General features: G+C 43.0%; 2 protein-coding genes and 1 pseudogene across 6 annotated transcripts in view; 2 read left to right on the plus strand and 1 right to left on the minus strand.

The window, feature by feature from the left end:
- The first annotated feature begins 1,858 nt into the window (after positions 1-1,858).
- On the plus strand, positions 1,859-67,226 carry EXTL3 (exostosin like glycosyltransferase 3). Of its 2 annotated transcripts, none has more exons than XM_082607667.1 (6): positions 1,859-1,946; positions 21,540-24,168; positions 37,443-37,570; positions 45,563-45,707; positions 51,274-51,402; positions 64,146-67,226. In XM_082607667.1, the coding sequence occupies exons 2-6, from the start codon at positions 22,036-22,038 to the stop codon at positions 64,353-64,355; spliced, it is 2,745 nt and encodes a 914-aa protein (XP_082463793.1). In that variant the 5' UTR covers positions 1,859-1,946; positions 21,540-22,035; the 3' UTR covers positions 64,356-67,226. The 2 variants fall into 2 exon arrangements, with proteins under 2 accessions (XP_082463793.1, XP_082463792.1); XM_082607666.1 differs by lacking the exon at positions 1,859-1,946 and adding an exon at positions 19,670-19,757.
- Positions 67,227-73,959: 6,733 nt separating this feature from the next.
- INTS9 (integrator complex subunit 9) overlaps positions 73,960-144,179 on the minus strand; it is a 114,627-nt gene continuing 44,407 nt past the window's right edge. For 2 of the 3 annotated variants that reach the window (XM_082617215.1, XM_082617214.1), the window contains 13 exons: positions 141,122-141,261; positions 139,051-139,137; positions 122,108-122,228; positions 120,860-120,994; positions 107,142-107,253; positions 104,494-104,674; positions 100,335-100,395; positions 96,992-97,163; positions 93,780-93,904; positions 91,570-91,737; positions 78,808-78,906; positions 77,971-78,108; positions 74,924-75,632 (listed from right to left, as the gene is read on the minus strand). In XM_082617215.1, the coding sequence (XP_082473341.1) occupies positions 75,456-75,632; positions 77,971-78,108; positions 78,808-78,906; positions 91,570-91,737; positions 93,780-93,904; positions 96,992-97,163; positions 100,335-100,395; positions 104,494-104,674; positions 107,142-107,253; positions 120,860-120,994; positions 122,108-122,228; positions 139,051-139,137; positions 141,122-141,261 (1,716 nt within the window). In that variant the 3' untranslated portion in view covers positions 74,924-75,455. Of the gene's footprint in view, positions 74,624-74,923; positions 75,633-77,970; positions 78,109-78,807; positions 78,907-91,569; positions 91,738-93,779; positions 93,905-96,991; positions 97,164-100,334; positions 100,396-104,493; positions 104,675-107,141; positions 107,254-120,859; positions 120,995-122,107; positions 122,229-139,050; positions 139,138-141,121; positions 141,262-144,179 lie in introns of those variants that run through there. The other variant, XM_082617216.1, reaches the window with a different exon arrangement.
- On the plus strand, positions 122,359-125,077 carry LOC309801509 (forkhead box protein N3-like; annotated as a pseudogene). The gene has a single exon. The product of its transcript is annotated as a forkhead box protein N3-like (transcript).

Consider the following 144,179-nt stretch of genomic DNA (forward strand, 5'->3'; position numbering starts at 1 on the left):
CAGACCTCTGCAGGAGAGCCGAAAAGATAAAGTGTGAAGAAAAAAAAAAAAAAAGAACAACTTTAGGCTAGTCTTTTTTTTTTTTTTTTTTTTTTTTTTTTTTTTGGCGGCACACGGGCCTCTCACTGTTGTGGCCTCTCCCGTTGCGGAGCACAGGCTCCGGACGCGCAGGCTCAGCGGCCATGGCTCACGGGCCCAGCCGCTCCGCGGCATGTAGGATCTTCCCGGACCGGGGCACGAAACCGTGTCCCCTGCATCGGCAGGCGGACTCTCAACCACTGCGCCACCAGGGAAGCCCGGTTGCTAGGTTTTTAAAAGTTTTGTTTTGCAAATGGAAGCCTTAGCCCAAACTGTCCCATGTCAGCCTCTGGGCTCCACCAGGAAAGGTGTGTGGATGAGACTGGGCAAATGTGGAGGGGTCTCAGGGCGTGCAGTTTGTCTAACGTACAGACCACCCAAGTACGGGGATCCCAGCCCGCCCCTGCCTTGCCTCCCCAGCTTGTTCGGGTCCTGGTGTGTGTCGGGTTCCCTGGTTGGAAAACCCTGGAGTAGAAGCCCCGCCCTTTGGAAATTAAAAGCATGTTTCAAAAAAGTTGAAGCAAATTTGATCTTTTTATTTTATTTTATTTTATTTTTTAAATTTTATTTATTTATTTATTTATGGCTGTGTTGGGTCTTCATTTCCGTGCGAGGGCTTTCTCTAGTTGTGGCAAGCGGGGGCCACTCTTCATCGCGGTGCGCGGGCCTCTCACTATCGCGGCCTCTCTTGTTGCGGAGCACAGGCTCCAGACGCGCAGGCTCAGTAGTTGTGGCTCAGGGGCCCAGTTGCTTCGCGGCATGTGGGATCTTCCCAGACCAGGGCTTGAACCCGTGTCCCCTGCATTGGCAGGCAGACTCTTAACCACTGCAGCACCAGGGAAGCCCCAAATTTGATCTTAGATCATATTGCATTTACGGATTTTAAATAATGGCTTAAACGCATTCCTGAGTGAGCATTAATAATCAGGTGTGTCTTCCAGGATTGGTGGAGTTCCTTCACCCACTCCCATCATTTCAGTTAAACAAAAAGTTTTGTCCTGACTTTGCAAGTGTGGAAGTTGACAGCGACGCGTCTCTTAGGGCTGTAGGAATATGTACGCTTTTCCGCTCACAGGGGTTGGCTCTTAAGTATTTCAGACCGCATCGCCTTTTCCTCCCAGTTTTGGTTGATCACGCCAACACGACTGGACTAAACCATTGTTTTTGCAAAGCCCCGGGATTTTTTTCCCTAGGCATTCACGCCGTCCGGCCTTTTCTTTGTTGTTAAATAATCAGAGTATTTCACAACTCCAGACCATTGCCGGAGACCGGTCAGCTCGCTGAGGAAGGCCTTGTCTGTGGTGATGGCTTTATTTTTAGACCTAAAGTTCACCGGGCCGCTCCAAGCGGCTGAGGTTCTGGAGTCAGAACGCGATCCAGAACCGGCGGGAGCATTCTCTTCGCACCCCCCGGAGAGGTTTTTCGGAAAGGGTGAGGGGCATTGGTAGGACGCGGGTCTGAGGGCCCAGAGGGGCGGGCACGCGCTTCCTCCCCGCGGGCGTCTCCCACAATCCCCGGCGCGGCCGCTCGCGGTGCTCAAGGCCTTGGCGGCCCTTCGGGCGCGGTCGGCAAAGTTGCTGACGCCCCCACCACGCCCCCTTTTCCCCCGCCCACCGCCAACTCCCCGCCCCCCACGCTCCCCTCGCGCCCCTACCCCACCCCGCTCGCGAGCGCCCGGGTTCGGCCATTTCCGGCGCGGCGCACTTCGGCAAGTTCCGCCGGCGCTGGTCGGAAATGGCTGCCAGCCTGCAGGGGGAGCTGAGGATCCGGCGCGGCCTGGAAGGCGGGCTGCAGGCGGCGAGAGCGGCTTTTGGGAACCCGAGTCTCGCGCAGGCGGCGGTGGCGGCTCGTCCCTGAACTGGAAGCCGGTAGGACTCCTGGCGGCGGCGGGAGCCCGGAGCAGCCGGGGCGGCAGCCCGGAAGGGGCTCGTGGTAGGGATCCCGGGGCCGGCCGCGTCCGGGGCCGGCCGCTTTGGGGCCGCGGGAGCCGGCGAGAGGCTGCTGCCCGGTGCGGCGGGGGCGTGCAGCCTCGGAGTAGGCCTTCTCAGACGTCTCGGGAGAGGACTTCCAGAGCCTTAGCCACCAGCGAGGGGGGTGGGTAAGGGGTAACGGGCCCCCTCGGGGGTTTTGGGGGGGTCTAAACGCGACCACCCCACCCCCAGACGCCCCCTATAGTCCCAGTTTCCTCGCACCCACCTCCACCCCTTTTTCTAAAGGCTCGGCCTCAGCTGTGCAGCCCTCTCACCTCCTTTCCCCGCTGTTTGTCCAGCTGTTTGTGCAGAGCATCTTCGGTCCACGAAGGGGCCTCCCGAACTGCCCCCCTCCCCTTTTCTGCGTGCACACACTCCCAGGTCTGCTTTCTGCTGCATTCAGACACAGCCGCCAGCAGCTGCTCTTCCTCTGGCTCTTTTCACCAGGCTCACATCCTTTCATGAGGAGCCCATAGTCAGAATAGCCACTTCCTGCCCAAGGGTCCAGGTGCTGCTGTTCTGTGCTTCTGGGGCCCTGGGGCCCAGGCTCTGAAGCGATGGGCCCAGCGCTGCTTGGGCAGGAGAGGGGCTGCGGAGTGCGCGTCTACACGGCTGAAATCTTAGCCGAGTTATTCGGATTACCCGGCACGGTTCAGTGCGAATCCGGAACCCTATGGAGACCGGGCAGGGCTGCCAGACTGCAGAGAGGCTGTTTCTCTTCTCCACGTTGAGCCAGTGGTTCAGAACCTTTTTAGGTTTGGGTGGCTCTCAAAAGACTTGAATTTGATGGACTCCTCCCCCCTCTTTTCTTTTCAGAAATTCTAAGGGGCTTCATCAAGTCCTCTCGGTTCCGCTCCTTTGGAGGAGGAGAGGCAGAACACATGTCCAGTTTTTTTCCCCATATGTGGCTTATCTAAGAGGTCTCCTTATATTCTCCTCGCTTTCTTTCTCCAATTTAGGTAGCTTCATTTTTGAAGGCTGGGCTCCCCATGTTTTCTTTCGTTTTTTAAAAAATCTGTGCATTGTAGTCGCGGAGACGGCCTTTCCCCCCGTTTTGCTCAGCCAGTGTCTCGCACTCTGGTTCAGTTATTCTAACTGTACTGAGTGCCTGGGATCGTAACCTGGGTGGTCCTGATAGTCTTGAGTGGAGCTCAGCGTTCTCAGCAACTTTTACCGGGGAGACTTTTAAATATTTCAGGGTGAAAGAAGACCCGTGTTCTTAAACTCATACTTGGTGTGTTAAAAATACCTTTTCCTGTGGGAATTTCCTGATCTGCTTGTGAGGAGTGGTTAGTACTCATAAACATTGATATGAGGGAAACTGGCCTCAGTGCTTTCCGGAAGAGGATTCGAATCGTGGATCTTCAGAATACTTGAAACACGGTTTATGTAATACTTGAAGAGGTGGCCCCTGCTCTCCGGGGGGCATACCTCCGGACAAACGATTGCCGAGCTTGCGTCTTCAGGTCCCCACGCCTCACTTTACTAAGGGGAAGAAAACCTGCTTAGCGTGTGTAGTTGGAATCTTTTTATGATGAGGCCTCAGAGTTTTAACCCGTGAATACAAAGAGTTGAAGCAAACAGGTTTGAGAGAAATGAGTCAGGGGTAAAGTGAAGCCTGAGAAGTAGACTTCCAGGGGGTGAAGGGGGGAGATTCAAAGGATGGCTTGACGCCATCAGAAGAATGTATGGGGATTAGACAGGGGCCTGCCCTTTCCCTCAGGGCTTTAGGCTGGCTGTTGAATGAAAACTCACTGAAGGGTGGTGCAGGAGTGAGGCCTTGGCTGTGTGGGCTGTGTGTGGGCGTCCCTAACTGAGCCAAGACTGGTAGATGGTCCCGTGGGGGAGGGTTGGAGATACTGCCTGAAGCAGAAGGAGATTCAGGTATTAGGAGACAAATGAAGATCCCTCCGGATCTGCTGTTGGTAGAGACTTGAATGTCTTTGCATATAATTACTTCAGAGTGAGGCAGGGGATATGAACCTTTCATAAAGTCGTAAAACTGTGCACTAGTTTCTGCTGGATATTAAGTTTAGCTTAGAAAACTTCGGTTCACATATTTATCTTCATTTTGGTTTTTTCCTCTTAATTTTCGGCAGTTGTTTCTTTTGAGAACCGGTAATGATCGGGTAACTAAGAGGAAAGAAAGGATTTTTCATCTATTTGTAGGTTCCTTGAAGTAGTGGAGCTCAAGCAGACGGAGTTCGAGAACTCAAGAGAGACGGGGAGGCTCACCTCTAAGCGTGATCTTTTCCTGCTTGAACCAGTTCCACACTCCTTGTACACCTGGAGTTTTTCAGATCTCGTTGGTGATATTACTAGGTGGAAAAGAAGCAGTCTTAAAAATTTTATCATCTTGGGCATTTAAGAGGAAAATGAAGACCCCATTCAGTGACATATTTACCTCCTCTGCTCTTAGGTCATGATGTTTAGTGTAGGATTCTGCTCACGTGTACCAAAATGACCCATTAAAATCGCAGGGATGGAGCCATAGGGAAGATGAACTATGTCTCAGCGTTCTGTGGTTTGTAACCTGGGAGTACTTTTATAGAAAAGTAGGCAAACTTTTTCTGTGAACAGCCAAATAGTGAGTATTTTAGGCTTTGCAACTATTCAGCTCTGCTGTTTTAGACTGAAAACAACATATATTGATACATAGTACATATATACAGTATGTACATACAATAATACACAGGTGCAATCCATAACTGAATGAGCAAGGCTGTATTCTAATGTAACTCTATTTACGAAACAGGCAGCTGGCTGTAGTTTGCCAATGCCTGCCTTAGAGTATCGCCCCTTCACACACATGTTGCTACTTTTGTGTATTTCTCCGTTTGACTGTGCCCAATACCTTTTAGACTGATCAGTGTTATTAATGATTAACCCCCTGGATGTTTGCTTTGTTGACTGTTTATCTTCTCCTCTTATATTGTCATCATTTTAACCGTCTCCTCCAACTTCCTTTTAAACCCTTTTTCAACAAATATTTGGTACTCTGAGTGAGGAATTTAAAAAAATGAATTAGATTTGGAATATGCCCTTAGCCTGTATAGTAAGAGAGATAAGACATACATAAATACATTATGATGGTAGATTACAATAATGTCTTAAATTACTATAGTTCTTGGCGATCATATCATACTTTCATATATTTTTTTTCTCACATAGATATTGATCTTTATAGTAACTCTGAGAGGTAAGAGGCTAAATGTTACAGTATTCCTTTTTTTGAGGGGGGAGGAAGGTAGGAAAGAAAACTGAGGCTTGGGGGGGTTTAGTTATTTGACCAGATGTAGTAAGAGGCAGCATTCTTGAATTGGCCGATAACATTTACTGACCTGTCCCTCTTTGAATACTTACAGTGATGTGCACCTCCCTGGGCAGCCCATTCTAATTTGCAGACTAGTTTTTAGGACGCTTTTCCTTATTGAGCTGCAGTTTGCCTTTCTGTGAGTGTCACCTTTTAGGGCTGTGTAGAACAAGTCTATTCCTTTTCCCTCTGACAGTTCTGCAGATGTTGGAAGACAGCCATCACGTTTCCCAAGACACGAGTTGCAAATTAGTGTGCATGGATCAAGTGAGGCCTGTGCACATACCATTTGACCACCCAACTTACACAGAGACCTATATTGGGAGCCAGCTTTTAGAAATGCAGAGATTTCACATAAAAATCTCTTTTTCTGGCTTTTCTTGAGAAAAAATTATAGGCTTTGGTGCTGTAGAGCTCACATTTCTGATGGTAGTAATCTCCCTTAGATGCTAGATATGCTCTCCATTTTGCTAAGGTCTCTGCCGGCTGCCTCGGTTCATTTACTTCCCTCTCAGGGCCTCTGTGGTCCTTAAGGTTCCCATACTTTTCCTAGGTCTTGTACTCCACAGGCTGTGGATCCCCATTTCCTTCAGCTGTTTCTTATTTGACAGCTTCAAACCCCCTCACCAATTTCTTAGTCCTCGTCCCTGCATTCACTTTGTTAATGTCCCTCTTAAAGTGTGGCACTCAGTACAGTGTACAGTATTCAGTATACAGTGTCAGAGTGCAGAGTGGGGTAACTTTTACCCTTTTGTTTTTGACACTATACTTTGTTTAAAAAAAAACCCAGGAAAAACAGGTGATAGTCATATATTCTTGATTCACTGAAATTATAGTCAACTAAAATCACAACTCTGTGTGTGTGTGTGTGTGTGCGCGCGCGTGTGCGCGTGTGCGTGTGTGCGTGTGCGCTGTTATTAAGCTAAATCACTTCCCTGTAGTTTTGGGATCTAAGTGCTGAACTCTGCCTTTATCTCTTTTAAATGTTATCTGCTTAGATATTCCAGACTGGTAAAATTTTTTTTTTTTTTTTTTTTTTTTGCGGTTTGGCCACTGTTGTGGCCTCTCCCGCTGCGGAGCACAGGCTCCGGACGCGCAGGCTCAGCGGCCATGGCTCACGGGCCCAGCCGCTCCACGGCATGTGGGATTTTCCCCGGACCGGGGCACGAACCCGTATCCCCTGCATCGGCAGGCGGACTCTCAACCACTGCGCCACCAGGGAAGCCCCTAAAATCTTTTTGTATCCTGGGTTTTTTCCAACCTTGACTTACTCTTCCCAGCCTGACCTCCTTTATTTCTGAAGTGAAGCTGTAAAGTATAAAGGCATTGTGGCTTAAAATGGAGAAGATAGTTGGTGAGGACTCCAAATTATTATTATCGGATTCAGTGGAAAATTAAGGGGGGCCTTAAAAGAAAGCATTATGCTTGAAATTTTGGAGGTGAAACAAAAGGAGGTCTTGGGGATAGCCTTGAGTTTATTTGTTGGTAATATTTCCCTCCCCCCCCAGTAAACAGTATGTATGTGCTTTTTGTGTGCAAGGCAGTTTTAAGTCGGCGGGGTCCTAGGATCTCAAAGGATCTTTGAGGTCATATAGTCTACCCTTTAGTTTATGAATTTAAAAAGGATAAGAAACACATGAGTCAAGAAAGACAGGAATTATGGGGCTTCCCTGGTGGCGCAGTGGTTGAGAGTCCGCCTGCCGATGCAGGGGACACGGGTTCGTGCCCCGGTCCGGGAGGATCCCACATGCCGCGGAGCGGCTGGGCCCGTGAGCCATGGCCGCTGAGCCTGCGCGTCCGGAGCCTGTGCTCCACAACGGGAGAGGCCACAACAGTGAGAGGCCTGCGTACACCCCCCCAAAAAAAAGAAAAGAAAAAAAGAAAGATAGGAATTATGAAGTTAGGGGGCCTGATGAATCAGAAAGATGGTAGTAATGATAAAGGTATGACGGAATCGGAGTCTCAAGTTGAATTCACCCATGCAGGTTGAAGTTGGATGCCTGAGTCATAAAGCTGATTTTTACGTATTGCTTAGCAAACTTCTACTTGAGTTTTCTGTCTCATTTAGGGAGACTAGAGCACTAATGATATCAATTGTATGCCTCCATAGCATAAGGTGAAAATCTTATTTTCTTGAGGAATAGAAACCCTTAGAGAAATTAGTTTATGCTCTAGGCACTTGCACATCAAGTTGACTGTTCCAGAAAGACTCTTCAGCAAAATCGATCTGAAGATCTTATTTAAAAAAAACCTGTTTTAAAAAGCAAAACAAAACAAAAAAACCCGTTTTTACACCTCCTCCTTCCATACAGTGGAATCTGTATTTTTCACATATTGTGAACATTTTCCCATTTGATTTAAAATGATTGAAAAGCTTATTGACAGAGAGATAACATATTAATGACAGAGTGATAATCATATTAATGACATGGATTTATCATACTTAATATTTAACCTTCCTCCTAATCTTGGACATTTAATTTATAATTTTTTTTGCTATTGTAAAGAATGCTTGGTGATTACATTTTTATATCAATAATACAAATCTTTGTTCACATAGAATGCATTCCTAGAAAGTGAAATTGCTGAGTCAAAGATATGAATATTTTAAATTGTTACAGATGGCAAGTTTACATTCCTACTAATACAACGTAAGAGTACCTGTCACTGTAGCTGCCAGCGGAGTACAGAGATGTACTGTACTTTATTATACTAAATGGTTTACTTTGTAATGTGGATATTCTTGATATTAAATCTTTTTTCTCGTTCATGATTCTTTCTTAAGAATAATTTCTGGAAGTGGAATTGTAGGGTCAAAGTGAAGGCACCATTTCAGGGCTTTTATTGCTTAAGGCCAAACTGTGCTCCAGAAAGGAGTGTGGGTTCTCCTTCCCAGCACCGGAGTATGGGAATGTACCCTCCTTAGTACCAGATACTGTAATTTTACTGTTCTTTGCTGATTTATAGGTGGAAAATGTCACTGTGTCTTGTTTTAAATGTACACTTCTTTGATTGCTGGGATGATTAAACATTTAAAAATGTTTAGCATTTGGGCCCTTTGTTTTTGTGTAGCTTCCTGCTTATTTCCTTTGACCACGATTGTATTGCTTTTACTTCTGTGAAAGTAATGCTGTGTTGTAAATGCTTCCACCAATCTTTTCACTGAATCTCAACTTAAAAAAAATATATATGTAGAAGCCTTTGATTCTTATATAGTCAGATTTGTTGAACTTTTATGGATTCCACTTTTGCCTAGATTCCTGTAAAAGTGGCTGTAGTTAGCTTGTGGTGAAATTACATTTATGTTTTCCTTTTGTTCTTTTTGTGGTTTCATTTATTATAATTACCTCTTGAATCCATCTGGGACTTATTTTGGGATTTGGTTTGTCATGCAGGAATTCAACTTTATTTTTTTCTAAAAAGCTAATTGTCACATTATTTATGGAAAAGTCTAATGTGGTGTACTTTGAAGTGACTGCAGCAAGATAATATTTTTCTTAATTATGAAAGCAATACATGCTTATTGTAAATGAACAAAGCCAAAATGAGTCTTTTAAGTAAACAAATAGTAAACACGTGGGTAGCAGGGTGCAGGTCGGACACCTGGATTTGTATCTGGGCTCCTCACCTTATTGCTGTATGGCCTTAAGTAGGTTACCTAACCTTGGGATTCACACTTATTTTTCTGCAAAGTAGAAAAAACAAGCCTACCCCCAAGATGGTTGATGTGAGGATGAAATGAGAAAGTATATGTAAAGTGTGTTATCTATATATATAGTTATAACAAGTGAAAGGTCTACCCCCCACGTCTTCCAAAAGTCTGTGATGTAGTCTATAGACTTCCTGCATGAATAAGGTATATTGCTCTTTGACTTCCTTAGTTGTCTATAATTACACTGTTTCAGATGTCATCAATCTGAATGAGGATTGTCATCAGTTCTTTGTTAGACCAATACTTTTGAGTTTATTGAGTTGTGTGCTCTGCATTAAAATCACCTGGGAGCTTTGTCAAACCGCGGGAGCTTGGGCCCCATGCTTGGGAATTCTGATTCAGTTAATGTTTGGTGGGCCTGGGTTTATCATGTGAAAACATTCTTGGCTGAGTTGTGCATCTGATTTGTAACCCTAGTTAAAAACTGACTTGTGAGACAATGTGATTTTGATTTGTGGGTTGTTATCAAACTGGTGGGAAGGGAAACAGATACAGGAATTGGCATAATTTTCCAATTGAGGACTTATGCTGGGAGTTGAGACTTTTGGGTTCAGGTTTATTGCTGACTAAATGCAGCAATATTGTGACCTGGGTTAATCAAGAATGTTAGTTTGCTTGTTAATATCTATACACAGTTGAGCAGCGGAATTAACGCTTATTACTTACTGGTGAGCTCCTTTTGTGTCTGCTAGGGGCATCTGTGGAACACCTTTGGACTTAGAAATCTGTTCTTGAGACCAAGCAATACTTGTTTTTCCTTTTTTTCAAAGCCCTGTAATAAGGGTGGCTCAACTCTGTGGTTCTTTGTGATTGTATCATAATCTTGACTCGTAACTCAGTTAAGTATGTCAATGCACAACCAGTTTTTCTCACCTGATTTTGGTTTTTAATTGCTGACAACTTTTTATTTCCTTTGTTTTACACCCAGGTTAAATTATCCAGTAAATAAACTGCGGTGGTTGTATTGTGAAAAACACATGACCTCGCTCTCCTGTAACTTGTGAATTGCCTACGTTCAGTTCTTACAAGTCATTTTTTAACAACAGTTGGCTTCCCTGGAAAGTGCCTTTTGTTATTTTGAACCATAGAAGAGAGAAGTCAGAGTCGTAATAGTAGGGCTAGTATTGGGAAGTGTATTTTAGCTTGTTTAATTTGTTTAGCTTTTTAACATCCTGATTTTTGAACGAGGTACTAGGTAACAGGCTGTTTGTCATGCTTGTGCTTAGCAGGAAATCAGGAAATCGTGTTCTTTGGGGTTGTTGTAGTATTTAAAAATCTCTGAAACATTGCTTTCAACAACCTTACTGAAATGATTTTCTGTGCAGAACTATCTTTATCTAGTTTGAAAGGCTTGTGGCGATGGCAGTAACGGCAGCAATGTACAGACGGTTCTGTCGAACCTGCTCCTGGGTGTCATGGGATTCTGCCGTCTTGATGGGCTCATGCAGTACTGTCGGCACAGATGCACAGGTGGGTCATGCGCTCTGAGTATAGTGTTTTCTCGTTTTGTTTAGCAGAGGAACAAACACGAATATAAGGTTGGCTTTAGGTTTGGAATAGTATTACCATGTGCTTTAATTACAACTCATTATCTGCGGTTACAGTACAGCTGTAGTAATATGGAGAATTTAAAATGAATTTATGCATGATGTGCCTGTGCTCTGTGTTCCCTGAGTTAACATCACAGGCAGTTGATCATAACGGTTAAGACAGAGAGAGTGGGGGCCTTAGAGTAACTGAGTTGAATCCAAGTTTTACTCAATATGGATGCCCCTGGGCAAGTTACCTAAGCTCTGTGCTTTGGTTTCCTGGTGTATAAAGTGGGAATAACAGTAATACCTACTTCACAGGATTCTTGTGAAGATAAAGTGCGTGAAGGAATACAGTAGGTCTAACCTGGCACACAGTAAACATTCAATAGACGTTAGCTGTTATTATAGTTATTTAATATATTAAAGTCAGTTGAAGGTTTCATTTGGGAACATCTGGAAGGTATCTGGCTTCTCTGCTTCTTGCTCCGTTCTCCCTTCATACGTTTCAGATGTAATGCATAGCAGCAGCCCAAGTGGAACCAGCTATTTATTCCCTTGTTTCCTCCCTTCTGTTTTCTTTCTCTCTTCCATTGAGTGTTTTACTTTAGTTCAGTTTATTTATTTATTTATTTTTTAATGAGGAAGATTATACAACTTTGTTGAAAGGCATTAAGACCTAAATAAACAGTGATATGCCAAATCCATGATAGGAAGTTTCAATATCAGAGTGTTTTAGTTTTACAAGAAGAAAAGTCGAGTCAGTAGGATGGTTATCATATCAGCAGATGCTTGAAAGCAAGGTCCTCATTGCTGGTAATGTTCCCACGGATGACGGAAGAGTTCGCCGTGGTGATAAGGAATGTTAGCAGAGAAGGCGCTGAAAGAGGAAGCGATGGTAGAGATGGTGGAGGGCACGGGTGTGTTGAGGCGTAGGAGGGAGGAGATGAAGGGGCAAGACAAGCATATGCAGAACTCCGGATGAGAACTCTTAAGCCCCAGATGACTTCTCAGTTTATCGTCTGGATTTTTGACTTGAATTACTTACCATTCCAGCTTTCCAAGAACATAGCTGGTTTCAAGCCCTCAAGTGAGTGGCTAACATATGAAGCATTCTACTTTCCATTTATCAGCAAAAAAATTTTGATTAGGGAAAGAGTGAAAAGTAGGGCCTCGGCCGTGATCTGAAGGATAAATCTCTGTGCACAAGTACTACGAACTTTTTTTCCCTCTTTGTTGGGAGAAGACACTTACTAACATAACCTCCTTATACTCAGAGGAGATGTACCCTTGCTGCCATTGGAACATTGAGGTGTAGATGTCTGTGTTGCTGGCCATTGGAAAAGAGATATCAGAAGGGAGATCAAGGTTAGAGAGGTAAATTTGAGAATCACCCAATCAGGGGGTGCTAATTGAAGCTACTGGCAAGCTCCAGTAAATGAAGATAAAGAGAGAAGAGGACAAGGGACAAACCCCTGAGGAACAACTGTATTTAAGGAGTGGCAAAAGGAACCAGAGAATGAGCTGTTGCGGTGGAGAACCAGGAGATCGGATGAGTAAATTATACAAAATACAAATTAACTTAATATGAGACGTTGGGGCAGGGATGAGGATGACCGAACTATTTGATAGAAATAAAGGTGTGAATAAATGGAGAGAATGAATGTTCTTGCTTCTGGATAAGATTACCTATATAAAATAACACTTCCCTACTTAAGTGCAATATAATTTAATTCTTTTTATATATTACTGAATTCTGTTCACTAATATTTGTTCAGTGTTTTTTGTCTATATTCATGAGAGAGATTTATCTGTAGTTTTCTTTTTTGGTGCTCTCTTTGGTTTGGGTATCAGGGTTGGTAAAATGGACCGGGAATCTCCCCGCTGCCCCCCCCGGAAGAGACTGTGTAGAATAGGTATTGATATTTTAAACACGTAGTAGAATTCTCCAGTGAAAGCCTTTGGGGCTGGACATTTCTTTTTGGGGAGTTTTAAAATTACAAAGTCGATTTATTTAATAGTTATAGGACTAATTATCTGTTTCCTATTGGGTGAGTTGTGGTGTTTGTGTTTTTTGAGGCATTGGTTCATTTCATCTGAGTTGTCCAATTTATGTGTGTTGAGTTGTTTATAGTCTTCCTTTGTTATCCGTTTGATGCCTGCAGGGACTGTAGTGATATCCCCTGTTTCATTCCCCATGTTGGTAATTTGTATCTCTTTCTTTGTCAGTCTTGAGCAGGTTTGTCAAAATTGTTGACAAACCTCTTGGTTTTACTGATTTTTCTCTTTTGTTTTTATGTTTTTTGTTTCATTGATTTCTGCTCTTTATTCTTTCTTTCCTTCTGCTTACTTTGGGTTTATTTTGTTCTTTTTCTAGGTTCTTGACGTAGGAGCTTAGGATATTGATTTGAGACGTTCCCTCTTTGCTAATGTAAGCATTTCATGCATAAATGTTCCTCTCAGCACAGCTTTAGCTGTGTCCCATAGATTTTTAATTTAATCTATCGTATTTTATTTAATCCTCACAATAACCCCGGAGGTAAGTAGGAATTTTCAGTATCACTTTAAGGAGGAAATTGTGTAACATTCTTAAATTCTCAAAGTTGAGTCCTGAGCCAGAGAGTCTAATTGCAAGTCCAGATGGCCTTCAAGCCTCCTCCTAGCTGTGAAATTCTCTCTCTTTATTTTACAGTGTTTCATTTTCCTTGAACCAAGACTGTATAGGCTCTAAATCTCAAACTTGATTGAAAATGAAAATGTAAACTAAGACTTTCATCTAGTATTGTTATTTATTGAGCAGTGACCTGGAACCCAGAACTATGTGATATTTTGCAGAGGGATTTCAAAAGAGGTCAGAAAAATAGTTTCATTCTACAAGGAGTTTTTAAGTCCAGCTGGAGCGAAACAAATTGCTTAAATGAAACTAATGAACAGTTGATCAAATTCTGAATCCTCTAATACTGAATACAGTGGGAATTTAGAGAGTTCAGAAATCAAGTGTAGTTAGAGAAAACTATATGGAAGAGGTGGGCCTCTAAAATGGCCCCAGAGAATAAGTGGGATAGGTGGAAAAGAGGAAGAATGCTGTTCCAAGTGTCCAGTGAGTCTGTTGGGCAAGTGAGATGGAGAAGGTTGGAGAAAGAGCACAACTTGAGCCAGCTCGTTCTTTGTGTACGGTTGAGCTTGAAAGATTCACTGAACGTACGTGGAATACTTGAAGTAGGGCATGTAGGTAGAGCCATCCTTGATTATAGAGGATCGCGGAAGTTCAGCAGAAGGGTGATTATGGGCAGCAGACTAATGTAAAAAAAAAAAAGAAAAGAAAAAACATTTAGAGATGGAAAAATTGGCAAAACACATGAACTGATAGTGCATGAAAAGAGAAGTACAGATACTCAATGAGCAAAAATTGTTCGACCTCCAATAATAAGGGGTAAATTAAAACAATAGAATGACATTTTATCCAACTGTCTTCTTTAAAAAAAAAAGGCATTCGGTTGGATTAATTAGGTTAATTAATGCTTAACTGCAGCAGTAGACTCTGAAATCTTAGTGGCCTAACATAACAGAAGTTTATTTCTCACTCTTCACAATTCAGTTGACGCTCTTCTGTGGCTCCTCTCCAGTGGTGACTCGAGTCTGGGTTGCTTTTATCTTGCCACTTCATAGTTTTAGAGTTTTTTGCTTTCAGTCTCTCGAGTGGTGGGGGGAAGAAGAATCCATGGCTATTCTTAACTGCCTTGTACTGGAAAGGATACCTTACTTCTACTCACATTCCCTTTGGCAAGAACTAGTCTTAACGGCTGCAGCCAAACTGTAAGGCAGAGTGGGAAATGTAGGAGAGCAAGTACATTCTCGTGGAGTAATAACCATTTCTGTCACACCATTATTGGCGAACGGATGCCCTCTGTATTGTTGGTGGGAGGATAAATGGTCATCTTTCTCGTAGACAGTAATTTTTAAAATGGTAAGATATTCTTGCTCTGACCTATGTTGAAATTTTCTTTCTAAGGAAATGACTGTGGATGTAGGCAAAGATAGCTACAAAAATAGTTGTTATAGCTTTGATTATAGTGAAACATTGGAAACAAATGTCTAACACAAGGGGACTGGTTAAATAAATTATGGTCTTGCTGTATTCCGTTATTGATGATCATGTAGTATAGCGTCTAATGATGTGGGGCATTACACTGTTCTTGTCATAAGTGGAAGAAATCAGATTACAAAAAAGAACATATATCCCACTTTTGTAAGCATGTGTATTCATGCATAGACAAAAGACTGGGGGCGATCTCTGGTTTTGGCAAAATAGAAGACTAGAGCAATATAAAACCCCCCTGCTACAAAATGCATATTTCACTCTCAAGAAAGATAAATCCTTATTAAAATAAAAAATCAGGGTGGGGGCAGGGGAGGTTGGGGATTGAAAAAGCATCTGATGAGCAGTCTGAGGCTATAGCCCCTTAGGGTGTTTTCCAGTTTTAGTAACTTGCATTTTAGTTTCCACAAAGATAAGAGAAAGAACCTTGTGCCTGTGAGTGTTAAACTGAGACACCAGATAAGAGTATGGATCTTCAAAGGGTTGAACATTCACTAAAGGAGTGGATAGAGTAGAAAAAAAATCTACCTGTGAGCACACCAGAGAGATGTCTCTCTTAGCAAGATCCAGAGCTGGTTGGGGAAGGGAATATTCACTGAGAACTCATGACCATGGATTTCCCTTCATATGAGTTTTGTGTTCAAATTTACAGTACTTGTGGGATCTTGGAGAATCTCCAGACTGAGAATTGACATAAAAAGTGGTGTAAGGCTGATAGTATGACAGAGGTATCTGGAAGACAGAAACTGTTCTGGAGGGACGTGTCCTCAACCCAGACCACATAGATTTCCCAGAAATAAAGCACAACTAAAAATGAACTCAATACAGAATTATAAAGCATGGGAGGAAACAATCTACTATTCCTCTATGAGCAAGAATCAGCAGACAGAACAAACTAAACACCTGAAGAGAAGGAATAGAAACCGTGAGAAAGAATAGGTGCTATCGTAAAAATCAGACACATTTTTAAAAAGGGTCAATAGAATTTCTGGAAATGTAAAATAGTCATTGAAATTAAAACTCAGTGGGTAGGATACACAACCGCTTTGACACAGAATAGAGAATTAATGAGTTAGATCAGGAGTTGGCACACAATGGCTTGTGGGGTACATCTTGGTTGTGGCTTATTTTTTACAGCCTGCATGGAAAGAATGGTTTTTACATTTTTGAAGGGTTGTTTAAAAAAAGAGACAAATGAAAATATTCTACATAGACTGTATGTGGCTCCCAAAACCTAATATATTTACTCTCTGGCTCTTTACTGAAAACATTTCCTGAGCCCTCAGCTGGAGAGACCTGAGGAAATTTCCAGATGATAGCACAAAGGACAAAAGAGAAAATATAGAAGAAAGGTTTAAAGACGTGGAGTGTGAAACGAGGAGGTCTGACGTATGTCTCGTCATCTAACAGGAGTTCAAAAAGGAGAGAATGAGTGACAGGCACTATACAGATAGATAACCAACAAACTAAACAAACTAAGACTAGACAAACAAAAAAAGCAAACCGATAATGACAGAGACTTTTCTGGTTTGATGAAAGACACACATCTTAAGAACCAGAAAGTTTGATGAGTGCTGAGCGTCCCCCACCCCCCAGATTACACATGTAGACACATGCAGAATTCCAAAGGTGAAAAGATCTTAACTATAGCCAGAATGAAAAGTCAGGTTATCCACAAGGCACAACAATTAGACCGACATCTCATATCTCAACAGCAATAATAGAATCCAGAGGATTCTTCAGTGTTGGTGGAAAAGAATTATTAACCTAGAATGGTATATCCAGCTAGATCATTATTCAGGATTTGGGGTGAAATAAAGTGTTTTCACAAGAAAACAGAGTTTACCACCAACAGACTCTCACTGGAGGCACTACTTCAGGAAAAAGGAAACAACCAGAGGGAAGGAATGAAATGCAAAAAGGAATGGAATTCTGAATAGGGAAATTGGTAAATATGTGGGTGAATCTAAACAAGCATGAATTGCATTAATGATAATAAGGGCTAACATTAGGAGTGTAAAAACAAGGTGGAGCTAAAATATCAGTCAATATTGACGTACAAGTCAAGAGAGGTCATCATAGGTAAAGATCTTTTATTAAAAAGAGGGATAAAATATTAGAGATAATGTTAAATTTTCAGTTTAAGTCATAAATTGAATATATAACTGCCAGACTGGTAGAGGGTTTAAAAAAAAAAAAAACTGACAGAAAAGTATGCCATCTCTTGGGAAAGTTGTGTTTACTTCAGTGTTTATAGTTCTTCTAAACAGTGTCCAGCACACAATAAAAAATCATAAGGGGCTTCTCTGGTGGCGCAGTGGTTGAGAGTCCGCCTGCCGATGCAGGGGACGTGGGTTCGTGCCCCGGTCCGGGAAGATCCCACATGCCGCGGAGCGGCTGGGCCCGTGAGCCATGGCCGCTGAGCCTGCGCGTCCGGAGCCTTGTTCCACAACGGGAGAGGGCACAACAGTGAGAGGCCCGCGTACCACCAAAAAAGAAAAAAAAAAAAATCATAAGATTACAAAGAAACGGGTAAATATGACCTACAATCAAGAGAAAAATAGAATAAAATCCACAGGTGCCCCAGATGTTGGAATTAGATAAGAAATTTAATTCTCATAAATATGCTAAAGAAAATGGAGGAAAAGATGGAAAAATTAATAGATGAAGAATTTCAATAGAGAAATGGAATCTCTAAAAAAGAACTTAATGGACATTCTTGAACTGAAAAATATAATTCCTGAAATTAAGAATTTATTGGATGGAATTAACCTTAAACTAGAAATAGCAGAAGAATGGTTTAGTGAACTCAAAGACAGGTCAGTTGAAATTATTCAAGCTAAAGCATTATTAGATGAAATAAAAAAGATTGATTTAGAGTAATGCACAGGATAAACTGATGGGGAATGTGAGATTAGGCGTAATGGTTTGTTATGGTCCAGTACTAGGTTGAAGGCAGTTGTATAAAAGGAAGGGATAAATGCAAACATTATTGTAAATTATTATTATTATAAATATATTATTACCATAATTATTATTATTACAAAAAAGAATGGATGCAGTTTGGCAGATCTAAAAATAACTCCAGGACTTGTAGCTAATAAATAGATTACTATATGTGAGATACTGTACAGGGTATTTTTTACTCACTGCTGTATCTCTGATTTTTATAACAATCCTGAACATGAGTGTTCTCTTTTACTTAAGAAAAAAATGCAGCTCAGAGTGGTTAAGTGACCATCTAATAGCTTATAAAGCTGGGGTTTGATCCAGGTCTGGCTAGCTCTGAGGTCTATACTCCTTGCTGTATATCACATTGTTTCTAGTTTGTAAGACTAGAAGAGTGTAATATCATGGGCAGAACTGAAAGTTATTGGAAAGAGGGAATATTTCAAATCATGTAATGGCCATAGTGTATCCTAGGGGAGGTATCCTTTAGGGAGCTGGAAATACTGGTCTACTAGTATTTTGGGGGTACTTTGGGGGTTGACGCCATTTCAGCGAATGGATTCAGTACCAGATTATGTCAAAAGCCTTGGGGAGCACTTTCTATATGAGGTAGGAGGACGACTGGATGCCAGCAAAGCAGAAAGGGACAATACATAAATGAAAAGGTATTATGAAGGAAATCAGTAGATCAGTGCCAGAAAGTGTCAGGGGGTAAGAAAGGCTACCTTAAACAGGAATATCAAGAAATTAAGATCTGAAGGATGAGAAGGAGTCAACCAGAGAAGAGCCTGGGGAAGAGCATTCGAGACTAAAAGATCAGCAAGTATAAAGCTTCTGAAGCAGTTAAGAGCTTGGCTGGTTGAAGAATTGCAAGGAGGCCAGTGTAGCTAAAGCTGAACGAGCAAGTATGGCAGTGACGTCATATGCGATTAGCTTGGTGGTCGGGGAGCTAGTTATGAAGTGCCTGGCAGTGTAGCGGGAAAGCACTGAAAATTTTTAAGGAAAGGAGATCCCTGGTCTAACTCATGTTTTAAGAAGATGATTCTGATTGCTGTGCGTAGAATGCATCGTAGGGGGCAGGCTGACAAGTTGGGCATTCAGCGCTGTGGCAGATGACAGAATGAATGAGATTGCTCCTTATCAGCGTTTCAGGTGACATTTATTTCTAGATCCTAATACCTTCGTTGTCATTTTCCAGAGAATGACAGAAGAGGTTCTAAGCATTTTCTTTTTCTTTTGTGCTTGCAGTAACTTAATTAGCTGTTTAGGAAAGAAAGTTCATGCTTTTGGGCACTGATGACACTTTTGCCTAATTTCAGTAAAAGAGATGGAACTTGAGGGGGATAAATTTTTTTGAGTCATTGTTGAATTACTGGTTTCCATTAGAACGTTTGTTTCTGTTCCCAGTTCTGTTCACTGTAGGTTGGTAGCACTAGCTATATTAGATTAAGTATCGTCAGTCTCCAAATAACTTTTAAAAAACATTTTGTTTAGACTCTGTATAATTTATTTTTGAGTTTTTAATATGAGAAATGTTAAACATATATAAAAGCAGACATGCATGTATCCCCATAATTCAGTGTCAACAGCAATTCGCTCATGGCTAATCTTGTTTCACTGATATCCCAGAATACTCCTCACCACCCTCATCCTGTTTATTTTTAAGCAAATTCCAGGGAAATCCTCTATAAATATCTCAGTATATACTTCTAAAAGGTAAGGATTTTTCTACGTTTTAGCATTTTGGTTTATTCCCTCTTAGAGCTCATAAATAAGTAACCATATAGCTGGGTGGTTTGCCTTTGAGAATGCCAATTTATGCTTGTCCCAGTATATTTATTAATAGGACCCTTTTTCACTTAAAACAGTGCCTCCATTTGAGCAATAAATTCTATGCTCACCTTATATACATAAGAGAAACCTTTTCATAGTAGACAGTAAATAAATCCTTTAATAGCACCTTCAGTATTGAGTATTTTTCTAATAGCATGTCACTTCTCTGTTTTCTATCAGGAGAGCAAGCCCCGGAGTTCACTATTTCCAGAAATTGTATACTGAAGTGTAATGCTACATGAGTCAGAGAAAGGAAAGGACCCTGAGCCATATGGTAAGAAGGGAATGAATCAGCTGAGTTGCCTGGATTATGCCTTCTTTTTTTCCTCCACTCCATTCTTTTTTTTGCGGGACGCGGGCCTCTCACTGTTGTGGCCTCTCCCGTTGCGGAGCACAGGCTCCCGATGCGCAGGCTCAGCGGCCATGGCTCACGGGCCCAGCTGCTCCGCGGCATGTGGGATCTTCCCGGACCGGGGCACGAACCCGTGTCCCCTGCACGGGCAGGCGGACTCTCAACCACTGCGCCACCAGGGAAGCCCTCCATTCTATCTTTGTTACGATTTGATCGTAAGTGCAGAGAACGTTTTTTTGAAACCAAAAAGAGAGATTTTAACATTTGAATTAAAAGGATAATGCTTTAGAAACTTTGACCTACATTCTTGGGGATATTTGGTCAGCTGTTAATTATCAAGTTTAGATCAAATTTATGCTTTTCCATGATTGATTATTTTTTGGTTTTTGTTGTCCTTATCTCGTGGTTTCCTTATTCAAAGCTTTTAGTAACATTGTCATCACTTTTTATTTAAAGGGAGAGAAGACGCTATCAAACATTTAATAGTTATATATCCTTAACAAAGATAGAAGCTAGAGAGAGTGACTGAGCATCCAAAAAGTACTACTTACTTCACACTGCCTTATGGTAGTATCCTTGCTATTTGTTTATGTCTTTTTAGGCTAAAGGAAGTTCCATGAGGTCGAGGATTACTTTATATCCTAGATTTGCCCACAGTTATACTTAGCATGTCTTAGACATGGAAGGAGTATGGTAAATACTTTTTTGGGGGAATGAATGAAGGAAATTGGGGGTATTCTTTGGCACAGAACGTTATGAATTCACTTCTAGATGTATTGAATTTAGGGTGAAAGCAAGTGAAAAGCTTTTGTCACCTGTGATAGTAAAGTTTGGTACGAGAATAGGACTGGGAATGCTGGTTCAAGGTTTTTTAGCCTGAAGTACCCTCACATCCTCTGTCCTTTATTTTCATAGCAACACAATATATGTTGTTATCTCTGTACACTTATCTCCATTTTGGGAGATTAGAAACCTGGGGCGTAAGGTCTGACAGCAAATCTCTTCCAAGGATAAGAAATAATGCCCCTCATTTCTAAGTATAGTGTTCTTTCTGAAAGACCAAGTTACTATTTATATTTTAAGGAGGAGCACATGATGGGTGCTAACTAGATAAATGAGAAGCAAACTGGAAAATACATTTTATCTCTGAATTGCTGCACCCATTGCTGGGTAAAGATCAAGAGAGTTCTCGTCAGCTTTTTTCAACTCTGAATATAACAAATGGAGCTTCTCACAGAGGTGTTTTTTTGTTTGTTTGTTTGTTTTCCAATAGTTCAAAAGGCAACTTTCATGTCAGGAATGAACATAGATAGGAGGGTGCTTCTCTTTGTCTAATGATGATGCCTAAGTCTAGACTAACAAATTGTTGTGAACATTTTTGCCCTCTGTTGAATGTAGCTGGTAATCATTTTATACGGCTCTAATGCCACTCTATAGCCAATTAAATAGGAAGAAGGTGTGTGTGTGTAAACACTGAAACTGATTTTGGACACTTACCTTATGCATCTCTTACTAACCACAAGTAAAATATCCATACCAAACAAAACCTACATTGGACTTAAAATGTTATGTGAGACACACACCAGTGATCAACCATTGTTCCATCTTATAAGATTTAAGCATTTTCCAGAAAGTTAACAGGGGGAGAGCAGGCTTGTTGAACATAATGTCTTCAAGACTGACGTGCTTCTCTTTCCTTTGCAGGCCTGATTGTTGGCAATGACACTGTTGAGAGGCTGGCATTTATTTCTGTTCTAACCAGCTACTTTATAACTTTGAATAGTAACTATGCATATATGTTGGTCAGCAAAACCAAGGAACGAGAGCTATGGCAGTTGACAAAGTCAAGCTGATTCCTGGGTATCTTTCCTGGGTTCCACCATCAGGGGCCTCTTCCCTTTCATCTCATCAACAATGTGGTACCTTTTACTATTTGATAAAGATTAAGGACCTGTTCTTTGGTCAACAATCAGAACTTAAAATCTGCTGGAGTAGGGTCAGAGACCATTTCAGTCTCAGCTGAGGAAAATGAAATTTCCGTTCTATTTGGTGCCTTGTCCAGGGAGCGCACTAACTCTTTCGGAAACACGGGGGTGAGAGGAGGTTGCGTCTCGTCTGACAGCGACTCGTGGTTATGGCGAGTGACCCAACGTGACCCGCAGGGGCAGGAGCCACAGAGGAACTCACGACGGGCTACACCATGTTGCGGAATGGGGGCGTGGGCAACGGAGGTCAGACCTGCGTGCTGCGGTGGTCCAACCGCATCCGGCTCACGTGGCTCAGCTTCACGCTGTTCATCATCCTGGTGTTCTTCCCCCTAATCGCCCACTATTATCTCACCACCCTGGACGAAGCGGATGAGGCCGGCAAGCGGATCTTTGGCCCACGGGCTGGTAACGAGCTCTGCGAGGTGAAGCACGTGCTGGATCTCTGCCGCATTCGAGAGTCCGTAAGTGAAGAGCTGTTGCAGCTGGAAGCCAAGCGGCAAGAGCTGAACAGTGAAATCGCCAAGCTGAACCTGAAGATCGAGGCCTGTAAGAAGAGCATTGAGAATGCCAAGCAGGACCTGCTTCAGCTCAAGAACGTCATCAGCCAGACCGAGCACTCTTACAAAGAGCTGATGGCCCAAAACCAGCCCAAACTCTCTCTGCCCATCCGACTCCTCCCAGAGAAGGACGATATCGGCCTCCCTCCCCCAAAGGCCCTGCGGAGCTGCCGGCTGCACAACTGTTTTGATTATTCTCATTGCCCTCTCACCTCTGGTTTCCCGGTCTATGTTTATGACAGTGACCAGTTTGCCTTTGGCAGCTACCTGGATCCCTTGGTCAAGCAGGCTTTTCAGGCCACAGCACGAGCCAACGTTTATGTTACGGAAAATGCAGATATTGCCTGCCTTTATGTGATCCTAGTGGGGGAAATGCAGGAGCCAGGAGTGCTGCGGCCTGCTGACCTGGAGAAGCAGCTGTACTCCCTACCACACTGGCGGACAGACGGACACAACCACGTCATCATCAATCTGTCTCGGAAGTCGGACACCCAGAATTTACTGTACAATGTCAGTACGGGCCGGGCCATGGTGGCCCAGTCCACCTTCTATGCTGCCCAGTACCGGCCCGGCTTTGACTTGGTGGTGTCGCCGCTAGTCCACGCCATGTCAGAGCCCAACTTCATGGACATCCCACCACAGGTGCCGGTGAAGCGGAAATATCTCTTCACCTTCCAGGGTGAGAAGATCGAGTCGCTGAGATCCAGCCTTCAGGAGGCCCGCTCCTTTGAGGAGGAGATGGAGGGTGACCCTCCAGCCGACTACGATGATCGTATCATCGCCACCCTCAAGGCAGTGCAGGACAGCAAACTAGATCAGGTCCTGGTAGAATTCACCTGCAAAAACCAGCCTAAACCCAGTCTGCCTACTGAGTGGGCGCTGTGTGGGGAGCGGGAAGACCGCTTAGAGTTACTGAAGCTCTCCACCTTTGCCCTCATTATCACTCCCGGGGACCCTCGCTTGGTTATTTCCTCTGGCTGTGCCACGCGGCTCTTCGAAGCCCTGGAGGTCGGTGCTGTCCCAGTTGTGCTGGGGGAGCACGTGCAGCTTCCTTACCAGGACGTGCTGCAGTGGAGCGAGGCCGCCTTGCTGGTGCCCAAGCCGCGCGTGACCGAGGTCCACTTCCTACTACGGGGCCTCTCGGACAGCGACCTCCTGGCCATGAGGCGGCAAGGCCGCTTCCTCTGGGAGACTTACTTCTCCACCGCGGACAGTATTTTCAGTACCGTGCTGGCTGTGATTAGGACTCGCATCCAGATCCCAGCCGCTCCCATCCGGGAAGAGGCGGCGGCCGAGATCCCCCATCGCTCAGGCAAGGCAGCCGGCACCGACCCCAACATGGCCGACAACGGGGACTTGGACCTGGGGCCCGTGGAGACGGAGCCGCCCTACGCCTCCCCCAAGTACCTCCGCAACTTCACCTTGACCGTCACGGACTTCTATCGCAGCTGGAACTCTGCGCCGGGACCTTTCCATCTTTTCCCCCACACACCGTTTGACCCAGTGCTGCCCTCAGAGGCCAAATTCTTGGGCTCCGGGACTGGCTTTCGGCCTATCGGTGGCGGGGCCGGGGGCTCCGGCAAGGAGTTCCAGGCCTCGCTGGGCGGCAACGTGCCGCGGGAGCAGTTCACGGTGGTGATGCTGACCTACGAGCGGGAGGAGGTGCTCATGAACTCGCTCGAGAGGCTGAACGGCCTCCCTTACCTGAACAAGGTCGTGGTGGTGTGGAATTCTCCCAGGCTGCCCTCAGAGGACCTCCTGTGGCCTGACATTGGCGTCCCCATCATGGTAATAGAAGCATGAGCCTTTGGTTTTACTGCATGAGAGAGGAATTCATTCTTAATCTCTTTTCCATAAACGTGCTTTTTTTTTTTTTTTAAAAAAACCTATACAGATTCTTTCCCCATGAAATTTTCTCCTTGCTTCTATTTCATTCCTTTCAGGCCTTGCCAGTTCCCTCTCTGCTACTTACTTCAGAAATCTTCGAAGACGCTCCAGTACCGAAACTGGCCCCGTGAAGGTTTACAAAACCCTGTCATTGACCTCGTGGACTTATTCTGTGTCATCACAAAGCTGTTGATAATGAGAATGATGATGAAAAGCTAACATTTAAGAAGCACTCATAGTCTAGGCACTATAATTTAGCATTTGTGGAACTTATGTAATGAACTAGTATGGTTTCTTCATTTTAAGTCTGTGGAAACTGCGGCTTAGAGAGGTTAATTATTTTGCCCAAGGTCATGATTAGCAATCATGGAAGAGCTGAGTCTTAGTGTGTCTGATTCCAGAAGCTCTGGTTTTAATCACCTCCCAAAGGATTTAGGAAGGAGACCTGTTTCATTTCACAGGATCGGATTCAAGTCCTCTGGGAGACTGGCATCGGGGTTTGATATTTTTGGAGCTGGAGGTCCTGAACCTTTTCTGTAGTCGCTTGCAGGTTCTTTCTCATTCTTTACTCCATCTGTTATGGTTAGGATGCTGTATTTTACAGGAAAAATAACAGCCAAATATGCAGGGTAGAGCTTTAGTTCTGAGTACTTTGTTTATCCACCTTCTGATGTAAACTTGTCAGTCTAGAGGGAGATGACCCATTTCTCTTAAATGTGAGGCCTTAGAGCAAATCTGAAGCCACCTGGCAACTACTTACCCTGCAGCTTAGGTACTTTCCAGAAAAAGGTAGCACAGAAGGGCAAAGGTCTGATGGGCCATCTTGCTAGAAGCTTGCTTAAGAAAATTAGTGTAATATTTAGGAAGAATTTGCCTAGAAGAGGAATGTTCAGGCTACACCGGTTTTTAAAAAATTTATTTCATTAAGGAACTAATTCATGTGAAATATTTTCTAAGCAGCATCATGGTATAATGGAAAAGTATGCATTTTGGAGTGATATAGACCTGGGATTAAGTAGTCATTTTGTCATCTTTGGTAAGTTAATTAACTCCTTTGACTTCAGGATTAAAGAGGAATCTAAGATAGTACAAGTAAGGGATCTAGAAAGGTGCCCCAAAATTATTTGATTCCTACTTATTCCTTCCTGTCAAAGGAGATGGAGGGCAGCATGGATGTTCTGCTTCTGTTAAGGACTCACTTCACTGATGAAGCCTTTTTGTATCTGCTGTATAATTTCCCTTGTGTCATAACTGTTACCACTTTCTCTTCTCTTGTACAAATCTTTGTTTTAAATTTTCTTTCTTAGGAATCCTGCTACTCTCTTACTACTGCTGCTAATCTTTTCTTGTATTTTACTTAATTGAATTTATAATCTGAGGCTATTCAAAGACTGTAGGGTTCTACAAACTTTTTTTTTTTGCGGTACGCGGGCCTCTCACTGCTGTGGCCTCTCCTGCTGCGGAGCACAGGCTCCAGACGCGCAGGCTCAGCGGCCATGGCCCACGGGCCCAGCCGCTCCATGGCACGTGGGTTCTTCCCGGACCGGGGCACGAACCCGTGTCCCCTGCATCGGCAGGCGGACTCTCAACCGCTGCGCCACCAGGGAAGCCCTCTACAAACTTTTGATCCCAGAATTTATCGTGTATATTAAGAAAGTGCTGAACGGGGAGATTTTTTTTTATTGACGTCTTCCCAAATACATTTCACTTATTTTCTTAGTTACAACTTTTTGAATGTCATTGAAATTTTTTAAAAAAATTGTTCTGTGAAAGGTAGATGCTGCTCAAATAGAATAATAAAGCAGCCTTTGTTTTCCGTTTTCCTGAGTTTTCTTTGAATTTGATAGGAATGTAGAGAAGCTGATGCCACCACAGTTAACAGCGACTGAAATTCGTCCGAGAACTTACCAGAACTAATCCTTCCTTTTAACTCTGGTGGGAAATAAGTAGTCCTCTTTGATTACTGGGTAGCTCATTGCAACAATACAATGCCTAGTCAGAAAATGCCAGAGACTTTCCAAATGGGGGGCTGATTTTGAATAGCTTGTTCATATACACATTTTTTTCAGGTTCTTCTGAAAAAGAAAAAACGCTTTCAAGCTGGACAGTTTCACTCCATTCTCTAAATATTTGGACTGTTTTCTATTTAAGAGAGGCAGTTTTTTTTGGGCAGCAGTTGAATTGTCAACCTCTTGGGCATAGAGTCAACACTACCCAGGTATCAGGGCTACAAGGGACTGGCAGCTCTCCCCTGTGGGAGAATGGCACTGTTATGAAGCATCTCAGAGTGGATTGTCCACCGAGGGTGAAGACCTGACCTATCCATTATGTTACAGTTAACAGATCTTTGTAAAGTTAGCAGCAGAGTGGTTCCCAGGCAGTCTGTCCGATTCCAGTCCTTCAGGGAAAATGATTTGAAATGAGCATTTTGGCTAAAAGAATCAACCCAGGAACCTACATGCCATTTCTGAAAATCCTGGGCAGTTTGTGCTTCAATTCTGCTTAGGGTGCCGGCAGCACAGTGGGCATGATAGCTAGCTGTTTGTGTAAGGAAAGAGGGGTTGTCTTGGGGGTACCTGCTGGGGTTAATATGTTAAAATCCCTCATTCTTTTCTATTACTTACATAACAAAGGGGAAACTACCTGGGTCTGGCTTAGAGTAAATGTGATCTTCAGGGCCACCCTCCTGCCCCAAATGCTTTTTTATGTAAAGAGAATTTCAGCTCACATGGGGTAGGGCCTGGGCGTGGTGACAGCACTGCCCCCAGGGAGATGGGGTATGTGCCACCAGCTGCAGGGGTCTCTCACCTGAATGGTGTGGCACGGCTGCTCTCTCGCCGTCTCTTGCCTGTTTTCTGAATAGTCGAATCAGGTTCCTTAGCTCCTGGAACAGAAGACATGAACGTTTGTTTAATGGAAGTCAGATGGAGGGTAGCGTTGTGCCGGGAGTTTTTTTTTTTTTTTTTTTTTTGGCGGTACGTGGGCCTGTCACCGCCGTGGCCTCTCCCGTTGCGGAGCACAGACTCCGGACGCGCAGGCTCAGCGGCCCAGCCGCTCCGCGGCATGTGGGATCTTCCTGGACCGGGACACGAACCCGTGTCCCCTGCATCGGCAGGCAGACTCTCAACCACTGCGCCACCAGGGAAGCCCATGTGCCGGGAGTTTTGAAGGCTGTCTTTTGAAAAACTCCCTACTAGGTGGGGAGGCCACCACTTTCATGCATCTTAAAGATTTTCCCTTGTTTCCAGGCCTCCATTCTTTGAAATGATATGTCAGTGATTTCTCAAATGTTTGTTTCCCTGTATGTAATGTGTTATTTTTCTCTGGCTGCTTTCAAGACTTTTTCTTTAAATTTGGTTTTCAGCAGTTTGACTGTGATATGCCTCTGCATGGTTTTCTTTGACTTGTGTTTTGATTGGGGTTCACTAAGCCTCTTGAGTCTAGTAATGTATGTTTTTTTAAATCATATTTTAGGGAATTTTTATTCAGTATTTGTTCAGATATTTTTCTGTCCCATTCCTGCCTTCCTTTTCTTGGGGACTCCGTTCTATGTATATTAGACATTTTGATGTCCCACAGTCTTCAGTGGCTCTGTTCATTTTTTAAAAATCTTTTTTATCTTTGACAATTTCTGTTGATCTGTCATCAAGTTTACTGACTTGTGTCTACACTGCTCTTAAGCTCATTGAGTCAGTTTTAAATTTCAGATACTATATTTTCCAGTTCCAGAATTTCCATGTTTTTAAGAATAACAGTTTGTTTCTCTGCTGAGATTTCCTGTTTTGTTTTTGTTTTTTTCCCATTCTGAGTATGCTTTCCTTCATTGAGCACAGTTACGATAGCTACTTTAACATCTTAGTCTGCTAATTCCAACATATGGGTCGTTTGAGTATTTGCTGTAATTGAGTTTCTTTTTTCCTGAGGACTGGGTCTTGTTTTTCTGATTCTTTGTACATCACATCCAACAGTTTTGTATTAAACATTGTGAATGTTCTGAAGACTGTGGATTTTGTTTTATTTCTCTGAAAAGTGTTGAGATTTTAGTTTTAGCAGGCAGTTAATTTGGTTGGACTCAGACTGCACGTTCTCTCTCGAGTGGCAACGCAAATGTTAGTTCAGCCCTTTTGTTTTTAGGTGGTCTGCTTGCAAACAGCGCCAAGCATGCATGGTTCAGGGGTGGCCCAGAGACTGGGCAGTTTATACACAGTACATGGAGCTCCCCCTATCTGGCTCTCTCCATGCTGGAATCTCCTTTCTTCCAGGGGCTGTGGTTGCCCCAGACTCTTTTCCTCATTCTTCAGGCCAGAAAGACTTGGGTGTTGTATGCGAGTTTAAGCTGTCTTGCATGGTACCGACTTCGGCGTCCTCCCAGGGCAGAAGCAATGGTGAGTCTCCCCGTGTCAGTAATTCCTTCCTACATTTCAGCTCGCCTTCACAATTTGTTGCCTTCTGTTCCCTATCTAGTGCTTTCAGGTAATGCTTTTTTGGTATTTTTGTCCAGAGTTTACGTTACCATCTACAGGAGGCTGGGTCTGGGTGGGGCTTTTCCAGCCATCCTGGAAACAGGAGCCTCCAGGTGGTCTCTTTTTGGATACATGGCCCCGCCCAGAATTTTGGTTCAAGGTATTACTTTATTCCGACCAGTTAACACATCTTCTTCACTCTGCTTTATAGTCTAGAAAATTGTACTAAATAGGGTGGCCTTGCTGGAGCGTTGACTGGAAATGAGACGTGAACATCTGTCCTTTTGGAGTTTTAACACGTGGGCTGTTACGAAGGGGACGTTGTCACTCACAGTGTAGTCTTGCCCACTCAAAACATTGCCCATCTCTACGCTACGTACTCACTTCTTTCTCAGTCTTGTGACAGCCAGGCCCTTGATTCTTAATTTCTAGTTCTCTTTGTAAAGGGTACAGCTCATTTACACAGGGAGCCTGGGAGGGCCTTTTTGAAGAGGTGATGTTTGAGCAGAAGCCTGAAGGATGTGAGAGAATGGACCACGTACATTCTGGAGGAATATACAGAGAACGGTAGGTGCAAGAGGCTTGTTGGGTTTAGGACATGGCAGGAGGACCCAGTGTATTGGGGGTGGATCGAGTGGAGAGCTTGAGCAGGTCAGAGGAGGCAGAGGCCAGCACATGTAGACCACGGTAAGGATTCCAGCTTTTATTCTCAGCGCGTGAGGGTGCCAGCAGAGGGTTTTGAGCAGGGAGAAATATGGTATGTGTGCGACCGTGGGGAAAAGAGCAGGAACAGTTCAAAGGCTATTGCAGTAGCCCAGGTGAGGGGTGCCAGCGGCTTGGACGGGGCAGTCGTGGTGGAGGTGGTGATTCAGAGATAAGCTGTCACGCCGCTCTGGGAGACTCTGAGGTCTCTGGAGGTGAGGCCAGAATGTGCCATGTTTCCAAAATGAAAACTGTAGAGATACGAGGTGATTTTTTTTTAGCCCTTTTCCCTCTTTCCCAGCCCTTGATACTAGAATTGAACAAGGAGAGTTCTGTTTTGGGAACGTAATGTCATGCCAGCGTAGTTATTTTAGTACTGTGGCCCCAGTAGTCTACTAAGGAAGACTGGAAGAGAGATTGTCTGTGTCGTCAGCTCAGTCATTAAGACTCAGGCTTGGGCCTCTGCCAGCCGGGCAGTTAAAGGCTTTATTTCTGGCTGGACCTCAGGCAAGAGTAGAGATAATTCTAAAGCCTTATTCTTTAGAAAGTTGATACGTTTTATTTTTTTTTGTCTGTGCCCACTCTACTTTTAAAAATATTACTTGAATGTGTCAGATACTAATTTTCTAAATTTGTGATTTTTAGGCAAAGCTAACAGGAAAAACCTTGTCCAGTTTCTCTAGGTCCAAGATTGTACAAAGTCTGGTGAATTCACCAGGTATTGGTATGTCTGGGTTTTAAAATTTTTTAAATTTAATTTATTTATTTTTGGCTGCGTTGAGTCTTCATTGCTGTGCACGGGCTTTCTCTAGTGGCGGAGAGCAGGGGCTACTCTTCATTGGTGCTCAGGCTTCTCATTGCGGTGGCTTCTCTTGTTGCAGAGCACGGGCTCTAGGCTCATGGGCTTCAGTGGTTGTGGCTCGCGGGCTCTAGAGCTCAGGCTCAGTAGTTGTGGTGCACAGGCTTAGTTGCTCTGCGGCATGTGGGATCTTCCTGGACCAGGGCTCGAACCCGTGTCCCCTGCATTGGCAGGCGGATTCTTAACCGCTGCGCCCCCAGGGAAGCCCTGGGGTTTTTTTGTTTGTTTGTTTGTTTACAGTATTTTACTTAATAATCAGGTGGCTACAGTTATAGCTCTCTTTTTCTGTTTGAGAATGGGCTATGGCTGTGAAGAATTATATAAGTTACCAGAAATCAGAAATTAATAGCAAATATTATAGATGTGTGATATAAAGGAATTGCTGAAAAGTCATGTTGCATAAATGATTTGCTAACTGCAGTAAATCAGTTCTTTAGATAATGTCCCCCCTCTTAGTTTATATGTACTCTTTTTTACGAATTCAAAGTAAGGGATCTGAGACAGAGAATTTTATTGCTTTAGGTCACTTGACTAATTAATACCTAAATTAGAACTTAGGTATTAATTCCTAGTTCAGTGCATATTTTTCTTTTTTCACCAAATCTAAGTTTCTTGGAAAGGCACAGCGTGTGTGTGTGTGTATATACATACACACACACACTCATACATACATAGATACATAGTATATATATTTTACAAATTGAAGTAGGAAGAGGTTTTACTAATCTCATGTAATTGCTAACATTTTTTGAGCATTTTCAATGTGCTAGGTAGGCACTATGTCATGCTGTTTATATGCATTCTCTCATTTGGTGGTGAACCTGTAACCTATGCTGTTTTACCTACGTTTCACAGGGATCATTGGCAACCTTTTCTCTTATAAGTTGAGACAGTCTTATCTCATAACCTAAAACATATACTGGTTTTGTTTTATAGTGCATTAGACTCAAATTTAAAGTTATAAATGGAAAACCAGTTTGCTGTGTTGCCTTCTTATTCCTTTTCCTTCCTTCTTTGCATTTCCCAGTTTTTTGCCCCTACCACTCTGTTTATTGAATGAATGAGCTCCTTGAAAAATCAACAAGTTTTGGTGCTGCTTCTTTTTCAGTTGTCTTTTCTGTTGCTAACTCTCCACCCAGTCACCTCAAGCTCTGTTTCACATGGGTCCTCACAAGTAGGTACACATGACCATGTGGTTCCTCTTGGACCTCATTTTCTTGCTTCCTGAGCCCTATGATGGGTTACTTTTTCAAGTTAGAGGAAAAGGGGAGGATGGAGGACAAAAGTTAGTTGTTGTTTACCTTTATTGCCTGTAGGATGGCTTGACATAAAGTTCATTCTCAGAAATGGATTCATTACAGAAGTGTACTATGCACATGCATGTATTGTTGGAGATTGTTGGGTTTGGCTGGGCAAAATTTGATCTTAAAGAGAAAAGGAACAACATTATACATGTATTTAAGTTGATGAATTTAGTAGGTGGCATTATGTGTTTGTATGGTGCTTTATAGTGTCCACGTACATTTTCAAATTTTACTACTTCTCAGGTAATGTTCTACTTCTTAGTGTTCTCTGCTCTTGATCTGCTGTATGACTTAGGTTGCTTCACTTAATCTCTTCATGTCCTATTTTTCTTTCCTACCAACTTCAGAGACCTGCCTATGGCTCGTCATGAGCTGCTTTCCAAAAGATTCCATGTTTAGGTAGTTCTCCCACTTGAATCCAGGTTCATTATTTTGCTTCACTTGAGCAACTTTCACACTAAATTGTTGAGATGTTCCATTGTTCCTTGTAAATAGCAATAACTACTTACATTTTCATCCCTTAGATATTGAGATACTTGCTATTAATTGGGACTCAGACTTATCATGGTAGCTAATTAAATACTTATGATGTGAATTGATACTTGGCTAATTAATGTGGATTTGCTGATTCTGCCCGGATTTAGAAACCAAATGCCTGGTTAACACACTAGGAGAAAGGACCCTATTCGAGTAGCAGTTCTTGTATTATTCATAAATTCCAGAATTCCTCAAGAACCAGGCTGAGTGTTAATTGAAGATACTGATTGATTTTTTTTTTTTTTTTCCGGTACGCGGGCCTCTCACTGCTGTGGCCTCTCCCGTTGCGGAGCACAGGCTCCGGACGCGCAGGCTCAGCGGCCATGGCTCACGGGCCCAGCCCCTCCGCGGCATGCGGGATCCTCCCGGACCGGGGCACGAACCCGTGTCCCCTGCATCGGCAGGCGGACTCTCAACCACTGCGCCACCAGGGGAGCCCTGATTGATTTTTGATCGTGCATACGCTTTATACATTTGCACACGGTAGGGTTCTAGGCGGTGCTTGTTGGACTGTTCCGCTGCTGATGAAAAGAAGGGCGCCTTCATGAATGATGGTGAACAGAGAACTAGGGAGACATCATCAGGGAGTGTTGTGTGTGGAACAGGAAAAATGAGCGTTAGTGAGCACCGCTTCTGGCCTGTTGTAGGCTGATGGATTTTTTTGCTATAGAAAACTAGATTAGATACTGAGAGGTTTCAGTATATCCAGTGTTTATAGTTTTGATATATAAACTTCTCAAGTCTTTATTCTGTATTCTGAAAATAGGATGGACAGGGCCAAATTAGGTCCTATTTCCTGTTTCTTCGTTGATTCAGTCATTTATAAAACACTTGTTGAACATCTGCTGCATGCCCGGCACTGCTCTATACATTCTAGTCAGTGTCGTGCCAGTATTTAAATCAGTAACTTGAAGGTCAGTCTTCAAATTCACAAGTTACTAAGCTATAATCGTAAGGCACGAAAGAAATAGCCACTGTTGAGGGAGGGGGGAGTGTTGTTTTAATTTGGAAAAAAACAAAATAACATCAACAAAAATGAGAATATTTCCTAAATGTGACATACTACTTCTGGTTGACTCATTTCTTTCACATTTGATCTGCCGTTTCTCAGATCTGCCTTTTCTCAGATCCTTTCTCAGATCCTTAGAGGCCAATGCTGATCTGCATGTCTGCATTACAAATATTGGAATCTTTTTGTTGTTCTGATCTTGCTGCCAGAAATGCTAACGGTTGGTTTGCTTGGCTTTTGTCTAGCCATTAAGCACTATAGCTCTGAAGCAAATTTGGTAGAAGAAAGCTTTTACTCCCCTCACCCTTTAATTTTAGTTTGTATTTGCAAACTTTGTAAGGTGGAAATCTCTTTTGGTTTATGGGGAAAAGGTGATTGTGCTCAAATTACGAGTTACATTTATTCAGAATTTGCTTCACTGTCTCCTGGTGGTTGACTCTAAATCAGGGTGTCTCAACAGTGGCACAGTAACATTTGGGCTGGATAATTCTGTTGCAGGGGGCCGTCCTGTGCACTGTAGGATCTAGCAGCATCCCTGGCCTCCGCCCACTACATGCAAGAAACTCCCCCCGGCCCCCCAAGTTGTGACAACCAACAATGTCCACAGATATTGTCAAATGTCTCTTGGGGGGCAAAATCGCTCCTAGCTGAGAACCACCACTCCGAATCCTTAAAGCAGACCTACTGACCACAGTTGTTTGTGAGCTAACCACAAGTAAGCTGCTGCTGTACTTGACCTTGTGTTTCTCTGAATCCTTAAAAGTTCTTCTGTTATTCTGATGGCTGTTGTTTCAGTTCCCTAATCCTGGGGATCTTACTGTCATCCCAGAGGCGTTGTGCCAGGATGAGCAGAGATGATGGTACATGTCGTGTATTCCTGGAATTCAGAAGACTTGTTCTTAATGGACCTGCCCCTTAATGGACTTTAATAGACTTTCTCAGAAAAGCTGCATGTGAAATCTAGGCCAACACGTATTTGATATGAGTCCTTCAGCTCTAAGTCTTCCAAAGGACAAGCAGGTCCTCTTGATTGGATTTACTATGTAATTAGACAAAAAGTTTGGCTATGTTCTAGGTATCAAATCATGATCATGTTAGTTTTTAATTGTTGTTTCTTGTTTTTATTTATTTAGAAATTTATTTATTTTATTTATTTATTTTGGGCTGTGTTGGTTCTTCGTTGCTGCACACGGGCTTTCTTTAGTTGTGGCGATCAGGGCTACTCTCGGTCGCGGTGCGCAGCCTTCTCGTTGCAGTGGCTTCTCTTGTTTCGGAGCACGGGCCCTAGGCACACGGGCTTCAGGAGTTGTGTCACAAGGGCTCAGTAGTTGTGGCTCACGGGCTCTAGAGCGCAGGCTCAGTAGTTGTGGTGCACAGGCTTAGTTTCTCTGCGGTATGTGGGATCTTCCTGGACCAGGGCTCGAACCCGTGTTCCCTGCACTGGCAGGTGGATTCTTAACCACTGCGCCACCTGGGAAGCCCTTGTATCTTGTTTTTAGACTAAGAGGTTTTTTGTAGGCTTGTCAAGTTTGGCTGATAAACAACTTGCATTTTTGCACACAACATGGTGCCGTGACGATTTAGCAGAGAGGTTGCTTTCTTACGTTCGTACACATGACAAGTGGTAGAATTGGAATCTGAACGCAAGTTTTTCTGGTTGACTTCAAAGCCATGCTTTTTCCTCTGTACCAGCGCCTCTCAAAATTTAATGTGCATAGGACTCGGGGATCTTGTTAAAATGCAGGTCGGTCCTGACTTGGGAGGTTTAGGGAGGGCTGCATTTCTCGCAGAGTCCCAGATGATGCCCGTGTCGCTGGTCTTTGGATTATATTTTGAGTACTGGAGCTCTGTACTATGTCCATGGGTTGTTAATTGTGCTATAGGTAATCCTCCTGGTGGTTAACTCACAAAATTGGTCATCTACAATGGAATATTCAAGAATTGGATGTTTCACTGATTTTCTTTCTCATTTTAAGCTATGTGTATTCCCTGGTAGAGCTGAGGGACAGCTCTACTCACCTGAACTGGCAGCGTTGCAGGTCTGTGTTCAGTGAATGCTGGGCACATTGGGACAGTCACATGAATGACCCGAGGGAAGCTTGTGGGGCAAGCGTTCGAGTGAACAGCTGCCGTAGTCTGCTGATTCTGGGGTGGGCGTTAGTTTACATTTCCACATCTCTGAAATTGGGTGTTTCCTAAGATAGACAGCATTTTACCATCACCAAGGTTGGCATTTGTCTTCGGCTACTTCTGGCCACCCTCCCACTCCCTGGGGTAGAGCCGGGCGGATACCGCGGTGAGCACGTGGCCTTCTCCGCCTTCTTGCTCCTCTCTGTTTCCTGACCCAGGGTTCAGTGCCTGTGTTCTGTCACTGCTGAACCCGAGCTTGGGAGGTCTGGGCTACAAGCTCAGGGATTTTTATATTGGTCAAAAGTGCTGCAGGGCAGGGCTGCCCTGGTGGCGCAGTGGTTGAGAGTCCGCCTGCCGATGCAGGGGACATGGGTTCGTGCCCCGGTCCGTGAGGATCCCACATGCCGCGGAGCGGCTGGGCCCGTGAGCCATGGCCGCTGAGCCTGCGCATCTGGAGCCTGTGCTCCACAACGGGAGAGGCCACAACGGTGAGAGGCCCGCGTACTGCAAAAAAAAAAAAAAAAAAAAAAAAAAGTGCTGCAGGGCAAGATGGGTTTCTCTGCCTATTGCTTGGCTCTCTGTAGTAGCAAATCCATTACAGATTTTTCCTTGTCTTGGTAGGAACTCCTCCAGAACTGAGGCAAAGTTTAAAAAAGCTCTTTATTAAACATTCTAAATGATAAACTATTTCACATCTCTCTTGTTTGGCAGCATTTTTATTTCTTGATGGTACACAAATTAATAATACATTTTCCATGGGGCTTTCGTTGGATGAGATTTATGAACTTAATCGAGGTTTAGCAGAGAAGCACTGAGCTGGAGTTGGGGTTATTAGTTAGAGTCTAGCTCTGCCAGTTGCCCGTCGTCCACGTGTGAAGTGAAAGTTGACTGTTCTCCAAGGCCCCTTCTGGCTCTGAACTAATTGGATTCTAAGTGTGCTAGAATGAATTAATTGAAACATGACGACTCTGCCTTAAGAACACAGAAGTGATTACTTTTGACAAGGCTGGGGAGTGACAGGAGGCATCTGAACTGGGTCTCCAGGGGGAGAATAATTGTAGAGGAATAGGAGAAAGAGTATTTTAAGCTGAAGGGACGGTACTCATGAGGTCGTGGGAGTAGCTTTGAAACCATTCATGAACTTTTAGACTCTGGATAAGATTACATTCCTTATGCTACGTGGAGGTTAGCCTCATCACAAGTAAAGTGTTTTGTTAAAAGTAAGATGACCCTTCTTGGCTTTCCAAAAAGGTGATTGCTCAAGAAGTTCTCTTTGTTTCTGGTTTTTGAGAATAAAATGATGGTTCCTCATTAGCTGGATTAATTAGGTATAGAAACCATAAAAATAAAATGAGCTATCAAAGTACTGAGTATGTTCATCCTCGTTTATTTGAGTTATCAGGGACAAGGTGAATAATAAAGCTACTACCTATGTTGTAGTAAACTATGCTTATTTTAAAAAATAATTTTAAAAATCATAATGTAGTTCTACCATTTGGGCACTAATCTTTGTTTTGTGAAGAAATCACTGCTTTTCATAGTGGGTCATTTTGGATAGAGAGTCTTTGAATTGGGAATTTCTTTGGACACAAAAGCTGTTTTACTTGATCAGGTGCACCTTGAAAGAAAAACCTCTTGTAAGTGTACTCAGTGTTGCAGGTAGGAATTGGAAAAGTGAAGTAAGAAGTAATTAACCTCAACCGGATGGACTGTCCTTTGTTCTTTTATACCAAAAAGCAAGGCCTTAAAATTGGGGGTCAGAAATGACATAGACTCAAGGGAGTTCTGAGTTTGGTGTTAAAGGGGATTCCAGGGCTGAGAATCATCATCTCAGTTCTACTGTGCCACCTTGTGTTCTCTTGGGAAACTTATTTTAATTTCCCTATACTGTGTGGATTGCATATGTAAAATAATCCTCAGCTTTAGCTTGTTTCACAGAAAAATTAGTTAGCAAATGAATACAGCTTAAAATGTGAAATCTTTATACATTTGCTGAAGTATGAGGCAATTTCTGTTCCGAAAAGGCATATGCTAGATTTTACAAGTGGTAGGTAAGCAGGCGAAATTATTCAGGATGTTGAGCCACAGTCTGCTTTGACCTAAAGGCAGTTTTGCTTTTGCATTGAATGATGCAGTCTTGACCGTTACGTGCTTTTCCTTCCTCTTTACAGGTGGTCCGTACTGAGAAGAACAGTTTGAACAATCGATTCCTGCCCTGGAATGAAATCGAGACAGAGGCCATCCTGTCTATCGATGATGACGCTCACCTCCGCCACGATGAAATCATGTTTGGCTTTCGGTGAGGAGCTGATTTTCAATCTTGAAACACTTTTGTTTGCAAGTGACAGGAAACTAACTCCTAACTCAAAACCTGGATAAGGCAGCCAAAGGAATTTCATAGCTGCTAGTAACTGAGACATCTTATTGGGCTTAAATATCCCACTTTGAGGGAACAGTACAGGTGAGAGAATGGAGTAGATCAGGGCCACTCAGAGTGTGTCCTGGACTGGTACGCCGGCCCATGAACAGTTGATTACCTGTCCACAGTGAGGTAAGTACAAAAATTGAGAGTAGGCATTTAGAAACTTTAAAATGCTTTGATATTTACCATGACATCCAAGTGTGAACTTTTTTCTTGTAATTCATGTTTTGGGTAACATTTATTGAGTATAATTCATACATCATACAGTTCACTCATTTAAGTGTACCATTCAGTGGTTTTTAGTATATTTACAGAGTTGTGCAACCATCACCATAATCTAGTTTAGAAATCTTCATTACCCCCAAAAGAAATCCTGTACCCATTAGCAATCATTCCCCATTTTTCTCCAACTCCTCTGAGACCTTGGCAACCATTAATGTACTTTGTTTCTCTGTAAATTTGCCTTTTACAGACATTCCATATACATGGGACCACATAATATGTGCTCTTGGTAACGGGTTTCTTCCACTTAACATAGTGTTTTCAAGGTTCGTCCATCTTGTATGGATGAACACATTTTGTTTGTCCATTTATCCGTTGATGGACATTTGGGTTGTTTCTACTCCTTGGCTTTTGTGATTAGTGCTGCTGTGAACATTCATGTACAAGTTTGTATATGAACATCTCCCTTCTCTTAGACATATACCTTGGAGTGGAATTGCTGGATCATATAGTATCTCTTCGTTTAACATTTTGAGGAACGACGCTCCTGTTTTCCAAAGTGGCTGCACCATTTTATATTGTAGCAGCAGTGAATAAGGGTTCCATTTTCTCCACATCCTTGTCAACACTTGTTATTTTCCATTTTTTTTATTTATAGCCCTCCTACTGGGTGTGAAGTGGTATTTCAATGTAGTTTTGATTTGCATTTCCCTAATGACTCATGATATTGGCTATCTTTTCATGTGCTTAATAACAATTTGTATATCTTCTTTGAAGAAACGTCTATTGAGATCCTTTGCCCGTTGTTATTTGGGTTGTGTTTTTATTATTGAGTTGTAAGAGTTCTCTGTATATTCTAGATCCAAGTCCCTTATCAGAGATACGATTCACAGATCCTTTCTCCTATTCTGTGGGTTGTCATTTCACTTTCCTGATGGTGTCCTTCAAAGCACAAAAACTTTTCACTTTAATCAAGTCCAGTTTGTCTTGTGTTCTCTTTGGTTGCTTGTGCTTTTGGTGTCATATGTAAGAAACCATGCGATTCATTTTTATTGTATTTTACAAAAGCATGAATAAGCCAGGGGAACAATACTTGTTTGCCACAGATATTTTGAGAAGCACTGGAGTAGATATCCTTGGAGATCTTGTTCAAATTAAGTATAGAGGGCTTCCCTGGTGGCGCAGTGGTTGAGAGTCTGCCTGCCGATGCAGGGGACGCGGGTTCGTGCCCCGGTCTGGGAGGATCCCACATGCCACGGAGCGGCTGGGCCCGTGAGCCATGGCCGCTGAGCCTGCGCGTCCGGAGCCTGTGCTCCGCAAGGGGAGAGGCCACAACAGTGAGAGGTCCGCGTACCACAAAAAAAAAAAAAAAAAAAAAAAATTAAGTATAGATCCAGGATGGAGAACTCTTTTTCTCTGTGCTTTTCCATTCACTGAAAGCCTGGCCTGACCTCTAGCTTCCTTTGGTTTAAGTGGATAAGTGCAGATGCTCAGATGAAAGGAGCAGTGGCTTTATTGCTGTATTTGTCTTAGGTCCATCTATAAAGAATTATTTGACATATTTCTGACAAATCAGAACATCTGTTCTTCCTCTCCCTCACCCAGCCTCTCATTTCCTTTGACTTCTTCCTCCTACTATATTATTGAGGCAGGAGTCTATTGTTAGCAGTGATAAAAATCCCACTGGAGTGTGTTCCTTTGTACCATGACCGTAAGAAGCCAGCTCTCTTTACTTGTTTTTATGAAAGGAAAAGAAGCCATGTGATAGTTCCAGAAATGGGCTTTTGCCATCACAGTTGTCGTTATTGGTGGTGGTGGGGAGGAGAGGGAAGGTGGTGTATTTCTGATACAGCATGATGCAGTCTAGAGCATGCTAAAGGACTGGGAGCTGTGAACAGTCATGGGATGTTAACAGGAGAATTGCCAATCAGCTCTAGATCCCAAGAATGATTAGATAAAGGGTCCTGCTTTGATGAGTTTGAAGCTTATTAAGATAGCTGGCACTTGCTATCTTCTATGGCTCTTGATTTAGGAAGATTTTTTTAAATTAATTTATTTTTGGCTGCGTTGGGCCTTCGTTGCTGCACATGGGCTTTCTCTAGTTGCGGCGAGCAGGGTCTACTCTTCGTTGCAGTGTGCAGGCTTCTCATTGTGGTGGCTTCTCTTGTGGAGCACAGGCTCTAGGCATGCAGGCTTCAGCAGTTGTGGCATGCAGGCTTCAGTAGTTGTGGTGTGTGGGCTCAGTAGTTGTAGCACGCGGGCTTAGTTGCCCCACAGCATGTGGGATCTTCTCAGACCAGGGCTTGAACACATGTCCCCCACATTGGCAGGTGGATTCTTAACCACTGCGCCACCAGGGAAATCCCTAGGAAGATCTTTGATCTTTTCCATTTGTCAACAGATTTCCAAGTGGTGAGAGAATAATAGGAAGCCTTATGACTGATGATATTGAGTATCTTTTCATGTGCTCAGTGACTGTTTACTTCTTTGGAGAAATGTCTATTCAGATCCTTTGCCTTTTTATTATTGAGCTGTAAGAGTCTCCTAACAGTCATTTGAAATTTGAGGTTTAGCCTCTGGTTATAAGACTGGTGAATTATCTCTGGCTCGACTTCTAAAACTTTTATTGCCCTGACTCTTTTCTCATTTGTTTGGGCATCCTTTGATCTAAAAACTTTGTTTTCGAATTAGAGTTTTCATCTTTTCCAGATTAGATTTTTAAGGAACCTCCATACTGTTCTCCATAGTGGCTGCACCAATTTACATTCCCAGCAACAGTGTAGGAGGGTCCCCTTTTCAAAAAGATAAATGCACCCCAATGCTCACTGCAGCACTATGTACAGTAGCCGAGACATGGAAGCGACCTACGTGTCCATCAACAGACAAATGGATAAAGAAGCTGTGGTATATATATATATACGATGGAATACTACTCAGCCATGAGAAAAGAATGGAATAATGCCATTTGCTGCAACCTGGATGGACCTAGAGATTATCATACTTAGTGAAGTAAGTCAGACAGAGAAAGACAAATAACGTGACATCACTTATATGTGGAATCTAAAAAAATCATGCAAGTGAATTTACTTACAAAAGAGAAGTAGACTCACAGACATAGAAAACAAACTTATGGTTACCAAAGGGGAAAGTGGGGAGAGAGATAAATTAGGAATTTGGGATTGACAGATATACACTACTATATATAAAATAGATAACGAGGACCTACTCTGTAGCACAGGGAACTATATTCAATATCTTGTAATAACCTATAATGGAAAAGAATCTGAAAAATAATATATATATGTATAACTGAATCACTTGTAAATCAACTGCACTTTGATTTTAAATAAATAAATAAATAGAAATTCTCCCTCTGGCAAAAGATAATATGGATCTTGGCAAACTTCAGCTTAGGAAGGAAGCAAGGAAGGAAACAGATATGTTCTTCAGGGACAGATAAAGAGACCCAAGAGAACTGAAAACGTGTCTGTACAAAAGCAGTACATGAATGTTCATAGCAGCAGTATCTATAAGAGTCAATGAGTATAAATATGATTCTACTTATATGAGGCATCCAGAGTAGTCAGATTCATAGAGACAGAAGGTAGGTGGTGGCTGCCTGGGGCTGGAGGAAGGCAAGAATGCCGAGTTAGTGTTCAGTGGGTCAGTTTCAGGCTGGAAGGTGAAGAAATTCTGGAGATTGATGATCATACAACAGTGTAAATATACTTAATGCCACTGAACTGTACACTTGAAAATGATTAAAATGGTAAATTTTATGTTACATACATTTTGCCACACACCAAAAAATCAGTTGTCAAAAAAAACTAAAACAAAAGAAGTATAAACAACCCAAATGTCCATCAACCGATGAATGGATAAACAAACCGTGGTGTATGCATACAATGGAATATTATTTGGCAACAAAAAGGAATGAAGCTCAAGGGTGAACTTGCTACAACATGGGTGAACCTTAAAAACAGGCTAAGTAAAATAAGCTAGTCACATGAGTCCATTTATACGAAATGTCCACAACAGGCAAACCTGTGGAGACAGAAAGTAGATTAGTGGTTGCCATGGGATGGGGAGGGGGGAAATGGGGAGTGACTGCTAATGGTTATGGAGTTTCTTTCTGGGGTGATGAAAATATTCTGAAATGAGGTAGTGGTGATGGTTGCATATACTAAAACCCAGTGAGTCGTACACTTTTAAACAAGTGAGTTTTATGGTCTGTGATTTGTGTCTCAGTAAACTTTATTTTTAAAAAAGGTGATAGTGTAAGCTGTGTGAGGAGGGATGGGGTTGTGGACTGGGAGGTAGGTGTCTCTTCCTGGATCCACGTATCTCTGTCATCTTGGCCCAGAATTGTTTAATTCCACCACTGGGTCTGATATTGATCTTTTTTGTCTGTATGCCATTGCTCTGCTTGGAGGTTTCTTTTCCAAAGGGAGCTAATCAAAACCTTTTTTCCTTTACCATGGTTTGGTACACATTCCTTAATATTTTATTTTGGAGAGGAGGAAGAGGCTAACATAATATCATAGAAACTTGGAATTTGGAAAAAACTGTTGTTTTAGATGGTCAGGAAGCAAAAATCTCACCTTATTTTTTAAATACATTTTTTGATTATTAGTTGATTTTACACTTTATTTTCTTACTGCATTTCAAATCATTTGGTTCTTAATGAACCAGAGGGAGAAACATGGAAATATAACCAAGAAGGATGAGACTGTCTCTTTGTGTGATGTAGTCCGTATTACTTTAATGTACTCAATATCTTTAATATACTGATCTTTATTCAAAACCATTTGCCTAAGTTTTGAAGATCAGAAAAATCAGTTTTAAATTAAATATTAGTAGTAACATGACCTTTTGCTTCATTCAGGTAACTTATTAAATCGTTTTGAGTCTCATAGGATTGCAAGAAAAAGAAATCATCGTTATTTAAACTAATGTAAATATTTGAGTTGTCAGTTTTTTTTTAACTTGACTCTATTAATATGGAAATGATGTGCCACAGTTTGTGCCATGAGAAGGTTGAATTGATGCACTTATTTCAAAGGTGATAGTATGTAAATCTGAAATGTTAACAGAAGAATGTGAGTCGTGACTCACATTCTTCAGTGGAATAGTATCTTGATTTCGTTATTTTAAAATTTCTCTTTAGTTGTTTGGCAACGTTGAATTTATCGAGTGAATTTTCTTTAAGTTTGAGCTATAGAATTACCTTTGAAACTTTTTCCCTAACATATTTTGTAGGTAATTGGAACATTAACACAGTTAAAAAATAATTCATTAAAGATAAGGTGTACTGGGAGTTCCCTGGTGGTCCGGCTTCCACACTTTCGCTGCTGGGGCCCTTACTTCCTGGTCAGGGAACTGAGATTCCACAAGCCGCATGGTACAGCCAAAAAAAAAAAAAAAAGAGGATAAGGTATACATACCAAAGCATGATCTATGATACTGCACATAGGTTAAAAATACTTAGTGCAGCATAATTTGAATAATATAATGTTAAGGAACTGGTTATGTGTAACACTTCTATACTTAAATTGATAGCATTATTTATAATTGATATTTTAACATGCCTAACTTTCCAGTTCCACTGAGACCTTACTATCTAAAACTCCTGATGCCTCATCCCAAGGACTTGAGCCTTTACTTGCATTTGTCTGGTGCTTGTGCTTCCATGCTGATTTTTTCCTTATTATTTAACATAATTAATACCTAGTTGGGCAAAGACAGCCTTTAACAAATTGGATATGTTGCCTTTTGATATCATGTAGCAAAGGATAGTCTACCTTATTAAAAACTGTATATATTGACTTAAATCAGCCAAATCTGATAATTAAAATATTGTTTCGCATTCTTTCTTCTGCTGGTATTTCGGGACTAGTAGGATCAATAAGCATTTGAAGAGATCAGTATGTTTAGGAGTATTGATAGAGCATTTCGATATGGCATTGGTATTTAGTAGCAATCCTCACATTCTGTAAATGTCAAAATGTATTAAAACATCTTATAGCTTTTTTTTTTTTTTTTTTTTTTTTTTTTTTGCGGTATGCGGGCCTCTCACTGCTGTGGCCTCCCCCGTCGCGGAGCACAGGCTCCGGACGCGCAGGCCCAGCGGCCATGGCTCACGGGCCCAGCCGCTCCGCGGCACACGGGATCCTCCCAGACCGGGGCACGAACCCGCATCCCCTGCATCGGCAGGCGGACTCCCAACCACTGCGCCACCAGGGAGGCCCTCTTATAGCTTTTTAGGTTAGTAATTGGGAGTCAGTTTTAGGAGATAAATCAGGACAGGGATTTGGGTGGGATGTGGCAGAAAGCCCATTTAGACAGCTGCGAAGTTGTGATAGAAGTTGTAGTGTCTCATCTGTTGGACTAGATTAGTCGCTTTCAAACGTAATAGGAGAGGAACTCTTTTGAACTGAAATCTTATGTGTTTTAGGAGTTGAAGTTCCACAAGTGATGAAGGAGTTTCTTAGGCAGTTTAAATCTCCGTTGGGGTGAGGTGGAGTGGGGAGGTGAGGGTGTATTGTTTACGGGACCTCCGAAGCACTTCTGCAAGGATGTAGGGTGCTGTGGAACATACGTGCTTTCAGCTCTATGATTTTAGCCTGTGAAACTGATTTTATTTGTTGTACCTTACCTATACATTTGAGGATGTTATAAAAGTTTATCCTGGAAATGTTGAATTCTCAATTCATTTCTTGCATTTATGAAGTCTTTCATTTGTATGGTTCTGTAGACCACTTCTTTTCATGCTGTAGGTTTCTACCTGAGCTCTGCTCAAATCAGTAATTAAGACTGTTGCACATAACTCCAGGCAGCTGTCTCCTACTTAGACCAGTGGTCTCTAAGCCTTTTTTTTTTTTTTTTCTTCTGGCCGTGCCATGCGGCATGTGGGATCCTAGTTCCCCAACCAGGGATCCAACCCCAGTCCTCTGCAGTGGAAGCGCACAGTCTTATCCACTGGACCAACAGGGAATTCTCCTCTAAGCATTTTTTTATAGTGTACCCGCTCAGTAAAAGAGAAGTTAAGTATGCAATACACATAAATTATATATAAGTCCTAATATGTCGTACACATTAAAAATAAAACCTTTTTAGAAATTAAATAAGATTAAAAATAAATAGATATAAAAATCATCTTCTTCCTGCTTCTTAGCAGATTGCTATACTTATCCCATTCTGGAGACCTTTAATGCCTTAGATCCTTAGATCCTTTCTGTGTTAGTCCAACTTTTTCCTTCTATAAGGGCTGGAGAGATGCTGGCTGCCAGAAGTTAGAGGATCAATAAGTAGGTACTTATTAAGGAAGCTGTGGGTGACGCTGTTGGTTTATTTTTTTATGGCCATGTGGCTCGTGGGATCTTAGTTCCCCAACGAGGGATTGAACCTGTGCCCTCAGCAGTTAAAGCACGGAGTCCCAATCACTGGACCGGAGGGAATTCCTGACACTGTTTGTTTTTATCCTTTTTATCTTGTGATTGATTTGGTATATACAGTTGTTTGTTATTTTTTTAAAGAAGTAGCAGCTCAAAGAGTCAGAGTCTGCAAAATAGAGGCAATAACTTTAAACGTTTCTGATAACCTTAGAGCTTTGTACTCAGGAGTGTGCATATACTTGTGTTTTTTGAGGGTGTGGAGAGAAGCACGGGACCGCATTGTGGGTTTCCCTGGCCGTTACCATGCGTGGGACATCCCTCATCAGTCCTGGCTCTACAATTCCAACTACTCCTGTGAGCTGTCCATGGTGCTGACAGGTGCTGCCTTCTTCCACAAGGTAAGAAAAAGCTGATGGGGTTGACGTGGACTTGGTAGGAGTTGAGCCTTTGCGGGCAGTGAGATGCTGTTCTAAAGTTAGCTCCTCTAATGCTCTTATATGCCCCTCCTCTGCTAGAATTAAGTTAAAGACAGTGATCAGCATGATTAGAGCAACGCCAGAATAAAATGTCCGGATGAGAGGGCTGCCTGTATGATGGCACGTAGGTCAATAGGAGAATCAGTATATCTTCCCGGGCACTGGCTCTCCCTCTGTAAAATTGAGGGCACTGGGCCAAAATGTTGTCCAGTTTCCCCACAACCATTCCAGACGTGACCTGGTCAACAGAAGGCTGAACCTGGCCCTCTTCTTCTGACTCAACCACCTCTATCCCAAGCCCCACCACAAACCTCTGTCTGCTGGGCCTCTGCAAGTTCTAGCTGATTCCTTAGAGCTTTTAATTTTCATGTCGCCTCACATCCTGGTTTTCGGTGAAAATTCCCTGTGCACATCCTTCCAGTCATTACCCCTTTCCTGTACCGTTGTCGCTAAACTGTTCTGTGTTCTTGCTTCTGACTCATCTTCCCTCTACGTGTCATCTGTTCTATAAAGTAGAACTGGCCACATGTGGCTACCGAGCACTTGAAATATGACTAGTCAGTGTTGAGATGTGCTCCACGTATAAAGTACGTAGCAGACTTTGAAAACTTAGCATGAAAGAAAGAGTGTAAACTATCTCAGTAATTTTTTATATTGATTGAATGTGAAAGTGCAATTATTTTGGATACACTGGGTTAAATAAAATATATTACTAATTAATTTTACTGCTTTTTATTTCTTAAAAACGTGGCTACTAGAGAATTTAAAATGACACTTGTGACTCGCAGTACAGTTCTGTTGGATAGTGCTGCCATGTACCTTCCCTCCCGGGTCCTCCCTCTGGGTTCTGAAGAATCCCTATTTTGAGGTCGCCAAACTGCCTACACCTCCCGCTTCACAGAGTACCTCCTCCATCTCCTTGATCTGATTGAAACCTGACTTGTCTCTGAGGACAGTGCTTTCCTTTTATTCCTTCCAGGGCCAGTGATTGAGGCTACTCATTTCCCCCGATTTGTACTTCGGAGCAAGGTGTAGAGAACCATTTGCCCTGCTTACTGGTGACACTTCTAGACAATTACTTCTCACCTGTCATGTAAAATCTCATTTGAGGTTCACGGTGTCTGTCTTGTTGCTCCATCCGCCAGCCTCCCACTAATCATCCCTTCATGGTCATCAGAGATGTTAGCACCTGGCCCATCATCCTGACCTCCACTCCATGCCCTCCTGGAAGACCCATCCAGTGCACTGTCTCCCTGTAGTTGTTGAAGTATCACAGGGTTCTACTTCTGTCTAGTGCTCTTATTTTTTTAATATAATTTTTATTTTATATTGGCGTAAGTTGACTTACAATGTGTTAGTTTCAGGTGTACAGCAAAGTGATTCAGTCATACAGACACATATATCTATTCTTTTTCAGATTCTTTTCCCATATAGGTTATTACAGAATACTGAGTTAGAGTTCCCTGTGCTGTACAGTAGGTCCTTGTTGATTATTTTATATATAGCTGTCTAATGCTCTTCTTACTTTGTGTGTTCCTTAAATGTTCTCTTGTACTCTCAATGTCTTGTGGCTTTTCTTAGCATCCGTAAGCTGGTGATTTCCGTCCTTATATTCCAGCCATGGCCTTTCCTTGAGGGCTTTACTCGTGTATTTAATTGTTTTCAGGACATCCCCTGTATGTCCCTCTGGTACTTCAAGCTGAACTTTTCCCCAAAAAGCTGATTATCTCTCCCCCAACCCCACCTTCAAATCTTTTGTCCCTCATATATTTCACATCTCAGAGGTGGCATCTTGCAAGTCTCCTCAGTTTTACCTTAAAAGTCATCTTACCAGGAACATTTTGAACCAGCCTTAAGAGGTCATTAAACTCTCGCTTTTTTTTTTCTTTTTAAAATTTAATGTGTGAAGCTGCTATGCTCATCCCATTCTTGAACTTGGCTCTCATGATTATTTTCCAAACTTGTGGGCTTTGGTTGGGCTGTGAGTAGAATTAGAAAGCATCAGGCTGAGAAACCACACCTAACTAGGAGTCATTTATTTTCACACTGGTCATTTGAGAAAGAGCCCCCAATTGTAGCAGTGCATACTCACACCGTGAGAATTTACTTGTCTTCTGGAAAGTCTACCTTATCAAATCTCTGATTGCTCTTTAAAAATGACAATAGTCAGATCCCTTTACTTTTTTTTTTTTTTTTTTTCTTTTCGTGTTTTTTTTTTTGGCCGCGCTGCGCAGCTTGCAGGATCTTAGTTCCCCAACCAGGGATCAAATCCGCAACCCCTGCAGTGGAAGCACAGAGTCTTAACCACTGGACTGCCAGGGAAGTCCCAGATCCCTTTACTTTTAAGTAATAAGTAATTGACTTAATAAAACTTAGGTTTGTTTGTTTTTTCTCTTTGAAAATCTAGGGCAAGTTTTAAAAACTAGCTGCCCTGAAGCCTTCTGTGGTTACAGATGTTTATTTAGCCCCCTGGTGCTGTCCCATACACTGCCAGGTTTTAAAAATCAGAGAATTTTACAGAAAGATCTGGACCTCAATGAAAATGAAGATCAGGTCATACTGGAGCAGGGTTCCTGCCTGGCACCAGCTGGCTGGAGCTGCATAGCCACCGTTCCCTGGAGGAGGACACGTGTGTGCTTATTTGTCCCATGACTGTATTTTTCTTACACCCATTTCTTTAACATGTCTATTATTTATTTGCCTTCCTTGTTTGGCCCTTGAAAGCAACTAAGTTGGTCATCCCTAATCTAGAGCAATCAAGTTTTTTGTTTTTTTTTTTTTATCCTAAGTGACTATCAGTAAAATACTTTGGTATCTCACAAATGTATATATTTATTTATAAATTATAATATGCATACTACTATACTTACAGAAATTTTAATAAGGTTGAGATAAAGATGAAAGAGTTTCAAAATAATATTCTCACTAAATTTTTAAATTTTAGTGAAAGCAATATGATTGAATATGCTTTATTATTATTATTATTGTTTTCTTTTTTGCGGTACGCGGGCCTCTCACTTTTGTGGCCTCTTCGGTTGCGGAGCACAGGCTCCGGACGCGCAGGCTCAGCGGCCATGGCTCACGGGCCCAGCCGCTCTGCGGCATGTGGGATCTTCCCGGACCAGGGCACGAACCCGTGTCCCCTGCATCGGCAGGCGGACTCTCAACCACTGTGCCACCAGGGAAGCCCTGCTTTATTATTTTTGAAAATCTTGATTCGACACTGTGTATGGCAACTCAGAGGTCTATTTCTAAATTAAGCATATATTTTTTAATTTAACATCTTTATTGGAGTATAATTGCTTTACAATGTTGTATTAGTTTCTGCTTTATAACAACGTGAATCAGCTATATGTATACATATATCCCCATATTTCCTCCCTCTTGCGTCTCCATCCCACCCTCCCTATCCCACCTCTCTAGATGGACATAAAGCACCGAGCTGATCTCCCTGTGCTATGTGTCTGCTTCCCACTAGCTATCTATTTTACATTTGGTAGTGTATATATATCCAAAATTAAGCATATTTCTGATACTTGGTTTTAATCACTGCCCCTGTAAGAAATACCTTATTGCCATGCTTCCTAAGTTGTGATACTTATCTACCAATTTGGTAGCATTTTGTTGAAATTGGACTAGAATTTCCATCTTCTACGATGCATCCAGTTTTTTTTAGCAAACTAATGAGAAGATGTTGCATTTTTATATTTTAGAGTAGGTTCTAAATTCACTGAAACTTTTTATTTAGAAGATTTTTAAACAGGTTACAGAAGTTTTTCTATATTTTAAAAATGATTTTTGGCATGAAAAAATCACATAATAGTGGAAATACTTCTAAACATTTGTTTTCATAATGCTTTCTCCATATATTTTTAAGTCAGTTCTTTCTTTTTTCTTTTATAATGTCACATTTCCCTTGATAAAGATATGGATTGTATTCAATTAATAAATATTCTTATTAGCATACTGATGACAGTCACTGGCTATTTAAAGGGTATACAGATTTTAATCACTTGTCTTTTTGTAAAAGAAAAATGTGTAATTCATCTTTTAAGTTCACCATCTCGTAAGTACTTTGCCACAAGATAACCAGCAAACCACTTTGTGGTACAAAAATTTTATGATTATTTTGCTATATAGATTCTACTATTTAAGATAGTAAGATATATAAATCAGTTTTATTAGGCACCTCACCTGTTCATCATCAGCCTATTGCAACACATCACCATTAACATTTGCTGTTTTATGGCAATTGCCCATTTCTGTGGTGTAAATATTCTTACCATGTCTGAGTTCAAGTTATCAGTATGAGTCAATGAACATGGTGTTTGGAAGAGATGGGCAGGTCCGTGCCAGTTATATAGTATTTTCACCATACGGATATGATAGACATAAACGGCCTCAAGATGACAGTTAATGTGGGACACCCCTGGTGGTACAGTGGTTAAGACTCTGCACTTCGACTGCAGGGGCCACGGGTTTGATCCCTGGTTAGGGAACTAGGATCCTGCATGCCATGAGGCATGACCCAAACAATTAAAAAAAAACAAAAAAAAGATGACAGTAAATGTAATAAATAATTGTAAAATGTATTAATTAGTTAATTAAGAAATGATGAGCTTTAGGTATTTATTGGCTTTTAATATAACTTTTAGTATAACTTATTTAATTGTAAGTATATGTAATTATATTTTTAATGGCTACTTTTCATAACAAGCTCACAAAATTCTTAAATCGTCTCACAAAACCCCTGAAAATTCAGCAGTCGACATTCACTGGCGGGTTTGAGCTAGCGCAAAGCATTCTGTGGGCCTTGCAGGGCATTTGAAGAACTTAGGCTTTTACTCTGAGTGAGATGAGAAGCCTTTCAGGAGTAAAGGAGAGATGAGCTCAGCTGGACTTGTGTTTTAACACGATCGCTCTGCTGTGCTGAGAATGGACTGTAGGGAGGAAAGTATGGCAGCAGGGAGGCTGTTTCGGGGATACTGCGGGCCAGAGGTGATGGTGGCTTGGAGCAGGAGGTAGCCGGTGCCAGTAGTGAGAAGTGAGGCACGGAGGGATCGGACGTCTCATGGCTCAGTGACTTACTGAGGCCTGAGAAGATGACCAGGCTTTCCCCCTTGCGTATCCCCTATTGCCTTTGTCAGAGAGAGAGAAGGCTGTCCAGCTGAACTAGTGTCCCAGCTAATTTGATAAATCTTTATATTGTTGCAGAATCACTGTGGTACCAAGGAGATTACACGACGTTTTGATTCTCAAAGGGGGTGATAAGGGCAATTTGGACGGGCTGATTCTTCACTGCAGAAGGTCTGCCTTGCAGGGTGTTTAGCATCCCTGGACCCGACTCCCTGAATGCCAGTGGTGCTTCTCAGTAATTGTCGTACCCCACCTCCCACCACAACACCCTTCCTTCCGAGCATATTTTTGCTGCAAGCTAAAGAACTGTGGCCTCTGACAAAGTATGTGATTCTGTTTCTACCCCTGACAGTATTATGCCTACCTGTATTCTTACGTGATGCCCCAGGCCATCCGGGATATGGTGGACGAATACATCAACTGTGAGGACATCGCCATGAACTTCCTCGTCTCCCACATCACTCGGAAGCCCCCCATCAAGGTGAGGTCCTTCCACTTACGGGACTGGGGGCACACGTGTACTTAATTCACTTATTTTGTAGTTGTGCGGTGGGTAACTCAGCCATACCTTAGAGTCCTCATCCATAAAATGGGGACGATGACGCCACCAACTAAATAAGATCATCTTAGGGTTAAATGAACTGTTCATACAGGGGCTCTTCACTTCCTAGGCGTAACTGGATAGAAATCAGAGGGTTTGGAACTTGAAAAATGTTACATCTTTAATTTTCATTAATCTCAAACTGGCATTTATCCTTTTTATCAGTTATGAAACAGGCTATAATTCATAAGAGTATTTGCAGTACCTGTGATCTGTCACCAGCAGAACTCATAGGTATTTTCATATCACGTTACATTTGTTGCCACATCTCGAAGTATTGTTTATGTTCATTACTGCTTTGAAATTATGGTAGTTATTAACTTTACCATAGATCTTGTTAACTTAATAAGATAAAATAATAAAAGAGTGCACATATTTCTATATTTCAGTATAACTTGTTTCCTTTGTAATCTCACGTATTTTATGCATTTAAAAGCATTTGAGGAGTGCACAGGCTTCACCAGATTGCCAAACCAGAGTGGCAGTGGTGTCCATGGCACACACAGTTTAAGAATTTCTCAGTTAAGGTGTGTAAAGCTCTAAGAATAGTGCCTGGCACATAAGTACTTTATAAGGTATTTACACAAAAGCAAAAGTACCCTCAAAATTCTAGAAATTTGAGTTCTGTTTTTGTCTTTGAGTTGGTGAATAGATTTGACCGTAATATAACCAATTTCATACTCAGTGCACAGAAAGACCAGTTCCATCACCCTCTCTGTCATTACTGCAGATTCAGACAAGTGAAAGGTCCCCTGGTGAGGGTTAGGGTAGGCCTGGTAAAGGCCTTGTAACAATTAATACTAGAGAATCTGTCCATTTAAATTAATAGTATTTATGACTAGACTCTGTCAGTGTTTATGCTATGGATTCACAGCTGATATCCTTAGGTTAATGTCAAAAAGGTGTATTATTTAATTTTATAAAATAGTAAGTTTACCTTCATGGATATCATTAGTCCAATGAGTAAATAATAATTGGGTGCATATTTCATTCTTCTTACATTTTGAAAGTAAGTTCTAGACTAAGTAACCACTAGTGTGGCTCAGGGTTATAACTTAACTCCTGAATTACCCCATAGTTTCTTCGACTCCTTAGCCTTCTGCTAAAGCCTCACAAAAGAAGAATAATTAGCAAAATGATGCACCAGATTGTGTGTTTTTTAAACTGTGAATGATGATAGTATTTTTTATATAAAAATAGCATGTTTTCCACGTACAGTGGTAGATCTGATATTAAACAATGAAAAGCACTCTTCTTTGTAAACTTTAAGGTAGGGAGGCAAGGTCTTAGAAATTAATGACTAGTGCAATTTTCTATTCTTTATTTATCCTTTCTTGTGTAGCCAGGGACTGGACTCCAGCCAAGACGTATGCTTTCTATTTCTACCTCCCTAGTAGATCAGAAAACATTATCCATGAAAATTTAAAGTATCTGAGGGATTTAGGTACCTAATAATATCATCAGTCACTTGACACACTCACAGACATGGTACATTTTTCATCTTCATGGAAGTGTGTTTGTTATATTATTAGGCCAGTGTTTCATTAAACATCTCTTCAGTGTAGAGAGTGAGATGGAAATAATTTGCACATGGTATACATAATTCTTCCCAAGTGAAAACTTGAAAAGTAAGTAGCCTCTGAATTTTCTTGATCTTATGGAAACATAAGAACAGTTCAAGATTAGGATGACTTTTAAAATTTTATTTATTTATTTATTTATGGCTGTGTTGGGTCTTCGTTTCTGTGTGAGGGCTTTCTCTAGTTGCGGCAAGTGGGGGCCACTCTTCATCGCGGTGCATGGGCCTCTCACTATCGCGGCCTCTCTTGTTGCGGAGCACAGGCTCCAGATGCGCAGGCTCAGTAGTTGTGGCTCACGGGCCTAGTTGCTCTGTGGCATGTGGGATTTCCCCAGACCAGGGCTCGAACCCGTGTCCCCTGCATTGGCAGGCAGATTCTCAACCACTGCGCCACCAGGGAAGCCCAGGATGACTTTTTAAAGTCAAAGCCTCAATAAGTTGAGCCTGTCTTCAAATTCTGAGTTAATTCCCTCAAATTCTGAGTCCAGTTATTTACTTCATATTATAGAACCAGTTTAAGCTGAATATTTTCATTAACTTACCTAGTTTTGTCAGGTATATGTACTATTTTATGTTATAAAATAGTAATTTTTTTTTTGCTTTAAATACTTCAAATTGTCACTGTCCCCTCCCTTGTTATAATTAGGAAGGCATGACTTTTATATGATAGCAGTATTCTTTCGATAATGTTAATATCTTAACAATGTTGACTAAATAAACAGGGAGTTAATTTCATATTTTTGCTTTGAATAATATACTGTTATCTTTTTGAGGAGGAGAAAGATCTAGAATGTAAATAGGCTTCATTCAGAATAAAGGATTAAAAATTCATAAAGCATTGAGAAGATAGATGGCTGGCTTAGGGGATAAGGAAGTAGAGAGAGGATGCATAGGTAAGCATCTTAATATTAATGTTGAGTAAGTTCTCAACATCTAGTAATGATTTTCCTTACTGTTACTAAGCATAACTTCTCTTAGACTAAAATTACCTGGAATGTTCCTGGGTAAAATATAATCCATGGTGTTGCTTAAGTAAATAGTCAGTCTTCAACTTATAGTTGTAACTTTATTCCTCTTAATTTTTTGTATGTCTTATTATGTAATACATAAATATTATATATATATATATTTTAAATAAATACACTGGGGTTTCAATCTCAAAATTTTTTACTGATGGGTTACATGATTAAAAATGTTTATTTGGAAACCACTGCTTCAGTGAAAACAACAGTATAAAATAACTTTTTTGTGCCAAAGTGGAGTCATTTGCAGATTAAGGGGTTATTCCCCCTGAGGTTGAATGCTGGCATCTGAGATGAGGAGGAAGATTTTTAGGTACAGGGAGAACAAAGTAGAATACTGGACATAGATGCTGTTTGCCTTGACGTCCGTCTCCTGCTTCAGTGAAAGCTGGTGGGAATAGTAGTAAGTGACTCATTGTAAACTGGAAGAGCTCTAGAGAACTGTCGATGGGTGGGAGGGTGAAGGAAGGGGACCGGTGGGGTCCTGTGAAGGGACCTCGGGGGGTTGTGACTCCCTCAGAGTTTTGTCTCTGAGGTGTGTCCCTTGGAGCCTGGCCTGTGATCATGATCACTCCTCAGTTTCAACTCTAGAGACCTGGCTTCTGATGGCTGATATTGGCTGTGTGTGATCATTATTCTTCAGCTCTAATTAACAGGATGAGCCATTCAATTTTAATTTTTTTCTCAATTTATAATAGTAACAATAATTTAAAAATTATTCAGGAAAAGACAGACATATTCAGAAAGAAAACAGAACAAACAGGTTTGAAAGACCTAAATAGAACTACTGGAAATGAAAATTATAGTTATTAAAATGAAAATCTCTGTGAATGGGATAAAAAGATAAGACTTAGCTGAAGACAAAATTAATGACCTAGAAAATAAATGTGAAGAAATTTCCAAGAAAGTATTACAGAGATATAAAGAGATGGAAAATAAGAAAGGTTAAGAGACATGGAGGGGCTTCCCTGGTGGCACAGTGGTTAAGAATCCACCTGCCAATGCAGGGGACATGGGTTCGAGCCCTGGTCTGGAAAGATCCCACATGCCGTGGAGCAGCTAAGCCCGTGAGCCATGGCCGCTGAGTCTGCGCTCTAGAGCCCGCAAGCCACAACTGCTAAGCCCACATGCCACAACTACTGAAGCCCGCGCGCCTACAGCCTGTGCTCTGCAGTGAGAGCAGCCACTGCGGTGAGAAGCCCGTGCACGGCAACGAAGAGCAGCCCCTGCTCCCACAACTAGAGCAGCAATGAACACCCAACGCAGCCAAAAATAAATTAATTAATAAATTAATTTAAAAAAAGAGGCATGGAGGCTGTAAGGAGAAGGTGTAACATAAAACCAGGAAGGGAAGAGTAGAGAGAAAGTGGGAGGGGCAGTCTTGAAAAATACGAGAATTTCCAGAATTTATTGGAAACCTGAATACTACAGCAAACATTACGCTGAATCGTGAAAATTTAGAAGATCCCCATTGAAGTCAGTAGTAAGATAAGGTTACCCACTAAATAAATGGAGATAGAGACCACATCCACATTCGTATCATCAGGATAGCAGTTCTCCCCAAATCTAAAATGTCAGTGTAACTCTAATCAGAATCCTATTAGGATACTTTATTTGGTTGAATTTGGCTTGGAGTGAAACTTGACACACAGATCCTCAAACTTGTATCGAAAGGCAAAGGAGCATAATAGCTAAGACACCAGTGAAGAAGATGTGGATTTGCCTTGTCAGAAATCATGACATGGTAATAAAATACATAATTAGGACAAGGTGATATTGGCACAGGGGTTGACAGATAAATCGATGGTACAAAGCAGAGTCTAGACACACCCACGCCTGTGTGGAAACTTGCTACATGATAAAGGTGGCATCTGCAAATGAATGCTGGGATAATTGGTTTTCTGTATGAAACAGAAATACATGTCATCATACCATACTCAGAGTAAATTCCAGATAGGTTAATCAACCAAATGTGAATGCAAGCTTTAAAACTTCTAACAAAAAGTACAGAAGTATTTTTGTGATCAAAGACAAAGAGAGACGAAAAGTGCAAAATATAGAGAAAAAGATTGATTGGTTTGAATATATTAAAATTCAAAACTTTGTTCAGCAAACCTCTATGTCCACAGACTGGGACATTTACAATGCTGATAAATGACAAAGCATTAATACTCAGAGAAAGAATTTCCAAATGAGAAAAAAAAGTCTACTCAGTTGATTCATTTAGTTTGTAAAAAAGTAGTTCAATGAAGTAGAAACCTAGATGACTAATAAACATATGGAAAGATACTCAACTTCTGTAGTAATCAGAGAAATGTAAGTTAAAACAATGGGGTATAGTTTATACACATCAAATGGGCAGAAATGAAAGTGATAGTAACAGATGTTAGTAAGGATGTGTTAAAATTGCAGATACTATACAGAGCTGGTGGGTGTATACACTAGGATATCTGTTTTGAAGAAAGTTTGATTTTATCAAGTATAATTAAAGGTCATGTTCCCCATGATCTAGCAGGAGAGGAAAGGAAGGAGGGAGGGTGGCACAAGGACTAACTCTGTAATGTTTTGTTTCTTAAGAAAAAAAAAGGAAGAAACATATATATGTAATCTGAAACAAATAGGGCAAAGTGTCAATATTTGACACAACTGGTGGGTTTGCTTGTTTGTTATATCCTTCCCCTTTTTTAAGCATAACATTTCATTTGTGTATTTTAAACTAGTAGCATGTGTTTCATACATATATAGTCGTATGATTCTTTAAATACATATCGTCTTTAAACAAATACCCGTGGAATAAAAATGATACTGAAGATAAGGTGTAACATTTTAAATACCCATCCATTGTATATGTACCTCCATGATCCCAGCCTGCTTCTTCCTTCCATAGATAATTGCTACCCTGAGTTTTGTTTTAAAAATCCCCTTCCCCTCCTCCCTTAAAAAAATGCTTTTACCATATGCGTATTCATTCTAAATGATCGGCATTTTTAAACTTTATGTAAATGAAATCAAACTATAAGCATTCCTCTGCGTTTAGCTTTTAAAAAACTCAATCTGTTTGTGAGCTTAGTCGGTGTTGATGCTTGTAACTATAGTTTATTCATGTTCATTGTCCCAAAGTCTTAAAGATGCTCTCCCCCATACTCTTCTAAAAGTTTTAGGTTTTGCCCTGTTGTATTTAAATCATTAATCCTTGTGGAAGTGATTTTTGTGTATAATGTGAGATGGAGTCCCAATTTCATTTTTGTCTCCTAAGCAGTTTTTTTCTTTTTTTTTTTTTTTTCTTTTTGCGGTATGCGGGCCTCTCACTGTTGTGGCCCCTCCCGTTGCGGAGCACAGGCTCCGGATGCACAGGCCCAGCGGCCATGGCTCACGGGCCCAGCCGCTCCGCGGCATATGGGATCCTCCCAGACCGGGGCACGAACCCGTATCCCCTGCATCGGCAGGCGGACTCTCAACCACTGCGCCACCAGGGAGGCCCTCCTAAGCAGTTTTTATTGCACACTTAGTTCATCCATACCCAGTGATCTGCAGTGCTGGTCTGCCATTGTTCAAATGTCTGTGTGTACATGGATCTGTTTAAGGATTCTTTTATTCTGGTCTGTTGGTCCAGTTTGTTCATGTGCCCAAATCACATTAATTGTCATATCTTTAGAATTATTTTTTTGTATCTGCTAAGACAAATCCCCTTTAACTTAACCCTGTATTTCAAGAGTGTCTTGCCTATTCTTGGCCCTTTCTCCTCCCACATAAATTTTGGAATCATTAGCTTGTCAAGACAGACACAGACACACACAGAGTTGGGATTTTGATAGGAATTGAATCTGTAGGTGAAATGGGGAAAATTGATATCTTTTAAAAATTATCGAATATTATATAATCCCCAGGCTATAAAGTTCCACAGTAATTTTGCAATAGAGGTCTCTGAACATCTTTTGTTAGACTTATTTCTAGGTATTCTGTATCTTTTGTTGATATTTTAAATGGTATTTTCCAAACGTTACATTTTCTTTCATTGTTATAGAACTATTTGTTTCTTATATCTAGGAAACTTGCTAAAACTCCATTTAAAAATTTTTGTTGATTGATATGGGTTTTCTGTGTTGACCGTCATATATCCCTCATGCAAAGAACTGTTTTGTTTTTTCCTTTCCAATCCTCATAAGCCGTTTTATTTTATTTTTTATAGTAGCCAGGACCTCTAGTACAGTATTGACTAGAAATGGTGATGACGGGCGTCTTGGTTTTATTCGTGATTTTAAAGGGATGCTTCAGATAGTGTGCTGTTAGGTGTCATGCTTGCTTTACCTTTTAGCTTATTGAAGTTTCTTCCTATTCCTTATTAGCTAAGGATCTTTATTGTGAATGATTCTTTAATTTTATTGAGTGCATTTCCTATTATCCATTGATACAGTCATGTGTTTTATCTTTAATCTCTTGTGTTGACATTCATGCTTTCTTTGGATAAACACATTTGGTCACAATTCTTTTTATAAATAATTTTCTGGATTTGGTTTTCTGGTATTTTGTTTGGATTACTTGAATTCGTGTTCATGAGTAAGTGAGCCTGTGATTTTCCTTTCTAGTATTATTATTATTTTTTTTAATTTAATTATTTATTTATTTTTGGTTGCATTGGGTCTTCGTTGCTGTGCGTGGGCTTTCCCTAGTTGCGGCGAGTGGGGGCTACTCTTCGTTGCGGTGCGTGGGCTTCTCATTGTGGTTGCTTCTCTTGTGGAGCACGGGCTCTAGGTGCACGGGCTTCAGTAGTTGTGGTACACGGGCTCAGTAGTTGTGGCTCGCAGGCTCTAGAGCGCAGGCTCAGTAGTTATGGTGCACGGGCTTCGTTGCTCTGTGGCATGTGGGATCTTCCTGGACCAGGGATCAAACCTGTATCCCCTGCATTGGCAGGCGGATTCTTAACCACTGCTCCACCAGGGAAGTTTCTTTCTAGTATTATTTATTTCTGGTTTTGGTACGAAAATTGTAATTAGTCTCATTATATGAGTTTGGGGCAAGTTCCCCTTTTTTTCTATTTTAGGGAAGAGTTTGTGCACAATTGGGATTGTGTTTTCTAGGAGGCTCGGTAGAACTCAACCTTTGACATCTTTTGGGGCTTTGCATGTCTTTTGTGGGAGGGTACTAAACTATAGATTCAGTTTCTTTAATGATTATAGAAATTTTCAGGTTGCTTGTTTCTTCATTTTATTTTTTTCAAACTTTTAAGTTGTAAAATATAATGCTCATGTAGAAAAAGGCATAAAATTTAAGTGCACAGCTTAATTATTATAAAACAACCCATTAAACATGGGGTGTCAGGACCCCAGAAGCTCCTGCATGCCCCTTCCCAATCTCAACCTCCTTCCTCAGCCCCAGTTTTAATCACTGTTGTGGGTTGAACTGTGTCTCTCCCCCACCAAAAAAAAAAAGATATGTTTGAGTCCTAATCCCAGTACTCGTGTATGTAATCTTAACTGTAAGTAGGGTCTTTGCAAACGTAGTCAAGTTGAAATGAAGTCAGACTGGAGTAGGGTGAGCCCTTAATCGTATGACTGGTGTCCTGTTTCGAGAGGTGGAGGAGAGACCCAGAGGCACACACAGGGAGAACCCCATGCGACGTGAGGCAGAGATGCGAGTGATGTGTGAGCCAAGGAACCCCAAAGAGAAAGGCGTAGAACGATTCCTCCTGGGCCCCTCACAGAGCAGCACGTGGCCCTGCCAACACCTCGATTTCTGACTTCCAGCTTCCAGAACTCAGGACCACTGCGAGCTTGAACCGAAGGGGACAGAGACAGGGCGAACTGAAGGAGGGAACTCCTGGGATTCTACCAGCAGGAAGTGGGCCGATAGAGCTAGTTGGCTGAGAATGTGTTACTCGCTTCAGGTGATGGGAAGAATGGCTCAGAGCCTGGTGGGGCTGCTGCGGTCACCAAGGGCCCAGAGGCAGGACCACACCCCCTTGGCTCCGGAGGGCGGGGCCACCTCCTGAGGGCTGCTGCGCCCCCAGTCCAGGAGGACAGAGAGGGTTGCTCTCGTGCCGTGAAACCTAATGGGACTTGCCCTGCTGGGGTTTGGACTTGTTCGGGATGCATGGCCTCTTTTTCTTCCCTGTTTCTCTCTTTTGAAATGGAATGTCTATCTTATGCCTGTCCCACCATTGCATTTTTGAGATAGATAATTCTCCTCTAGGTTTCACGTGTCCACAGATAGAGAGGAATTTTATCCCAGGATGGACCGTATCCAGAGTCTTAACCATATCCAATTTAGATGATTTAAAAGAGATTTGGGACTTTCAGAGTTGATTGTATTTGGATGAGATTTTGGACTTAGTGTTGATCCTGGAATGGGTTAAGAGTTTTAAGAGATGCTGGGATGAATGTATTTTGCATAGAGGAAGGACATACAATTTTTGAGGCCAGAGGGCAGGCTGTTTATTGTGACCCGCCAGAAGATATGTTTAAGTCCTAACCCCTGTTAACGTGACTTTATTTGGCAGTAGGGTCTTTGCAGATATAATCAAGTTGAGATGAGGTCAGAGTAGAGTACAGGGGGCCCTCAGTCCATTATGACTGATGTCCTTATAAGAAGAGACACAGAGGCACAGACACTTGAGGGGAGAGTGCTGTGTGATGATGGGAAGGCCAGGGGCTGTGGCAGTGCCAGCCACTAAGAGAAGGGCGTGGAACAGGTTGTTTCCTACGGCCTTCAGAGAGAGGATGCCCAGCTGACACCTTGATTTCAGACTTCCAGCCTCCAGAACCGTGAGAGAGTCAATTTCTGGTTTTTTAAGTCACTGAATTTGTGGTAGTTTGTTACAACAGCCCTAGGAGGTGAATACAGTTACTGTCATATCTTTAATGGTATCCACTTCATTGTTGTTTTTCTTTACACTTTTATCACCTACGTATGCATCCCTAAACACTATGGCTTACCTTTAAAATAAACTCTTGGGCTTCCCTGGTGGCGCAGTGGTTGAGAGTCCGCCTGCCGATGCGGGGGACACGGGTTCGTGCCCTGGTCCGGGAAGATCCCACATGTCGTGGAGCGGCTGGGCCCGTGAGCCATGGCCGCTGAGCCTGCGTGTCCGGAGCCTGTGCTCTGCAACGGGAGAGGCCACAACAGTGAGAGGCCCGCGTACCGCAAAAAAAAAAACAAACAACTCTTTATATTAAAATAGAAGTTATGAAGACAGTGCAGAATTCCCGTATACCCGCATATAGTTTCCCCTATTATTAACATCTTACATTAGTATGGTACATTTGTCCCAATTAATGAATCAATATTGATACATTTTATATTACCAGGGCTTATCCTTTATTCAGATTTCCATAATTTTTGCTGAGTCTTTTTTTTTTTTTAACTAGAATGATCAGGTAACAAAATGACATAGAATACAACACAGAGCCGTATGAGAGAAAGCTGTGCCCTCAAGCCTGGGGTTGGGACCTCTTAGTCCCCATATTCTTGGAACACATTCCATGATTCTCTGGGGCAGCAAGGCTGGCTGGAGCATGAGCATCTCCCTGCTGACTGCGTAACTGGTCCACGCCCAGGGCGCAGGCTACACACGTGGAATGAGGCCAGACAAGTTACACCTGCTCCCCGATGAGCCCTTCGAAGAGGAGCGCTCTCTGCAAAGGCCCTACACCTGGCAGGGATCGCTGCACCAGGGAGAGTTCAGAGGTTTAGTTCCTCTGTGGCTGAGACACATAAAAAGCCTAGACCAATCTACGCGCAAATTCTCACTAACTGGAGAGGTAGGGGAGCGAGACTGCCTCCAAGCCAGTGTTTGGTCTTTGGTAAACAAGGATAAATACAAAACATGTTCTTCAAGTGGGCTTGAGCAGAACTGGGCACAACAGGTAAAAGATTCCAAAGCGCCATTTAGTGCCCGGCACAGAAGGAGACAGGGGAGGGTGTCGGGGTGGGGCGTGCTCTGCCGTAGTCTCTGCTGCCCTGGCCCCGTCTCTGCACTTCCTCCCTGCTTTCCGCATCTGCCCTCACTTCCCCGGCCTAACCCTCCCAGCCTGGAGCGACGGAGCAGAAACCCCGGAGGCCGAGGCTCTCTGCCAGGGCTGAGAACCTGAGGCTGAGTGCCTGCAGCAGGGGGCGGGCAGGGCAGGGCATGTGCTGGGCCCCGGAGGCTGGGGCGAGGCTCAGAGCGGGAAGGAGTGCTCAGCTGCCAGAATGATGGCCGTCTTCTGCTCCAGGATCAGTTTTGAACTTTATATAAATGGACTCATACAGTATCTCTTTCCATGTCTCTTAATCTTGCTTTCACATTTCTTTAAAGCTTTTTTTCAATATTTTCCATTCTGGGTAATAATTTTAGTATACTTTTCATCACTAATTTTCTCTTCACCCATCCATTGAGTATCTGAGTTAATTCAATATACTTATTCCCCCCCCCCCCAGTTTTATTGAGATGTAATTGACACGCAGCGCTGTATAAGTTTAAGGTGTACAACATAACGATTTGTTACAAACCATCATGAGGTGATGACCACAATAAGTTTAGTATACTTTTCAATTCTACTGTCCTATTTAGTTCTTTCTTTTCTTTTTAATTTTTTTTTTTAGCAGTGCCATGCGGCATGTGGGATCTTAGTTCCCCGACCAGGGATTGAACCCATGCCTCTTGCATGGGAAGTGCAGAGTCTTAACCACTGGACCGCCAGGGAAGTCCCTATTTGGTTCTTTTTCATATCCACAAGGAGTTTTTTGATAGTCCCTTGTTTCTTCCATCAAACCTTGAGTAATCTTTCAAAATTTTATTGTACATATGATACACATTTATTGTTACCATCCCTATCTGATATTCCTGCTGTTTTGCAGTGTTTTGGGGTCTGGTTCTCTTCTTTCTTTCTGCAGAGTCTCCTTCATGCAGCTCATCCCTTTTTTTGTGAGTTTTGATTGTGAGGTCATATTCTTTGGGGTTTTGCTTATAGCACTTCTCTGAGGCCTGAATCTGAGAGGATTTGTACTTGTTTCTTCCACGTGCCTTGGCTTACTACCTACTTGAGACCTATTTAAGCTAAATTAGCATGTTGGGGGCTTTTCAGGACACACAGGTGGCATAAATTCTCGCCTCAGCTGTGTGAGGGCTGGCTTGTGGTTATCAGTTTCTCAGAGGGGATGTTTCCTCCTCCACTTAGAGCTCAGACTGAGATGGAAATGTTGCTTCACCACCTGTCTCTGCAGAGCTGCCTCCTGCCCTTGTGGCCTTCCACTGGGTCCCAGGGTTTCAGAAAGTCTGCAATCTGATTTCCTGACTGGGGGCGCTCCAGCCTCATGAAAACCCGAGCTCCTGGCTGTCTTGCTGGATTCAGGCCTTTTCATTACTTTGGCTTCTGAGGACTTCATTTCTTTCATTATAAGCTCAGCCAGTATATTTAAAGAGATGGTTTCTGTATTTCATCCTGCCTTTTCAGGGATTCTGTGCTCAGGGGGGTTGATGTTATTTAATCTGCCATGTTGTTGATAGGGAAGCTGTTGTATTATTCTTCATACTTTGCTAATTGCTTGGAATTTCATCATAATAATAACCACTAAACTATAATATGACCACTTTTCCATGTCTTTAAATATAACTTTCTTAAACATCTTTTTTTAATGGACATGTAGTATTTTATAATTATTTATCTACCCCCTTTTGATGGGTAGTTTTCCAGTAGTTCGCTATTAAAAACACTGATGAAATGAACAGCTTTATGCCTACATCTTGCTGTGCAACCAGGATAAATAGCAGAAGTAATGTTACTGAGATAAGCACCACTGAACACCTCAAGGCTTTTGATACCGGTTACGTATAGGCCATTTGGAAGCGTGTCCTTAATGATAATGTAGATCCATCCGTGGCAGGAAGAGAGCCCTGGGCTCTGGCTCCCGACTTGCTCTGAGTGAGTGTCGCCATCGACTCGGTGTTGTCACTGTGGACAAGGAGGCGTCGGTTGGTTACGCTCCAGGGTCTGTGTCTCAGCACCCGTGGTTCTCACTCTGTGCTCTTCCTTCCCCGCTCCCAGGTGACGTCACGGTGGACTTTCCGATGCCCAGGCTGCCCTCAGGCTCTGTCACACGACGATTCCCACTTTCACGAGCGGCACAAGTGTATCAACTTCTTTGTCAAGGTGTACGGCTACATGCCCCTGCTGTACACACAGTTCCGCGTGGACTCTGTGCTCTTCAAGACCCGCCTGCCCCACGACAAGACCAAGTGCTTCAAGTTCATCTAGGGGCGTTGCGCACATGGGGGAGGATGAGCAGAGTGAGGGAGGCAGCTGCTGAGGTCGCTAGATGTGGAAGGACCTCAGGGAGGCCCACCGGGTGGGCGGCCCAGACCCTCTGCTGGGAGGGCCGGCAGGGCGAGTGCGAGGGACAGAGCTGCCTTGCTCTTGAAATCAGCCACACTGGCCGGAGCCCTGGTCCCAGGACGCCAGGGCTCCGACACAGGGCACTGGTGATAGCTTACACTGAGGGCCACAGGGACCCTGGAGAGTCACTCACGCAGTTCATAAGCCCAGGGCAGCTGGTTTGCGGTTTTTAATTCACTAACAACTACTATTATTATTTAAAAAGAAAGTTTCAGATTTGCCATTCGAGGCTTATTTATATACATGTGTATATATATACACATGTGTGTGTATATACATGTGCGTGTATATGTATATATGCACACATACATATACATATATATATATATATCTGAGGGGAGTTCGGCATTTCTGCCCATCTCACAAAGTGAGGGACGCACCACGGTGGTCTGTATTTTGGTGGAGATGGATCCTGGCCTTCTGGTATCTGGCTCATCTTTACAGATCATGTCCGTCCTCCCCAGGGGCATCTACCTGTGTGCAGAAACAAGAAGGGGCTGGGCATGGCCCTGTTACAGGGCCTTGCCCAAGATAAGACCTGTTGCCAGCCAGGGCTCTGTAGCTCGAGGTGTGGGGTCTGCACCTTTGGGGGCAGTGGAGCTCCCTGCACAGGACGTGGTGGGTTTGAGGACTCCCCGCTGGGTCGTGCTGTCTGGGTACTCAGCCCAGCTCTCTCCCTGCCCCCTGTTTGAGAGAGAAGACTGAGGAAGGACCGAGACCTGCGGACAGACCCCCAAATGGCTTTTTGTTCGACCCTCCTTTGAAAGACATGTTGTGCTTTGGCTACAGACTTGCCTGCAGGTTCTCTCCCGTACGAGGACAGCAGCCTGGTGGGCTGCACTTCAGCTGTGGTCTGAGTGGTTTGCAGGCCGGCCTACTCTCTGCCGCAGAGCAAGCGAGTATCCTTTGATCCCCACCCGGCTGGCCGGGGAGTCGCAGCAAGGCACCTGCCTTGGGATAATACCTTGGTGAAATTCACCTTCCCCGACCCCTGTCTGGACCCACATCCTATAGTTATTGGATCCCTCACGCCGGGTTGGTTCCGGGACCCCCTGAGGTTTGGTTTGTGTCAGAATGATGGGAGGATAGGATTTGTTAGGTGAAGCTCGAATCCAGCCTGAAATTTAATAGGCATTCACACCCCACATTACCACGTTCCGCTCTGGGTTTAAATTTCTGTTTCCTGGGCTGAAATAGAAGCTAATTTTTCTGTGTGTGGTGGTGGCAGCACTGGGGGGACCAGAGGGCGTTAGTGGCTGTTGGCAGGGATTTAGCCCGTGGCCTCTACCGTATTTCTGGTCCCCACGTTCCTCCAGTGAAGTCGAATCTAGGAGGTTCCCCACAACTGACTGAACAAAGGCTCAGCTTTGTCCTGGGCACGTACATGCCTTAAGCCAGCTCCGTCTTCCCCTGACCTTGACGTCCTGTGCTCCTGTGTCCAGGGGGCACATCCTCCTCTGACCTGCCTGCCCCAGGTGGGTTCTCTTCAAGTATCATTTTGAAGCCAGGCTCTGTCCTGTGGGTAACACCCACCTGTAGGGCCGCCTGACCTAAGGGACTCTCCCCGTCGGTGGACAGGACCGGGGCTCCGTCCTCCGGACATTCCCACTGGCATCTTCCTGTGGTTCCCCTGCTGAGGCAGCTACCTAGGAAATTGAGCTCTGCTGCTCAGCAGCCCAGCGAAGGGGTCCAGACCCCCTGCTTCCTAACTTTCTAACTCCCCCTTCTTTGACCTTGGACTTTATTCTTTTTAGCAGTAGCCTTCTTCCCTTTGGGAAGCCAAAGAGTGTGGTGTTTTGAGCTATAAATGTGGCTGCTATTTTTATCTTGTCTCTTTTAATGTGAGGAGCTCCTAGACTGCCTCTGAGCGGGCCTGGTGGGAAAGGAGCCGTGTCAGGATCCCCCACACTGGAGCCAGAGCGCGGGTCCCTGAGCGCTGGCGGCAGATCGGGAGCAGCTGGTACCCTGAGGCTGTGGATGACGTCACGGGGCACTGTAGGGGGGTGGTGATGTCAGAGCACAGACGAGGGTGGCACTGTTTGGACCTGAACAGGACACTGACTTGAAGGACTCCAGGCAGCAGTCTCTGGTGGACACTGGCCACGTTCGTAAAGGACCCTCCTCGTGGTGAGAGGGAGGGCGGTGGGAGCTTTCGGAGGCTTGGTTAGTTCTCCTGGAGAATGGCCGCTGCGTTTTGCAAGGCGGGTTAGGTAGAGGCCCAGGTCCAGGCCTCGAATGCCTTTGATGCCGATCGGTCACCTTGGGAAGCCCAGATGTCACCTGTACCACCTGATTGACTCACCTGGAGCACGGGACAGCCCTGCAGATGCACGTGGGCCTCCTCGGCTGTCCCGTGAACCCCCGCTGCCGTCTTCGTTCCCCGGGCCCGGCGCGTCTTTGCTCTCCAGCTGGCCAGTTTGCTCTTCACTGAGAGGCGCCCACGTGAGGGGGAGCTCCCAAGGTGCTCGTCAGGCCTTGCTGGGCTCTTGCACCTGTGCCGTGTCCTCCGCCTGTGTGGCCCGCACCTCAAGCCAGGGCCCGTGCGCTGGGCATGCAGGAGTGGTCCCCTTGGGAGCGGCCTGCCTGTGTGTGTGCACCGGGAGCTCCTGTCTGCAGTGCTGGCGTTTGAAGGGGGAAGCGCTCTGATACTCATGCCATGTCCATCCACCCCACCCCTTTTCCAGTCATGAGCACAATGGTCTTACGTTGGATTTTTGTAAAAAAAATAAAATGGAGACTTTAACTCATGCAGCTTGGAAGTCTTTTGTGGTTTTCCTCTGCAGGATGCTAGAGTGGCCTGAGGGAAGGTGCCTGCCCAGTTCCAGGAGCCACCCATGCACGGCCAGCAAGCCCCTCCCAGCACGACTGTATGCTGTGACTTGGTCCTGGAGCAGCCTGCGTGCCTGAGCCCGGCTGATGCCGTCAGTGTGCATGGACGCGGGCAGCCTTGTTTGCGTCCGTCTCTGGGATTAGTCACTTGATTATGGAGAGAGGAATGTAGGTGTCACCGAACTGGTTTGAGCGGGATGTGGGATGGCACGTTGGCCACCTTTACTTTTTCACGGTAACTTTTCAGTGTGTGTGGTGTGGTGCCGGGGAGCTCAAGGGTACGTGTTCCCAGCCCAGAGGAGAGGGCTGGCTTAGAAGGGCCCTGTCGGTCTGGGGGTTATTTGCTGACTTCCAAGGAGCCACAGAAAGCTCCTGCATCTAGTTGGTGCTTGACTGTCCGAGTCCAGTCCTTTTGATGTCTGGCTTCTGCTCAGCTGTGGATCAGAGCCATCCTCAGGGAGTGAGCACCGAGTCACGGGCTTGGAGAAGACGGACGGAGACAGGAAGGAGGATGGAAGGCAGAGAAAAGCTGCTCCTCAGCTGGGTTCTGCAGTTGGGACTTTGGTTTGTACTAACAAGACTAAGAATGCCTGGGACCCGCAGTTCAGTGTTACTCCGAGACTAGGGTTGACAGCTGATGCGGTAGGTTTGTGGCAGGTGTTGGGGGGAAGGTGATGTCGTATCGGGTGGGGATGCCTACTCGGTCTGGAGCTGGAGCTGCCAGGCTCCTATTCTTGCAGCCATCCATCTCCTTGTTACCACTTGTGCTGGGGCCAGAGGGGCTTGAAGTGGCATGAGGCTGTCGAGATGGGCGTGGTACTAGACACAGAGATAACACGTCTAACTTAGGTTCTGTTCCTGCTGGTTCTGGCTTGGACTTGACAAGGTAAGCCAAAGTGGTCCGTGTTAGCGGTTGATATTATTGTCACTGAAATCGAAGATTCCACCATATTTGCAAAAATGTGGTTAAGAAGGATAATGCTGTGGTTAAGGACATGGACCCTGGAGTGGACTCTGTGGGTTCAGATCCTGGGTCCCCCATTAAACTGGCGGGGAGCACGTTATAGTCTAAACTTCTCATCCATAAAATGGCAGGTAGTGTGCCCACGTCTTGAAGATGTGTCGAAAGTAAACATAATAAACGTGAAGAGTCCACTGTGTGGCACACAACAGAAATGCACTGTCATTGGGGTAACTTACTGGAAACTTCTTGGTGGCACTTTTTGCATTCCAGCTCATTCCAGGCTCAGCTGAAGCACTGCCTTCAAGAAACCCTCCCTTCTCAGAAGTTGCTGCTTGTCCCCCTCTAACAGCCGCCACCGCCCCTGGCCCATCTCCTGCTACAGCAGCTGACCTGTCTTACTTCACCGCGCACTGTAATGGTTATGGGTCTGCTTCCCGCACCAGCTTGTAAGCCTCTTGAGAATGGAGCACTTAAGTGCTAAACGGTTTCTTCCCTCCCTCTCTTCCTCCTTGCGAAATAGTTTTTTGATGAATGAAATGATTTGATGACAAAATTAAGGGGGGGTCACATAGAAATCATAGCTGGCAGCAAGCTGAATAGTAATCGGTACTGTGGTGCTTTTGGAATATAGCTAACGTGGGATTACCAGAGTGTTGCAGGAAGTTGGCACGCAACCACTAAGAAGTCTTATATTCACTATTTTTATTATTTAAATCTTCACTGACAAAGGGGGTTAAGAGAGCATGGCAAGAAGAATTGAACACCCAGAATGGATTCCAGAAGAGCTCATGAAGTACGGTGGGAAGCCTTGCACTAGGACCCGCCTTGGGTTGCTGTTTATTTTCACCTGTTTTAATTAGGCAAATTGCTTTATCCTTCATTTGTCTTCGTATTGTGAAAGAGTACGAATCTTGGTCATATTGTAGGGTGGTTATGTGAAAATTTAATCTGTTTAGATTCTATTTATTTAACGTATTGGTCCTAATATTTAATTATGAAAAATTTCAAATGTACAGGAAGTTTAAATAATTTTTATACTGTAAACCTGTATACCTAACAGTCATTTTACTACACTTGCTTTATAAAGCTATCTATAGATTCATTCCTCTATTTTTTCTTCATCCCTTTTATCCATCCTATTTCTGGTGCATTTCTAAGTATATAATTACTGGCATTAATTCACTTCCCTCTAAATACATAAGCACACACATCATTAACTGGAGGTCAATATTAGTTTCTATGTGTTTAATGTAAAATTTCCATATTCAATTTATACATCGAAATGCACACATCTTAAGTGTACTTTCTCTTGACTTTTGACAAATGCATACACTTGTGTAACCAACCCCATCAAGATACAGAACATTTCTGTCAAACCCAGGATGTTCCCTCATGTTCTTTTTTAGTCAGTCTCCACCTCCACCCCACAGTGATTTTATTCTTTCACCTTGGATCAGTTTTCCTGTTCCTAGAATTTCATATAAATAGTGTCATACAATTTTTACTCTTTTGTGCAAATCTTCTAGAAACTCAAGTGTTGTGTTTCTGAGATTCATCCAGTGTTGCACGTATTAGTAATCTGTTCCTTTTATTGAGAGAGGTATTTCCTTGATTAACAACATTTGTCCATTCTCTTGATAGGCACTGGAGCTGTTTCCAGTTTTTGGCTGTTACGAATAAAACTGCTAAGAACATTCATGTGCACGTCTTCTTGTGGATTTATGTTTTTCTCTTGGGTAAATACCTAGGAGTAGAATTGTTGTGTGATAAGGTAGGGATACACATATTTAGTTTTATAAGAAACGGCCAGACCTTTTCCCGTAGTGATTGTACTCATTCGTGTTCCCACCAATAATTTTGTGTTTCAGTTGCTGTGCATCCTCGCCAGCCTCGCCAGTGGTGGTGTCAGGCCTTGTCGTTTTAGCCATTCTGGTTGGTGAGTAATGGTATCTCGTAGTTTGAATTTGCATTTTCCTGATGACTAGTGATAAGTACCTTTTCATGTGCTTACTCCGTTTATATGTATTTCCTTTATGAAATTTTTGCCCATTAAACTTTGTTTTGGTTTGTCTTCCTTTTTATCATGGCTTTACTTAAAAAAATACATTTTTGGGAATTCCCTGGTGATCTAGTGGTTAGGACTGATTGCTTTCACTGCCATGTCCCGGGTTCAACCCCTGGTCGGGGAACTAACATCCCACACACTGTGTGACAAACACTTGTAATAGATTTTAATTGTTTTTGAGCAGTTTTAGGTTTAGAGGAAAATTGAGTGAAAAGTACAGTTTGTCCTCCCCCATTTTCCCCTTGCATTAGTGTGGTACATTTATTACAATTGATAAGCCAGTATTGACATATTAATTGAAGTCATAGCTTACGTTAGGCTTCATTATTTGTGCAGAATATTCTTATGGGATTTGACAAAAGTATAACGACCTGTATCCACTTACAGTATCTACAGAACAGTTTCACTTTCCTAAAAGTCCTTTGTGTCCCACCCATTCCTCTCTCCAACCACTGGCAACCACTGTTCTTTTTTACTGTCTTTTTTAGTTTTGCCTTTTCCAGAATGTCATGTCATATGCCAGTTAAAATCATACAATAGATAACCTTTTCAGGTTGGCTTCCTTCAATTATCAATATGCATTTAAGGTTCCTCCACCTTTTTGTGGTTTGATAGTTCATTTCTTTTTATTGCTGAATACTATTCCACTGTATGGATGTATTGTTTGTCTTTTTATTGTTGAGTTGTGGGAATTGTTTAGCCTGGATACTAGTCCATTGTCAGATGTATGTGCTGTAAATATTTCCCCCAGTTTGGGGGTTGCCTATCCATTTTCTTTATGGTATCGTGTGATGAGCAGAAACTTTTCATTTTGATGAGATCTAATTTAGAACTTTTTTCTTTTTTGTCATTGCTTTCTGTGACTCAAGAACCCTGTGCTTACCCAAAGTCATGAAGATATTCTTTTAATTTTTCCACTAAAAGCTGTATGGTCTAGGCTCCATCTCAAGTTAATATTTGTGTGTGGTGTGTGGTAGTGGTCAAAGTTCTATTTTTTAAAAAAATTAATTAATTAATTTTTGGCTGCGTTGGGTCTTCATTGTTGTGTGTGGGCTTTCTCTAATTGCGGCGAGGGGGGGCTACTCTTAGTTTGTGGTGCATGGGCTTCTCATTCTGGTGGCTTCTCTTGTTGTGGAGCACGGGCTCTAGGCGCATGGGCTTCAGTAGTTGTGGCACGTGGGCTCAGTAGTTGCGGCTCGAGGGTTCTAGAGCGCAGGCTCAGTACTTGTGGCACACGGGCTTAGTTGCCCCACTGCATGTGGGATCTCCCCAGACCAGGGCTCGAACCCATGTCCCCTGCATTGGCAGGTGGATTCTTAACCACTGCACCACCAAGGAAGTCCTCTTTCTTTTCTTTCCTTTTTTTTTTTTTTTTTTGCACATGAATATCTAGTTGTTTCAGCACCATTTGTTAAAAAGAATTTCCTTTCTCCACTGAATTGGTTGGGCCTTTGTTGACAACGTAATGACTGTGTAAGTGTGGGTATTTCTGAGCTCTCTTTCCTGTCATGCTGATTTGTTACTAGTACCAGATTGTCTGGATTAATGTAGCTTTCTTGTTCATCTTGAAATAAAGTAGTGTAAATTCTCCAACTTGATCATCTTTCTCCAAATTGTTTTGGATATTATAGTTACTTTGTATTTCTCTATATAAATTTTAGAATTAGTTTGTCAATCTTTTTTTCTAAAAAAAAAAAAAGATTTTCTGTCCTGGTGGAATTGAAAATTTAAAAAAAATTCTTGTAAAATACACAGAACTTAAAATGACCATTTTAACCACTTTTAAAAAATTAATTAAAAAAAATTGAAGTGTAGCTGATTTACAATGTTGTTAATTTCTGCTATACAGCAAAGTGATTCATACATACATATGTATATGTACATACATATACATTCTTTATAAAAATATTTTCCATTATGGTTTATCATAGGATACTGAATATAGTTCTCTGTGCTATACAGTAGAACTTTGTTTATCCATTCTCTATATAAAAGCTTACATCTGCTAGCCCCACCTCCCACTCCATCCCTCCCCCAAGCCCCTCCCCCTTGGCAAACACCAGTCTGTTCTCTCTGAGTTTGCTTCTGTTTCGCAGATAGGTTCATTTGTGTCATATTTTAGATTCCATGCATGTGATATCATGTGGTATTTGTCTTTCTGACTTACTTCACTTAGTATGATAATCTCTAATTGCATCCACGTTGCTGCACATGGCATTATTTTGTTCTTCTTTTATGGCTGAGTAATATTCCACTGTACATATTGTACATATAGGAATATTGTCTTTTTTTTATATACAAATCTAAGGTTTGTGGCAACACTGCATCAAGTCTATCAGTGCCATTTTCCCAGCAGCATTATTTTAAAATTAAGGTCTGTACACTTTTTAAATAATGCTATTGCACATTTAATAGACTACAGTATAAACATAATTTTTATATGCACTGGGAAATGAAAAAATTCATGTGACTTGCTTTATTGTGATAATGTGCTTTATTGTTGTGGTCTGGAACCAAACCAGCAATATCCCCAAGGTATGTCTATAGTTTGGAAAAGCCAACTTCTGCCTTTCTAGGACAACGGTGAGGCCCAAAGGCTTCAAGCTCTCCAGGGGTCAAGACGACAAATAGTTGTTACCATTACTTAAAAAGAAATGGACGATACGCCTCAAGTCCCTTCCCCAGCTCCTGATCCTGGTGCTCACACACGACGTTAAGGTAAGGCAGAAGCCACTTACCGGCGATGGGTTCTGGGGAAGGTTAATTGCTGCACCTCAGTTTCCTCATCCAGCGCCTTGACTGTGGCCCTGTGGAGAGATGCCCCTGAACCAGGAGCACCCAGCTAAGCCACACCAGATTTCTGACCCACAGAAGCAGTGAGATAATAAATGTTTGCTATTTTAAGCCACTAAATTTTGGGCTAATTTGCTACATAGCAATAGATATACTACTTTGCAGAAAGATCAAAAGAAATAAGAAAATCAGGTCCCTCCTCACTATTTTTAATGGTTTTTCAATTACTATTTAATCATTAGGCGTTTGTTGGGCTTATGAGTAGAAATTTTTCTAAATGTCAGTCTCTTCCCCAGATCGGTGTGAATAGTCAGCGGGCTGCATTTCCAAGCTACAGAGCCACTACGGGTGGTACTATTCTAGGGCTGACAGCAGGTTCCACCGTTTCTTCTGGGTCTTCTATTCACCAACCTGGTTTGGTATCCAAATACCTGACCTCTAGGTGGAGTTTTTCAGAACTGCTCTCTCCCAGTACTTGGGAGGGCCAGCTCTAGATTTCTCTGCTCTAACAAATGATTCTTTGCTTCTTCCCGTCTCTAGCTTCTGCCATGAAGTAGGTGGTAATGACAATTAAAACCGTCATCATTTCTTATTTCCTGCACACCAGTTGATGGACTATTTGCCTCTTTAGTAACCACCTCTCATTGATCCCCTGGGATTAATCAAGCCCTTTACAGAAATCCAACTTGGACAAATCCAAGTCATTCCTGGACGTATCATTATTGGAACATTTAAGTAAAATAACCATTTTGATTTTTCTTCCTATTTCATACTGCTTTTGCATTTTTCAAGATGTTAAGAAAACTGTAAAAAACTTGATTTCTCTCAAGTTTTATTAGGAAGTATGCCTACATGGGCTGCATATTTACAATTCTCCTACTAAAAACAAAACTAAATTTTCATAACCATGGCATGTCCGTCTCTTGTAATGTTAATCCTCTCCCGAAGTTTATTCTGTAGACACACCCTAGGCCCCTCGGTTGGAATGATCTGCACATCGGGAAACAGAGAACGGTTGAACCGTTCCCGGGCCCAAGGCTGGTGAAGTTGGAGATGACAAAAATGAAGTTGCCGTTTTCCTCCTCTAATGAAGAACTGCTTTCCACTGACATGTCCATTCCAGAGACAGAACTGACAGCCAACTCTCCATGAAACCTGAGGAAGTAGTTCTACAGTGTTACAGTTCTTGGGTCACTAAAGCCCTTTGTGATGCCTTGCTGCTGGCCAGGTTGGACTGACCTCCGACTGAATTTCAACTGGTCCGAAAAGACGGTAAGCGTCTCCTTCCACTGCTGGCCAGTTCTAAGACTTGTATGCTACTCCCCACGTTTTAATACTTGCAGAATTGGCATGTGTGTTACAACGGATGCTATCTCAGAGTTGATGTAATCTGGTAAATACCTGTTTTAAGCAATTCCATTATTTCAGACACAGGCGTCTGAGTTTACTGCTCAGTGGAATGCGGAGAATCCTGATCATCTGGGGGAGAGGCAGTGGTGACCGGAGACTGTGAGTGGAGCCTGAGATGCTGGTTCAGCCTGAGATGCTTGACCTCCCCCAGAAGGTCAAGGTCAGTGTCAGCGCTCTGTGCTGGTGTTTCTCATACTGACACAGCTCAGATGAAGTTAAGCACCCGTTCGTACAATTTAAGAAATATACTAATGAACATACCAAACTAAAATTTGCTGTGGTGTTTTCTAAGTTCAGTTCTGTATATTTTCATATTCTTTCAGATACTAAATGGCTCTATAAATTGTAGGTTCACCAGAACACAGCTACTTCTATAAAAAATAAGTTTTATTAACAAAATGAGCTCACATTGTAAAATACAGATAGATGGGTTCATTTTGCTAATTTTGGGGGATCATCTTTCTTATCAGGTACAGCACTGTAGACAATAACACAAACTCAAAGACTAGTTCCCCTGCCCGAGGCCTGTGAAACCATGAAAAACAGGTCACAAGTCCTCATCTTTTTACCTCTCCTTCCACTATTAACCTTCTGGAAAGCTGCTGTAGCTCTCAGCCTTCTCCTTGGCTTGTTGCCTCACCTGCCTGGCTACCCGAGAGAGGCAGGACTGGGAAGAAGACGAGGCTGAAGGTTAAATAAAGGAAAAGCTCTTGCCGGAAACAGTGCTAAGAAGCCAGACTGGGAGATTCTGGCCGTAACTCCTGAGAATGTTGCTCAAGCCAGAGACCACCACCACAGAGACCTGCCAGCCTGCATGGCCTTCCTCCGCTGGGTGCTGGGCAGCCACAGTGAAGGACTGCAGCAAGGTCTCAGGGAAGTGGAGATGGCTTTCGTGTTCCACTCAGAACTTCTGTAGGAATTTGAGGACAAGGTCCCGCAGCCGTACCCTGAGCATCTCGTCATTGTCACAGATGATATGGGTCGAATCTTCCTCGATCTGGATGAGCGTCTCAGCTTCCTGTAGCAGGACGATATGGCCCTTGGCTGTGTCTTCCACCTTAATATCGCTGAAGCCATGCTGCTCCAAAAGAAAAGGGACAGGAGGATGGTGGGTGCTCTGAAAAGCCAGAGGATATTTCAGCAACTGAGAGTTCTAAAATCATGCTTCCTAGAATTGGCTAAACTGACCATCCTAGAGACTGGCACTTTGGACACTCAGTACAATTCTACAGACTAATCACAGGACCAGCTACAGCAACAGAATTCAAACTGAAGCCCCTAAAGATGCAAAAATCTCATGCAAAACACAGCAGAATTCCTACAACCTGCTTAAGCTTTTATCTGAGGAGCACATCTAAGCACCTGAGTTCAGGAGCCTTGGATGCCAGGCTGTTCCATACCAGCCTCCATACCACGCCTGTGGTCCCTCGTAAAAAAGCTCCATCCTGTCCCAGGAAAATGCCATTCTTCACAGCAAGATACCACTGACCTTTTTTTTTTTTTCCGGTACGCGGGCCTCTCCCATTGTGGAGCACGGGCTCCGGACGCACAGGCTCAGTGGCCATGGCTCACGGGCCCAGCCGCTCTGCGGCATGTGGGATCTTCCCGGACCAGGGCACGAACCTGTGTCCCCTGCATTGGCAGGCGGACTTTCAACCACTGCATCACCAGGGAAGCCCCACCACTGACCTTTTGATGTGACAAATCCCTCCCAAGGGAGAAGACAGATAAGGCAGCATATCAAATACTTCTCCAGGGCTACCTCCAATGCTAACTCAGAATTTGCTTACACATCAGATGTCAAGTTGAGAAAGAAGAAAAGAAATGGAAAGAGGACTAATTTGCCTGAAAAGGACACAGGCTAGGCAATGAACGTGACCTAGGGAGATTCTCCACACTTGGCTCTGGAAATCTCACATGCAGTTTGGGGTGGCCACGGATATTCCTCCTGCAGAGGAGGTGGGCAGAAATGGTGGGGGAGTGGCTAGGGTCGGGGCCTGGGGTCAGCTCCCGGCACCCAGGCAGAGGAGCCAAACAAGGTCTTTCGGGGAAAGCAAGTGGTTTCAAGATTTTAAGAAACAAGTCAAGCGTGAGTCCCGTCAGCGGGGCTGGGGGGCGCAGCACGGTGGGGAGGAAGCTGGTACTGGTATGACCACGGCACACGGGGCTCCCTGGGGTAATTCCCACGGGGTGTCCCCGTGTCACTAGGGGCCAGGAGAGCCACACAGCTCAGGGAAAGCCCTCCCTTCAGGGAAAATTAAACGACTACTGAAGAAAACAATTCCCAATAAAGAGAAAGCTTTTAAGATGTGAAAGAACTCAGCGACTGAGTTATTTAGTTATTGAGTTATTTAGTTATTGAGTTATTTAGTTATTTAGTTCTTTAGTTCTTTAGTTATTTAGTTAGTTATTTAGTTTAGTTCTTTAGTTATTGAGTTACTGAGTTATTGAGTTAGTTAGTTCTTTAGTTATTTAGTTATTTAGTTAGTTATTTTTAGTTATTTAGTTATTGAGTTATTGAGTTATTTAGTTATTTAGTTATTTATTTAGTTATTTAGTTAGTTATTTAGTTCTTTAGTTATTTAGTTCTTTAGTTTGGACAAATGATGTCCTGTAATGATCTACTATAGCTGCAGTTCTTTTTGCAAGAAGCAACACGAATAATATTACCTTTAGCCAATTCCTCCTCTTTTCTATCAAGGATTCTATAATTCTGATGCCAAAACAGGGATCTCTGAAGTCCTGTGACTAAAGCCAGAATTACAAAATCTTTTCACGTTAAACTTTTTTCTTTTTACTTGTAGTCATGAAACCTGTGCCTTGTGGGGAGCAGCCAGCAGGGACAAGGGGCGGGATGGCCGCTGGGCCAGTGCAGGCACCACCGTCCTCCACAATGACTGCCTGCTTCTCTCTCCTCCCACCCGGTCTGGGAATCGCTGGCTCTGCTGCCTGAGTGCCTGCGGATCTGGCATCAGTGACCCCTGTGTCCCCCAGTCTTGCCCGAGACTTGTATCTCCTCTGACCTGGCCATGCTAGCTCTGACAGCAAGGGATCTTCTCGTAGGAAAGTGGGGCTCTAGAGGGGGCGGACCCTTCTTTCTCCTGGCTGTCCCCCTGCCCCATGTGTCACAGCTACATCCTCGAAGAAAGCAAGGCCCCTCCAGGGTCTGGTTCCCACGAGAAGTGGGGCTGGGGGGCAGCCTGGTGCCGGGCGTAAGGGGGGCCCGCTCTCCTCTAAGTCTCCGCGGGCCTCCCCTGGTTCTGTCCCCACCGTGACCGAGGAGCAAGCAGATACTGCAGGGCCAGCAGCGTAGACAGTGGAGACGGCGAACAGCAGTAGCACGCGCTCCCAGGAGCGGGGCCGCCGTGGGCAGAGCCGGACGGCGGTGCCTCAGACGGCGCACCCCACCCACTCACCTTCTCCAGCGTCTGCACGAACTGCTCCACGGGGATGGAGCCGCTCAGTAGAGGCTTCAAAACCTTGCAGTCTGGAATGTCGTCGCTGGCCCGCTTTCTCTTCTTGCCGCCTGTGGGCTGGGCAGGCCTGGGCGGGGGCTGGGCGGGAGGAAAACAGGGATCTTGTCAAGGAGTCACCCGGGAGCCCGAGTGAAGCTACCTGGCGTGCGGGACCCGCTTCCTGGAAGGGCCCTGGGCCTGCGTTCAGGGTCACCGTCAGCTGGGGCTCCAGCTGGATTTCCACGTAATGCACACAAGCTACAGCCAACTATCCACATAGAATCAACGCCTTATTCGGCAAAGATCTCTTCCTTTTATCCGAATCTATTCTTAATTTCCTGTTGCCCGAAGTCAGTGCTGTCTGCGTGAGGTCTTCATGACCCGTGTCGGCGGTGAAGAGGTAGGAGCCCCGAGAACGCTGGCTGTGGGTCAGACGGACTGGCCAGAGTCCTTCTGTCAAGGAAATGAGGGGCAGAGAGACTGCCTCTAAGACGGCGACGGTAGAGAGCTTTGGGAGGATTAAATGAGACACCGCCCGGTGAGGCCCTGGCCCGGGGTCCAGCGCACTTTAAGTGGCCGCTATGGGCACGTGATGCAGAGGAACAAGAGCGACACAGCCCAACCCTGAAGGGGGTTTTTCTTGGGTGGGGGGTGAAGACAAGGGCCCAAAGGGCCGCCCCCAAGGCGCACACATGCCATGAAGTGAGGCGCGAGGTGCCGGGGGGAGGGCCCCCACCTGCACGGGGTTCTTCCCGCAGGTCCGCTGTATCTCAGGGCCCTCGCCCTCCCTGACAATACCTGGAGAACGTGCTTGTTATCTTTAGTGTGCAGCACGGCCGAGACGGTTGCCAAGGAAATGCCAGGCTTGATCTCCATGGGTACCAGTGAGTCCGCGAGCTGGGAGCAAACAGGGGTTTCAGTCAGGCTCCCTGTAAACTGGGGGGACGAGGGTGCCGCCACCGTGCTGTGCAGAGGCAGGGGCTAGGAGGCCCCACTGGGCGGCAGTGCCACCCCCGTGCACGGCCCAGGATTGGATGGTGATGCCCAGGGTCAGGGTCACCCTGGCCAGCAGGCCCGCAGCACCATGTGCCCCTGCCAGTCTGGTGGAACGGTACCAGACAACACGTGTCAAAACAGCCTTTAGTGATCACCATTATTCGTTTTCTTCTGAATTTTTATTTACATCACTGCAGTCTAAAATGACCAAATAACTTTAAGAAGTAAAAAAACTTAAAACTATCATTTTTAATCAAAAATACATCACACACACACCACACACACACAAAATCAACTGCGATGAAGAAAGGAGGTGAGAGGAGCAGACAGAGAACAAGGGCGTGGTGGCAGCAGGTAAACGGGCTGAGAAGAGGAGGAGAACTAGCCGACCCAGTGCTCTGCGGTACAATGTCGTTTGCACTGTGAGTCACCCAGCACAGGCGTATGCCACCCCATGCTGGGACCTGGGTGCTGCCCCCTCTGTGGCCACACCATGAAATGCCAACACCCCGCCAAGAGCTCACTGTGTGACCTGGCATAACCTCGATCCAGCTTGCAGGTCTCCTAACACTCGTGTGTACACACACACACACACACACACGTTCTCCTTACTCAAAATATACACCAGGTGCCGACTTCCCATGCCAGCCTCTGCCTTCATCCTCGTCACCTCTCCAGGGACTAGTGACGGGCAGGAAGGGTAGGGACAGCAGCATTTGGACGGAGTGAGCTAATTCCTGGGAATCTGACCTCTCCCAAAGGTGAAGTACACAGCTTTTACCTGTGGGCCATCTCTTTCTCTAACACCAGAGTCTGATGTGTACCCGTTCTCCTCTACAACTTCAGAGTCCCCTGACCCAGCCACCAGCAGTGACGTGTGATCTTATGAGAGGCCCTAACACTCGAGTTTAGTTGACTACTGCTCTTAAACGCATGCAGACCTCAACCTATCCAAGCCTCCTTTATAAAAAATCAAATATGCAAGATACCATTTATGTAAACATGAAGATCAGTATCAAATGGGCAGAGGAAGCAGGTGAGGATATTTGAAATGACTGGCAAACGGATGTGAGGACTATTTCATGAACCAAAAAACAGGGGTTGGGGGGTGGCCAAGATGGCAGAGTAGGAAGACCCTGAGCTCACCTCCTCCGTGGGCACTTCACAATTATAACTGTAGATAGAGCAACCATAGGTGAGAAGGATCGAAGACTAGCAGAAAATAATCTTCCACAACTAAAGATATGAAGGAGTCACAATGAGGAGGAGTGGGGCAGAGACACAGTAGAGTCAAGACCCACACACTCGGGTAGGTGACCTGGCAGCCCCACCTACCAGTGTTCCTGTGGTAGTCAGCTCTACCACAATGGAAGGGCCCATGCAGCCCTCAGAGGGGGTGACCCTAGAGCATATATCTGGTGACCAGAGGGGTGTGTGCTGCTGGGCCCCATAGGACGTCTCCTACAAAAGTCCAATTCTCCAAGATTGGGAAATGTAACCAACCTACCTAACACACAGAAATAAAGACAGAATTAGGCAAAATGAGGAGACTGAGGAATATGTTACAAACAAAGGAATAAGATAAAACCCCAGAAGAACTGAGCAAAGGGGAGACAGGCAATCGACCTGCTAAGTTCAAGGTAATGATCATAAAGATGCTCAATGAACTTGGGAGAAGAATGGATGGAACACAGTGAGATGTTAGAAGTTTTTAATAAAGTGTTAGAAAATACAAAGAAGAGCCAGAGCTGAAGAACACAGTAACTGAAACAAAAAATACACTGGAAGGAATCAAGAGTAGATTAGTTGACACAAAGGAACAGATCAGCACACTAGAAGACAGGGTAGTAGAAATCACCTAATCTAAACAGAAAAAAGAAAAAAGAAAATCATTTAAGAGACTTCTGGGACAATATCAAGTGCACTAACATTCACATAATAGGGAACTTAAAAGGAGAATAGAGAAAGGGGCAGAGAACTGTCTGAAGAGATAATAACTGAAAACTTCCCTAACCTGGGAAATGAAACAGACATGCAGGCCCATAGAGTCCCAAATAAGATGAATCCAAAGAGGTCCACACCAAGACATATTGTAATTGAAATGACAAAAATTAAAGATGAAGAATCTTAAAAGCAGCAAGGGAAAAGCAACTAGTTACATACAAAGGAACTCCCATAAGACTATTAGCTAACTTCCAAAAGTACTACAAAAGCAACCATAAAATAATTAAGAAAATGGCAATAAGTACTACATACCTATGAAATAATGATTTTAAATGTGAATGGGTTGAATTTGCCACTCAAAACACATAGAGTACTGAATGGATTAAAAAATAAGGCCCATCTACATGTGGCCTACAAGAGACTCATTTCAGAAATAAGGACAGACACAGACTGAAGGTGAAGGGATGGAAAGAGATATTCTATGAAATGAAAAGCTATACTCAGACAAAATAGACTTTAAAACAAAGACTGTAACAAAAGAAGGGCATTACATAATGATAAACAGGTCAATCCAGCAAGAAGATGTAACATAAATGTATATACACCTAACACAGAAGCACCAAGATCTATAAAGCAAACATTAATGGACTTAAAGGGAGAAACCAAAAGCAATACAATAATATTAAGAGACTTTTAACACCCCACGCACATCATTGAATAGATCATCTAGACATAAAATCAATAAGGAAACACTGGCCTTAAATGACACATTAGACCAAATGGTTCATATATATATATATATATATATATATATATATAAAATACACACACACACACACACACACAAAACATTCCAGCCAAAAGCAGCAGAATATACATTCTTTTCAAGTGCACATGGAACATTCTCCATGATAGATCACATGCTAGGCCACTAAACAAATCTCATTAGATTTAAGAAGACTGAAATCATATCAAGCATCTTTTCCAACCACACTATGAAACCAGAAATCAACTACATGAAAAAAAACTTCAAAAAACACAGGGAGGCTAAGCAATATGCTCAACAACCAGTGCATCAATGAAGAAACCAAAGAAGAATTTCAAAAATACCTGGAGACAAATAAAAATGTAAACACAATGATTCAAAATCTATGGGAAGCAGCAAAGGCAGTTCTAAGAGGGACGCTTACAGTGAAACAAGCCTACCTCAGGAAACAAGAAAAATCTCAAACAAGCTAATCTTATCCTTACAGGAACTAGAAAAAGAAAAAACCCAAAGTTAGCAGAAGAAATTCTAAAGCAATGAAACTAAGAGCTACTTCTATGAAAAGAAAAACAAAATTGATATACCTTTAGTCAGAATCATCAAGAAAAGAGAGAGAGGGACCAAACAAATAAAACCAGAAATGAAAGAGGGGAAGTTAAAACTGACACCACAAACACAAAGGATCATAAGAGATTACTATGAACAATTACAGGCCAATAAAATGGATAAATTGCTAGAAATGTACAATCTCCTAAGACTAAATCAGGAAGAAATAGAAAATATGAACAGACCATTACCAGTAATGAAACTGAATCAGTAATAACAAACAGAAGTCCAGAACCAGCTGGCTTCGCTGGTGAATTCTATCAAAAATTTAAATCAGAGTTAACACTTATTCTTCTCAAACCATTCCAAAAAGCTGAAGAGGAAGGAATGCCTCCAAACTCATTCTACAAGACCAGCATCACCCTGATACCCAAACCAGACAAAGACAGCACACAAAAAAGAAAATCTCAGGCCAATATCACTGATGAACATAGATGAAAAAAGTCTCAACAAAATATTAGCAAACCGAATTCAACAATACATTAAAAGGATCATATACCACGATCAAGTGGGATTTAGCCCAGGGATGCAAGAATGGTTCAATATTCACGAAACAGTCAACATGATACACCACATTAACAAGCAGAAGAATAAAAATCACATGATCATCTTAATAGACTCAGAAAAAGCTTCAGACCAAATTCAACATCCAATCATGATAAAAACTCTTAAGAAAGTGGGTATAGAGGGAACATACTAAATATAAGGCACATATATGTGCTATATATGACAAGCACACAGCTAACATCATACTCAATGGTGAAAAGCTAAAAGCATTTCCTCTAGGATAAGGAACAATACAAGGATGCTCACTCTCGACACTGTTATTCAACATAGTACTGGAAGTCCTAGCCACAGCAATCAGAAAAGAAAAAGAAATAAAAGGAATCCAAATTGGAAAGGAAGAAGTAAAACTGTCACTGTTGGCAGATGACATGATACTATATATAGAAAATCTTAAAGACACAACCAAACTATTAGAACTAATAAATGAATTCAGTAAGGTTGCAGGATACAAAATTACTATACAGAAATCTGCTGCCTTTCCATACACTATCAACAAACTATCTGAAAGAGGAATTAGGAAAACAATCCCATTTACAACTGCATCAAAAAGAATAAAACACCATGGAATAAATCTAACCAAGGACGTAAAAGACCCATACTTGGAAAATTCTAAGACACTGATGAAAGAAATTGATGACAACAGAAACAAATGGAAAGAAATACTGTGCTCATGGATTGGAAGAATATTGTTAAAATAACCATACTTCCCAAGGCAATCTATAGAGTCAATGCAAACTCTATAAAAATAACAATGGCATTTTTTTTTACAGAACTAGAAAAAATAATTCTAAAATTTATATGGAAACACAAAAAACACCCAAAAAACCCCCAAACAAACAAAAACAAACAAACAAACAAAAACACCACATAGCCAAAACAATCTTGAGAAAGAAGAACAAAGCCTGGGGTATCACACTCCCTGAGTTTCAACTATACTACAAAGCTACAGTAATTAAAACAAAATGGCATTGGCACAAAAACAGACATATAGGTTAATGGAACAGAATAGAGAGCCCAGAAATAAACACATGCTTATATGGTCATTTAATCTATGATAAAGGAGGCAAGAATATACAATGGGGAAAAGACAGCCTCTTCAATAAATGTTATTGGGAAAACTGAACAACCACATGCAAAAGTCTCATGTCTCATACCATATAAAAAATAAACTCAAAATAGATTAAAGACTTAAATCTAAGACCTTAAACAACAAAACTCCTAGAAGAAAACATAGGCAATATATATATATATTTTTTCAGTATGCGGGCCTCTCACTGTTGTGGCCTCTCCCGTTGCGGAGCACAGGCTCCGGATGCGCAGGCTCAGCGGCCATGGCTCACGGGCCCAGCCGCTCCGCGGCATGTGGGATCCTCCCGGACCGGGGCACGAACCCGTGTCCCCTGCATCGGCAGGCAGACTCTCAACCACTGCGCCACCAGGGAAGCCCGGCAATATGCTCTTTGACAGCAGTCTTTTATCAATTTTTTTTTTTTTGGATGTCTCCTCAGACAAGGGATTCAAAAGCAAAAATAAACAAATGGAACAACATCAAACAAAAAGCTTTTGCATAGTGAAGGATACTATCAACAATACAAAAAGGCTGCCTACTGCATGGGAGAAGATATTTGTATACAATATATCATATAGGGTTAATATCCAAAATATACAAAGAACTCATATAATTCAACATAAAAAAACCCCCAAACAACCTGACTGAAAAATTGGCAGAAGACCTGAATAGACATTTTCCCAAAGAAGACATACAGATGGCCAACAGACACATGAAAAGATGCTCAACGTCACTAATCATCAGGCAAGCGGAAATTGAAACCATAATGAGGTATCACCTCATACCTGTCAGAACAGCTATTATCAAAAACACAACAAATAACAAGTGTTGGCAAGGATGTAGAGAAAAGGGAACACTCGTGCACTATTGGTGGGATTGTAAATGAGTGTAGCTGCTATGGAAAACAGTGTGGAGGTTCCTCAAAAAATTAAAAATAGAACTACCATATGATCCAGCAATTCCACTTCTGGGTATTTACCCAAAGAAAACAAAACACTAATTTGAAAAGATATATGCACCCCTATGTTCACTGTAGCATTATTTACAATAGCCAAGATATGGAAGCAACCTAAGTGTCCACTGACAGATGAATGGATAAAGAAGATGTGGTCTGTATATGTACGTGTGTGTGTGTGTGTGTGTCTGTATGCAGTGGGATATTACCCAGCCATAAAAAAAAGAATGGAATCTTGCTACTTGTGACAACATGGATAGACCTAGAGAGTATTATGCTAAGTGAAATAATATAACAAATACCATAATTTCACTTATATGTGGAATCTAAAAAACAAATGAACAAACATTAAAAAAAAGAGAAATACACTCATAGATACAGAGAACAAACAGGAGGTTGCCAGAGGGGAAGGGGTGAGGGGATGAGTGAAATAGGTAAGAGAGGTTGATTCATATGGATGAAATGTACATTACAGGAAATATAGTCAGTAATATTGTAATAAATTCGTATGGTAACAGACAGTAACTAGACTTAGTGTGGTGATCATTTTGTAATGTACAGAAATATTAAATCACTATGTTGTGCACCAGGAACTAACACAGCAGTAGGTCAATTATACTTCAATTAAAAAAAAAAAGGGATGAAAAGAGAAAACATATGAAACCAGTGTGAAATGTTCCCACTGAGATGCGTGTGTGCTCTGAGCTCCTGACCATGCCCATCCATAAATATTCTTTTCCTTCCTACACTGTATTGTTCCCATCAAAGGATCAAAGGTCAGGTTGTCTGGCAGAACTTTAAAGCCAAAGAACTGGCTTGGGAGGTTTGCAGATAGCACTGTGGGAACCAAGCAGGTGAGAGGCTCTCCCTGGGCAGCCCCAGGAATAAATTCTATCTCCAAGAAGACTCTCTGAAGTGGCAGCTCTGCCACAAGGGAAGTCTACCTAGAGCCCACAAGACGACTCAGCCAGACACCTCTGGGAAGGAGGACGCATCCACCTGCCACCCCAGAAATAGAATTTTTCTATTAGCGCATGCCCATCAGGACTGACAGCTCTCCCATTTTGCACCTACAGGGACAAAGAGGGAGGATTTACAAGGACGCTGCAGAGGACACACGTTCACTTGGGGGAGAAACAAGCATCCATTAGTAGGAGCAAAACCTAAAGAACAGCAGCAGATTTTAACCCTTCATGTCCCACATGCACTTCCCAGGCAAAACCAAATGATACTTTTAGTTCTGTATCTACAGTCCACATACAAAGATTTATGTAAAAGAATGTTTCTGAAAGTATTATTTATAGTTTGAAAAAGCAGAAATAATAAATGTCCACCAGTAAAGGAACAGTTAAATTACGATGCATTTATGATAGACCATTATATACCTAAGATGCTTTTGACAATATACTGTTACTTTACAAAGATATTATACGAGGTATGATTCAAACACACACACACACACAGAGTGAACGCACAAAGCAAATACAAAAAAATTGGACAGTAATTATGTCTGGTATTGGGATTAGGACTGATTTTTTTTGTCTTTATCCTTTTTTCCCCCTTATTTTCCAAGTTTTCTAGAATGAACAAGCTTATTTTTATTGAAAAATGAATCTTACGACAGAGTCATAAACATAAAAGCTTGAGAAGCCTGAGGGGCCTTAAAAACAAAAGAAGACCATCCAGAGCGCTGGTTCTCAGGTGCGGTGGCAGAGACACCTGTGGCTCCTGAGGCTCTTTTGCAGCATCGAGGTCAATATGATTGTCATTAATAATAAGATGTTTTGCCTTTTCACTCTCATTCTCTCACAAGATTCACTAGAATTTTCTAGAGGCTACATGACAAGCAAAAGGGGACCGGAGAACCCAGCCGTCTTCAACAGGCAGACGTTAAAGAGATTTGCAAACGTAAAACAGTGCCCTTCCTCTCTTTATCTTTTTTTTTTGAAACATTTTCCAAAAAAGACCTTTTAGGGGCTTCCCTGGCAGCTCAGTAGTTAAGAATCCGCCTGCCAACGCAGGGGACACGGGTTTGGTCCCTCATCTGGGAAGATCCCGCATGCCGTAGAGCAACTAAGCCCGTGAGCCACAACTACTGAGCCCGTGTGCTGCAACTACTGAAGCCCACGCATCTAGAGCCCGTGCTTCACAACAAAGAGAAGCCCACACAATGAGAAGCCCGTGCAGCGCAATGAAGAGTAGCCCCCCTCTCCGCCACTATAGAGAAAGCCTGCGCGCAGCAATGAAGACCCAACGCAGCCAAAAATAAATGAAAATTTAAAAACAATCTTTTAGTTACGTTAATGTCTAATGGGTTTATATTTTTATTTAATAATTCATTAATCATTTAAGAATTAAATATTTTTAAAATGTCTTAGTTTTAACTTCTATTATGGCAAATATCAATAGATATAAAACAATAAATGCTGGAGAGGTTGTGGAGAAAAGGGAACACTCTTGCACTGCTGGTGGGAATGTGAATTGGTACAGCCACTATGGAGAACAGTATGGAGGTTCCTTAAACAACTACAAATACAACTACCATATGACCCAGCAATCCCAGTACTGGGCATATACCCTGAGAAAACCATAATTCAAAAAGAGTCATGTACCAAAATGTTCATAGCAGCCCTATTTACAATAGCCCGGAGATGGAAACAACCTAAGTGTCCATCATCGGATGAATGGATAAAGAAGATGTGGCACATATATACAATGGAATATTACTCAGCCATAAAAAGAAACGAAATTGAACTATTTGTAATGAGGTGGATAGACCTAGAGTCTGTCATACAGAGTGAAGTAAGTCAGAAAGAGAAAGACAAATACCATATGCTAACACATATATATGGAATTAAAAAAAATGTCATGAAGAACCTAGGGGTAAAACAGGAATAAAGACACAGACCTACTTGAGAATGGACTTGAGGATATGGGGAGGGGGAAGGGTAAGCTGTGACAAAGCGAAAGAGAGGCATGGACATATATACACTACCAAACGTAAGGTAGATAGATAGTGGGAAGCAGCCGCAGAGCACAGGGAGATCAGCTCGGTGCTTTGTGACCGCCTGGAGGGCTGGGATAGGGAGGGTGGGAGGGAGGGAGATGCAAGAGGGAAGGGATATGGGAACAGATGTATATGTATAACTGATTTGCTTTGTTATAAAGCAGAAACTAATAAAAAAAATAGATATAACCCACATACACAAAAGCTCTCTGGGGTTCTAATTTTTAAGAAGTCTTGAGACCAAAAAGTTTGAGGACTGCTGGCTTAGAGTACTGTAATCTAACCCTAAGCCTTCAAGCCCAGCCACTGTAAGTAAGACCTTGGCCAGAAGGTAAATACCAGACAAAAATAATGCAAAGATACTGAGTCAGAGCCTTTCACTTTGAGATGAGCAAAATGCAGAGAAAATGAAAAGCACAATCATAAAAACACATTAAACAACCAAAATAACTAGAAGTGGGGATGGTTAGTGCCACTTCTTTGCTACAAACCACAAAACAAAAACTTGGCCCCTTTTTGGAGGGGAACTTGCTTTCATCTCTCCCTCCCAATCAAAAAAAAAAAAAGAAAAAAAATCCATCATCAATGCCAACCTACTAAAACGAAACAAAAAATTCCAACACAGGCAATATTAACCTGATGGGTTAGGCAACTGGAAGTCTAAAGCAAAGAACGATTATTTCAATGTTCTAGCAGGAGGCTTCAGGAGGACAGCTGGTCAAAAAGAGCCCTGGCCGACCTGCAGGAAGATGGAGGTGATCCCCCAGAGACCAGCAGTGACACACAGGTGGGCGTGGGGCAGGTCTCAGGGTCAAGGCTGCCAGTCTACTCCCACTGGACTTGAGGGAGGAGCTTCACGAAAGACAGAACGGCGTGCTGTGCACTCCCCAAAGCCAATCCCTTCCTTCTCTGGCTCAGTGTCAGAAGGCATAAAAGAGGTAGATTTAGCTTTTATTTTGGAAATTTAAAATGGGAACAGACAAGCTTAATGTGGACTGTTGAATCACGGTGAGGATAAACTTGGGCATGGGAAATGCCAGAAGCTTATTAGTAAGACTGTTTCTTTGTAGATGACTAGTAATTTTGTTTTTGTCTTTAAAAACTCAACATTCTCCCCTCTTTTTGCCTTTTGTATTGAAAACTGGCATATATGAAATAGGTCTCTTACACCAGCGGTCCTCAAATTTTAGCAAGCATCGGCTCACGGGGAGGGCTGGCTGAAACCCAGACTGCTGGGCCTCACCCTGGAGTGTCGATTCAGCAGGTCTGAGGTGGGGCTGGAGAACCTGCACTTCTGACGAGTCCCCAGGGCTGCTGCTGTGGCTGGTGACGGATTACACAGAGCCCCGCACTGCGATCCCCACAGGAAGGCCATGGGCTGGGTGCCCCATCGCCGCAGCGGCACAGATCAACTGGGGACTCTATTCTCACTTACAGGACAAAATCTGTGACATATGTTAGGAATGACCTTTGGGGCACAAAGGGCACACACTGGTGATCACCTAGGTTTCCTCAGGGATGGAAAAGACCAGGTCTAATTGAGTAAGTGTACCTATCTCATAAGATGGGTGAGACAGTCTATGGAAAGTGCTGAGTACAGATCCTGGCCCACAGTGACAGCTCAATAAACATATTATTGACATTACAGTTAAACGGGGGAGCCAAAGGGCTGGGCCAATGAAATATGGAGAAAGGATAACCCGGAATTCAGAGCTGAAAGAACTTTCTTCATTCTCTTGGGTCTCAGTAGGACGTGGCCTCAAAGGGAAGAGCAGAGAGGCCAGTTCCGTGCTCACTGTCAGGTGTACTAAGGTCGCGAGGAAACTCCTGACACAGGTAGCCCTGGCCATCTCATCAGAGAGAAATGCAAGTCAGCTGCTGAGCCGAGATACCAGGGTGTGCGCCACTGCTCTCACAAGCTCCAGCGAAAAATGGCTATTTTCCTTTTAAAGAACTAGCAGACCACAAACATCCCGATGACGCTCAAAGCAGTCAACCATACATATCTCTCCACCGGTTTACTGCTTACCAATAAGCGATAAACTGCCCCTTTAAAAAAGTCACCTTTGTAACTTTCCCCACTTCATCTCTCCAGCCTGGGCTCCCACGCAGCTCTTCTGCCCGCTCAATCTGGCCACATGCTGTTTGCTGAGGGGACACGTGCTGTGACGGCTCCCTCCCCGGGAACCAAGAGTGAAATGAAAATGGATGGGAAATGTGAACGATCACCTACTTCTATGTGTCTTAGTGAAAAACACGACCACTTGCTAGTTTTATCTAGCAAACAAGTCTTGCTAGTTTCATCTTGCTGAATCAATTTAATCTAAATTAGTTACGGATATCTGTTTGGATCTCCTTTGTCTATTGCTCTATTTAAAAAAAAATAATTTTATTTATTTATTTTTGGCTGCACTGGGTCTTCGTTGCTGCGCGTGGGCTTTCTCTAGTTGCAGCGAGTGGGGGCTACTCTTTGTTGCGGTGCGCGGGCTTCTCATTGTGGTGGCTTCTCTTGTAGAGCATGGGCTCTAGGCGTGTGGGCTTCAGTAGTTGTGGCACGCAGGCTCAGTAGTTGTGGTCCATGGGCTTAGCTGCTCTGTGGCATGTGGGATCTTCCTGGACCAGGGCTCAAACCCATGTCCCCTGCATTGGCAGGCAGATTCTCAACCACTGTGCCACCAGGGAAGCCCCTGTCCATTGTTCTTAATTTAAAAAAGAACAACTCAGGTTAACTGTGGAAAGGACTGAATGTACTGGACACTGGGTCCCCATTGATGGCACCTGGCCTTGTTCCACCACCAGCCTTTGTTAGGGTCTTGGAAATGGGCAACATTCAGGGGCTCAGCCTTCAAAGTCCAAGATCTGGCTACTCTTCTGAGCTCCAGAGAGAATCGGGGGACACTGCTTTTAAGTTGTCCTACTTCCTTTTCCTGTTTGCTAAAAACACGTTCAAGCGTCTCCTGGGGCAACAGGGAGCCAAAAGCAGGCGTCCTCAGAGCTCGGCACACCGTCACCGCGGCAGCTGGGCCACACGCTTCCCGCTGCCCCTCCCCACACCTGTCACTCAGGCGCAACCCACCTCAGCTGTCCCACACGCACGACATGCTTTTTACGTTTTTTCCCTGTTAAAACAAGCTCAGGTATCATAGAACTAAAAAATACTAGACTTCAGTAGAATAAAATCTTTAAGTTATACTAAAATGCATGCAAATAGTAATCAAAGTTTACATTCCTTACTTTTTGGTTACTCTCATCTCCTCCATCTATCTCTGAACTCGGTGAAACCTGGCCCTCACTCATAAATGGGGTCCAGGAGGGACGAGGAAACCCACACCCTCAGGCGGTTAGGGACAGAGCTGACACCGGCTTACCTGTTCTCCACGCTATGGCCTGTGCCCTGGCCTCCCCCACACATTAAGCTTTAATATAAGCAGTGCTCCAGCAGGCCTGATGTTGACCGCTGTTACTTCATTACTGGAAAAATGAGGAGGTTCTGAAAATCCCACCTCTCTTCCCAGTTACTTGCTTAAGGGTCGATGTGCTTTGGTTCGTCCACGTGTGATACAAACCCCAAAGAAAGCCACTGCTGGGACGGTCTTCCGCAGACTCAAGTGGAAAACCCGGCTGTGACCCTGGGAAGCAGCACAGCTCACCTCCGGCATGATTTCTATCTTCTCATACCGACGCTTGAAGGGCAGGGCGAGGACCTCGGCGCGCCGATAGGACATGGCGGGTGGCTGGCAGTCAATCATCAGGTCCATCCGGTGGGACTGCGCCGGGGGCGGCTGGGTGTACTGCTCAGGACAGACCACGTGGAGGGGCTGAGGAACCAGCGGGATGGGGGCAGGGTGGGGCCAGAGGAGGAGGAGACAAGAGGAGGCTGTGAGGCAGGAGGGGCTGCGTCCTGAGCTAAGCCTCCCTTTGCGGTGCTCAAGGCTCACCACTTGGCCGTTTCAAATTCTCATCCTGTCAAACCTAAGTAACCAGTGAGCGAAGCGGGGGGAAAGAAGAACAAAAATTTCAGGGAAAAGCCCTGATCTGCCGGCCATGTTGATGAGCAAGGGATTTACTGTCTTGGTTTGCATTTATTTTTTCATTATATTTAAGTCACTTTGATGGTGACAGCCATGGGTCTACCCTCAAATGACCTCTGAGCCCCTTGAGGCAGTCTTCTCGTCACTTACCGTCATCGACTTGGTACCACTACTGGCTGATTAGCAAGAACTGTGACTTTTTGTGCTAGTTTGGATTTCTGGTCTGGATCTGCAGGTCTACTGGTACTAGGCAGTGGGCAATGGTCAGGCCTTATCCTCAGCTGTGCAGGACACACTGAATCAGATAGAATTTTTTTATTTTTATTTTTTAACAAATGTCTCTTTTTATTATCTTGAGAGAAAACCAATGAGTAAGCCAATGTTTACTTTGGCCAAATACCACCCAACTGCCAACCCGAATGTGGCACCCAGAGAGTCAAGGCATTGTCACTGCCTTTACTGAAGAGTCTGGACTGAGCCTCAAGTTCCCGGAAGAACAAGGCTTCCAACAGACCTGACGGGTTGCGTTTCAAACCGCACTTGTCCTTTAGGACTGACACCTCTCCTCCTCTTCAGACTGCCTTTCACCCTCCTTCCTGCCTGGTTAGTATCTTATAACTGAACTGTCTCAAAGCCAGTCGACTCCAAAGTCACTGCCTGAGGACTCTCCCCAGGTTCTCCTCCCCTGCAATGGAGACCAGGCGGCCTCCTGTTTCGCTTATTCACACACCACCGAGGCGCTGGGGAGTCCGCCGTGCTTCAGGGACAGAGGGTGACATTACTCAGGAGTGAAAACAACAGGCTCTTAACTGTTTCTTCCAGCAAGTGGACAGGCACACGGGTGTATCAAATCGCTCATGGAAATCGCAAGTGGCTTAACTGCTCCAACCATGTCTAGAGAAAGGCCCAGCAAGCTCGGGGTCACCATCAGCTGTTACCCCTGCGCTCCGGAGGCCTCCAGCTTTCTCTGTTTCCTGCTAGCCTTCCTTAGAGTTTCCTGTTAGCGCCTCTCCTCCTGAGGTCAGGGGCTCTGTGAAGAGGAGGAAAGTGATCTCCCAGCTCAGGCCGAGAAATGTAGGGAGCCAACCACACCTCACTCAGCGACTAGGGTCCAGGGCACCCCGGCGCTCACGTAAGGTCCCGGGCACGCCGAGGTGATGGGACATCAGAACCCTTCCTCTTGCCTGTTCTGAGCTGTCTGCCTCACCAACTGCCACCACCCCTCCAAGCCCCAAACACGGGCCACCCGAGTGATAAGTGACCCAGGGTGGTGAGTTTTTCCTCCCCGTTCTCCTTCTGGGCCAACGGTGTTCCTTTCGTCTGTGCTTCACCCCAACTACTCCTTCCCTTTCTCTAAGGCAGAAAATGCAAAATGAAACAAACAGACAAAAAAGCGACAACCATCAAACCAAAACAATCCGCTAACAAAAGCATAACACTGTGGTACCAACCCACGTGTGCAACAAGGGCCCAATATATGTTTCAGTTCAGCTGTCTTTCAGCTTGACGAGTATGTTTCTAGAATGATTTTTTTTGGTGGTGGGAGGGGGCAATTTGCTTTTAACTGGACACAAATGGTCCTCATCAAAAATAAGACACTGTTTACACTTTCTTTTCCTCCCACTTTTGATTTCTTTAGAGGAGAAACTTCTTTCAGGGTGTAAAGCCCACTGGTTTGGAGTCTGGAGGGTACTGGGCTGAGCACTCTGCTGACCGAGAACGGGTGAGGAAGACAAGCAGTGCAGCTCGCCATCCTGGCCCTCACACCGCAGACACAATCCGCACAGAGATGCCAGGACCGCGGGAGCCGCCAGCAGTTTCCCCATTACCTGCACTTCTTTGAGCAGCTTTGACACTTGGATGAAATTCAGTCTCGTATCAATGGGGCAGTATATGCATTTCATGGCCAAGGGCTGGTAGGGAGCCAGTGCTTCCAGGTATGAGAAGTCAGGTTCTAAGGGGAGCACAAGAAAGAAAATTTTAAATGCAGGCAACAGAGGAACAGCCCAGTGAGGAAGCAGCTGGCGTGGTCGAGGCCCAGCAGACAGGCAGCATGACAGGAAAGGCACTGAAGGTTACAGGAGCCAGATTCCCCATCACGGGAGAGAGGAGTGATTTACAAATAAGGAGAGGGGGAGGCTGAACTGAATGCTGCAGGATGGATGTGGAATTGGAGGGACACACATGAGCTCCAGGTTTTCAACACAGATGGAGAGAGAGATGAGACAAATGAGGGGCTAAATAAGTAAATGGGGGAGAAAGGCAAGCTCTTCTTTACAACAAAATGCCAACTAATAAATGTAAAAGAAGCGATGAAATTGAAAAAAAAATTCACCCGTTGGCAACCATCACAGTAATAATTTATTTGGACCAGAATCATCAATAGATGCTAAAAAAAATTAGATAAACATCTGGGGAAGACCAGGATAAGTACATAGGCTCGAAGTGTCCCCCACAAGATACTGACTGACACAGAGCGGTGACTTCACAGTGGAGAAATCCGGCACAGGCCACTCGAACGGAGCGCTCAAAGATCACCCCCAGGGAGGAGACAGACCACGTGCCTCCTCCTTGACAGGATGCACCCAGAAGAAAAAAAAGAAGGATCCTGTCCCCATGTCAACAAAGTGCTTGTGCTGAGGCTGCGATGCCCCATCAGCAGAGCCAGTGCAGCGCCTGGGAACCGCCCTTGCCACGCTGGCTGGTTTGTTCTCTGCAGAGCCGCTCACCACGGCCGGCCTGGCGGGGACTGTTTGCTCCGCTGGAGGAAGCTGCCCACCTCGGGCCAAAAGCAGTGGCTCACTCCTGGTGTGAAAAACGACACGCAGGTTCCTGACACAGTCTGTGCCCTGCGAGGACGCCACTTCCTGCGGCCCCAGCTTTCCACACGCCGCTCCCAGGAACTCACCCGGTGACCTCAGGGCAACTCATAGAACTTCCCAATTTTTAAAATGACCTCCCCTGCAGTGGATCCTGTCTACCCAGGAAGAACCCAGAAACCACCCAAATGAGGCCAGCACGGCTGCCTGGGGGATACGCGCCTCTCTTTGTATGGATACCGTGTGAGCTCCAACTGCCACAGTCGTAATACAACCAGATGAGGTGGCCCAAAACCTCGCAGATATTGTCAACGACACAACTCATGCTCTGGAAGTGCAACACACCAGTTTAAATGTATATTCCTTACCCAGGTGGATGAATGCCGTGGGCAATCACACAGCCCTTGCTTTCTTCTTAGCTGGCTGGAGGGACGTTTGCAGTATAGCAACGCCTCTTCTGTGTCTCTGTAACACTGGACCCACTGTCACATCAGAGCCAACATCTCCTCAGAAAGAACAGGAGAGACCCCCCCAGTCCTACTACAGACAGCACTCTCTGGATGACTTCCTGCTTAGCAGAACCTGGCAATGGTGAGGCTCTGGGTAGCGTGAATCAACGTCTGAGGGCCTGACTTCCTCTGCCTGTGGCTGAAAGGGGGTCTGCGAGGGAGAACAGCAGCACCCGACGGCTGCTCTTCTGAGCGCCCCCGGCACTCACGGCCAGGCCACGGTGGCACCCACCTACTGGACGTAAACCACCTCACCTGACGCTGACATGAGAAAAGGCCATGCAGTGACCACGATGGATCAAGACAAAAACAAGACCCTCCCTAACCATGCGTGAACATAAGACCACAGCACGTCCGAACCACCGAACAAGCAAACACTGCCCTCTCCTGACACCATTCTTCTCACCTTCTAGACAAGAATCACTAAGATACCCAACCAGAGAACTACTGCTTCCTGATGGCACCCAAGCCAGAACAATGAACCCACCTCCAAAATCACCTAAGCCAAAGCCCGTAAGTTCTTCTGAACGTGGCTGGCGATGCCTCCTGCCTCCCTATGGCAGTACCCCCTCACTGCAAGGAGTCAGTACCCCAACTTTGTTCCATTACTGGTGTGTTCCTGGTGGCCCCTGGTTGGTCCTCACACCAGGCTGAGCAAAGGGAAGGGCCCAAGCATCCCTGACCCCAAAGCTTTGGGCATAACTAGAGTCTCCTCCATGGCTCACGTCTTTTGGTTTTTTTTTTGCGGTACGCGGGCCTCTCACTGTTGTGGCCTCTCCCGTTGCGGAGCACAGGCTCCGGACGCGCAAGCTCAGCGGCCATGGCTCACGGGCCCAGCCGCTCCGCGGCACGTGGGATCTTCCCGGACCGGGGCACGAACCCGCGTCCCCTGCATCGGCAGGTGGACTCTCAACCACTGCGCCACCAGGGCAGTCCATGGCTCATGTCTTAAAGGTAATTAGAGAACTCTAAGAAGGCAACTGGTACTTTCTCAACAGGCTTCTGTGCCAGGCACCATAAGGAGTGCTTTCTTGTAACATTTCACTAAACGCACAGAGCTGCCTGAGGGTGAGCCACCTACCACCCCATTTTACAGAGGACAGCGAGGCTCAGGGCGCTGAGTGACCCGGCTGAGGTTACGGTAGCTCGGACCAGATTTCAGATCAAGGTTTGTTTACTTCATTGCCCTGAGACTGTTCAAATCCCAAGGCTGTCTGAAGACCGTGAATTGATAAAATAAGATAGTGATTAAGTAAAACCCCTAACTTGCCCTCATTTAAGGATTAGTTTTATTCTGAGGGGTTGGTCTCCACAAGAAAAACGGCAAGCCAGAGTAAACTAAAACCAAAGGAGAAAGATCCATCTCCGTAAGTAAGTCCTAAAGGGTAAAGCAAGACTGATTATTAGAATTCCTGCAGTTCTTGAACAGCTTACAAAATCCTATCAAAAGTAGTTCTAGACCAGAAATCTGTCTCGGGGAAAATCTACAAAAACAGATATAAAAGCTCTGTCCAGTGCACAGTGATCTAACAGGACGTTTTTCTTTGTTCTTACCCTTTCCCTTCCAGCTGCTTTATCCTTTGGTATTTACAACAGAATAGGGATCGTATTTATACCTTACTGTCAAATTCTTCCCAGCGTCTCTACCTGGTAGGTACATCCTACCAGGTATGCAGGGATGGTCACAGGGTTTTGTTTTGTTGGTTTATTTACCTGTGAATATGACAGTGTTGAGACTAGATTTTCCCCAGAGCTCCATGAAATGGACCACGTCCCCAAATCGGAGGGAAGGGTGTCCAGTGAAAACCACACACGGCTGTCTGAAGTCGTTGCTGAAGTCTCCATGGATGCTAGGGTAGTGCCTCAGCTTGTTGGTCTGAATGAGCTAGAATACGTATCAAAAGCACATGAAGAGATGTTAGCCTACCCAGGAAGGAAGAAACACAGCATGGGAGAGTGAACAAATTAAAAATACAAGATAATGCTATTAATATTAGCCAAAGATCCAAATTTTTTACCTACAACGTGACTTTCTCAAAAGATGGGACCTTTCGGTAAAATTCCCAAACTGAATGGAAACTTCTTTTCAGGTTGTTATGGTCTGATTCTAACCCTTCCTTTATAGCTTCCTGATGCTCCAAGCTCCAGGCCCTGAAGTCCCCTGTATTAGTTACTGTTTGAAGTACAAGTTTCCCAAACTCTGTGCATCACCGAGTTCTGTCAACAATAAACACTTCACACAAGAAAAACTGTTTACCAACACAGGACTGCCTCTTGAGACGGGACAGCTGTGTTAAGTTACTGTGACGAGGGGCAGGGGACTTGATAAACACAAGAACAAACTGGCTTTCAGCGACGCGGGAGATGTGATGTCCTCACGACAGAGAGCTATAGTAAGAAGCAGGCCATGCACAGTCTCAAACCTGTCTCAAAAGTGAATGTTTTGAACCAAAAAGGTCTTCCTTCTAGCACAACACTGGGAACTACTCTCCTAACACCGGGCCCGACCCAAGGCAACGCCATATACAGTTACAACCACAGATGGCATCTTGTGGCGCTGTTCAGGAGTTCTGACTGCTGCTTCAGCCCTGCCCCCACTGCCCCACTCTAGCACCAAAAAGATGGCAAACACCCATACTTCAGAGACCCTAAATAGCGACTAGTAGTGCCCCGAGATGCTGTCTGATGGGTAAAGAATTGGTCTGTGACCCAGCTCAATCCTGTAGCCACCCATAACGCCTAAGAAGGGAGCCCAGCCAACAACCCCAAGCCCACTGTAGTCACCCCAACGGTGAGGATGCGGCCAGAATGGGGCCGCCCACAAATGGAAGCTGACTCTCTTCATCTTGAAGCTTTAATCTTTAATTCAGAGAGACTGCTTTCATTAGCAAGACTACCCTGGAGATCTTAATTAGGTGTCACATGCTTGGATGGGATATGAGTAGTAAGGATGCAACAACCACTGCATTCCCACTTCCCTTCCAAGTTATATACAAATAAAACTGACATTCTTTGTATAACCCATCTGGCCCAAATCATTACTTGCCCCAGTTAAACAGGTGAATGGCTGACTAAAGGACTAGTTCTACTGTATCCACAGATGTCAAGGAGATGAATGGGATTCTAAGAAGAGCAGCAGGTCTTTGCACATAAATTAAGTCACTTTTTAAGGCAAACTGAGGTTGTTTTTTTTTGCCAATCAGATCTACTTTTCCAGCGGACTTACTACCTTTTTGACCATCCAGGATTACCTTTGTGCTGATTTAAGGTCCAAACTGTATAGGCAATGAAGCTGTAGGGTAGGAATTCCGTAAGGCAATTTTGAAAATCTGTACTAAGGGCGGAACTGTATTTTCTCATGGGCACTGGTCACATAACACCGATTATCAACTCCATCACACCCTAATATTGACAAGTGCATTTCAGGAATCCTGATCATGCACCTATGGTCTTTTCACATTCTTAACTGTAAATGGGACAAAGGTCATCCACGACATACTTGTGGGTAAGAACATGGTAACACCCTTAGAGAACCAGTTCTGAAGCAAGGCTGTCATTAGGAAAAAGGCAAACAGACTTCCAGTGGTAAAGCCTACCACAAAGCATGTTTTGCTACACTTAATTTTCTGACACAAGATATGTAGCCTGAATTTCACTGTAGCAATGACAGAGCTTGCAAAATCTTGGCTGCTGTAAGAGAGTATGAGGACTGTAAATAACTTCCTCAAAACCTTCCCCTTGACATTCTGGTTCATGAAAGACCTGTCCTTTGGAGTAGGAAAACAGTAGTCAGATTTAAAATAATCAGCAGGACAACTGTTGCAATTTCCTTGAGCCGAATAGTTAACTGCATAGCAAAGAAGTCAACAAAATCCCTATGCATAAGTACCTGCACAGACATCCCTAACTTGACGGAATTTTTACAAATGGAAAACTTCCGCGTTCCCATATGCACATCAATAAACAGCATTACCAGCTCCTCAGAAATCCCCCTTTGTCCCCTTCCTGCCCCCACTGCTACCTCCAGGATAACCATTCTCCTGGCTTTTAATATCACAGATGAGTTGTCTGTGTGTTTGAACTTTTATATAAATAAAATCACACCATATCTACTCTTTTATATCTGGCTTCATTCACTAACATTATGTTTGTGAAATTTATCTACATTGTTGCATATAATCAGAGTCCCTTCATCCTCTTTGATGTAAGGTGTGAATATACCACAAAATTCATTCACCCGATGATGGCCATTTGGGTACATTTCAGCACTATTACCAAGAGGGCTACGAAGATTTCCGTGCAGATCTCGGGGTGACACACCTGCATTTCTGTTCAGTACAGACTTTGGGAACGAAACTGCTGAGGCACAGAAGATGTCACAGTCCTAGGTTCAACTTTACTGTCAGTTTCCTCAAGTGGTTACACCAATTTACACATCCTTTTCAAAAAACATAACAAAAAACTGGGAGTAACACTATTGTCCAATAGGAAGGGAATGGTTAAGTACACTATATATGTTCATATGATATGCTACGGAATATTAGGTAGCAATAATAACAGTGAGGTGCACAGGTAAATGTCCATGATACACCCACCACTGGGTGACAAAAAAAGCAGTAGAAACAAAATTGGACACACACAGCCATATAAAATCACTCACTGGTTCTGTGAGGAAGGGGGAATTTTTCTGTTTCCTAAACTGAAATGTTCTTATTTTCATCATTAAAAATTTATACCAATGGCAGACATAACCAAATAAAAAGAAGACTTTGGCAATAAGTAAATCATTTATGCAAAAAAGTTAGTAGAATAAAATTCCTCACTCGGTCAATGAAACAGAGGTAGGCTATTAACTGAATAACATACGGGTAATATAATGTGTTAAGAAGAAGAGAAAGTAACGAATCTTGAGTACTTCACTGCCATCTTACAAGGGAAACAAAGGGCTGTATCAAATTACCTTTGGATTTTTAAAATCTAATGACCTGCTATATCCACCCATATCTATTTATCTACATTTTGTTCTTGCTCTGACCCAGTGATTCCATTTTCTTACCTCTGCATGAGGAAAAGGCGGTTCTGGGAGATACACCTTGGTCTGTTTGTTGTGACAAAGCCTTTTGAGGAGGAAAAACAGATCAGCAGGTTAGACAAGGGCGTACGGTGGCATTTGTTGCCACCTAGTGGTAACAGCGCAAATACTTAATACCGAAGTTTATTTGAAATTTTCCTGTCAGTGTATCTCACTGTGAATAAAACACCAGCATTTATAGCGTAATCAGGACATAAGTCACTTGTGAGCACAGTTTTAACCTTTGAAATTCCTCAATGCATTTTTTTCTTAAAAAATAAGCTGCTTATTTTGAAGTACTTTTAGATTTACAGAAAAGTTGCAAAGACAGTACAGAGTTCCCATGTACCTTTCAGCTGGTATCCCACTAATGTTTGTTAAACTAAGAAATAAACATTAGTATTTTACAGTTAACTAAACTCTAGACTTTACTCAGCTTTCACCAATTTTTCCACTAATGTTCTTTTTCTGTTCCAGGATCTAATCTAAGATACCGTATTGCATTCAGTTGTGATAAAAAAAAAAAAAAATTTTTTTTTTTTTTTTTTTTGGCTGTACCTCGCAGCTTGCAGGATCTGAGTTCCCCAACCAGGGATCGAACCTGTGCCCCCTGCAGTGGAAGCACAGAGTCCTAATCACTGGACCGCCAAGGAATTCCCTAGTTGTGATCAATTTTGAGGAGAAAGTGATACAGTTTTTTTTTTTTGAGACATAGTTTTCTATTTTATACATGCACCATTTCATTAATAGCAGAATTGGTAACTCAAACTGGAGAATAATAAATCTCTCCAGTAACTCTATCTTAATCTAGACACTGTGAATGTTTTAGGTAGTCTGTGTTTTGCCCTAGCCAGATATGACATTTAAAATATGGAGATTTCTGGAAAAGCAAAATGTGGCAAAAGGTTAACAATTGTTAAATCAAAGTACGTGGGTGTTCTGTAGCTCTGACATTTTTAAAAGTTGGAAAAAATATATGTAGTGATTATGTTTGTTAAAGCCTGCTTCTAAGAATTCTATCAAAATAGAACTAAAGCATTTCAACAATTCTAATAGATGTTACTTTTGGCAGAATAGTTCAGAACTCTGGGGCTTGGATGTTGTCTGAACTTCATTAATACAATTATCTAATTTTTCCTTCTTTAGTTTAACTCGATTTCAAAAACATTACTTTATATCCTTTTTGGAAGAAGTTGTACATATGGAAACAAGATACTTTTGAAGGGTTACTTATTAATAATATCTAAACAGACAACAGTACTGTCTTTATTTCAAACTCAGGAGGAGAAACAAAAGTTCTTAGTTTAAAAGTTTAATTTCGATTGTTGCAAAGGATAATATGCTATATCACTTAGCACCAATACATAAAGCTGTAAAACTAAAATACTTCTGCCAAAAAAATCAAAGAGCTAAATGCAATGTGGTACCCTGGATTGGATCCTGGAATAGGAAACAAGCATTAGTGAAAAAACTGGTGCAATTTGAATAAAGACTGGAGTTCAGTTAATAAGAGAGTGCTCATGTTAATTTCTTAGTTTTGGTACAGAATGCATGGCCATGTAAGATGTTAACACTGGGGGGAAACTGAGTGGAAGGTATATGGGAGTTTCTGTACTATCTCTGCAACTTTTCTGTGTCTAAAATTATTTACTAAAGGGGCTTCCCTGGTGGCACAGTGGTTGGGAGCCCGCCTGCCGATGCAGGGGACACGGGTTTGCACCCCGGTCCGGGAGGATCCCACATGCCGCAGAGCGGCTGGGCCCGCGGGCCATGGCCGCTGAGCCTGTGCGTCCGGAGCCTGTGCTCCACAATGGGAGAGGCCACAACAGTGAGAGGCCCGCATACCGCAAAAAAAAAAAAAATTTACTAAAGTAACAAGTTATTATTCAAAAAACAAAATCAAAGACGAAATTGAAAAAAAGTATCACAATGGGAAACAATGTCTGCAGATATAACAAAGTGTTAGGATCTTCAATACATATATAGAGTTCAAATAAATAGATAAAAGTACAACACCTCTGATAAGTAAATGGGCAAAAAAGGAACAATTTATAGATGACATAAAATTTTTTCTGGAAAGCAGTTTAGATTTGTATAATGAACATTAAAAGCTATTTATACCCTTTGTTCCAGTAATCTTATTTTTAGTAACTAACCAAAGCAAAAGATGTAGTCATATATATACAGAATGATATTAATTGAAAATTTATCACTAAAAGGAAAAAAATTGGGAAAAGCCTGTCCACCCCTTCAGACAATAGTTAAGTAAATTATACTACATATAAATGATGATTAATGATGTAATAATGCAGTCAAGCAAAAATTATGGTCTCAAAGATTTTATAATGCTCTAATCTAGTATTAAAAAATTTAAAGGCAGGATTCACAATTAAATATGCAGCACGATCCCTATATAGAAAGAAGAAATACATCAGAATCTAACAGTGATATTATTTCTGGACAGTGGGATCACGGGTTCAGTTTTTTTTTTTTTTCTGTTCTCTGTAACTTTTATCTTTTTCTATAGTAAACATGTATTACACACATATTAAAAACAAATATCAAAAAATAAAAACTCAAAAACAAACTACTCTTATTTTAGCAGTCCTGAATTCTACCCAATCAGACATTTTGACAATAAGAAAAGCAGGTAATGGGTCAAGAGTGGACTTGAAGGGCACACACCCGGCTAGGACACCATCCACAGGGGCCCACAAGGGCTTGCCCAGGAGCTTGTAGTTTTCAATATTTTAAACTGAGGATCTGGATGAAGAAATTCAGAACATGCTGATTAAATGTGCAAGTCATCCTTAGGGTGGACTACCACTTATTCAAGATTACCTTCCTATGTTGGGGGAGAAAAAACTCTAAGCAAAGGAGACAATTCAATGGCTACCAATAAAAGTGACTTTTTATTCTTAGTCACTAACAATAAGTCAAATATAAATAACAACGAAAAGCCCTATGGGGGCTTCCCTGGTGGCGCAGTGGTTGAGAGTCCGCCTGCCGATGCAGGGGACACGGGTTCGTGTCCCGGTCCGGGAAGATCCCACATGCCGCGGAGCGGCTGGGCCCGTGAGCCATGGCCGCTGAGCCTGCGCGTCCGGAGCCTGTGCTCCGCAACGGGAGAGGCCACAACAGTGAGAGGCCCGCGTACCGCAAAAACAAACAAACAAACAAACAAACAAAAAACAAAAAAAAAGTCCTATGGACAAACATGAATAATATGCACATGGGATGGAGAAGCCTGCCTGGATCTAAAAACAGAAAAAAACGACCTTCACCACAACTAAAACGGAGAGAAAAAAACTGTATTTAAAAAGGTGGGGAGGGGAGGGTGCACACCATAATGCTGGGATATGTTGTACAAATGACATATGTTGTACAGAACGATGTACAAACTACTTGTAAGGTAGAAGCTTTGCAGAAGAATACTGTGTCTATTAGGCTGTCACACCACTAAACGGGATTAAGCACACCCTATATATATGTATGTCACAGTTCCATCCTAAGGCACTACTGGATCCACTGTAAAAGTTAAGTTGCTGTATTTCTTCCTACCCATGACTTTTTTTGGCCAGGCTAGTTAGATTCAAATATCCATCTAAATAATCCTAAAAAGGTTCACCCACTTCATACTGTTCAATAATTTACCCATCCTAGGATTTGATCAATTTCCTGCTGTAGTAAAACTTGATTTTGTCAAATATATATTGAAATGAAAAAATAAGCCAGTTTTTCCTATCAGATTTGGTATTATAAATTTTAGACAACATGAGCTTGGGCTTTGAACTTTTTTCAGCTTTTAGCTTTTGTAATAGAGAGTGGGTAGCATGTGAGAAGGTAAGTGTATAATAGTTTTGTTACTGATTTTCAAAGTGCTGGCTAAGCTACGTCTTTGCCCTCCCACCTTCCCTCCTTCCCTTCTTAATAACAATTCCTCTAAACCCTGGCAATATCACAGATTTGGCTTTCATTAATATAATCTTCACATCACAGACAGGGAAAAACAACAAAATGAAGGTTTCATAGTAATGTAAGAAAAATATAGGATTACTTCTATTTCTTTTTAAATTAAAATTAAGAACATTTTTCTTTTCTTCCTGCTTGAATGTACTGAATCACAGGAAGAACAGAGACATACCACTCGGCGAAAATCTGGGAAAACTCGAGTGAACTGTTAGCCACTGGGGAGATGAAGTAGAAAGGAATGCTGGAGAGGCCGGCAGAGTCAATGTACTGATACAGGCATTCCAGAAGGTCATAGATCACTCCAGAAGGGTAGCAGGGGACCAACACGTTTCCTCCGTTCCGGATTGTCAGTGCTAGAAAGGTTGAAGCCACACAACATTGTAAATCAACTATACTTCAATTTAAAAAAAAAAAGAAAAGAAAGGTTGAAGCCAGAGGGGGGAAAAAAGTAGTATCAAAAGAACAGTTTAACACAGGGAGAACAGAACTTTAAAAATAATATTTGCATTTTTCTCATTTCCTACATCTGTTCCTATAATTCACTTCATATGTATAACAATTTACTTCTTTTGAAGACTAGCACCAGAGTGGGAGGATCCAGAGGCTGACTGATGATCAGCTGAGTTTTTAACCAATGTCTCAGTGCCTGGGAACAGGGTGTGCAGTTAGGGGTCTGGGTTGTCAAGGTTCCCAATGGCAGATGAGCTTCAGGACAGACCCTCCAAGCTCCTTCTCTTTTTAGCTCCTGCTCAAAACTTTGCTGGATTTGTCTCTCTTCAGCCTCTGACCACTGCTGAATGACCTATAAGGAAATAGGCCAAATTTTTTCTGTTTGACTCATTTTAGTGGCATTTTCTTTCATTAATGTTTTGGCTATAAGAAAATCCTCTATACTTTAAATACTTAAAATAAGTTATCAAATGAGGAATTGCAACTTACGGTAAAATCATATTAGAAGCTATAACTGGCTAAAAAAAGGCCAAAGATCTCTTAAGTTTGTTTTTTGTTCAGTTTCCAACATAGATTGAAACAAGCAGCGTTTGGGTACAGAACCTGAAGTCTCTGATGCCTTTTATCCTCCTCCTCCATGTTCCCAACTCTGACATCCAGGTTCTCCTGGATGCTGTGCCTGGAATACTGGCCGACTTGCTATTACTAGAGTACGGAACCACGGAAAAGACCAGATAGCCATCAGGGCTCAAGAGGCCTGGCTCTAGACCCGCCTCTGTCACAAGCTATGGGACCTTAGTTATTAGGCCACTGTAACCTCCTGGGCCTCAGCTTCCTCATCGCTGATGAGAGGTGTGAACTAGATCAGTGGTTTTCAAGCTTTAGTTTGCATGAAAACTGCCAGAACATGTTAAAAATGCAACTTTTCTATGGGTCTCTCTTACTAGGTCCGTGGGGGGCCTCAAAATCTGCATTTTTGAGAAGTGGCCTCACTAATCTTGAGGCAGGTGGTTAGTGGACCCCACTTTGAGAAACAGTGGATTAGATGTAAAGTTCCTTTAAGACCTGAAGTTCTTTGAGTCCATGATTCTGGATTATACACAAACATACAAATCAAAGATTCTACTTGAGACCAGTCCGATACTTTTTCCAAGCTAAGAATAAATTACCTTTGTCTTAAAATCAGCAAAGAACAAAAAAAGACTAGGATTATTGGCAAGGGCAAGTGAAATGTCAAAGGATAGTGCCTTCCATGTAAATATTAGATGACAACCACTTCTCTCCCCCAGAGCTGAGGTAATATTACATACAGCTGCCAGGGGTGAGGGGCCTGAGCGCATTAACTCCTCTTTGGCAACGGTTTTGGCGTGAAAGTTTGTGTCTCCTAAAGTTCATGTATTGAAGCCCTCACCCCCTATTAGGTATTAGGAGGGGGAACCTTTGGGAGGTACCCACGTCTAGATGAGGCCATTAGGGTGGAGCCCCCATGATGGGATTAGCACACTTATAAGAAGAGGAAGAGGCACCAGAACAGCTTTTCTACACCAGTGAGGACACAGCAAGAAGGCTGCCGTCTGCAAGCCAGAAAGGGGGTCCCTCACCAGAACCCAGCCATGCTGGCAACCTTCTGACTTCCTAGCCTCCAGAACTGTGAGAAATTAGTGTTGTTTAAAGCTCATACTATGGTATTTTGTTACAGTAGCCTAAGCTAAGACAATAAGCAACCTATACATTTCTAAAAGAAATGTAGCATTTCTAGATTTTACTGACAATTATATCCGAAGAAACATACATTTCTTCCAGGTAGCAAATACCCAACAAGTCTCTCAATTCAGTCTTCCCCCAAAAGAAGAAAAAAATAATACCAACCAAATAGTGGGTAAAAAAATACACCTGTTTCACCTGTATCACCTGTATTGTGAATTCAAAGTATCAACAGTCTTTTCTGTGCTATTATTTGCAAAGCAAAGATATGATTCTTTCCTTCTTTAACTTTGCTTACCCTATAAGCAGACCTGACCCACTCCCAAATCCCACCAGAAAGCAAGAAGAATAAGAGTTTCTACATAAATCAAGTGGGCGAATATTGAGCATTTGTTGTATAAAGTGCTAAAAATTCTAATTTACCGTTACAACCACCATTCCTATTGTGCCTTCAGATTTAAGTTGCTTAAGAATTGCTTTTGTTGACAACAGTAGGCTTTGAAGGATGAGCAGAAAGGGTGGGAATAAATGGGGGGAAAGGCCTTAATAAGGGGCATCAGAGGGTGTGAATGTGAAGGAAAGGGACAAAAAGTACCACAGACTCAAGGTATCAAAAAATAAACGTAAAACATTTCATCCTGTTTAAGATTTGCATTGGATACATACCCAGGTTGCTGCAGAACTCTCCCACCATGTTGTCTGGGTTTGCGGTGGGAATCTGGGTAAGGCCTGTCAGAATGAGAACATCGCTGTTTTTGAGAGAAGCTTGGTCCATGGGCTGAAAAACCACAGAGAACTATGATTAGTAATTAAAAAAAAAAGGTTAGATATAAGTAGTAAAGGAAAAAGGGAATACAGTTATTGCTCTTCCCATATCTAACTCATCATCAAGTCATCTCACCTCCTCTAACGAAAAGTCTATCAATGAACAGCGGTTGCCCAAGGGGGATGGGGACCCATGGGAGGGAACTTTATGGGGTGATGAAAAAGTTCTATGTCTTGTTTGGTATGGTGATGATATGATATGAAAATTCATGAATTGTACATTTAAGATCTTTGGGTTTCACTATACATAAATTTTACCTCAATGAAAAATAAGCACATTATCTTATATTTCTGTAACGCTTTGCTCTTTTCAAAAGGCTATCTCGGGCTTCCCTGGTGGCGCAGTGGTTGAGAGTCCACCTGCCGATGCAGGGGACACGGGTTCGTGCCCCGGTCCAGGAGGATCCCACATGCCGCAGAGCGGCTGGGCCCGTGAGCCATGGCCACTGGGCCTACGCGTCCGGAGCCTGTGCTCCGCGGTGGGAGAGGCCACAGCAGTGAGAGGCCCACGTATTGCAAAAAAAAAAAAAAAAAAAAAAAAAAAAAAGGCTATCTCACACATATCCTTGGTGGCCCTCAAACTTGAGCGTGCATCAGAATCACCTGGAGGTGGATCGCTGGGCCCCACACCCGGAGCTTCAGATTCAGGTTTGAGGAGGGCCTGAAAATCTGCATTTCTAAGAAGCTCCCAGGAGATGGTCCTGGTGCTGGTCTGGGGATCATGCCTTGAGAACCACTGCACTATACAATTTGGTTCTCAAAACAGCTCTGCCAAGTACATGAAATAGGGTACATTTTGAAAATACAGAAGTTGGGACTCAAAGAGCTGGGGTGCATTTCCCTAAGAGTCAGTGCCAGAGGAGCAAAGAAGGACCCTGGATTAGGAACCAGAAATGTAAAGCCTCCTTCAATTCCATTACCAGCACTGGACCTCAGCCAAGCCTCCGAGCTGGGTTTCTTATAAAATGGGCCTAGAGGCTTCCCTGGTGGTGCAGTGGTTGAGAGTCCGCCTGCCGATGCAGGGGACACGCGTTTGTGCCCCGGTCTGGGAAGATCCCACATGCCGCGGAGCGGCTGGGCCCGTGAGCCATGGCCGCTGAGCCTGCGCATCCGGAGCCTGTGCTCCACAACGGGAGAGGCCACAACAGTGAGAGGCCCGCGTATTGCAAAAAATTAAAAAAATTAAAAAATTAAAAAAAATAAAATAAAATGGGCCTATTTCTTGACCCATATCCCTTCAGTGGCTTCTGAGAGTCTCATGTGCTAATGCACATGATCTTCCCGTAGCCTATGAAGTCCTATGGTGTACTATTGTGTGGTCCTTAGGATGTTTTATTTTTGAATTTAACTTTGTTTTCAGAGCATTTCAAAAAAAATACTAATTACTTTTTCCCAAATAAATCAGGATTAAAATTGGAAACAAAAATGAAGGCCCATGCAAGGATGTATTGTACAATATGGGGAATATAGCCAATATTTTGCAATAACTGTAAATAGAAAGTAACCTTTAAAAATTTTTTAAAAATTTATAAAGTACTTAATAAGAGGAATAGAAAGGGAAAAAAATGAAGGCCCATGGATTGAGATGCTGGAGAGCTCATCCATGTTTTCACTTTGTAATGCATCTTTTCCTCAGTTTCATTTAACATACTCACCAGAACATCAGAAGAAAAAAGCCAGAAACACTGTTTACTGAGAAGCCTTATCCTCCTTCTTTCTGTTCCACCCAGAATTCCCCCCAAAATTTCAAACAGCAGTGCAGCAAACACCTACCATCTGTATTGCTATCTGAGTATACATGCCTTTTGATGTAGCATTCTTTGGCATTTTATATACACAAGGATATATGGGCTTCATTATTTTTTAAAATAACATGAGTGTGGTTATATAAGCTGCTTTATAACCTGAAAAATACTTCTTTCACATGAATAAAGGAAAAGTACAGTTGTGACAATTACACTGAGTAGCTTCTAATTCCTATTTGCACAGATACATAACAATGCGTGTAAGAGCTTTTCCTCTGCTCAGGCAGAACTAATCTACCAATTTGCACTTCTCCAACAAACACACACACCCATATATATATATATATATATATATATATATATATATATATATATATATATATATATATATATATATATATATATATATATATATATATGTTCATTGTTTCCTGAGAAGGAGGAAAGGGGAAGTAAAGACAGAGGTTTATAGCAGCTGATGTGTAAAGAGCCTGGGAACGTTCATTGTGTGCACACACCAAGCAGAAGGAAACTGGAACGGTGAGCAAAAGGACCAAGCTTCACTGGATAGCATATTCAGCTTAAAAGCACAACACTTTTATAAGAATCTTATTAGAACAAGCCACTGATGATTCACAGGGCTGATGGGGGATTCAGAGGGCCTAGGAACCTCCTGAAATGGTACACACAATTCCGTGTGCCTGTATACATTTTTCCACAGATTTAATTAGGTTGTCATTTGGGGCCATGACCCCCAAAAGGTTAATTAAGGACTAATGATCTAAACAAAGACTCAGTGGGGAGAAAACTCTGGCACTGAAAACATGATCATCTCTGAACCTCAACCATTACCACTGCCTTCCTTCATAATAAAAAACAAAGGCAGTACTACAACATGGCTACCACCGAGCTGGACACTGAGATACTTCATGGTCAAGTCAGACTAGATGTTCATAATTTTAGCCCTAAAACTTGGGAGACATTCTTGTGGATTCCCAGGGCTACTATAAAAAAAGTAGTCTTAAAAGGCTTTTAGTGACACTCTCCAAACCAAGCTGACACCACCACCACCATCTCCATTTCACCACCAAAGGGCAAATGCATATATTACTGGCGTCAGTGGTCACTCGCTGAGTGCCTGAAGTGGGAATATTTTGTTTAAACTCACAAAAATGGAAAATTCCACTGTGTCCAAGAATCAAATAAAAATACCTTACAAAGTTGACAGTCACAATCAAACTTGTGGAATAAAATTTTGGAAAATCATAGGTCCAAGGATGCTGTGGTCTTTGTGCTGGTCCTCTGATGATTAATTTTTTTTATACATATATATATTTTTTAATTAAAAAATTTTTTTTAGCTGTGTTGGGTCTTTGCTGCTGTGCGTGGCTTTCTCTAAGTTACAGCGTGCGGGCTTCTCACTGAGGCTTCTCTTGCTGTGGAGCAGGACTCCAGGCACGCGGGTTTCAGTAGTTGCAGCATGTGGGCTCAGTAGTTGTGGCACTCGGGCCCTAGAGTGCATGGGCTTCAGTAGTTGTGGTGCGTGGGGTCTAGGGCGTGCAGGCTTCAGTAGTTGCAGCATGTGGGCTCAGTAGTTGCAGCACTCGGGCCCTAGAGCGCATGGGCTTCAGTAGTTGTGGCTCGTGGGCTCTAGAGTGCAGGCTCAGTAGTTATGGCACACGGGCTTAGCTGCTCCACGGCATGTGGGATCTTCCCAGACCAGAGATCGAACCCGTGTCCCCTTCACTGGCAGGTGGATTCTTAACCACTGTGCCACCAGGGAAGTCCCCTCTGCTGACTAATTTTTACTGGACACTTTGCACAGGGCATGAGAAAAAGGAGATCCAGTTTCTAGGCCCTAGAAGCTTACGACCGAGTTGAAGAGAAAACAAGTATGTATAATCAAAAAGGAGGATTTTCCCAAAAGCCATAAAAAATGTAATTCATATTTCTTGAGTCTGCACTGAGTAGCTAAGTGCCAGGACGAATGCAGACTAGAGGGCTGCACTAGGCCAGGGGAGGTTACTGGTATATGGCTTTTTGGCAGATGAAGTTTTGGTTCTAGTTTTCTTTCTCTCTTTGGCTAAGGAACTTAAGACTCAATTTCAGGCGGACTTTGGAATGGCTGAGTGACACCCCTCCCCCCCAAACCCCCCACACCAAGACGTCCCTCCTACATGTGCCCTCATGGCCTCCAAGCCTCACTATCCCAGCACCGACCACACTGAATTGTAATCGCCTGTTTACCTGTCTGTGTCCCCCATGGGACTATGAAGCTCCCTGAGAGGAAGGACTTTGTATCCTTACTTCCTGGCAAGATGCCTGGCACACAGCAAATAGTAAATAAACATTCATTGAATAAATGAACACATGAAAAGAACATGCATTCTGGTAAGCAAAGTGAGAACATTCCATGCTAGGAAATAGGCACTACAAGTCAGGAACATGAGATAAGCATGTCAGCAGCAGGAGGAGGGCCAGGGAGGGCAGAGGGCAGGGGAAGGCAGCCTGTAGATGCCAAACGGATTTATTTGAGAAAAGAAATTAGGAAGAAGAGAGAAAGTATTATTGGTTAAGGGCCTAAAAGGTCAGAATCGTGAAGACTGATAGGCTAGGCAATAAGGAGTCAATGGTCTCCAGCCGGAGGATGACATTTTTAAACAAACACAGACAATAGCTGAAGGAAGGGGGGTGAGACCAAACAGACGGAGAACACTTTGAAGGCAGCCCAGACAGACATAAAGGGAAAAAAAATGACAATTTCATGGCATTTGAGGAGCTGGAAGAAGCAGATCTACACATCATACAAAACAATTAACAGACTTTGGGGAATGGATTGAATATACAGGACAAGGGAGAAAGCAGACTTTAACATGCTCCAAAATCTGAAGTCAGAAATGCAGTCAAAGGGAAATCTGGATGCAGTGATTTAAAAGAATAAGGAGGCAATAATAAGTCCAGCATCGGCAAGCTGCAGGTGTTCTGAGGATAGGGAAATGATTTAATCTGGGCTTAAAGATAAAACAGTGGCATGTGATGAATATGGAGATCTGCTAGGTACCTTCATCAAAGTACTTAACAGAGGGGCTTCCCTGGTGGCACAGTGGTTGAGAGTCCGCCTGCCGATGCAGGGGACACGGGTTTGTGCCCTGGTCCAGGAAGATCCCACATGCCGCGGAGTGGCTGGGCCCATGAGCCATGGCCGCTGAGCCTGCACGTCTGGAGCCTGTGCTCCGCAACGGGAGAGGCCACAACAGTGAGAGGCCCGCATACCGCAAAAAAAAAAAAAAAAAAAAGTACTTAACAGAAATGTCAGTTCATTTGGAGTGAGGAAAAGAAAAGTGGGTCTAGGGCCAAGGCTGGAGGGACACTGTAAGGAACGTGGGAGAGGGGCAAAGACAAGAGAAGTACAAAATGCAGTGAAGAGCTTCCTACCTATAAAACTCAGGGGTTGGGGAAAGATTAAGTTTATGGTGCATTCACCCTGTAATATGGCAAAAGATCAGGTAGAGCAAGAAGAGGAATACAACAACAACAAAAAGATTGCTACAGGAGCCTAGACTAAAAGGAATGTCAACAAGAGACTGATGAATGGTGCTGTTGTGAGATGCTGTGGAAAACAGAAAAAGTTCAGTTTGACCAGAAACTGATCACTGTTGAGCTAGAGATGTGAAATAAATCCAGGAGGTAAAAGATGAGAAAGTAATGTTCACAGACCGAGTTGAACAAGGTGAATAGGAGAAATCTCATCATGGTTAAGAGAGAGACTATGGCAGCAGGTGATGAGACCAGTCTTCTGAAAGCCTTTTTCCATATTAAAACCCCTCCGATTTGCTTAAAGGTAGAAAAGGAGGAATCAGTGAAAAAGTTAATGACCCAATGACCTATGCTTCTTTGATGAGAGAAAGCAGGAAGTATATTTGGAATCATGAAGCACATCGTACCCGCCTTCTAAGGCCAATTAAAAGCCCACTCTTCCAAGAGGTCTCCTAGTCCCCAACAGGAAGGGGTGCAACCCCACTTCTGAATCCCACAGCACTTCGCTGGATTTCTAATCTGAAAGGATCAATCCCTCGTACCCTGGAGAAAAGTCCTGTGTGCACTCATCTTCTTTCTCTATGATAACTTGTGTAAATCCAGCACCTACCCATCTATGTTCCTCTTGCAGCCTAGCACATTTCACTGCCCAAAGCAGGGGTTTAGGAAATACAACAGACTAGATGACGGAAGGAAGGAATGAATAAACAAATGAATGCACGTAAGTAGCATATATTACTTTTGAGAGAAGGAAATACTCTGCAGAGAGAAGCTGTCTGCCAGAGAGGAAACAAAACAGCAAGTGTGGAAAGAAACAGACAGGAGTCCAGCAAGTTGTTCAGTCTCTCCCTCCTCGCTTCACGGGATCTGCTTACTGAGCCCCATTCTCTGAACCAATCACAAACCGTGTGGAGCTCAGCTTCCTCACCGCTCCCGCCCCCAAATATATCAAGTTTAACTTTTACTGGTTGGTGCTACGTTGCCAGTGAGGACAGAGCTTTGCTTCCTCAGGACCAACATGAGGAGGCCGAGGCTTTGGGACAACTTGGGGCTGCATCCATGGACAGGAACAAGCTTCCTGCCCACAGCCCTGGCAGCTGAGGAAGGAACTGTATGCTGCGGTTTGTCCCAGACATTTTTCCTAAATAACATTTCGGGGACATGGCTGTGTCCTTTACCCAGGAAGAGTGGGCCCTTTGTGGACATATCCCAGGGACAGCTATACAGAGACGTGATGCTGAAGAACGTCAGTCATCCCGTCTCCGTAGAGTAACTGAGGCCCAGAGAAGTGATAGTTTTCAGGTTGCCCCCTCTTGACGGGTCCACACTCAGCCCAGGCCTGGCTCTCACGCGGTGGGCTCTGATGCTACAGAAGGGAGCGCAGAATTGAAGCCCAGGTGTTCCACGGGAACCAGGTTATCAGGGGAGCAAAGGAAGCCTCAACCACCTATATTAACATGAGTTTTGTGGATGCGGGACAATGTCTTTGTGTTGACCTTCATCCCAGCTCTGCTCTGTGCATGAGGGTAACCATGTGATTTTAAGCCCCCAGTTCTGTACCAGGGTAAGTCTGACACTCCTAGAAAATTCCCAAGGACTGAACCTGATTGACTGTAAGATCCCCATGAAGCCAGGCCTGGAGGGAGAAGTAGCAGCCTACAGATATTTCCATCAGAAGACTAAGGACTAGCTGAAAAATGCTAACATGTACATCCACATGAAGATTTGAAGCAAGTCACTGATTTATTACAATAAAATAAAATACAGTAGAATAACCAAAAAGCCAAAAAAACCTTTTACTGCAGAGCATCTAGATTAAAGAATTGCATAAACAATAACAAAACATTTGGGGAATTCAGAGGGAAGAAGAAAAATATAAAAAACAAAACAGAGCAAAACAAACCTACCCAGGCAACTGCCTGAGCTCTAAAAACCTGATTCAAGGACTCCAAATTTAAGATATTTTCTTTAGATTTAAGGGAAGAATCTACATGTATTACTGCCAAAGTCTTTAAGACCTCAGGAAAACAAACCAGGAGGAGCATCTCCCTGAACTCCAAAGGGAGAAGGATAGGAAAGGGAGAGAGTAAATATGGGCCGTGTCGGGTAGAAGGAAACGTTCTCTCAGGCCAGCTACCGGCCTCCTCCAACCCCAAGGGCAAGAAGGAATTCCCACCGTGAACATCAGAAGCTTCAGGGAATTGATTGGGTAGAAATTCTCAATTAATTAAAAAAAAATTATTTCTTACAAAAAAGATTCTTTCCAAAGTTCTAAGTCAGGGATTCTTAAACTGATGAATCACAATGGGCTTCTGAGGACTCTATAAACTCAGTCTCCAGAAAATAAATGTAAAATCTTGTGTAGGTGTGCAGATTAAAAAAAAAAAAAAGTTCTCATCAAATTCTTACCACCAGGCTTTTGGATCCATGACCCACAAAATGTTAAGAACCACTGTTCTAAGGCAGAAGTTCCCAAATGGAGAGAAGCTTCCTGCTCTCAAAACATCTCTAGCCTCATTCTTCCTGAGAGCCACCACCCATCTAGTAAGATGTTCTTAGTAGTTCATGGCCTTATAAGGTTTACCTCTTGGTGAACATTCCTCAAGTATTCTTGGAAAAAGAAGAGTAAATCTCGAAGGCTTATGAGATTTATGGGAAATAAGGTTGGGAAGAAAGAAAAAATGAACAAAGTTCACTGTTGTCTAAATACGCGATATATTCACCACCCTACGTATATTTTAAATAACCTGGGACTACATTTCTAGACACTACTGACAATGGTGGGCGGGGGGGAAGGTGGGAGGAAGGAAGAGGAAAAAGATGGGAGGGACAAGAGGAAGGTGTGGCTCTGGAGGGAGAGATACAGGCGACAGTGATAAGATACTCACAGGAAGGACAAATGAAGGAATAACCCGGAAGAATAAAAATAAAATATAGGGGCTTCCCTGGTGGCGCAGTGGTTGAGAGTCTGCCTGCCAATGCAGGGGACACGGGTTCGAGCCCTGGTCCGGGAAGATCCCACGTGCTGCGGAGCAACTGGGCCCGTGAGCCACAACTACTGAGCATGCATGTCTGGAGCCTGTGCTCCGCAACGAGAGAGGCCACGACAGCGAGCGGCCCGCGCACCGCGATGAAGAGTGGCCCCCGCTTGCCACAACTAGAGAAAGCCCTCGCACAGAAACGAAGACCCAACACAGCCATAAATAAATAAATAAATAAAGCAAACTGTCAACAAGTAAAAATAAACAAACACTATTATAAAAAATAATAATAATAAAAAATAAAATATATATGGATAACTAACAAGAATCTACTGTATAGCACAAGGAACTCTACTCAATATTATGTAACAACCTAAATGGGAAAAGAATTTGAAGAAGAATAGATACGTGTATACGTATAACTGAATCACTTTGCTGTCCACCTGAAACTGATACAACATTGTTAAATCAACTAGACTCCAATATAAAATAAAAAGTTAAAAGATATATATGTCTTCAAACTTGCAGAAAGAAATTTAGACTTTTAAAAGAAGGCAAGAAAACATGGGGAAAAGAATGAAGTAAACTAAAAAAACATGAAGATGGCAAAAATAAGCCCCCAATACAATAGTGATTAGATGAAACATAAACGGTTTCACTAATCAAAGAGACTCTCTAGCTTGAAAAAGGAAAAAAAAAAAAAATCCCTTACTATGTTGTCTACAAGGGATTCGGTAGAAAAGGACACAGAAAGAGTGGGAAAAAAAAAAAAAGGGATGAAAAACACTAGCAGGCAAGTATGGAAGGGGAAAAAGTCTTCTGGCTTTTAATGCAGTTTTGATAGAGAAAAAAAAGAAAACATCCTGATAGAAGGAATAACTGATCAATAAGACACAATGATCACATGAACATGTATACCCCTGAGTGTACAGCTTAAAAATATAAAAAGCAATAATCAGTAAAACTTTAAGGAGAAATAGATAAATCAACAAATAACACATCCTTTTCAGAAACTGGTAGCTAAGGAAAGATAGGAGATTTAAAAACACAACAGACTCAAATGAATAAATACATACAGAAAAAATTTTCACTCAGCACTGAATACACAGTCTTTTCCAACATATGTTGAACATTTACCAAAAAGGATTGTGTTTCAAAGTAAGCCTAAACAAATTTCAAGGAATCAGTATACTCTTATTATAATGTAAAAGAAAATTAGAAAAGAATCCTGAAATGTAAGTATCACATGACAAAAGTCTTGTCTAACGCTAAGTCTAACCATACTGGGATAGACTAGAAACAAAAGTATACTATAAAATAACCTTTGGTTATTTAAATCAGGAACATAAAGAAGGAAATTATGATATACTTAGATATGAATGACAAAGCACTTCATATCAACATTTAACAGTTAAATGATACTGAGGGAAACTGACAGCTTTAAATATACTTATTGGAGAGCAAAGAAAGACTGAAACAAATGAGCTAAGTATTAAAAGAAATGCAGCAAGGTTCACCCAAGGAAGGAAATAATAAAGGGCAGAACAGAGAGTAGAAATACAACAAAAACCATTGAAAGCAAAAATTTTTCTTTGAAGAAAATCAGTAATGTCGGCAAACCTCTGGCAAGTCTGAACAAGAGGAAAAAAAAGAAGACATAATGAAAAAAATTTAGAATGAAAATAGAATTACACAAAAGTTTAAAATATAAATTGTACACATATAATTCCATGTGTATGATTTTTGAAAACCTAGGAAAAATGGACAAATCTCTGCAAAATTGGCATACCTTTGACCCAGAAAATATAATTCAATAGCTACGAAAAAATTAAAATGGACACTTAGACAATTTTATGGGGAATCTGACTTTCAAGAGAAGATAATCCCTATCTTGTAAATTTCTGGCCATCAGAAAAAGAGGGAAAGGTGCCCAAATCATCTGATGAGACTAATGTACCTTGATTCCAAACGAATGAAGATAGTACAAGAAAATAATGTATGGGTCCATTTTTCACTTATGGATACAGATTATAAACTTCAATAAAATACTGACCAAATGATTCCAGGAAGGTATTTTAAAAAGAATAAATTGTATGATCAAGTAAGATTTATCTCAGGAATGCAAGGATGGTTACATGCGAGAAAAGTTAACATTACAATTCACTACATTAATGGTCTCAATGAAAGAAATCACATGATTAACTCACAGACTCAGAAAAAGTATTTGATAAAAATAACACCTATATCTGGTTTTAAAAAATCAGAAAATTAGGAACAGAGGAGAAACTCCTTAACCTGACAAATAAAGACATACAAGCATCATATTTAATGAAGAGACTAGGAAAGCATTCCCTTTAAAATCAGATATAAAACAATGATACTGCTATCACCACTTCTGTTTAACATGGAACTAGAGAGCTTAGTTACAAGATGGGAAAAAGAAAAGAGACAAGGATTGGAAGCTGAGTGACAAAACGGTTACTTCTTTGCAGATACTATCATCAACAGATAAATATCAGAATTACTATGAGAATTCACCATGGTTGCTGAATATTAGATCGATTTAAGAAATTAATACTGAGACGGTGTGCTCAGTAAAGGCTAGTTCTCTTCCTTTTCCATTTGGGATGCTGTACTTTTTTTGGCCTCAATTCTCCAAACATTCTTATTCAAGACCATTTTTCTTCCTTCCACTGTTTCCCACAGCTCAGTCTTTAATCCTCAGCATGTTATATATTTAAAAAAATCTGATGGCTCTCCAATTTGTCTCCAGGCTTGCCTTCATATCCAGCTTCCAGCTCTGCATTTCCATCTGTCCAATGTTCTCTCTAATTCCTATTCATCACACACACCACCCCCTTCTGAAACTAATGACCGCAGCCGCCTCCCCAACCCCGCCAACTCCTCCTTGACAACTGGATTAGTGTCATTATCATCATTCTCAGTGTCGTCCAGGCATAAAATCTTTGACTTGTATTTTTCCTTCCCTGAAGACAGCAGTTATTCAAGAAATGTTTGTTGAATTAAAGATCTGCCGATGTTTCTTTAACTTACATTTCCATTCTTACTGGAACAGGCTTAATCCAAAGCCTCATTTCCATATGCTTATTAGATCAGTATAGCTGCCTGCCACATTCTTCCTAGGTCATGGGGTTCCATTACTAAAGCTGATCGGTGATTGGCCCTTTTCTATAAAGTCGAAAAGTATAACTGCCATGATAGGGTGTAATCAGCCACAAACAACCCATGAAGCAAATGGGTGTGCTGGTATTCCAACAAAACATTATTTATCAGAACAGGTGGTCTGCTGACCTCTGAAGTAAAATATCAAGTTTTTTCAAACCAAACCTTTCCTTATCCCTGCTAATTCAATATAGAATCCAATTATCTGGGTAAAAGAAAATCTAATTTACTTTCTTTTTTACATACAATAGTGGTTGCCAGCTAGAGATTAAAATTAATTACTTAGGTATGCTGCTCATTACTTTCAAGACCTTATTTTCCCTTTAAATTTACAGACCTTGTAAGTATAATTTACTGGAAATTACATCAAGAGTATCGCAAAGGCAGGACAAATTGGAAGAATTGGCAGCCAAGTCATCTTTCTGTCTTTTATGGGAGAATATATCAGGAATGATAGAAGCTGCCAATAAAAAATTTGTTTCAATGAAGCAGATTAGGATGACACTGATGGGCTTTTGATTTCAATAAGCGGGAAAGGCCCAGAATTCTGCTAGCTATAGGAAAAAATAGCCACTTGTCCCCTCTAGACCTTGAAATGAAACTTGATTATAAAAAAGGTACAAAAACAATGCAGAGTGGCAGCTCAGAAGAATCCTACTGTTCTAGACTTACAGCAGTCATTCTTTTTCCTATATTAAAATGGGACATGGACTCCCCCAAGTTATCTATCCATCCATCCACCCACCCATCCACCGGCTAACTAACAATAGCTAACTAACAATATCTAATCTCCCTTGCCCTCCTTTACAAACATGGAAAGAACCAAGATTTATGAAATGAGCAATAAATTCTTTACAAATACCTAAAATGGAATAACTAACATTTATAACAATATTTATGCACTTAGGTGCTTGCCAACATGACTGATAATGAACGACTACCTTAAAACTTTCCAGTAGCTTCAGTCTATACATTCAAATAAAATCCAAATTTCTCATCATGGCCTACAAAGTCCTACATGGCCTGGTGTCTGCTAACTTCTTGGATGTGTCCTGATCATACTTAGTATGCTGCAATCACAATGGTCTCCTCTGCTCTGCAGACATGCCCAGCTTGTTCTGGTGTTAGGAGCCCTTCATCTGCCATGTCCCTGTAATGCTTTGTCCACAGCTTTACATGCCTCATTTCTCCAGGTCTCAGTTCCAATGAGACTGTCCCTAGAAGCTTCCTCTGACCATCCAATTTAAACTAGTCTCCATCACTCTATATATAATTCTGCTTCGTTGTTTTCAGTACTCGTGTCAGAATCTGGAATTACGTTGCTCATTTATTTTTAGCACACCATTCTCTCTATATACATCAATGAAGGCAGATTCATGAGAAGGGACTTCGTCTGTGGGTCACCACTGAATCTCTAATACCTAGATGAGTGCTTGACACATAGCAGGCCCTTAGTAAATATTAAGTTATTAATATTTGTTGAGTAAACAAGTGATCATCTCTGTTACACTCATCAGGCTCTGGTTATTGGAAGTGTTGGGAAACCTCTAAATCCTAGAGGTGACCTAAAGGCAGCAGGATCTTACAGAGGAACTATGGACACGAACACTCTAACTCTGATAAAAAGGAGGACGTAAAGTTTCAGGTAAGCAAGATGAATAAGCTCTACAGATCTGCTATACAACATCGCACTTACAGTCAACAATCATGTATTGTACAGTTACACATTTATTATGAGGGTATATCTTATGTTAAGTGTTCTTACCACAATAAAAAAAAAAGAGTGTTTGGGCTTCCCTGGTGGCGCAGTGGTTGAGAGTCCGCCTGCCGATGCAGGGAACACAGGTTTGTGCCCCGGTCCGGGAAGATCCCACGTGCCGCAGAGCGGCTGGGCCCGTGAGCCATGGCCACTGAGCCTGCGCGTCCGGAGCCTGTGCTCCGCAACGGGAGAGGCCACAACAGTGAGAGGCCCGCGTACCGCAAAAAAAAAAAGGAGTGTTTGTAGAAACTGAAATTAGGAAGATTTAAAAACAGTTGATGGTACTTTGGACACATTCTGAATTTAGGGTAAATAACCAAAAAGCTGAGCTGTTAAAAGAGAATTTAGAATTACCTGGGGGTGTGTGGTAAGCAAGGAGGATCCAGAGACGTAAGACACTTTCTCATAATGGGATTGGATAATCCAGTTGGAGCTTCCAAGGGCATAGCCAGAGCTTAAAGGAGTCACCTGGACTGCACCAAAAAGCTCCTAGAAAAGAACCACAATAAGAATGTGTGATGAGCATTCAGCATTACAGTCATGCCAGATAAGTTCGCAGGGAAAAATAACAGAAACATTCTTCTCCACTTAGAAACTATTTTCAAGTGAACCAGAAAGTTTAAAGTAAAACAGAAAGATGATGGAGACCATTTGGGAGACACATCCGACAGTCTTTACTTGTCACATCTCTGAGAGATTCAGTCTATCCACATGGCACCAGGCACCTAGGCCTCACTCATTAAAAGGCAGAGATGCTATATTATGAAACAGGCCAAAGAGACAAATACTTCGGTTTTCTTCTTCTTCTTTTTTTGGTTCCCTTTTCAGGTTAGGAATTAATATCTTGGTTGTTCTGTACTGAGTGGCTCTGGGCACAAGTTAACAGGAACGGGAACCCTTATCATGATCAGGTCAGAGCTCTAAAGTTATACTTGCCAAATTATTTCTTGATCTCTTTTATTCTTTCTGTTTCCTATTTCACTAGTCCAAAATCTGTAAAGTGGTGTCACTGTTCTAAAGTAAACAGGATGAGATGCCTTTCTCCTGACTCATTACATGCTAGCTAGCAATGGGGAATGTAAGGGCTAGAAAGGGTGCCAGTAAGAACCTGGGAAAGATGGAGGAAAACAACAGATGTTCTATCTTTTCACTATGTACTAGTACAAGATTTGTAGTGACTGAGTGGCTTAAAAAAGGGAACTAGGGACTCCCCTGGTGGCGCAGTGGTTAAGAATCCGCCTGCTAATGCAGGGGACACAGATTCGAGTCCTGGTCTGGGAAGATCCCACATGCCATGGGACAACTAAGCCCGTGCGCCACAACTACTGAGCCTGCGCTCTAGAGCCCCCGAGCCACAACTACTGAAGCCCGCGCTCCTAGAGCCTGTGCTCTGCAACAAGAGAAGCCACCGCACAAAGAGTAGCCCCCGCTCACCGCAAATAGAGAAAGTCCATGCGGCAACGAAGACCCAACACAGCCAAAAAATAAATAAATTTAAAAAAAAAAAGATACTTAAAAAAAAGCCAGTATAGGATCCTTCCAAAGAACAACAGTATGAATCGAAAGCTTTCATCAGTCACTTAAAATCATATTTACACTCACAATTTTCTGAGAATATCCCACCAGCTGGATTTTACTAAGGGCAGAGTTCACCTCTTGCATTGTATAGCATCTTCTCCAGGTTGATACTTCTACTGCATCCTTGAGAGGAGAAGGCAGCAGCCTGCAAATGTATCATAAAGTCAGTTCTTATCTATAGAGGATTCTGTTCAAGTAATTTGTCCATTTAATCTAAGCTGTCCAACTTACTGGCATATCTGAATGTTCACAGGAATCTGTTATAATTGTTTTTATTTCTGTAAGGTTGGTGGTACTCTCCCCTCTTTCATTTCTGACTCTAGTAATTGCAGTATTCTCTCCTTTTTTTCTTGGTCAATCTAGCTAAAGGTTTGTCAGTTCTGTTGATCTTTTCAAAGAATCAACTTTTGGTTTCATTGATTTTTCTCTATTGTTTTTCTATCCTCTATTTTGTTTATCCAGCATATAGCTGGGTCTTCTTTTTTGTCTTTTTTTTTTTTAAACCCATGTGATAATCTCTGTCATTTGATTGAATTGCTTAAGCCATTCACATTTAATGTTATTACTGATGTAGTTGGCTTATGTCTGCCAATTTAATTTTAGTTTTCTGTATATCACATATCTTTTTTGTTGCTCTATTCCTCCCCTACTACTTTTTAAAAACAGTAAGTGAATATTTTCTGATATAGCCTCTTAATTCCTTTCATGATTTTTTACTTTTTTTTTTTTTTTTAGTTATTTCCTTAGTGGTTGTTCTGGGGCTTATCATATACATCTTAATATAGAGCATTTCTGTATGACACCTCACATTGTCTTCCCTGTTCACAAAAGATAAATGAAATAAATGTTACTCGTGGGCCTGCAAAGCTATAGAAAAGAACTGGCTTAAACACAACTGAGGCTTGGCAGAAAGTGGAAAATAAAACATATTTTGCAGGGAGGCGGGGTGGGGAGAGCGCGGGGCTGGCGGGAGGACGCGTGGCGCGCCGCAGGTCCCGTGCCGCGCTGCGACCCCTGCGCCCCTGCCACCTGAGCCCGCCCCTCGCGTCCTTAGCCGGTCCACCAAGCAATGCCCGCTGGGCGCCTGTGAAAGTCTGTCGGCTCCCGCTGAAGGGCAGTGGCGCCCCTGAGCCCCCGAGCCCCGCTCCGGCCAGGAGCCTTCGTGTAAATGGGTACAGTCATGCCTCCCAGTGAGAAACCAGAAAGCTCAGGGATTAGTGTCTCCAGTGGGCTGAGTCAGTGTTACCGGGGCAGCGGTTTCTCCAAGGCCCTTCAGGAAGACGATGACCTCGACTTTTCTCTGCCTGGCATCCGATTAGAAGAGGGGGCCATGGAAGATGAACAGCTGACCAACCTGAAGTGGCTGTACGAGAGCAAGAACCTGCTGAAGAGCTTCGGGGACTCGGTCCTGCAGAGCGTCAGCCCCGTCCAGGACCTGGACGATGACATGCCCCCATCCCCTGCCCACTCGGACAAGCCCTACAATGCCAGGCAGAACCCCAACTGCAAGCCCCCCCACTCCTTCAGCTGCCTCATATTTATGGCCATCGAGGACTCTCCAACCAAGCGCCTGCCGGGAAAGGATATCTACAACTGGATCTTGGAACATTTTCCGTATTTTGCCAACGCACCTACTGGGTGGAGAAACTCAGTGAGACATAATTTGTCCTTGAATAAGTGTTTTAAGAAAGTGGACAAAGAGACGGGTCAGAGTATCGGGAAAGGGTCACTGTGGTGCATAGACCCAGAGTACAGACAAAGCCTAATCCGGAGTACAGACAAAGTCTAATTCAGGCTTTGAAAAAGACACCTTCTCACCCACACTCGAATATGTTCAACACACCTCCCGCCTCTCCTCAGGCATAACAAAGCACATCAGGTCCAGCCCTCTGGCAAGACAGCACCTTCTTTAAGAGACATGGAGCCTTTCTACAGGATCCTGACACTGATGCTGCCAGCGCCATGATGCTTTTGGATACTCCCCGAGATACAAGCAGTTCCTCCAAGAGTGACACAGAACGGAACGCGGGTTCGGAGCCGAGGCCTGTTTCCTGGAGTCCGGCTGTTGCCAATCACTCCCACTGGAATGACAGCAGCTGTGCAGAACGGCCTCACCAGCTGCCGGACGCGGACTGTGAGTGAGCCGTCCTGTGGCTCCTCAGTGGGCAGTGGAGACCCAAGGAGGAGGACAACTACAGCAGCGCCAAGTCCTTCAGGGCCAGGAGCACCTCGCCCGCCAGTGACTCCATCTCCTCGTCCCTGGCCAACGACCACTACGCGTTTGCCACCAAGGGGAGCCAGGAGGGCAGCGAGGGCAGCTTCCAGAGCCACGAGAGCCACAGCGAGACGGAGGAGGATGACCGGAAATGCAGCCCGAAGGAGGCCAAGGATGCTCTGGGGGACAGCATCTATGCGTCCCGGCACAAGAAGCGCCAGCACCTCGCCAAGGCAAGGAAGGTCCCCAGCGACGTGCTGCCTCTCAAAAAGAGACGCACGGAAAAGCCCCCCGAGAGTGATGACGAGGAGATGAAAGAGGCGGCGGGGTGGATCCTGCACGCGGCGGGGATTCGGTCCTGTTTGAGTAACATCACCAATCTGACGGCAAAGGGGCAGAAAGAACAAAAGGAAACCACGAAAAGTTAAAAGCAAGTCACTGATTTGTTTTGAACTTACGGCCATCTGGTTTCAGCATGTCAGGAGATTTCTAATGATTTGTGGCGATATCAGCAATTTATTATATTTTTTTTCTTTTTTCTTTTTTTTTGGTTTGGTTTTCTTTCTTTCTTTTTTTTTTAAATTTGCCCCCATCCTTTGTTTTGGACCCTTAAGAATATTATGTTTAAAGGAGATTGAAGCCATAGAACTCATATCGACACTCAGCTGTTATACAAAAGCTTTTCATTATCTGAAGACAAAACCGAAAAAGCCGAAATTACCATTGTTTCCTCCAGGTTGTCAGAAACCCGTGGCTGAATCCACAGGGACGGCAACGATAATGCCACGGGGATACACATCTGGCACTTAGAAGGCACGTGTGCAAAGTAACCATTCATCAGGCCCAACCTTTAGGTTTAAAAGGTCACGATGTGCACCCAGTTGGGTTCGCTGAGTGAATGCCCATAAAGCAACTGAGGAGAAGGACGGAGCCCTGGTGCCCCAGGAGCAGACCCAAGCTCGTGGCACTGGGCATCAAATTGTGCCAGGAAAACCTCTGGCACTGCCCCAAGCATGTGATGCGGGGGCGGTCACCAGTCCTCTGTGCTTCTTAACTGTGAAGCCTAGTAGCATCTTCCGCGGTGGACACTGGACCCGTCATATTCAACAGGTGTCAGTGACTCATGAGAAGAGACTGGGTCAGTTTTTAGTGATGTTGGTAATCAATGAATTCTGTTTTACATTAAATTAAGAGAAGGTTCCACAAGCCATAAGCCTGAAGGTTGGTCCTGCACACACGCGTGTGCGCGCACACACACACACACGAGAGAGAAAGAGAGAAAAAAACTGATGCATAAAACAAGTGTTGTCTTGGGCCTCCCTGGTGGCGCAGTGGTTGAGAGTCCGCCTGCCGATGCAGGGGATACGGGTTCGTGCCCCGGTCTGGGAGGATCCCATATGCCGCGGAGCGGCTGGGCCCGTGAGCCATGGCCGCTGGGCCTGCGCATCCGGAGCCTGTGCTCCGCAACGGGGGAGGCCACAACAGTGAGAGGCCCGCATACCGCAAAAAAAAAAAAAAAAAAAAAACAAGTGTTGTCTTCTTAACTGCCCAAGTGAAAATCAAGTTCCAAGAAATTACAATAGCTGTTAACGAAGGAAATAGTGGTGCAAATCTTTTCCTGTCTGTCAAAACCATTTGATCCAAGTGAAAACAAAACAAAACAAAAAGCTACAGAACATGCCATTAGCACTGTGGTGTATTTTTAAAAGATGAAAGGCACATTGATGGACAAACTAAAGTAAAACATGGCAAAAAAGAAAGGAAAAAAAGTTCCTATACTGCCCTCAAAATGGAGTTTGCAATTAATGTCAGTCAGGATTCATCTTTGTGAAAATCAACGATTTCCACACTCAGCCAGTGTAGCCAGCAGAAATTTCTGATCCCCAATGCATGGAATTGCTTTGAAAAAAGAAAAAAAAAGAAAAGAAGTACAAAAACACAAACTTTTTTAATTCAAAAATAAAGTTCTTGTAAGGTAAACAATGTATTTAGCATGAAGCATGAATTATTTTCATGTAAATATAGAAAAGAGAAAAAAAAAACATTTTGCAGCCTTCCAGACCAGCATCAGGAGCATCCATTAAAACAAACAAACAAAAATGTGTCATTAGAAAAACATGTTATCATTTGCTCAAACACAATCAAGAATAGGCCTGAAGAGTGATTTCTCTGAGATTCTCTGTACAGTACAGGTGAAGGGCCTTCTGGAGAACTGAACCTGTATGTTAGCTCTGTGCTGTCTCCTAAACTATCACTGAACAACAGTAAAGGGCTTCACACACACACACACACACACACACACACACACACCACTTCAGACAAAGAGATGAGAGAAGAGAGAATAGCAACAGCATTTTAGAAAGTGGAAAGGAAAAATACAAACAATAACTGACTTAGCAGACCCAGGAAACTTCAATTCAAGTGACTTAATTTATACTGCAAACTCACAAAAAGCTCAGCAATTGGAAACAATAGGTATGTCTTGAAGTGAGATTGAAGGTGAGCCTAAACACAAGAAAATTCCTGGGCTTCCCTGGTGGCACAGTGGTTAGGAATCTGCCTGCCAGTGCAGGGGACATGGGTTTGAGCCCTGGTCTGGGAGGATCCCACATGCCGCAGAGCAACTAAGCCCGTGAGCCACAACTACTGCGCCTGCGCATCTGGAGCCTGTGCTCCGCAACGGGAGAGGCCGTGACAGTGAGAGGCCCACGCATCGCGATGAAGACTGGCCCCCGCTCGCTGCAACTGGAGAAAGCCCTGGCACAGAAATGAGGACCCAACACAGCCAAAAATAAATAAATAAATTTATAAAAATAAAAAAGAAAATTCCTAGAAAAAACTGATTAAGAAATAGTACCGGGCTTCCCTGGTGGCGCAGTGGCTGAGAATCTGCCTGCCAATGCAAGGTACATGGGTTCGAGCCCTGGTCTGGGAAGATCCCACATGCCGTGGAGCAACTAGGCCCGTGAGCCACAACTACTGAGCCTGCGCGTCTGGAGCCTGTGCTCCGCAACAAGAGAGGCCGCGACAGTGAGAGGCCTGCGCACCGTGATGAAGAGTGGCCCCCGCTCGCCGCAACTAGAGAAAGCCCTCGCACAGAAACGAAGACCTAACACAGCCAAAAATAAAAATAAATAAATAATTAATTAAGACCACATATTAAAAAATAAATAAATAATAAAACCTTAAAAAAAAAAAAAAAAAAGAAATAGTACCTTCCAATTCTCTTCACCTATTCCATATAGCTCAGCAATTGACCCTTCCCTCCCAGGCACGTCACCAGATTGTCCTCTGGAGAGAATAAAAATGAGAGTCCAGACTAGGAGAAACCATTGACAGTTAGAGGCAGCCACCTTAAACAAAAGTTTACATACTGAGAGTGACAATTTTCTTCTCCTCAGATCAGAACACCATCAGTTAGGCTTATACCCTGCAGGGTAGGAGACTGGAAGAAGCTTCTCTGAAAAATATGATCAGCACCAAAGAAAAAACTCAACGAAAAGATACTCACACCAGGGGTTTCACAATGAAATTGCTGAACCAGATTATGCTATAGCGTATTCTATTAAGTCTAGAATTCAACAAGACCTACTTATGGCACACAGACTTTCTAATCAGTTTTTTTTTTTTTTGTCTAACTCTTAAACATGAACCAATAACCCAGGATTACCATACATTTGAGTAAAGTCTCTAAAATGATAAAGGCCAAAACAAATGGAGGAAGGGGGAGAAGAACTGAATCAGGTAGGTAGAATAGAACAGTCATTATTCTCCTTGGAGAGATAAAGAAGACAGTATATCTAAGAAATGAGAAGAGACTTCTACTAAAAACTGGGGGAGGCATGAAGAGAATAAAAAGAGCTCTTGGATGGGGAGGGGGAAGGGTAAGCTGGGACGAAGCGAGAGAGTGGCATGGACGTATATACACTACCAAACGTAAAATAGATAGCTAGTGGGAAGCAGCCACATAGCACAGGGAGATCAGCTCAGTGCTTTGTGACCACCTAGAGGGGTGGGATAGGGAGGGTGGGAGGGAGGGAGATGCAAGAGGGAAGAGATATGGGGACATATGTATATGTATAACTGATTCACTTTGTTATAAAGCAGAAACTAACACACCATTGTAAAGCAATTATACTCCAATAAAGATGTTAAAAAAAAAGAGAGAGCTCTTGGAATAAAAATATGATACCATACAGGCAATGAAAACATGCCAACAAAACATCAAAATTTCAAAATAAGCTAAAAACATTAAACAATTATACAAGACACAAAAGACCCACAAAAATGAAGAATCAGGAGAGCTTAAAAATGAGGGAACAGAACTCAATGAAGAATTAGAAACAATAAGAATTCATAGACGAAGACTAAACTAATAGAAACACAAGAGTGGATAAACACAACAGATAATACCGTTTAGTAAAATATTGGAAGAAAAAATTCAACACTAAAAAGAAATAAAGAGATAAAAAGAATTTGAAAAAAATGACAAATGTTGAAGAGAGGCAAGGAAGATACAACATACAGATAACAGGAGCTCCTTACAGAAATCCAAGCAAGGGAACAGAATAATAAAAACCATAACTGAGAAATAAAAGGAAACTATACACTGTAAGAACACATTGCATACCTGAAAATACTGACCCAGAAGAATTAACACCAGATATATTCTGGGAAAATATTTACATTATAAAGAAAACAGACAAATAAATCTTTGGCTGTGTGCCAATAAAACTTTATTTATAGAAACAGTGGCAGGCCAGATGTGGCCATAAAACAGAGACTTGGCCATAGTTACCACCACTGTTCTAGACTGAAAGGGCCCACTAAGCTCAACACATGAATGTAAACTGTCTTTAGGTTTGACACATCATCATAAACTTTAAGAACAAGAGAAGATTCTAAAAGTCCACAGAGAGATAAACAGGATACATATCAAAGATCTAGACTCAATAGCATTGGACTTTTCAACAGCATTTCTGGAAGACAGAAGAAAACAGAGCAATGCTTTCAAAATTCTATGAGAAAACTACATCTAACTCACATTTCTATCAGAGCGTGAGAGGAGAATGAAGACGTTTTAGACATGCAGGGTCTCAGACAATTTACCTCCCATGCGCTCTTTCTCAGGGAGTTGTTGGAGGATGTGCCCTGCAAAATGAAGGCGTAAACAAAAAAAAAAGAAAGCCCCAGAAAACAGAGCTTCTAAGAGAAGAACGAGGCAAAGAAATCTTCAGGATCACAGTGGAGAAAGTCCTAAACTGAATGCCATGCAATAGGCCCAAGAGCAGCCGACACCAGGCAGGGGGTGAGTGAAGGCTCTGGGAGACGACTTTTCAAGAAGGTAAAATTGTTAGACCACCCATCGAGTTTGAACATACTGAGGAGAGACTTAGACAAATGCGGGAGGGGTTAGAGATAAATTAGTAATATGTATACAGAAAACTAAGCAAATAAGCAAACAAGATAATTACTAACTCAAGGGAAAACAAAGAGTTGTGCAAGAAGAAGAAAAAAATCGTAACAATGTTATATGGCCAGTGAATTGCATGTTCGTGGTCATATAAACATGGAATAGAGATTTAGCCAAAATAGCACACAGATCATGATGTTCCAGTTCTCTTCACCTTTGTTTCTCCAGCAACAAAGTATCACCGACTCTTCTCTTTACCTTCTGCATAAACAGGTGAAGATTCTCTTATTTCACTTATCTGTCCTATGTGTAGTGAATTGCTTTAGGTTTTACAATATTTAGTCAATAAATATTTACTTAGCCCCGACTACGGCCATAGCATTTAAGTCCTGTAAGGGATTTAACAGGTACAACATAAAGGCCTATGCTCACAAGGAACTTAAATCTAGGAAAAATTTTACAACAGTACAAAGCAATGAAAGAAATGTGGAAAGCCATGAGTCATCCTTGCCTGCAAACTTGCCTTCACTCCCAGAAGGGCCTAAAGGATATATTGAAAATGCAAATCTACACATATACACACATACACACACTCCCCTCCTCCACTTTAACAGTGCACCATTCCACTCAGGATGAAATCCAAGACTCTCAGCATGACTTTATGAGGCCTTCTTTATCGAGGTCCTGCCTCGGCCTACATTCTATGTACTGAGCTATAAACAGCTCTCGCGGCGCCAGGCTCCCTCAAGCCTGTAACATTCCACAGTCCTCTTCGTCATATTTTGTGTGGACAACACTCCTGCTTTAAAACCTAGACCACCTGTCACCTTTTCTCAGGTCTTGAGATACTCGTCTAGGCCAGGTACACATCGTTTGTGCTCTTTGGGAAGATGGCCTGAGTCTCAGAGCCAGGGAAGTGGCACAGAAGCCCTCTTTGGAGGAGGTTACTGGCAGGGGCCGCTGCTACTGCTTCTCTCTCCTTCCTCACCCCTGCAACTCTCTGCCACCCACTCTGAGGAAGGAGAGGTTTCTCTCAGAGGCACATCATGGGGAAAGTGGAGGATTTACAGACTTGTCTAGATTTAAATCTCAGCACTGCCTCTTCACCTCTGGGCCGGTCTTCTCGTTTGTAAAACAGGGAGAGTATCACTTCCTTTTTAGAGTTGTTCTGTGAGGGATAAATGATACAATGCACGTAAGCGTCTGGCACAGAACAGATGCTGAGTAAGGACTGTCTCCAACCGTCTCCAACGTACACAGCCATCGTGGCCCCAGAACATGCATTTTCCAACAATACTGTAGTGGACTTCAGTACAGGTGACTGTGCTGAAGTCACCCAAGGTGATTTACTCTGATGAGCAGCAATGACTCTAAACTTGAGTGGCCCAGGCACTGCTCTAGAGGGGCTGAAGGAAGAACCCATGTGACTCCCCTGCTTTAGCTCCTCCTTTAAATGCCTCCAGATCAGGAAGCCCCATGGCTTGGGCTTCCTAGGACTGCCCCTCACAAAAAATAAAGACTTCTTACTGTGGGCTGGATAGGAGCAGAAGTGTTTCTTAACTTTACACCGGAGCTGGAAGGCTATCATGGGAGTGGCTAGCCTGGGGAGGGTGGTGAACAACAATGCAGCCCAACCACATCTTTCACCTCAGTTGGATTTGTTTTAATTGCTCTTAGCTCTGCCAAGGCCCTGCAACTGAGACACCTCCGGCTCGAGGCTGAGCTAATAAGTCGCACACCAGCTAGGTTAGACCCACATTCTTTAACTGGCTGTAGGTGTGTGGGTTCACTTCTGGGCTCTCTATTCTGTTCCGCTGATCCATATGTCTGTTTTATCTGAAGGGCACCAGTAAGTGTGCGCCGAGGTGCTAAAAACGCCAGGGAGGCACAGACCGGTGAGCCGGAAGAGGAAGGCCAAGCAGGTTCCCATGACTCTGGTGTCAAGTCTGACCTGCTCAGCTTAGGGTTCGGTGGCAGGCAGCTTCTGACAGGGTTCCCCAGGCTCCCCGCCTCCCATATTCACCCCCTTGCGCGGGCTCCTCCCGCTGAGTGGGGGCTGCACCAACCGGCTTGCTTCTAGTGAAGAGACTGTGACAAAAGTGACAAGACGTCACTTGCAAGATTAGGTTACCGAAGACCGAGACTTCCTGCTCGTCCACAGTCTCTCTCTTGCCCTCTTGTTCACTCTGATGAAACCAGCTGCCATGTGGTGAGATGCTCTGAGGAGACGCCCATGCGACAGGGACCCGAGGGAGGCTTTGGCTATCCACCACCCCTGAGGAACTGAATCCTGCCAGCCACCGCGGGAGCGAGCCAAGAATGGGATCCTCCCGGTGGAGCCTGGGATAAGGGCAGCCTGGAGGGAGACCCAGAATTGCTAATAAGTTAGGAAGTGTTCTGGGCCATGTTCTAGTGCAGAGGCAGTGTTTTAATACCTCACCTCAGCCTGGGCTTTGCTTAGGTCTCATCAATGACATTTTTACAAACTCTAATTGTACAGAACATTTGTAGAAGGTTGGTCTTCATACCTAATTTAGTTACTTTAGTTGCAATATTCAATAATTTACCTACCCTTTTTTTCCCCTTCATATATCTAAACTGAGGGTAAAATGTTTCCTTCAAAAACTGTTGAAGACCACAGCAAGTGAGAAATTACACACACACACACGCACACATATGTGTATATATAATATATATTATTAACATTATACATCTATGATATTCAGTGCCTATGAATTCCTCCTCTTCACTCTATGCTTAAATTCTTTGGGTATCTTATTCTGGTACATTATATACTGACTACACTACTTTCAGATCTAAAATGAATTATTTGTCATTTCTCTCTTTGGAAATGTTTAGAGGTTTCCTTTATCACACAGGTTTGGTGACTATGTTTTCACAAACAATTTTGATAAGCTTTCTATCAGCTAGACAAAAGATTTAAACTAGGAATTAGTCAAATGTTTTGTTGGCTTTTCCAAAAGAACAAACTTTCAATATTCTTTTGTACAAGGTTAGCTTTCAGTGTTTTTCTCTCCTTTCTGGTGTGCACTGGCTGATTTTAACCAAGCCAGTCCCCTCTCAGTCATGCCGTGTTGCTATGTTTTTGCCCACAATGTTCTCTTATCTTGGAGCGATCTCTTCCCTCATTCAAACCCTGCTTAACCTGCCAAACCCAGCGTGAGTCTTGCCACTTAGTACGTAATCTCTGCTCAACAAGCTCCTTGGGTACAGGGACTATGCCTTAAACTTTTGGGGGCATTTCCCTGAAAACTTAGAATGCCAGGCACTTGGTAGTTAATGAGCAAATGAGACTGATGTCCTCTAAATTTCCTATTTATACCCCCAAATTTCTTTCGCTAACACCTTTTTTTACTCTTTTGAGATATTTAGTCACTTCCTCATTCCTTCCTTCTATCTCCTAACATCTTGTCTAACTCAGCTTTCCCTAAAACTCTCCTTATGCTTGAGGCCATAATTAAAGAGGCATTTACAGAGCCATTCAAAGCCATTAGGATTATTGGCTGATTAAGGATAAGTCGGATAAGGAAACCCAATGGGAACTAGTTCAGTTTTTTCTGGCTTTCCAATTTATCAAAGTCAAGTTCTCAGAGTCTAAATGCTTAATAAGTACTTTCTAAAAGATTTCATTTTTTTTTTGTTTTGTTCTTATCACACTTGAGTGCTTAATAAACTTTTTTCCCAGGGCTTGACATCACGCCAGTCTCTTCTTCCATCCTACCAGCACAACATCATGTGTTTTCTTAAAAGAGCAGGACTTTGAGGTCCACAGGGACCACTTAAAAGCTTATAAATAAAACACTGGTTGGGCTTTTTCTAAGTGTTTGATGAATGAATGACTGAACAAAATAAATGTAAGAGTAGAATACAAAGAATACAAGAAGCAGAAAAGTTTCTTTCCTCTCATTACAGTGAAGTGTGCTTACTATACATGTGAGTGGGGTGGGGTGGAGATGGGTTAGCAGAGTGATCTTTATGGAATTTACCAAAGTAAAGCCTGAAGATCAAGCATGTCTCAATACTAAACTGAAACCAGATTATAATCCCTGTTTTTTTGTTCTAGATCAATTTCTCCCTCAAAAGTACAAAGGCAATTGCTTAGGCTACTGAAGCATGATAGAAACAATTATTGAGAGGGCCTAAACCATCTCTGCTTTAATTTTATGCTCATCAAAAACCTCTTACCTATAACTTGATCTCTTTAAATGGACTTGCTGCCCAGAACAGAGTCCTAGACAGATGAACCACCCTAGTTTTGGAGCTAGGCAGATATCTTAAGATAAAGTAATTAAATGGGATTTTTGTTTCTCAGTCAGTATCCTGGGAGTTTAGTTAGCCCAGACCAGTCTTCAGAGGCTAATCAACTCTCAGTGAAATGAAATGATTAAGTTTCTGGAACTGCAAAGCTGAAGAACTGCAAAGTTGTGACGACTCCATCAAAGTACTGCCACTCTCTGAGCACCTGCTTAAGGGCATCTTTAAAAACTATAACATAAGCGAACTTAGAGATAGTTTAATTCAATTCTCCTATTTTACAGAAAAGAAGACTGAGTCCCAGAATCTGAATGACACTGCTAACTAGAGGCCACAGTGGGATGAGGAAAACAATCTTCCTTCTACTATACTACTTTGCTCTCATCAGGAAAGGTAGCACTGAAAGATAAATAAGGCTGTGGAAGGCAGACGTGTGCTGGTTACTGAAAGGGGGTTATGTGAGCCAAGTGTATCATTAAAGGGAGAAAGGCTGTTGGTGTTTACTGAGCACCTACTGTGTGCCTGGCACTGTTTTAAGGACTTTACTTGTATTACTCATTTAGTCCTCACAACAACCTTGTGAAGTTGCTAATATTATTCCTATTTTATAAATGAGGAAACAGAGCCTAGAAGAAATAAACTTCTGCAGCTAAGAAGCAGATCTGGAAGGAACTCAAACACCAGTCTATTTGACCTCCAAGCCCACAGCTTTAATTTTCTTCCTACTACATAGTTAGACCTGATAAATTCCTCTATAAATACCCAAAGAGTGTCAGAGCAGAGGAACTTCAAGTACAATATGCTTTTTAAAAAAATTTTATGTCTTCTAAAAGATATAAACCCACATTTTAAGCTCTGAGTACTGAAAACTGCCATAACATTTCAGCCAGGAATGTATTAATGCATAACTCCTTAATGCTTGTCAGGGGATTATGACAATACCCTGTAATGATTTATTCTTAATTATAATTGTAAATTTCTAGTCTTATACAAAAAATGCTACCCTTATATTAAAAATACTAGAGACTGGGTAAGTATCTTCAGTGGAATATTGTGCTTTAAATTTTCCCATTAAAAACCTAAATTTTGAAGTGTGTATGGGAATGTCAGAGGCTCAAAAATTATACTGTAAGGGATTCTCCTTTTCCTACCCTTCAAAAATCTCTTTTTCAAGAAGTATAAGCTACAATGTCAAAATGAGGAAGAAGGATGGCTAACTTCTAAATAAATCTCAGGGAGCAGTGTCGACTGAGGCAGGGAGTCAGACAGCTGCCAAAAAGCAAGAGTAATGTTTTTTTTTTTTTTGGTAAACATACTAATACTAAATGAAATGCTAATTCAAACTAACTTCCTGTGATTTAAAGGAATTTGTCAGAAACCAATGAATCTGAAAGATTTTAATTCATTGTTTTTTCAGTTGGTCTTATTAGTAACTTAAGCTACTAAGATGCATTAATTCTTGACATTTAACTAAGAGACTGCCTGTAAAGGTTTAAAAGTCAAAACCTGGGGGCTCAACTCCGACTCATGGAGGTGTTTTGCTTGGATCATACAGAATTTTACTTTAATGTGAGAGCCAACATTTTTTAAAGATGAAAAAAAAACCATCACATTTAACACATCCAGATCTTGAGCTTCTTTAAAAAAAGAAAAGTAAAAGGGAAGATCTGGCAGTGATGCGCTCACTTTCCCATACGGCCAAAAGTCTGCTGAAGCTGTGTGTCAGCTGCCCCTTTAGAGAGGTGTGGTCACTGGTCCACAATTCCTGGCAGCCCACCTCACTCCTGTACTTACCTATAAACCCCTTCCTCATCCCTGGAGGCATCTGAGTTTGTGACCCCTATTTTATAGGAACTGGACAAGGAGAATGCAGGAACTAACAAATGAATAAATAAATAAATAAATAGAAGACAAAGCCCACATCACTTAGTCACTGTACTAGACAGCAAAAACAAACAAACAAACAAAAACAAAAAACCCCAGTGCTTCTCAGTACAGTATGTCACAGTATCTTGGGACACTTGATATCAACTAGCTCATGACAGAGGGAACTTTTTTTTTTTTTTTGCAGTATGCGGGCCTCTCACTGCTGTGGCCTCTCCTGTTGCGGAGCACAGGCTCCAGAAGCGCAGGCTCAGCGGCCATGGCTCACGGGCTCAGCCGCTCCTCGGCATGTGGGATCTTCCCGGACCGGGGCACGAACCCGTGTCCCCTGCATCGGCAGGCGGACTCTCAACCACTGCGCCACCAGGGAAGCCCGGAGGGAACTTTTAAAGTGGTGTAAATCCTTCAGCATAGATGTTCAAATGCAGCACTTTTAGTATTCTGGCCCAAGATTAAATTCTAGGTGAATATTTCAAAAGAATTCTCTTATCTGATGTCAATTACAAAATAGCTCGTCAAATTTTTCTACCACTTCTAATATTTATGCTGAGTTTCCCCAAGAGAAAAACAGGACGCAGCTTTCTTGGTTTGTCTAACACCTCAGCACAATCTTTCCAATAATTAAACTCTTCTCTGTGTCTGTCAGTAACTATGGCTCATCTCACACTCAAAAGCCAAAACAAAATGCTCAACCAGGATCAGAACTATGGTCAGGATGCATGAAGTAATGAAATACAGGCTCCGACTGACCCAACTCCTTGCTCCTCTACCAAGTTAGCTCTCAACGGCTTCTGATTTTTGCCCACCTGGTGGCGAGACAGCAAATTCAAGGTTTCATTTCAACTGGCACCTTTGTTACAAAGGGCAGTTTCCTAAGCACCTTAAGAAATAAACTTTCTGGCCCCCTCCCTAGGCCTCTGCTTCTTCAAGTTCAATTCACCTTCTTCCCTAATACACGATGGCCCTTTTTTTGGTGAGCCAGTTATCTTGTATTTTACAAAGAATGGGAAGCCAAGAAAATTGCCAAGGACTCTGCCCAAGGTCACAGAAAAAAAAAGGCAAAATAAGGACTTGGACTTCCTTAAGACTTAGCCCAGGGTGTGGGATTCAGGAAACAGTGACCTTTGAACATCATTTCTGGTGTGCCAAAATTATTTGTGGCAGAATATTTAAGGGTATAGATTTAAAAGGAGGAAGTGAGGGAAGCCAAGGTGTACGTGTTCCACAGGGAAAGAAAACAAAGTCCTCAGGTTTCTAAGGAGGGAGATGGAGAGAAGTGAGTTGAATGTGGGCCAGTGGGCACATGGGACAGGGAGAAAGGGGGCAGGAGGCAGGCAATGGGCAGGAGGAAGGGAGCTGAGAATAAGCACGCACAATGAGGACGGGAGGGGACCTGTGCTGGGCGGGTGGGCGGAAAGATCAAGGAAGCCATCCGTGTGTACAGAGAAGCCTCAGACAAGTGCATGTCCAGAAGGCGTTTCCTAATGAGAAGCCAGACACCATATCCCCAGTCAAGGAAACAGAGAAAACAAGAAGATCCATAAAACACAGGAGAAAACGTGCACAGTTATGTTACTTCTCCCCTCACATGAGAGGGGGCTCACATGCCCGTGAGAAGCCTGTATGTGGCTGAGAAGCAGCCCAGCACAGGGGTTAAGGGCATGGACTCTGGAACCAGACTAGCCCAGCTGCCTGGGTTTGAATCCAAATCCTACTGCCCACTAGTTGGCTGACCTTGAATAACTTACTTAACCTCTCTGTGCCTGTTTTCTTTTCTGTAAAATGATAACGTTAAAGAACTAAGTGAATTAAATAAAGCACTGAGAAGAGTGTCTGGCACATAACAAGTGCTACGTAAGTTAAATAAAATAAATAACACGTACAAAAAGGAATGCATAAAGGAGGAGACTCACATGCTCAAACTCTGAGACAGTTACAGTATAAAAACCACAGCACATTCTCCTAGCTACATATTCATATCCTTGTAGAAAGAATGTCACAAAAGCCAAGACATTCTAAAGTTTAGGTAAGTAGATGGCAAACAAATCACGGACCTAGAGGGAAAGAGAACCCAGTGGCGAGGTAGCTGGAGAAGAGTGGACTTGGGTAGGAGTGTAAGGAACACACGTTACCTAGGAAGTCACAGACGGGCTTTTACTCCAGACTCTGGACGCCAGGCCTGGATGGCTGGGGCTGCGGTGCCGGGAGGTGAGGACAGCAGTTGGCAGGGCTGGACCAACTGCAGTATGTTAGGGCTGACTCGTGTCCTCTGCTGCCCACCAAATATGAGAGTGGAAGTAGAATCAAGCTGCCTCCCGCCTCCTCTACTGCATTTCTACTTACTTCACCTCGTCATCTACAGCCTTAGCCCAGGCCTCTGTTCTCTCGCCTGGGTTTCTGAATCAGCTCTGCCGCTGGGCTTCCCGCCCCCATCTCTGCACCCCCATCCATCCTCTCTTATGCTTCCAGGGTTCCTTCCCCTAAAAAAATATGCAATCACGTCATTCACCGCCTTGTCAACCTCCCCTGATGGGCTTCCCGCTCTAAATAATAAAAAGTTCCATCTTGACACAGCAGACGCTTCATTACCTTGCTCCAAGGTCCCTGTCTGGTTTCACCTTTCACCTCTTTACTCAGCTAATTCTAACCCACTCTGAACTTCTCACTGTTCCCTAATATACTATATCCTACGGTGCTGTGCCTGGACCCCACTTTACGACCCTTTCTATCAGGAAAAGTCCTTTCCTTCCTCTGAGACCCACCTTAATTGTCATCTCCTAAGGAATGTCCTCCTCAGTTCCCTAAGCAGAGAAAGTTCTTCATCTTCTGAGTGCCTACAGCATTGTGACCAAGCATCTCTTATAATACATGCCACCCAAGACTGTAATTTAGCTGTTTAATTGTCCGATTTCCCATTAACCCCTCAGCACCTCATAGAGACAGCCAACTGTTTTACTTATTTTTAAAAACTCCCAGACCAAGCATACTACACCTTGCATATGGTATGGTTGCCTCTCAAATATGATGGTTGACTCAAACACAACCCTTCCATAACACAGGGAAAGGGGAACCTTAATTCTAACAGTATAAACGTTTAAGCAGAAAATACGAAAACATGTGAGACTGTTCTGCAAAGCCCCCAGCTCTACTGCCATGGCGGGTAGACGGCCCGCTGCTTACCGCTGAATATCCTTGTTCTTCCACAAGGAGGCAGACTGAGCCTTGGGCACGCGTTCAATGAAGTTCACCAACTCTTCCATGAGAAGCCTGAGTTTGAACAAAGAAAGTGATGAACACTCAAAAGGAATCAGAAAAACATGGCACTCTTAACACTGTAGCCAAGAGAAGCGGGCTTGCCTGCCTGCCCTCCCCGGTCGTCTTTCCTCTCTCTGCTGCACATAAATGTGGGCACCGCTTTACATAAAGCTGAACAAAAACCTAGCCTGTGCGTTGAATTTTCATGTTAAAAATTCTGAATGTAAATGATTTAATTCACCTTTAAAATAAGCCTGGTGTGCTTCTTGTCTCTAAACACGGAAATATATAAGCCTATGGTTTAACTCACACTCTTAAAACCTCTGCCTTTATTTATTTAGGTAATTAAAAATACAAAAGGAGAAATAGGTAAATGAGCATGAAGTACCTGATTTTGGTGGCAGTAGACGTGGGGGTAGGATTTTTTTTTAATGACAATATTAAATGGACTTTTTAAACTGGTAAAATACGTTTTCTTCATATACATTTTAGGAATTAACAAAATTCCACGTGGAAGAATACTCTAAGGCCTAATCCTAAAACTTTAACTCAAGGACCTGTCAAAGGACAGGCTCTGCAGATCACAAGCTGGATCACCACAGAATCACAACTGAGGGAATCTAAGAGATGCCCCACTCAGCTGGATCCATGATCCCATGCTCTGAGGAATACACGGGAACGGAGCACTGATGGGACCCTGGATGGCTAGGGGACAACCAAAAAGCTAGCAACAGGCTTTCAACCTCTTGAATCCCCTACATAATCCAGTATAGATGTTCCACATTGACTTAAATCCTCTCCCAGTAAACACGCAGACATGGCCAGCCATAAAGTTATTAGCATCTGAAGGCCGAACAACTTCATTTCCACTTATTTACTTATTCCTGATACTCTCATCGTCTTTCATCTGTTTTTTTTTTTTTAAAAACTGTCTTTCATCTTGAAGGAGCAGTACCAGTGCCAGAATTGTAAGATCCGGGATCCAGGCTCATTATTGTTTTGGCTGTAGCTTTCTGGAGAACAGTCTGGTAGGTCCATCCTCAGGCTTTAACTTTTTCAGACTAGAATCTAATGTTTTCAGCTCGTCCTCTCACCAAAACTGTCACATCACCCTGAGTGCTTTACTTTGCTACAATATCTCTTCCTCAGATCCTTTATGTTTTTCTGTACACACCGCAGGTAATATGGTTTGACACAAAAACAAGGACATATTTTGCTTCATTTCTGGTAATTCCATCGTATTGGACTTCAGTCAGATTCTAGAACCCAAAGCACTTAGATCCCATATTTCGGGTCTTGATAGTATTACCTTATACCATATTTCTTTGTTTGCTTCAACACAATTCTTTTCTTCTGGGGTAATTGTCTTCTCACTAAATGATGCTATGGTCACTTGAAACAACCATCTGTCCCATGGAGGCTTGGGAGGGGCAGGGGAAGAGACGGCACAGCATTCTCAGAGTCAGAGAAAGGCTCTGAGGTTTTTATTCCATACAGTCCCGAGTTTCACTATGTCAAGAGTACAGACAACGTAACCCTCTAATTACCCTGTTTTCTACAGGCCGTCCCCATCTATAGTCTGCACTAAACCATAAAAGGGGGGAAATTTTGAAAGCAAAGTAGTCAAATTTCTTCCTCTTTTCTTAAATATGCTGTGCTCCTTTCTCTCCCAAAGCTCTCTGCACTGCATCCTGGTGGCATCCTACTGAACGATACTTCCCCTAATTAGTATCATCTGCACAGAGGAGCTGTCTCTGCAAACTCCCTGTTCCCGTTTTTCTAAAAAAGACTAACGACCATTACTCGCAGCATCCGTCTCCAGGCAACTCCAGAGAACATTTGTTTTATCTGGAGGGCTGTCTCTTCGTGCCTGATCTCCGGATCGGCTGCTCAGAGGGAAACAACAATCCCTCGTCGCACAACACTCTATTAACAGTCACCACCGATGGGAGGGGCTCGCCAGCCACTCTAACGGCACAAGAAGAGACGCTCTCACCTGCCGATCTGAACGGTGGGCTCTGTGGCATAGACTGTGCCTGTGAACCCCGTGTGCTCAGTGATGTAGGGCAGAGCCATCATGCAGTGATAGTTAGAGATGAGGATCACATCTACCGTAGACAGATCTATTAGCTCCGTCTGAAAAGAAAGGGGAGGGGATGATAGATATCTGTGCGGGGCACGTAGATCAACGTGACGGGACTGAAAAATGCTGCTGCCAGAATGCGGAGGCGTGGCTTTGGTACTACAGAATAACGATGCCTTTCCTGCAACACTTCTATTCTCTCATTTTAGGATATTTCCTAATGTTGACGTTACGCCGCAGGACAGGATGGCTACTGATGAGGGTGCAGCCCATCCGCCACACGTGCTCTGATTTTACTAAAACAGAGTTCTGTGAGTCAGACACGTGAGGATAAACGACAACAGGACGCTTCAGCAGCTGCCGCCTGGCAGGTGGAACCAGGTAACACAAAGCAGACAGCACAGTATCAGCTGTGAGGGAGAGGCACACAGAAACCATCTCTTCAGAAGTCAAATGCGGGAGGCAACTGTTTTTGGAGTAACTTCTGACCACCAGTGTTGGGTCTAGAGCCCCCCGCAAATGTAGCGGCAGAGTCATAAGAGGAGGTTATACTCTTGTGTTCTACCCTAATCACAACCCCCGCTCTACCCTTCACCCCATTATTAAGGTCATGTGAAAAGGGAAAAGACAGGTTGGCAGGTGAGACAAAAATGCTACCCATGTTTGGTAAATTTTTATGAAAATTCTTTTAGTAGAAGGGAAGTTTTTTTCCATAAATTTAAGTCCTACCTGCCTTTTAAGGCTCAATTCGCTTCTTGCACTAAGCCTTCCTTATTTGCCCAGATGAAAGAAACCACTTCTTTCTCTGAACTGTCAAGGCACTTTATGAATATCCCTCTCGTGGCAGTTATTATTCTGTACAAAGGCAGGCAGCTCAAAGTTATCACTTTGTCCCCCCAAAACTGAATGTCTCTGAGCTCAAGAATCCTGTGTGACTCATCTCTGTCCCCTCCCCGCTGCGGTAGCCAGGACATCACAGGCCTTGGCGCACTGTGGTTGGAGGATTGCATCGTTATAAGCAGCACCCTCTGTGGAGAAAAGTGAGATGCAGCGGTTCAGAGACATCACCTTAGTCTCTGAGCTCTCCCTCACGGAACTTACCCCGTGGAAACTGTATGGTACAGTACGGACAGCATGGGGTAACTCAAGAAAGAGTTTTAGTTAGCAGAATGGGTCACAGAGCTACTGTGTCCCCCACGGAGTAGAAGTAACAAAGATGTCTGTGCCCTCTTTGCAAATAACAGAGACAGTGCGCCATTTTGGCTGGGGGTATCTTCTGGTTGGTGACTTTATGTGTAAAGTAAGTTGATTTAATAAAGCCACCAAGGCATAATCAGCTCCTGAGGACAGCATGGAGATTAGAGGTCAGAAGCTACTCACCGCCAGGGCAATGGCAATCTGTGTGAATAAAATGTCTAAGGACATAACTTAACTCCATGTTGTGTACTGCACTTCCAAGACAATAGCCTCACATAACAAAGGGTCATGGGACATCCTGCTGGTCCTATTCTCCACCAACTCTCTAGAACCATTTTTAAACAAATGAGAAGATTAAGACATAGTAGGAGAGTGATACGTCCAGAAGAAAACAAGGGAAGAAGAGTTGAAGCAACAGTAAAACCCAAAAGCATCCCTACCTTCCTTCTACCTATACAGAAACTGGGTAGGAATATTTGAAATTTCTCTTTACTATTTAAGAATCAACCCACAGAGTCTAGAATGATAAAAAACTTGGTGAGGACAGCTGGGGGGAAATATATATATATATATTTTCTGCTTGTATATATATCAAGAGTGCCTACATAAAAAATTTTCCTCTGAGAAATAAATTTAATACCCAAACTATGTTTATATATTCACATCTATATGTTTACTTGCATTCTTTCACTCAATGAAATCCCATAAAGACTATTTTAATTTTAAACTTTTATATACAGACACTTGGGTTCTACAGACCATGAATTGGGTCAAAACAATCATAATTTATTGGTTGCTTACTATACTGTCCTAGACTTTATGCACAGTCTACCGTGTGGACTTTGGGGGAATACAAAGATATTTAAGGTAGCTGCACTAGATTATAAATTCCATGAGGACTGGGACTTCAGTTCTGCCTGGCTCAGCCACAAGTCAGCCAAGATTGGACAGTGTAGTAAGTCCCTCTCTCCTAATTCAACAACTCTCGTAGTTTCTCCTGATCATACAATGCCCTGGTTTCCCTTAAAATAGTGACTACTAATAACTTGTCATAAACCACAAATTATGACACTAGTTGAAAAAACCTCTATGGCTTTAGAACCCTAAATATAACAGTGCTGCTTTAGCTTGGCAAAGGAGAACTGTGAAACGGTGACTGTTTAGTTTCAAAGTTTAGTAGTTGATGGAGCAAGTCAGAAAGTCACCAGAACTCCAAGCCAGGAATCCTCCACTGCGGGCCACAAGCTGAAGGCTGCAGCAGTCAGTGCCAGAGGCAGTAAACTGACAATAAATGTAGCACCTGCGATTAGGAATCTTTGAACAGATGGGGAACTGCCCCACCAACTCCTAAATGACAAATGAAGATCACGAAAAAGACTTTATTAGCAGTTAGGGAGAGCTCAGGATTCTCAATAACTGTCTACCTTCACACTCATTCCTACTAGTTTACCTTAAACTTTCTCCCTTATTTGCCAATTTCAATTACCATGTCCTTCTTTGTTTTTCTTCCTCTCTTTCACTCTGGTGTCCTAAAAGGGCACATCATCTACTTCAAAGAGAGAGAGAAAAAAAGTTTATCTAAAGGGTGTCAAAGGAAGTTGTAGAAATGGAAAGAGAGAGAGGAAGAAAGGACAAAAATAAGGGACACAGCACTCCCAATTTCTTTTTTCTCTGGCACTGAAATGTGAAAGTATTTTCGACAGGCACTGACATCCCCTGGGCACACGGAAAGAATAGAATGGTAGCTTCTTATTGATTTCCTCAGGAACCCTGG

This window comes from Mesoplodon mirus (genome assembly GCF_964341445.2).
Source record: "Mesoplodon mirus genome assembly, chromosome: 1".
NCBI classification, from domain to species: domain Eukaryota; kingdom Metazoa; phylum Chordata; class Mammalia; order Artiodactyla; family Ziphiidae; genus Mesoplodon; species Mesoplodon mirus.

Coding starts and splice junctions, on each gene's coding strand:
- EXTL3 (XM_082607667.1), top strand. CDS start 22,036: ATGTTGCGGAATGGGGGCGTGGGCAACGGAGGTCAGACCTGCGTGCTG. Junction 24,169..37,442: donor ACATTGGCGTCCCCATCATG/GTAATAGAAGCA, acceptor TCCTCTTTACAG/GTGGTCCGTACTGAGAAGAA. Junction 51,403..64,145: donor CTCGGAAGCCCCCCATCAAG/GTGAGGTCCTTC, acceptor CCCCGCTCCCAG/GTGACGTCACGGTGGACTTT.